Source organism: Rhipicephalus microplus, chromosome X, assembly GCF_043290135.1.
Source record: "Rhipicephalus microplus isolate Deutch F79 chromosome X, USDA_Rmic, whole genome shotgun sequence".
In the NCBI taxonomy this organism is placed as follows: domain Eukaryota; kingdom Metazoa; phylum Arthropoda; class Arachnida; order Ixodida; family Ixodidae; genus Rhipicephalus; species Rhipicephalus microplus.
The window spans coordinates 267623304-267767482 of record NC_134710.1 but is presented as its reverse complement, the minus strand read 5'-3'; the positions used below and the strand labels follow the sequence as shown (position 1 = coordinate 267767482).

At 45.6% G+C, this 144179-nt stretch overlaps 1 protein-coding gene across 2 annotated transcripts; it reads right to left on the bottom strand.

Moving 5' to 3' along the window:
- Positions 1-60050: 60050 nt before the first annotated feature.
- LOC119161533 (uncharacterized) lies at positions 60051-143662 on the bottom strand. Of its 2 annotated transcripts, none has more exons than XM_037414057.2 (10): positions 143494-143662; positions 143063-143141; positions 139206-139382; positions 138000-138125; positions 128640-128798; positions 125961-125993; positions 125721-125844; positions 70280-70525; positions 67384-67493; positions 60051-60418 (listed from the first exon to the last, which is right to left on the bottom strand). In XM_037414057.2, exons 1-10 carry the CDS (start codon positions 143539-143541, stop codon positions 60141-60143), a joined length of 1380 nt encoding a protein of 459 aa, XP_037269954.2. In that variant the 5' UTR covers positions 143542-143662; the 3' UTR covers positions 60051-60140. The 2 variants fall into 2 exon arrangements, with proteins under 2 accessions (XP_037269954.2, XP_037269955.2); XM_037414058.2 differs by having other exon boundaries at positions 70381-70525.
- Positions 143663-144179: the final 517 nt, after the last annotated feature.

Below are 144179 nucleotides of genomic sequence, written 5' to 3'. Positions count from 1 at the left end.
GTTCAATTTCCTGCCTTCTCTTTGACTTGTACTATAGTTCTGATACATCTGGGATTGCTGACTGTTTCCATTTCCTCATATTTCCTTGCAAAGTTTTGAGAAACTAGAATAAAAATTGACTTGAAATCAGGTCGCAGAACTCGGCACTTAAAAACACTTTGGTATCATTCCTACTTGCAGGCTGGCCACCAAAAACAGTGTGAACATCGGTGCTAAGGGCTTGAATGCCACTGGGTTGTAGTGCCACCAACAGCGAGGAGATTGCGTCGTGATGGAAGAAGAGGATGCGCGTGATCACGTGCGATGCAGCAGCAATACTGGCGCGAGGGGGACAGAAAATAAAGAAAACATTGGTTGTGTGAAAACCTGTCAAGTCTTTTTCTCACATGTGCTACACAAGGTATACTAGCAACATTCTCCTCATTGTGGACATGTACTGTGATAATGACAGCAGCTGCCTTTGTGTAGTATTCCTGAATGCTTTGTTGTTGTTACTAACACAAAGCTGTCACATAATTTAACCTTTTACTTCACTAAAATTATAAATGAACTGTAACAATTACAAGAGCAAGCCTGAAAATGTTGATACTTCATGTTACTTTGCCTGAAAAATGTTAGTTTTTGAAGCATGAAGTTGGTTTTGTTTAATCCCAAACAAGCGAACTCCACTTCTTAAAGGAGTGCAAACCCCTGAAATCCGACTAAGTTGGCATAAAAAGGACTAAAGCATCGCCTTTCAGTGCTTGCAAGGAATGCTGCGTGAATGTCAACCGTTTGACACGCTATGTACACGATTGTGTACACCACTTGATTTTTCTATTTGTATTTGTAGGGGCTAAGAAACATCAAAATGTATTGACTTTCTAATCTCTTCATTAGACTTCGTTTTGCAGCATACAGTTGCATATTTATTTTTATTTTATTTACTCTCAAAATCCTTACGACAATAATAGAGTGGACTGGTTACAAAGTAGACAAGAAAAATGCAGCATGAAAAGTTATTAAACAAAGAATAAACTCATCATTATACAATGTTAGCTGTGTAAGGACAACAAACACAATACATAATTCAGCCTGTAAATACAGAGTATTAGTCTATTTTGGATAATTACAGAATACTGAGTAAAGTTTATTGGAAAACAATTACTAATAGTGACATGTCTTCAGGTAGTTGGTTTCAATGTACCAATGTACAAGATGAAAACACTGGCAGTTGCATAATGCGATGCCAACCTTATGACGAGGTCACTGCAATGGGATATGTACTGAGGATTCAGGATTAGTTAGTCATGCAGGGTGGTATGACAGAATAATTTGTGAAATAAAGCCAAATGGGATATTGTTCATGGGGGTGCAAAAGAAGCAATGCTTCAGCTGGATTTCATTGAAGTTATACCAGCAATGCAATTACAGTGAGAAGGTTTCAAGCGGATAGTTATTCTGTACAAACGAGTGAATCAAGTTGTCGTGGCAAGGGTCTTGCACAGAAGAGGCATATTCAAGTTTGGGACGTAATAATGTTTCATACAGGAGTAGTTTTAGTGTATATCGTGGTTTTGAGAAGTTGCAATGTATGTAGAATAACTTGTAATTGGCATTATTAGTAACATATTCAGTGTGAGGTGCCTGAGGTAAGTTCAATGTGATAAGAACGCCTAACTATATATATGAGCTGACCCGATTGTGTAAGACATTTACCTAGTATGTTAGCAAGATGCCTGCATATCTTCTTAGGCACATTTGCTTATATTTACGCATGTTTAAATCTATTTGCCATGTGCTGCACCAAGCTGCTACAGTGTTGAGGTAAGATTGGAGAAATGAACTGCCATTACTTGTACTTACTTTATTGAAAATTACGCAGTAATCTAAAAAAGATTAGGTAAGATCGGAGGAATGAAGTGCCATTACCACTAGTTTATAGACGTCCACATTTATAGACATCCACATTTATAGACGTCCACATCTCTTTGAGAAACATAAACTAGTATGCAAGCAGTCATCAAGCTTCTAATCTTCATAACTGCAAAAATATTAAAAATGTATGCAAAGGAATAAGCTATTTTTTATCCCCAATGCCAAAAGACATACTAAACTGGGTGTATTATACTGTGTCTATAGGTGCTATTATGAATATTTTCATAGCATTACAAAGACTCAGCATCGATATGTACAGCTGACTGAAATGCGTGGCCTCCACATTTGACCAGCAGCTTCCGTTAGCAAGTATTTTTACATTTTCAAGGCCACTTGTGGCAGCCTCAGTTGGTCTACTTTTGTTCAGAATGCTTCTTCAAAATTAAGAAATATATTGCTTTTTCTTTTTACAACAGGTTATAAATCTTAGAGCCGGTTTACTATTTCCTCTGATTTTAACATTAAATTGCAGTGAAACGCCAAGTTGATAGGCTGAAGAGGTGTATAGGCATTTTAGACAACTCGTGCAAGAGCTTTCAGAGCTTCGCAGAAAGTAGACATTGCTGGCATTAACCGATATATTTGCCACCATGCCTGTGAAGGCTTTGCAAAACAATTTCCAGAATATATTTGCCTTTGCTGCATTTTCTACCTGGCATATGCTGTGTTACAAGAGGCAGTTGAACTATTTGCTGCATTGAATTTAATATCTGTTTCTAAAGTGTATACTATTGAATTGTGAAGTCTTATTGCATCTTATAATCCTTGCAGAAATCAGGCAGTCATATGCACGGATGTTTATTTGAACAGGTACATGCGTAAGGACTGGCTCTTACCTATACAAGGTTGGATGATGAGGGGTCTAAGCAAGCAATGATCCTGTGATACTTCGAACGGCATTTCACCCCAGCAAAGCATTGTTTTTAAATGATGCAAAAATAAAACAAGGTGTAATTGCAAGATTCTGGGTGACTTTTATGGTCTCATAGTTTCCTAAAAGTAACTCTGACACTGCAGTCGTTCAGTTGCCATGGGAATGATGGGTACTTCACAGATTTGCCTAGTTTTCGTGTTTGCAGGCTTCCCATGCACTTTTGGCTGTGTTTATAGCTATGCATTCATTTTAAACCTTTTCTAAACTTTGCCTTGTGGCAAAGATAATTCAGGCCACACGGAGCTAAAAGAACAAACATTAGACACATTCGTGTACTACCCATCCCTGCCATGCTAGCTGAAGCGCTGTGCATTGCAGCTGCCACAGACACTAGCATCAAAGTTCCCTATGTTTCATTCAAAGCATGTTCTATGCTTTAGAACATCCTCCAGTGTATCTCTATGCATGGTCTGCACTCCTGCTTTTATTTCAATTTCGTGTGACGACTATGTGGCACTTGTGGCCAGGTATGTTTTTTTTTTTTACTTGCCATCAAGTTTGCATGACTGCTTGTTGGACAAGGGCGGGTTGTAGAAAAAAAAAGAGAAAACATCATGTCGAGGTGCTCGGTCGCATATTATAACGTTGCCCGAGCCCCCACAGCTTCACCGCATTGCACATGCATGCTGAACTGAAGCGCCAAAAAAGAAACCACGGGCGCTTTTTTTCTGCAGGACGCACCAGAAAAAAATTTGTTTTTGTTCGAACCTTACTCGCGCTGATAGGCAATATTTAAGCAGCGGCGTTCTTTTGCCTTAATGATGGCGTATTATCTTGTCCGTGTAATATACCAAGGAGGCGTTGAATATACGAACTATTCATAATGCGTAGCTTAGAAGTCAGTGCTGAGCATCAGCTAAAGCTAATTAACGCTGAAGTGACGACCGCGACGTAGCGGAGTGTGATTTTTCCGAAACCCCCTTTCTGACCAGCGAGGAGGCAAGGCTTGCGACAAGTACGTCATCGCGTCTTTTTGTGTTGATTGCATTCGATTTAGTAAACACCCAAACTTACATCGTTGATAACAGGCCGGAAAAACTTTGGGCAGAGCGAGGAGTGAAGCGCAGCGGCGATACAAGGCGCACGCACTGCTTGAAACATGAGCGATTGCGAGATGTCAATCGTAGAGGGTTTTCCTTTTCTTGATCACATCGTTCCAGTGCCCACTTGCGTCATGAACGAGTCGGATTTCGGGTGCGAGAGGCGACAGGTGGGCGCACACAATTTCTTCGCGAGTATCCAACTCAATTCCGCGCAAATCCAAAAGCTTTGGCAGGGCTTTGCTTTGCGAGCAAGGCCCCCGCTGGTGCAGCAGCCTCCCGGCAACACTATGCGAAAGTGCGGCGAGCTACAGCGCGATGACACAGTTAGGCCGGAAGAAATGCATTCCCTCCAAGAGCGCCGGACCGCAGTGCATTGTGGGGGACTCTATCCGCTCGCCTTTGTAAACTCCCCGGCTGGTGGACTCCGGTCGAGACAGCAGGAGGATAACACCGGAGATGATTATGATCTCCGCCTCCCGCGCTCGGCCCACGACCGAAAGCATTCCGCGGCGCCGGCCTTCACTTCGTCCCACTTGTCGCCGTCTAGCTCTGGTGTTGCGTGTACCGGGACTACTTCTTATTTTGAGAGTGGGTAATGATAAGAGTACGTCGTACTCTACAATGGGAGAGCACGGAGCCGTCCCGTGGGCATTCCTTGGCTTTAGAGTCCTGCCGAAGGACCGACAGGAGGGGGGGGGGGGGGGGGTTAGAAAAAGTGGGTAACGATTTAGAGTACTTGGTACTCTACTATGGGAGAGCTTAAAGCCGTCCCCAAGGCGCAGAACAACCCTCGAGGAGAGTGCTTAACGAGGCATGACTACCGACTGCACCCGGCATCGGCGAAACTAAAAAAAATGCGGCCATAAAACGTGCGCCAGCGTTCGCGGAGATCTTAGGTGCGCTATTTCACAAAGTGTTGTATTTTTTAATTAAAGTTTATTGATTCAAGCAGTGTTTGATATGTTAATCTGATCTTTTATCGAGATAATTGTCATTTGTGGTGCGGTTTTTTATAGTTGCCTGTAAAGACCACATTTTTTGTCGCCGCCGCCAACAATTTTTACTACGCCACCGACGCCTATTGATCGGCGCGCCACCGCCGCTGCTGACAAGTCCTTTCGACGTGAAGAGTGCGCCATTAAAAAGATTTTTTTTTTTTTTCAGTTGACCTATACGTCTATTCTGCAACTTCTGTCGCAAGTAAATACTCAGTTGTTTCTTAATTCTGCTCAGTTCGCAAACGCATCGCAATCTTTTTGCCTGCCACTACAAACTTAAATGCCTGGACTAAAAAAAAAAAAGAAGCTTAAGTGCTCCTAAAAATGTGAACATGTAGTGTGTGTTTCCATTTAAAGGTGAATATCAAGCTACTTTCGAGCTCACTGTAGTTAAGCAAATCTCGGTCAGTGACAGTGCCAATGGTGGGGTTTGCCAAGGACTGTCCACATATTCTGGCTGACGAGTACACGTCTCGGGCAACCCTTCCTGGTCAGATAGTGCTTAAAGTGTGTCCTTCTGATACTAGTTTTTTTTTTTTTTAGTAAGCATCAAATTCGAGGCAAATTCGTTTTTGGAGAATAGGTCATCAATACTCGTCTCTAAGTTATTTCATCAGAAACAACTGCCTTTTTATTTACGAATAACGTGCGTGGGTTTTCTTCTCACTTAAAAAGGGTGCACTAGTCCGGCCTTGGAGGTGGCTACCCACTACTCCTACATACATCGCGGACGCCCGACCCACGGCATAGGGAGCTTCTCCCCCAATATCAACACGTAGTTATGGCATGTAGGCAGTAAATACCACATTTACTTCTACAGTGAGAGCTGTTATGATGATCACAACGGTAGTTTTTGGCGTCGTAGTTGTCCGCTGGTGCTGGTGTGCGTAAACTCTATCGTACGAACTAGGAGTAAAATTAAGTAAACGTAATAGACGTTAAGGACACAATGGGACTCGAACCCGGGTGTCCTGCGTGCCAACCCGGTATTCTACCACTAAGCCGTGCAGGTGTTTGGAACTAAGTTGGAAGCAGGCCTGATTTCGGGAAATAAATCTCGTTAATATTAGTAATAAAGTGTTTTAGAATACAGCCAGGCGTCACTTAATGCGAATCTCATAATGAGTGAGTTGTTGAATGCCCCGATTCCTTGCAGGCACCTCAGGCATAATTTTTCATGGCCGTCACCAGTGGCGTACCAACTCTTTTCCGAGTGGTGGTGGTGGTGGGGGGGGGGGGGCAAATGTACCTCACTCGTCACCAGGTAATATATATATATATATATATATATATATATATATATATATATATATATATATATATATATATATATATATATATATATATATATATATATATATAGAGAGAGAGAGAGAGAGAGAGAACTTCATGGACACGCTCGCAGTTGCATATGAATTTGCCATCACAGAGCTGACACGACGCGCTTTCTTATATACTACGATGTTTTAAGCCCAATTTCCGCGTCCAAAATGCAACGTTCATCTTGCTATCACGGCTCTTTCTCCCTATTGTGCTTTGGTACTTAACATGTAGATACCACAATGGTTTGTATAATAAATTTACCATGGATGTTAGTCGTCGGTATGGAAATGTACCAAGCGTCAACGAAAATACACCCAAGTTACACGGGGTATTGCTGCCAAACACCAAGACATACATTCGGAAAACCCTCCTCTATGAATGAACAGTAAATATTTTGTTACCCCTAGAAAGGCACATTTTACTTTCGAATTATAGGCCGATTACCGTGACGGAGGGCTCAACCATGTTTTTTCAACGAGTGATTGCTGTTCGATTTTTTTATCAGGTATATTACACTTTCTTGCATATATTCAGGCTTGTGTGTGTATTATAATTTAGTCTCAACACTATTTCTGCAGCGTGCAACCGATAATATTATTGCTATTGTTCTATTACTGTTGTTACCTTATTATCAACTTCTCAACCTTTTCATTTAAAAATGTATAATTTATAGTGTTACGGGCATACTACATTGTTTACACTCATCGTATTTGTATTGACATTTCTAAAAGGCCCCCAGGCACATGCATAAATACGCCAATACAATCGATTTAAATATTTTTTTTCTTTGCAAGAACCAATTTTAGGCGATTATAATGTCAAACTACCCGCATTGCATCATATCTAAAAGGTCGTTAGCTGTATTTAGTGTTTGTAAACAGTCTTTGTCAAGCACACAGCACCAGTTTGTTAGGCGAGGCGAAAATTGACGCGAAAATTATCCATCGCGTAATGACCACTGATGAACGCCCACGTAAAATTATATTCAATTTGGCATATTGTTTACCTTTTGTTCTTCGGCATTCAAAATTTTCTGTGTGCCACAAACTCGCCTGCTTGTTAAAAGGCATCACGAAGCTGGAGAGCATCTCCTTGTAAATGCAATTCAAGTAGGCTAGCTGCCAATTACATATGGAGGGGCTATTTCTTGGAAGTGGTGAGATGGACTAGTAGCACAATAAAATATTTCTACTTGAAGCATAATGGTGTTTAGTAGCTTGTGTGCTTATCTATCTCTGTGAGCTCACACTCACTGACAAAAAGAGAAATAGAGAGAAACAAGCAGCGCTGCACGTGTGTGCTTCTTTGCTGTCCGAGATGTATTTTAACTAAGCCTCCATTGTGCTAAAAACCATAGTCTCACCTTCTGCCTTGTCTGGAGTCAAGTTGTAAGGCAAGCTTAAAAGCTGAGCCCAAGTCCACTGCTTTATTCATGGCTCTTTGCAAGCTACCACTATGGCTCCAAGTTACTGTAAGCAAGGCTGATGAGGCTTATCAGAGGTTAAAGCGGAAACAATTTTTGGCGTTTCAATACGGAAAACCTAAACATCAAGAACGATTCGTCAATTCATCGGCTCACAACAGCTTCGACAAAGCAGCGGTGACGATATATCCATTTCGAAGAAAATTATTTTCTGGAAGCAGTAAATGGTTTTACCGGTTTAAAAAAAAAGTTTGCTCGTTCTCATCTGTAACTGCTTCAACAAGTCACAGCAGAATAAAGGCATGAACAAACGATGTAATATTATAGGGCCCCAGTTCAGCGCTTGCCTGTTCTGTATTACTACAGCTGAAGACTCGAAAACATCGCATAGGCGGCCCACACCGCAAAAAGCCTACAAGTAAAATTAGCACAGCGGAAATGTCTAAATTTCACTATGTTGTAACATTGCCTCGTAACTTTTTCATTCTCCCGTAAGAACGTAGATTACTGTTGTGATTCGCTTTTTGTTGGTTTTTCCAGCCTGCAGCCTAGAGGGACCACTGTCTAAAGGGGCGGGGGGGGGGGGGGAGCTGAGCCCTTCCAACTTTCCCATAGCAACCAATAACTGAAACGTATAAGCAAATGTGATACACTGGAGGCTGCGCGGTTGACAAAGGGGAGTTATTTGCTGCCATTTGCTTGGTTGTGCACAAACAAGAGTTGTTGAGAAGTGCTCAGTGACCAAACTTAAAAGACTGGAGTAAATGTGGAGCTGGTTTATACCAGAGGGTTTCAACAAGCGCACACCTCGATACAATACGAATGATGGGAGGTATGGGAACATAGCAAACTTCTACGAGCTTGTTAAACATCCATTTATTGGTGCTCATGGGTGGTTATACAAACAGTGCATTAAAGCAAATAAAACTGGAAAGCGTTACATTCCACTTTTTTTAGTGGGCTACACCTCAATAGTTGACTGCATAGGATTTCTAGCGGAACTAATAAAGCCTCGCCAATACGCTCCATCTGTCACAGTGCCCCGCTTGACAGAGCTACTCAGAGATTGAAAGCACTTCACGCTATTTTATTGAAACTTGCAAAAACCATGCACTGCGACATAGGCGTGCGCACGGGGGTGGAGGTAGGAGGAGGCGACCGCCCCCCCTCCCCAAAACCAACTAATGGAGGGGGGGGGGCACAAAGTCCGAACCTTAGTATATACTAAAGGGTAGAGTTGGCACACGTAAATAATACTCGTACTTCATGCTGTCCGAAGCCAACCAGCCTGCACCGAAGCAGCACTCTTGGATGAAAGTATCATCATCATCATCATCATCATCATCATCATCATCATCATCAGCCTGACTACGTCCACTGCAGGACAAAGGCCTCTCCCATGTTCCGCCAGTTAACCCGGTCCTGTGCTTGCTGCTGCCAATTTATACCCGCAAACTTCTTAATCTCATCTGCCCACCTAACCTTCTCTCTCCCCCTAACCCGCTTCCCTTGGGAATCCAGTCAGTTACCCTTAATGACCAGCGGTTCTCCTGTCTACGCGCTACATGCCCTGCCCATGTCCATTTCTACTTCTTGATTTCAGCTATGATATCCTTAACCCCCGTTTGTTCCCTAATCCACTCTGCTCTCTTCTTGTCTCTTAAGGTTACACCTACCATTTTTCTTTCCATTGCTCGCTGCGTCGTCCTAAATTTAAGCTGAACCTTCTTTGTAAGTCTCCAGGTTTCTGCTCCGTAGCTAAGTACCGGCAAGGTACAGCTGTTATATACCTTCCTCTTGAGGGATAGTGGCAATCTACCTGTCATAATTTGAGAGTGCTTGCCGAATGTGCTCCACCCCATTCTTATTCTTCTAGTTACTTCAATCTCGTGGTTCGGCTCTGCGGTTATTACCTGCCCTAAGTAGACATAGTCTTTTACAACTTCAAGTGCACTATTACCTATCTCGAAGCGCTGCTCCTTGCCGAGGTTGTTGTACATTACTTTCGTTTTCTGCAGATTAATTTTGAGACCCACCTTTCTGCTCTCCTTGTCTAACTCCGTAATCATGAGTTGCAATTCGTCCCCCGAGTTACTCAGCAATGCAATGTCATCGGCGAAGCGCAGGTTACTAAGGTATTCTTCATTGTAACCTGCGCTTCGCCGATGACATTGCATTGCTGAGTAACTCGGGGGACGAATTGCAACTCATGAAAGTATATTACACTGTAATGAAAACCTGCAGGGGGCCATACCCCGAGGTCTCGGCAAGTCTTGTTCCTTGCGTGATATTCCCGGAAAAGGTCGCGTGTTGGGCCGACACTACTGCTAGCTTCAAAACTTCGCTTGCCGAGGCTGACTGCGTGATGTCGTGCTCCCGAAGAGGCCCTCGCAATCCGAACTGCCGAACGAAAAGGGCAGCAGCAGTCACGTGCTCTTGCAGGGGCGGTGGGGTTTTTCGGTGACGCCGTCGTCTGCATCACAGCTCAAGTGACCGCGATGTTGAGAGTGAGATAGAGTTTCTAATGTGCATTTTTATGCAGCTGTTGCACTTTAGAGATGATGCAGTGTGTTAGAAGCTTATCGTGAGCGTTGGTCTTGACGGGAGTTTAGTTTATATCACCTACAGTCGAAAGCTGTTGTTTTCAAAGCTCGCGACCACTTCTCCGAAAATGCTTTTCTCTTTCCTTCACCACTGTGCTGTTACGTCTCTCAGCGATGGAAGGCTAGATTCTAAGACGAAAACGGCAGTGCATACGGCTCTCAATGCGAGGGCGGCGGTGAGTGGTGAGTGGAAAAATAACATTTCACTGTTTCTTTATGTTTTGTGCACCACACTTGCGGTATCGAGAAAGGAAAGCAGCCTGCCCATGGTGACTATCCGGCCGATTCGCACCGTTGCTCTCTTGCTTTCAGTGGATTAAGCATGAAGGGAAGAGCTGCATGTTTATTGTAGATGCACAATATTGTTGTGGGTGTATTTACTACTTTACTGTAGAAAAATATTCCCGCAGTTACTGAAGTGGTGGATGTTGTATTTTTCGAACACCGCAACCCCGCAACATCCACTTCCGGCGGCAAAAAGGGCCAAATAACCCAGTGATTAGTAGCAGCTGTTCGACGAGTCGTAATGAGGCTGCGAATCGCACACTTGGAATATAGAAGCGAGTGTAGCGGCCGGCCCGTTTGCTCTTAATCAGAAAAAAAATCCCCCCCCCCCCCCTCCCCGAAGGGAATGGTGAGGAAATGCGAATGCATTGCGTAACGTCCATAACGGCATTTCGCATGTGAGGACTCAGCGTTAGAAGAATGTTTTCTTTTTTTTTTTACTCTTTGCAGTCAATAGAACCGTTCGCCTACATGGCGTTGTTCTGTGGTGAGGAACGAGATCTGCGTTTTCGTTTTTAGTAGGTAGCGCACCCGTTAAGTAGTAACGAGTTTTATCTGGGCGGGTTTGCAAGCGAGCGGGAGAGCACAGAGGGCAGCGGAGTGTGACCCGATAAGAGAGGGATAGCTCAGCGATGCCCCACTCGCTTCAGCTGATCGAATTGCTGCGGGCCTACACGGGCCTACATCGGAAATGCAGCTGCCGCAGCCGCGATTCAATCCCGCGATCTGCGGAACAGCAGCCGAGTACCTTAGCCACTAGACCACCGTGGCGGGGTAACCAGCTGAAGTAACTGTCGATCGAGCAGAGGCTTTGTTGCGGCACCTCCCGAATAAAAGTGATGTCACTGCGAAAAGAATATAGCAATATGATTTTTATGAGGTCGCAGGGATTTAAAACAAACAAATCTTCGTTTTTCTTACGTGGTTTGGTGCCAGTGATGTGAAGTCATGACGGGCTGCTCTACATCGAAAAAAATAGGGGGGGAGAGGGGGTCGCCACCAAAAGGGCGAAGGTGAAGCGAAGCCAAGCGATTGAGAATCTGGGTTTTTAGCAGCAGCGTTATATTTCCTAGAAATATATTTCTAGACACTATAGGACCGTTAATGAACCATGTGCATGAAGCTTTAGCGCACACACATGAGGACACACGCGATAGAGACACAGTGACCAGGGCAGGCTAACAACTGATTTGTAATTTTTGATATTTATGTTTATTTTATAATAAAGGCTGGGTGTCTGAGTAGGTGACTCGCATGCTTAACACCAGGGACTGGACTTCGCGTCAGGCAAGGTTACCGATGAGGCCCTCAAGTGGTTTCCCGCGCACATGGGGGACATTGCAACCATCAACACCCGCAGCCGTAAAACCAGCAGCCGCAATACAAACAGGCAAAGACTCACCAGCATCCCGCCTAACCATAGCCGCCCACCTCGTCGCGAGGCAACTTACCCGCCGCGACGCGGCCACCCAAAGAGCAGCCGCCAACATGGTTGGCAGGAGCACCGGTGGAGGCACGACGTTGGCCATAGGTACCGACACCGCCGCATTTACCCCCCCCCCCCCCACCACCACCACCTTCGTTGCTGCGGCAACTGAAGTTGGTGCAGAAGAGGCAACGCAACAGAGGTGTGCCGACTGCTATTCAGAAGAGTTTCCTGCCATGTACCATGACGTGCTTGGGTGCTGTAGAAAAGACCGGAAGAAATTTCCGCCACCCCATGTACGTGCGCCCGGACAGGTCGCAGGCGGTGGACCTAACGCAGGCGTTAACCACTGAACCACCGAGGAGCACCTCCTTCACCGATGAAAAGGCAAGCTATTGATATCTACCACTTACCGCTGCTCACTGGCATATGGGGGGGAAGGATTATTGTGTTTTAAGCATTACCAGCAAGATGGCGCAATGAGCGCGTGTCGCCACATCGTGCGGCGGCATGCGCTCTAATCTCCCACGCGTACTTTGCCCTGCTCAGAGGGGGGGGGGGGGGGGGAGCGATGCTTCTTCGTGCGCCCTTATCTCACAGTGGAGAGGACGGGAGGGTCGTACGTCTTGGCTGGCCTCGGGCTTTACAAGGAACGATTCTGTTGGAGTTACTGGGCGCACAAAGGTTAATGCAATCTCCGTTTAAAAAAAGCGTGCGTTTTTCAGACACAGCGAAATAACAACTGAGACGCTTATTCGCGTGCATCGATCTGTACCTGTGAGTACGTTTCGTGCGTCATTTGTGCGTGAGAAACGCGGGGCACGTTTCGAGCTGCTTTTCAATCTGCGCGTGACCTTCTAATTTGTTGCTATCGTGTTCATTCCTTCGCCTTTACAGCAAAGCTGTCACATTTTTGGGATTCGTTTTTTTATTGATTTGTGCAATACTTAATGCCGACTCTGCATCGTTTCTTGCTGAGGACGTTTAATGCACTACCACAGAATCAGTGAAGTCTGATTAAGAAGCGTTGTCTTTCTGCATTTGTTTTGCACTAGGGGTACAAATTCACGTGGTTTTACGGAGCATTCACGTGTATGTACAGTCTGTTTCACACTTAGGGGAAATCTCAGATCACATGACACGTGGTGCGGACAGAGCTGTACTCGCCTGAGCAGACGATGCAGACAACGGCCCTTCTAGTGTCTACACATGTGCGAGCTGCTGCCAATGCATGGCTGAAGTGCTGGCCGCACCGCGATTCGTACGTTCCGAGATTTCCCTTAATAAGTGCGACCGACTGTGCATGCATTCCCTTAGTGGAAACATGGGTGTGTAGCCTAGTGGTAAAGTCACTCGCTTACGGAGCATAAGGGATATCCCATCATCAGAAATAAGCACTTTTTTGCTTGATTTATATATGCTGAAGACATAGGGTCTGACCAGCCACTCGTAGCGCTGAAATCAGCGCAGCAGCTCGGCCGCAAAACCCCGCCGGAGGGTCCGCTCTCATGTTTGTTCATGGCAAGGTGCTTATGGTGCATTCAGACGACGGACCGAATCCCGATGTGGCGGGACGGACGGCGCGTCACGTGACCTCACATCAGCGATTTCCCTCGTCCGCGACTCGTCCGCGCTGCTCGCGGACGGATGAACCCAACCTGTTTCTCACATCGGGATTCTGGCGGGGGAAAGCCGATACTTCAGCGGATTAGCTTGGGGTTTCTGGCAACCAGTACACTTTTCGTCTGCTCGCGGCATGTCCTCCATGGCTCGCGAATAGCTGCATGACTGGTCGGCATCATCTACGCTTGAGCATGGTTTACTTAGTTTCCGGGGGCTTTGTTCTCAGGTGATTATATACGCAGAAATCATTTTTGGTGGTTCGGGAAATGTCACCGCCGTCGTTTGACACGCGAGATTCTTAGCCGTCATGATGGCGAAATATTCTAACTTCTGCAACCGGCGACGTGCCGCTTCTAAAAAAAGGATGGGAGACGCGTTCAGAAGTTCTACAAGTGGGGAACAATGTAGTTGAAAGAACATTCTGCCAGCAACTACCTTTTCTCGTGAAAGAATAACACTCCTCGTTCATTTGTCACAACGCGACAGACATCGCAGTCAAGCGTCGCTTCTTGCGGGCATCCATGTTGAATACTCTCAAACCGGTCTGCTTTCAGCGCGCGCAGGTGAGCGCCGAACCTGCTGTCGAGGGTAATCCGGCTGTTTTCTCCTAGGACACCGTCCGTCGTGTGGATGCGCCTGCAGGCGGATCATCCGCGGATTACTCGTCCGCGTTCACGAGAAATCCGGATTCGGTCCGTCGTCTGAATGCACCATTAGCGGTGTTACGAGCCGCGTCGGTGGCCGCAGCGGACCCAGTAGGTAGCATGGAGCTGGGTGGTGGTCGTCATTCCGCAGGCCACGTGGACGTTCAGAACTCTCGAGAGCTGAGGCAGAGGGACAGGCGTAAAGGAAAACTTAACAAGACGTTTATTTGCAACATGTTGTACAGTAACGTCCGAACGACGACTCTTCTCGCGACACTCTCCTCTTTTCTTCTGGCGGGCTGCTCCCGCTGCCTCGCCGTGCAGTTCCGAAGATATAGGCGGAATGTCTCTTCGGGGAACCAACCACTCATGGAGAGCACAACACAAGTGTCTCTTCACACACGTGGCAGATGCACGTGGCACACGCGCGGGGACTCGGAAGCGACCACGCAGGAGAAATTCACGGCAGTCCCTCCTGTAGCACACAACCGGCCTTCCGCACATTCCAGAGGGGCCCGCCCGTAGCCACTGCCCCGCAGGCAAAGCGCACAGCCGAGACAAACAAAGCCGGTGCAGGTGACAACCCGCCCCCACACAGAATGTCCGAGATGACGGGAAGGCACGCTTGGGGGCATCCGGCCCAAGGACTTCGTTACTACTTTGTAACAGCTTCCCCGGCGGCCGGCCGAGACCTCGACGTACGAAGGTCATCCACCTTTGTGGGGAGAGGTCGATGAAGACAATGCTGGTGTGCTGAAGCCGTGGACACCTCGATGCGGCTCTGCTGCAATCCTCTGGCACCCTGGTGATCTGCAGCCTCTGGTAGCGTCGTCCAAAATTGGAGAAAGGCTCCCGCTCTGCTGGCCAACATTCCTTCTCGAAAGACAGCACATGTGTCCACCACGCGAGAAACACAACTGCCAAGCAGGCAAGCACCCATACTCTCTTCCTGAGACCCACCAGGCTTTTAATTCATCCAAAACGACCTGTTCTTCATTACAATAGCAGCAGCAATTCTAACAACCCAACCTGAAATAGGCTGCTCAAATTCACAAACACGTGTCGTGATAAAGCACAAATACAAAAAAAACAATTGTAAACCTGTCACACACACAAAAAAAATGGAACTTAAATACCCAAGCCAGATTACTTGACGCCATCAAGATCCCTAGAAACAACGACTTAAGCCGTCAGCGTTGCCATTCAATTTGCCTCTCTTGTAACGAATTTCGAAAGAGTATTGTTGCAATAGCAAGCTCCGGCGAAGTAGCCGGCCGTTCTTAGGCGACATCGTTTGCAACCACGTGAGGGGACAGTGGTCCGTCTCGATAATAAACTCTGATCCCGCGAGATAGCATGCGAGCTTCTGAACCGCCCATACAACACAGGCGCATTCTTTCTCTGAAGCGCTATAGGCTTCCTCCCTTACAGTTAGTTTGCGGCTTGCATATAGCACGGGATGTTCCTCTCCTGCGTCGTTTCTCTGACACAATACTACGCCCATGCCGCGGTCACTTGCATCGCACTGAACCACGAAGGGTCTAGCGTAGTCGGGGGCTTGAAGTACAGGTTGGCTCATGAGCGCATTTTTCAGCGCTAAGAATGCCCTCGCTTTCTTCTCATCCCACTCCAGAATTTGAGGTTCGGTTTTTCTAAGAGCGTCAGTAAGTGGGCTGGCAAGCTCTGAATAACGGGGAATGTAATGCTGGTAGTACCCTGCCAATCCTAGGAACGACCGCACATTTGTCTTTGTCCGGGGCTGCGGAAAATTATTAACTGCCGCCACTTTGACATCGGAAGGTCTGCGGTGGCCTTGCCCCACTATGTGACCCAGGTAAGTAACCTCTGCTCGGCCAAGTTGGCACTTCCGAGCCTTCACGGTCAGACCTGCTTCGCGGAAACGTTGAAGCACTGCTCGCAAGTGGGTGAGATGTTCGGACCATGACCCTGAAAATACTGCTACATCATCCAGATAAGGCAGGGCAAACCCCTCTAAACCCCGCAATACCTTGTCCATGAGAGCCGAGAAACAGTAGGGGGCATTCTTTAAGCCAAAGCTCAACACCTTAGGGCGGTATGTTCCTATGGGAGAAATAAACGCCGCATATCTGCTGGCCCTTTCGGTCAAAGGCACCTGCCAATAACCCCGAACGAGGTCGAAGGTAGAGATGTACTTAGCACTGCTTACTGCCTCAATTCTTTCCTCTATATTTGGTATGGGGTAGGTCTGATCCTTCGTTATGTGATTTAACCTCCGGTAATCAACGCATGGTCGCGGATCTTTCCCAGGAACCTCCACTAATATAAGCGGAGAGGTATAATCGCTTTCACAAGCTTCAATCACATCGAGCTCGAGCATTCTTTTAATCTCGGTCTCAATAATGGCACGCTGACGCGGCGACACTCGATACGCCTTTGACCGCACGGGCTGAGTGGCCGTAAGCTCTATGTCATGCACTACCAAATTTGTTCGGCCCGGTTTCTCCGAGAACATGTCCTCATATTCTATCAGGAGGCTTTCTAGGTCACGCTTCTCGTTAGCTGTGAGCTCAGCTACCTCAACCATGGCCTTGAGCGTTTGACCAGCGTTATCCTCCTTTCTTTCCGCTCCCGAAAAGGGGAAATCTAGTGGTGGCTCTTCGGGCACGTTTACCGCCATGTTTACGACAACCTCTCTCTCTCGATACGGTTTGAGCAGATTGCTGTGGTAGATCTGCTGCGTCTTACGTCTACCTGGCATCCTTACCAGATAGTTTGTGTCGGACAGCCATTGAACGACTTCCGCCGGACCTTCCCATTGGACATCTAGCTTATTCATTGGTGAAGGTTTCAGCCGCATTACTTGATCTCCAGCTTCAAACCGGCGTGATCTTGCCGACCTGTCGTAGTAGCGTTTGGCCCGAGCCTGTGCCTTGCTCATCTCAGCCCCTGCCAGCTCCTGTGCTCTATGCAACCTTTCTAGCAGAGTTAGCACATATTCAACCACCGTAGGGTCCTCCGCTCGCCCTTCCCATGACTCCCGAAGAATACGGAGTGGGGATCGCAGAGAGCGACCGTAGACCAATTCTGCCGGGGTAAATCCAGTGGCTTCATGAGGTGCAGTCCTGAGCGCAAACATGGTTGCTGGCAAGCACACATCCCAGTCGACTTTGCGCTCGAAACAGAGTGCTCGAAGGACGCGTTTCATTACCGAGTGTAACTTTTCTACTGGGTTTGACTGGGGGTGATACACCGAGCTGTGGATTAATCGGATTCCACATTTCTCTAAGAAAGTTGTAGTCAGTACACTCGTAAAAACGGTCCCTTGATCGGACTGTACTTCAGCGGGAAAACCAACGCGTGCGAAAATAGACAACAGCGCGTTTACCACTTCTACCGAGCTCAGTTCCTTTAAAGGCACTGCGTCAGGAAACTTGGTCGCGGGACAAATTACTGTTAAGACATGACGGTAGCCGGATGTTGTTGTTGGAAGAGGCCCTACTGTGTCGATCACGAGTCGTCGAAAGGGCTCAGTGATCACTGGCACGAGCTTCATTGGGGCACGAACCTTATCCCCTGGTTTTCCTACACGCTGACAGGTGTCGCAGGTTCTGACAAAATTCTCTATTTCCCGGAAACAACCCGGCCAATAGTATTCCTGCAGCAGGCGATCCTTCGTTTTTTTAACCCCCAAGTGACCCGACCATGAGCTACTGTGAGCTAAGTGTAAAAGATCACGGCGGTAACGTTCCGGTATCACTAACTGATCAAACTGCACCCGTCTGCGATCTAGATACTTACGATAAAGTATCCCGGCCCTGTTCTGATACATCACGTTTTTCTTTGAAATACCCTCATTAGTCTGACTCCTTATATTTTGAAGAGTGCGGTCTGCTCTTTGCTGCTCTATAAGGGACGATCGATCCACTCTCAGCAAAGTCTGCAGGCTACTAGATGCAGGAGTAATCATTTCCTCACACACACTTCCAGATTCAAGAGGGTCTTCCTCGTTTTCATCCGCGCCTTCATCGCTCACTTGATCAGTGCTTGTTGTGATCGTGTCTACCGTGTTCGTGGGCTCTCCATCTTCGGCTTTCTCGGTGATTCTCGAGGGAACATCAAGCGGTGCGGCTCTAGTTGTGTGTGAGCGCGCCTTTGAGCGAGTGAGCGCGCACACAACCCCATCCCCGTACGCTAGGTTCTTCTGTCCTAGTAACCAATCGGATCTGTTTGAAAACAAGTATGCATACTGCTTTGGCAAATAAGCAGATACTGCAGCCTCTGTGTGCAATGCGCCAAAGGGGCCCTCGATGCATACCTTAGCAATCGGAAGGCATACGCTTGATGGTTCCGCTGCTCGTTTAATCCAAGCGCACTCTCCTGTGAAATGTTCAGCTTCAACATACGAGGGATGGACCACGTCCACTGTCGTTGCCGAATCCCGCAGCACGCGACACTCTTTTCCATTTACTATCAGCTCTCTGATATATGGCTCCAGCAGTCACATGTTTTCACCTTCGCTGTCGACTGAGAAGCAAACAACTTTTGGACTCTTGCAGACGGCCGCAATGTGACCTGGCTTGTGGCATTTATAGCACACAAGTGGTCGCCTCTTTTCAAACGCACTGTTTTGGTGCTTTTCCTCAACCGTGGTCTCATTACTTACCTCCCGTTGCTTTTCGGAACCAGTGTTGCGCTCTTGATTCTCTTGGACTGAATGTCCCCTCCACCCAGTTGCCTTTTTGATTTGGCCCTCCCACTGGGGAATTTCTCTTCTATCAAGCGCGCGGCGCGAAACAAAATCCTCCGCTAGCTCCGCGGCCCTCGACACAGTGGTTACCTCCTCCCTGTCTTGCACCCAGAGCCTAACGTCTTGGGGCAAACGACGGTAAAACTGCTCGAGTCTGAAACACTCCACGATTTTCTCTTTATGCTCGAACGCCTTAGCCTCTTTGAGCCACTCCCTCATATTAGACATTAACTTATATGCGAAATCAGCATACGACTCGTCTTTGTGCTTTACGGCGCTCCGGAACTTCTGCCTGAATGCTTCTGCTGACAATCTATATTTCTTTAGCAGGCTCGACTTAACTTGGTCGTAATCATCGGCTTCCTCTTTTATCAAGCGGACATTTACCTCGGCAGCCTCACAGGGTAGTAGGGTAAGCAAGCAGTGCGGCCACATCGTTTTGGTAACACGCGCCTTCTCGCATGTGCGCTCGAAATTTACCAAGAACAGACCCATGTCCTCTCCGGAGCGGTAAGGTTGCATTAGGTCTTTCATCCTGAACGACTTCCGTTCTACTCCGCTAGACGCTTCGCTACCTTCACTACTACCTCGAGCCTTGAGCAGCTCGATTTCAAGGCGCTTCATCTCAAGATCCTTTTCTGCTGCTTCGCGTATGAGCCTCTCATTTCTCTCTTTCTCTTCAGCTTTACGCCTTTCATGTTCGTCTATCAGCTCTAGACACCCTGAGAGCTCGTCGTCGTCTGCGTTAAGGTTCTCAATAGCCTCGATAATCTCTGGCTTTCTCGTTTGTTCACGAACATCCAAACCCAAACTTTTAGCTAACTCTAGCAAAAGCGGTTTTTTCAGTGCCTTCAGATTCATGGTTGCTACAAGTGCTGCTAACTTCACTACTACTAGGACGCTACGTTCCCATGCACAGGTCAACGTAGAGTAGTTATCCAAATTTACCACCTTTCCTACAAAACTCTAGATAAAGCCTGGTAAAATCTCAGTGAAGAAAAGTCAAGCACTCACCGCACTCTGCAGCCATGATCTCAGCGGAGACGATCCCGATGCTGGCCCGAGCTTGTTGCGACTTGGCGTGAGCAGAATCCCGTCGCTGCCATCCAGTTGTTACGAGCCGCGTCGGTGGCCGCAGCGGACCCAGTAGGTAGCATGGAGCTGGGTGGTGGTCGTCATTCCGCAGGCCACGTGGACGTTCAGAACTCTCGAGAGCTGAGGCAGAGGGACAGGCGTAAAGGAAAACTTAACAAGACGTTTATTTGCAACATGTTGGACAGTAACGTCCGAACGACGACTCTTCTCGCGACACTCTCCTCTTTTCTTCTGGCGGGCTGCTCCCGCTGCCTCGCCGTGCAGTTCCGAAGATATAGGCGGAATGTCTCTTCGGGGAACCAACCACTCATGGAGAGCACAACACAAGTGTCTCTTCACACACGTGGCAGATGCACGTGGCACACGCGCGGGGACTCGGAAGCGACCACGCAGGAGAAATTCACGGCAGTCCCTCCTGTAGCACACAACCGGCCTTCCGCACATTCCAGAGGGGCCCACCCGTAGCCACTGCCCCGCAGGCAAAGCGCACAGCCGAGACAAACAGAGCCGGTGCAGGTGACAACCCGCCCCCACACAGAATGTCCGAGATGACGGGAAGGCACGCTTGGGGGCATCCGGCCCAAGGACTTCGTTACTGCTTTGTAACAGCGGTCATGGCCATCCTCCTGACCACAAGCGCCCAGCGAGCCTCGGTCCGCCCTTTGACGGCTGCGGGACTACTACTTATTACTTATTTATAGAGTGGGAAATGGTTAGAGTACGTCGTATTCTACTATGGGAGAGCATGGAGCCGTCCCGCGGGCATTCCTACCGTTGTCACAAAGGAAGGGGAGTTGGCACCCGAAAGCGCCGCGTCCCAGAGTACATATCACTCATCATCCAGTTACGTTCACCCCGGTAGGGGTCCGGCCCCTGGTTAGAGGACGGGTCCTTTTTTGTTTTGGGTGAACGGCCCTACCCGGACAAGGGTGCCGCATCCACACGGCGCGCAAAGCACCGTGAAGACACGACATATCTCGCGGCCCCCCCATGCCACGAGGTGGCCGGTACCTGCAGTGTTGTGGGTTTACATCAGATGGCCTTCTGAGTCATTCGACTCACAATAGATGGCGCCACTGCGCTCGTGGGTCTATAAACGATACTCGCTGATTAAACTGGGATTGTCATGGATCGTACAGTGGTGTAGCGTGGTTACTTTCACGTGTCGCCGTGCCGGCTACACGACAGTACCTTTCCCAGGCAAGGGGGCCACTCTTTAGTGCAGCAGACGAAGTCAGTGCACATGGAGATGTGGCCTTTCCATAGCGACCGGAGATCGAAGACCCCCGTTTTCCCCGCTCAAAGGGAGCGGTTGCGCTACGCCCCCGCGGCGCGACGAAGACGATCGGCGCGCGGGAGAAACACGTCGCAGACTTGTGCCCGCTGGCTGCCTGCCAGCGAGCGGTTTGAATTACGCGCGCGACGCAGCAGCTGCGCACGCAGCAGACCAGTATACACACGCCGAGGGCGGGGCTAGCGAGGGAACCGAGTGGTGGTGGTAGTGGTTAGAAGATGAGAAAAGGCACCTAATTTCTGCAACCCGGTCGGGAGCACGGCGCAGTGCCTAAACGAGTTTAGCATGGAGGGAGAAAGAGTGCATGCTTTCTCTCGCTAGAGAAGGAGCCGGAGAGGAACAGAGAGCGCCCGCCGAAGGGCGCGCCGCCTGAAAGAAAACGCTTTCCCCCGGAGAAGGCAAGAGGGCCCAGCCGAGCAGAATGTAAACAAACCGCCAGGCGTGGTCGCTTGTCCTAGCGCGGAATGAACGCGCCGACGGACTTAAACAAGGCATGCAGGCGAGTGATGCCTCGCCAAATCGTGCTGCTAGATGTTCCGCCATCATAGCTGGATGGTTAGTTTCCCTTTAGACTCACTATAGATCACTGCCGGTCGGTGCCAGGTTTCGAGAAACTTCCTCGTGCCTAGGGGATACCGCTCACGAAAGAGATGAAACCATTCCTCCTTCCGCACTTTTGCAAGCACTTCGTGAAGGCCCGGCAGCCTCCCCCGGTAAACGGCCTCGCATCGTGCCAACCAAACTTGCTATAGGCTATCGACGAGAAGCACGAACTGGTTGACCGCGTGAGAAGGGAGTGGATTTAAATACCGGACCGTGGGATATGGAACTCCTGGGAGCTGAAATAAGTCGGCTATCTTGCGGAGTAGGGCTCTTGAAAGGGCGCACTCGTGAAAGATGTGAACCACGTCCTCTCGACTGTGACAAAAAGGACAAACACCTCGCTGGATGTTTGGTGTGAAGGGTCTGTACATTATTGGCAGACACCCCCTTGCCAGGCGGTACATAAACGAAGCATGCTTGGCGTCGAGAAAGCTGGCAGTGATGAGATGCCAGTTCGGCTTGTGCAGGGACAGGTCAAACACCTTGTAGCACTCAGATAGAGGCGGGGTTATGAGGCCGACTAAATCTTGGAGTTGCACCTCGACTACGTCACACTCTGGATCGACGCGCTGAATCTCCGCGAGTGTTCTAGCCGCGCTTGCGTAAAAAGCTGACGGGGTTCCTGCACGGGGCACGCAGTGAGAAAGGGCGCCCGCCGAGAACTGCCGTAAGCGCGTGCTAAGGAAGAATGACGCGAAGCTTCAAGTGAGTGTCATGTCCGAGTCGAATACCCCTGTCACACGGCCACCACCAAACTCCGTTGAACACTGTCAACGTAAATCTCCCCTAGGGGGTTCGACGGAGAAGGAGTTGTGGCAGTGTCACACGGCAATGACAAGGTTGTAACAGTTGCCGCGAGGGGGCTCAGCTGGCGCTCTTTGATTTTCGGAAAAGTATTCTAATTTGATCCCTATTGATTTTTTGTAAATCCTCGTTATGCGGTTTTTACAAAAAAGCACTATAAAGTAGGTATGCGACTAACAAACCATTAAAAATAATTTCAAATAAAAACGCATTTGCTAAATGTAGCAATGCTGCTAGTGACGCTGGCCACATTGTGCTTTTAGTTGTTTTGTTACCTGTGTACATGCTCGGTACGAAAGTTCTTATGCTTCCTTGCCTCGTGAGCGCACATTTTGTGTTCGTCAGCTACGAGTGACACAGCGGACGACGTGAGGAAGTGGTGCGATATTGCGCTAGTAATGACGTTGATCGGCTGGCGCCTGCCGGCCCGACTCGCGAGTCGCGAGGCACGGTGTGTAGGGCATCGGTGTTGAGAGTAAGTGAACTCTGGCGGGCGTAAATATTGTAAACAAACACGCGTTGTGAATGAGTACTACAACGAAAGAACGTTTAATGTTGCTAAAATGTATTATTCTTTCACTGCGGCCACTTAGTGCTCGAAATTTTTCTCGGACCTCTGGACTGCTGAGGACGAGAGTACCTCGTTTCGCTGCGAAGGGAGATCGTTGAACGTCCTTTGCGAAATGCTCCGTTCACCTTCGTTTGCGTAACGGAGGCCGTGTGACACCAACCGCATCTTCGTTGTCGTAAAGACGAGGGAGTTAAACGGTCTTCACGGGTGCCTGTGTGACAGGGGTATAAGTCAGGCACCCGTGGGGATATACGTGAAAAGTTGAATTGAATTGAATTCAACTGAGTTTATTGACAACATGGTTGCGTGGATGACCAGGCACAAAAAGTACATTTTAACACGGGAACAATGCTAAGGCATTCGATTTATTCTTTATGCAAGCTTATCGGCGGTTGGCTCACGAATTTATTGATATGCCGTGTCTCAATGATCAGACGCGTTTATTCATTACTATGCTGGTGCAAAACTGCGCATTTATTGAATTTTGGCGTGCACTTAGACCACCTCGAGGCCGGTCCCCTATAAACCGTCCCCTAGTTCCAAGGTGAGACAGTCTTTCTCGCCTTAACGACCCTTCGTATTAGCGCTGTCTCCTCCTCCCCGCTTATTACTTCAAAATATACGCGAAATGTCAGCACGAGCCTTGACCAAGTGAGGATCACGCACTTTTCTGCAACTCACTGTTACCTCCGCTTGCGCAGTCACAAACTCAGGAAGCGAAGGCAAATCAGTTTATCCCACACGGTAGCCATGCAAAACAAGGCGAACCGTGCATGCGAATGAGTGCTAAAGCAGACTACCAAACAATTCACATTTACCTATCGTATATTGATGATTGATTTGATATGTGGGGTTTAACGTCCCAAAATTACTATATGATTATGAGAGACGCCGTAGTGGAGGGCTCCGGAAATTTAGACCACCTGGGGTTCTTTAACGTGCGCCCAAATCTGAGCACACGGGCCTACAACATTTCCGCCTCCATCGGAAATGCAGCCGCCGCAGCCGGGATTCGAACCCGCGCCCTGCGGGTCAGCAGCCGAGTACCTTAGCCACTAGACCACCGCGGCGGGGCCGTATATTGATGAATCGAGAGCTTATTTCACCGAGACACCACGTGAACAAACTGGTGACGTCACGAATGGCGCCGCGCGCCGGAAACGCTCGTTTTTTGTGTCTTTCTTGTGTTTTCAGAGGTTGTTTAGCGGCCCTTTCACTCTAGACAATGTAAAGAAACATTAGAAGGTGAGCCTCCGATTAGCGATTTCTTATGTTCCAATAGTTTTGGTTAACGGAGCAGCCAGTCTGTCCTGTATACATAACACAGCACACAAATACCATATGCCAACTAGAATAATGTCACGTGCAACGCTCTTATTGAGGTGCCGTCTGAAAGTGAGATTATAATCAGAACACGGGACATTTTTCGTCTCTTTTTTTAGGTATAGCTAGCTAGAATTCAACCCAGTTCTAATGAAGAGTGTACAGGGAGTGACGTCAGAGCACAAATATCAACGTAAAGGAGTGACGTAAAAGAACGACTATTAATTGTTCTTTGCCACTTCCTCCACCTTGAGGCGCTCGCCCGCGAGAACGGCAAGCGGCATTCAGAAGAAATTTAGCGTTTGTCCTCGACATGTAGTGTTCCGAATCTTAGCAGGCATGATTCAGAGTGCCCAGTGTATCCATTACGCTTGTGAGCTCGAAATGTCCCAACCTAGTCAGAGAGGTCCTCTAAGGTGTTCACAGACAAAAGAGATATTGATCCTACGAGATTAGGCCTGGCATCGCTCCCTTCCTGTGATCTGGTTATTACATCCTGCGCTGACCTTTCCAGCCATGACGAAACATAAGGGACTCCAGGAGAGAGTTTATTGGACGGTGAACTCTTGACTTGCAACGCAAGAAAAAAACACGAAAGATCTTAATCTACAAATCACGCGGTAACTGTATGCCTATGTTCAACCGTTGGCGGCTTTCTGCTATCTTAAACAATGTATTTTTTTACTCCTTGTAGTAGAGACAAGTCAACGACGTGTTTGTTTTAAGTTATTTCAATTTTACTAGAAATTTATTGCGCCTATATTTATTACTTTAAAGGCCTGAAGCGGTGTTTAACCTGCCTGTCTTTGGCGCCTAAAACACACCTCTTTAGGGCCTAAGAATTTGGCCTCTACTCATAAGAATGAAAATAATACGTGAAAATAAGAAAATAATACGCGAAAATAACAATGGCAAAAACGGGTGTTTAAAGCTCAGTATATGATAATTAAACGCTTACATAACGTCTAAATATCAGTTATTTAAAGAACGCACCGTACGAGATTAGCCCTTTAATGCTGAAGTTTACCGAAATTTATGCACAACTGTTGGGAATAAGTAAATTATTAGAAAATTGGTCAGAAAATAATTCAATGACTCCATTTCGCAATCACTGATGACCATTGTGCCCCATATATGGGAGCAATACCCGCCATTGAATTTTCCAGTATGCTTTTGATATGAAAATGTGGATCGAACCCAGCAGTAATGCAATGCTGGGTCAACCCTAGGCACCGTCCGGGTGCCGGGGCACTAAAATGTGCGTAATACAATAGGTCTTGATACGACCATAACAAATGTTTAGTTGATGAGATGTGTTTTTGAACACGTGGTTAACAATTAAGAGTACGTGGCGTACTCTACCATGGGAGAGCAAAGAGCCGTCCCGCAAGGTTGTTATGCGCTACATTAGTGCGAAGAAGCGCTCTACATAACGGATACCAGAAGCGATGTCAAAAATTTGTCACCCGATTTGAACGTCTTCCACCTAACCACAAAAAAGAAGCTGGGAAAAAGCATTCTCAGATGCAAGAATGACGCGTTAAAACTTCACAGAAACAAGTGAAAAGATCAAGAACGCTTTGGTTGTTATACACTTAAAACAACTTTTATGCCAGATTGTTTAGAGTTGTGCGTAGTGACGCTTCAAGACAAAAGATGTCGGCTGAGCGTCGTACGTAAACGTGTCTCGAGCGAGGTGGACGTGGTGGCGCTGCCGTCAGCAGCGAGGTTATCGACTTATGTGGGATCCGACAGTGCGCGCAACTCCCTGCCCAACGTTTAGGAATCGTTGTCCCAGCCTCCATGGTTGCAGTGTTCCGCCGTGGCGTAGAATGCAAGGATTCCGTGATTTTGGGTGCGGCCAAAACAATTGTAAGCACTGAAGCGGCATCGAAGCATGGATTCCTTCATGTATACTCATTTAACTGTATACAACAATCTTCTGCCAAAGGTATGAGGCTACGGCGTTCGTTCTAAGCAGCTCGAGTTCTTCTGGTCGTATCTCATCACCAACGTGTGTGTGTGTGTGTGTGTGTGTGTGTGTGTGTGTGTGTGTGTGTGTGTGTGTGTGTGTGTGTGTGTGTGTGTGTGTGTGTGTGTGTGTGTGCGTGTGTGCGTGTGTGTGTGTGTGCGTGTGTGTGTTGGCAATTAGCGTTAATCTCCGTGCGGCATGCCCCAAGGCGGTGTAGCCAGGAAGTGGCACCCCCCCCCCCCCAGAGATCTTATGTTTTCCGTGGCATACAGCGCACAAAATTAGACATGTAGAGAAGCCTCCAAACACTGAATTGGGTCGAACTCTCAAGTGCTTTCTAGTGGATCTACCCAAAAAAGAGGCCGCTCGCGCTAAGAGTCCGTGCTTGGCCGTTACTGTCGCCATTGTGCATGTTCGCTGTGTGCCGGCTAATGAACGCCCTAAAAAAATGGTGGAGAGTGCTACGATCCCCTTCGATGCCCTTGGAACTACGAGCACGTAACCTGCCATCTACCGTGTCCCACGACACCTCTCAGCAAACGCCTCCTCTCGTGTCGCCCCCTTGTCCCGGCTTCCACAGGATCCGTGGTCCACCCATCTTCACGGGTGCCGATGGCACTGACGTGGAGGACTGGCTTGCCATTTGCGAGCGCACTCTTAAAAAAAGTTAGTAAAAAGGTTGCAACTGCAAGCAAACAGGTAGTAACTGCAGCGCTTACTACCTTCCTCGAATCATTACTACCCCTTTTCAACCTGTTCACTACATACGTTAGTAAACAGTTACTAGCTGCAGCCGTTACTAACTTTTTGCGACCTGTTTACTACCTATGTTGGTAAACAGTAACAGGAATGAAATAAGTAATAACTGCATCCGTTACTACCTTTCTTGCTCTGTTACTATCTTTTTGCTACCCGGCTGCTGACTATTTAATCCAAAACAGTGTGCGATTCCGATTCTGTTAATCTATGAGAGGAATCGTCTCGACGTATCATCATTAAACGGAAAAATGACGCAGGAGATATCCATAGACCAAGAAAAAAAATTATATTACGCAACCGAGATATGTAAAGGTCATTCTGATATTGTCGAAACGAAGAAGTACAGGTTAACAAACCATGGGCAAGTGCTACACGCGTTGCAATAGACAATTACAACAAACTTAGTAAACTACAGCAAATTAACAAGACCGGCGGATCAAAATAACAAGACGGTCACAATTAATCCGGAGGACGGTAGCAAGTATTCCCCTGCGACGCGTCTCCAAATATTATTGTTGTTTTGGCACGTCCAACCCCAAAAACGATTATTACCTTTCAACCACTGATATACTAGCTGTGTGAAGCATTCAAATGCATTGTGGCTTTGTTAAATATGTACGGCACTTTGTTTCAACCACTGTAAATAATACTTTTTGTGGCCCTTTTTAAATATATAGATACGACATATGTTTTGTTTTTTTTACAAGTAAGACTGATTGAAAGTCTTGTGCTAAGTCCCCAAACACACGTAGTCAGGTAGTATGACATAATACTTCAGATTCACATTTGCTATAATTCCTCCAGAAAGACAAGTGCTTCCCTGTGCCAGACTTGCATCTGCAAAGTATAGGCTATATATACCCCACATGTACTTCATACTGTGGAGTAAAAAGGCGGCGAACTTGTAAGATCTATGTATTCTTAATTCGCACTCATTGCACACCACGGAAGATTACCCGAAGTTGTGTAGCAATAAGCCATTATTTGACCAACAATAGCAATGAGGAAAAACTATGCTAAAAATAATAAACAGGGTAGTAGTGGTTGCTACTTTTTTTGAAACCTTTAAAAGTTACTACCCATGGGTAGTAACGGCTAGGGTAGTTACATTTACTAAGTGCTGGTAGTAACAGCAAAGGTGGTAACTGTTACCACCCTCGCCGTTAGTAACTGCGCTTACTACCAGGGTTCGATGGAGGCGGAAGTGTTGTAGGCCCGTGTGCTCAGATTTGGGTACATGTTAAAGAACCCCAGGGGGTCGAAATTTCTGGAGCCCCCCACTACAGCGTCTCTCATAATGATATTGTTACGAGAAGGAGACCGACTCGGAGGGGTAGTCACCGATGTATTTACAGCCGGTTAGGCGAGCAGTGTCAGCCACACAGATTAGCTCGCGCCAGTCTATCTGCTTTGTCTTCAACTCCATGCCCTGGCACGTAGCATGACCCCCGGCGGCGGAGGCACCGTCCCGGTGCTTCAAAGGTAGTTATCTGACGCATTCTTGTAGGGCTTGATCCGCGAGACGTGTACAATATCGCTGGGCCACATAGTAGATGATGATGGATAGATGGGGCTGATCTCGTAGGTGACATTTGTTACTTGACGCAATCAATATACGGTAGGGTCCCGTGTAATGAGACAGAAGTTTTTCTGATAGGCCCAGGTGACGATGAGGGGACCAGAGTAAAACGAGTGTACCGGGAGCGAAATGTACGCCATCGTACCGACGGCATTGGTTGGTTTGCGACGCCATCAGCCGAGCGCGAGCGAGCTGACGGGCATGATCGGCTCGCGCAATCGCGTCGCGGGCATACTCGCTGGTGGACGAGGTGTGAGCTGAGTGACTGTGTCCAGTGACAAAATCGGCTCTCTTCCGTACAATAAGTAAAACGGCGAAAAGCCCGCTGTGTCATGACGGGATGAATTATACGCGAAAGTTGCGTAGGGTAAGGCAAGGTCCCAGTCTCGGTGGTCGGGCGACACGTACATAGCGAGCATATTTGTTAAAGTACGGTTAAATTGTTCTGTGACGCCGTTTATTTGAGGGTGAAAAGCGGTTGTCAGTGCGTATTGCGTGGAACAAGAACGCAAAATGTCGGCGATGACTTGGGATAGAAATGTACGGCCACGGTCTGTGAGAAGCTGTCTCGGAGCACCGTGAATCAACATAACGTCCCGTAACAAGAAGTCAGCGACGTCGGCTGCACAGCTGGTCGGTAGAGCTCGCGTAATAGCGTAGTGTGTAGCGTATTCTGTAATAACGGCTATCCATTTGATTCCCAATGTTGATGTGGGAAAAGGACCAAGCAGGTCTAACCCAACACGGTAAAATAGTTCCGCGGGTATGTCAATTGCTTGAAGATGGCCAGCGGGTAGCAGCGACGGTGTTTTACGACGTTGGCACAGGTCACACGTGGCGACGTATCGGCGTACCGAGCGAGCAAGGTATGGCCAGAAGAAACGGCGCCGGACGCGCTCGTACGTTGTTGTGCCACAGACATGTTCCTCGTTCGGGAGCACGTCTCACAAGATCGAGCCCTGTTTCGACGAACTGTCTCCCCCCCCCCTCCCAGCGCCGCCTTCCGTGCAGAAGAACCGTGCAGTTCCGGGGATAACGTCGCTTCCTCCGCCGGACCACTTTGCAGTTCCGGGTATGGCTACGTCTCCCCCTCCGAGCCCGAGAACTGGTCTGAGAGAATGGACCAAAAACGCTATTTAAGGCCGTGCCGGCCCCATGTTAGAGAGATTTTGCCCCAGCCGACGTTGACGTGCTGGCCGGCTCTGTAAAACGACAACCTGCTACAGTAAACGCTACTTTTGTTGCTGTTTTCCAAACGGATTGCCTCCCTGTTTCACCTTCGGGCTAAGGCTTCAGCGAAGTCCGCTCGACGGCTCGCCGCTGTTACGACCGGCCCTGGGGAGCCAAGCAGGAAGAGTTTGGGGGAGAACCGGTTCTTGACCGACGGTGTCGTCCACCCCCACCTCCCCATTCGGGTTCCTCCTCTCGCCGGGAGAGCTCCGGGGTCTGCTGTGCGTTCGTGACCATGTTTGGCAACATTTTAGGGCGCCGTGACCATATATGGACTCCGTGTTAGGTTGTGCCACTCCATGTGTTGTGAGAGGTGTTTCCCCCTCCCTCGTGGCCGAGGTGCCGGGGACACCGTATTGGCTGACGATGCGGACAAGGCGCCCAGTGTCAACAACGTGGTGCTATAAAATGCCGAAGACGTTTTGTATCACACTCACTGTTCTCTCTTTGGATCAGTTGATCACTTCTCCACATGTAAATAAATCTCTGTCGTTCGTTCGGGCGCTTCTTCTCGCTGAATTGTTGGACGATGGATCCTGCGACGGGGCCAGCTACCGAAAACGAGACCGGCAGGACCCGGAGTCCCAACAACTGGATGGCAGCGGCGGGATGCCGATAACCCCGAAAGCGACCACTGGACGGAGTGAGCCCGAATTTCAACAACGGGACGACAGGAGAAGGATGACACGAGCTCATCGACTTCCAAAGGGAATCGAACGACACTTCTGAGAGGCACGACGCCGGAGACATGACTGTGAACTGGGTGAGTGCTGGCTTTCTCTGTTAAATTTTACCAGGCATTTACTCTATGTGTTAAATAAAAGCTGGTAGAGAGGGGCTGTCTTGGTCATTGGGTTAACAGGTAACTTGCGTCAGGCAGAAATTGGGTGATAGCTTGGTTAAGCTCTTTCTGTCAGTGGCGTCAAGGTTAACAGTGACAGGGCAGGATTCCGTATAAGAGCTTTTTGAAGCTTTATTTGTAGACTAAGTTAACGGAAAACTTGAGGCAGGGCAGGAACCTAGAGCTGTCGTTGCCGTCAAGGTTAATTAGTTGCAGGACAGGAATCTTTGTGGAACAGAGACAGCGGTACTGGAGGCAGCCATGAATCTGAAATCCCTGCGAAAGTCCATGTTGTTGCTACTTGCAAGGGAGTTGAATCTGGAGGTGTCGGACTCTCAAAGAAAGCCAGAGCTGATAGAGGCGATTCTCGCATTGGGGGCGGAGGATGACGAGCTGTCAGAATGTGTCGAGGAGATTCAGGAGAGGCAAGCGGCAGAGGCCGAAAGAAAGGCGGCGGAGGCCGAAAGGAAAGCGGCAGAAGCCGAGGCAGATAAGATGCGAAAGCACGAGCTTGAAATGAAGCGCCTCGAGCTAGAGATTAGCCATAATAGTAGAGCAGGAGGCAGCGAGGCATCCGGTACCGCAGAGCGGGTCAGGTTCAAAATGACGGACCTAATGAGATCGTACAAGCTAGGGGATGACATTGGGCTGTTCCTCGTCAACTTTGAGAGAACTTGTGAAAGGCAAGGTTTCAGCCAGGATACATGGTCTCAACGCTTGTTGTCCCTACTTCCGGGGGAGGCCTCAGAAGTAATCGCGCGCCTCACGAAAGAGGAGGCTGACGAGTACAGTGAGGTAAAGTCGAGCCTTCTCAAGAAATACAGGTTGTCAGCGGAAGGTTTCAGACAAAAATTTCGCAACGCCGTAAAAGAGAGCAATTATTCATACCCGGAGTTTGCTTACAAGTTAATGGCCGACATGGGGGGGTGGCTGAAAGAGGCAAAGGCGTATGGGAATCATGACAAGGTGCTCGAGTGTATCGGTCTGGAACAATTCTATCAAAGGTTACCAGAAAAGGTGAGGTTCTGGGTGCAGGATAGACCAGACGTGAACACCGTAACAAAAGCCGCAGAGCTCGCTGAAGAATTCGTTACACGCCGCGCCCTCGGGGCAAGCAGCGAGCCAAAAAGGGAAAAATTCCTACGACCGAATAAGGCGCCGTTTAGAAAACAACCGACAAGTCTCGCACAAAAGGGTGAGGAAAACAAAGCATCTAACCATGAGGCGTCGGCAGAGGCAAGCAAAAGGAAATTTGAGGCAAAAAAAACCGGCGGCTTGTTTCAATTGCCACGAAACAGGGCACTTCGCGAAACATTGCCCGAAAGAAAAGGTGGCCTTTTTATCTATAAATGAAGCCGACGAGAACATGAAGTTGTTAGAGCCCTATATGTACGACCTTACCGTGAACAGCAAGCAGTGTCGGGTTCTTAGAGACTCCGCAGCCACTATGGACGTAGTTTATCCGTCCTTTGTTCAGTCCGGACAGTATTCAGGAGACTGTGCCTGGATTAGACAAGCCGTAGAAGCAAACAGTCAGTGCCTTCCCATAGCTAAAGTTGTCCTTAAAGGCGCATTTGGTACGTTGGAAACGGAAGCCGCGGTATCGCCATATCTACCCCCTCAGTATCCTTACTTATTTTCAAATAAGTCAGATCAAATGCTGAAGCAGAAAGGTCTAACGTTGGGAGAAGGCATAGTGCAGGCACTGACTAGATCGAAGGCACGTGCGCTGGCTGCGAGAGCAACGTTCACTGAGGCAAACAAGCCTCAAATCGACAACGGGCCTGGTTGCGAGTTGGACACCACGGTAACAAATCGACTTGTGCGAGAACAGGCTGCAGAAGCCGTAATCGCGGAGGCAACCATTCCTAAAGGCGACGTTGAACCTCCTCCCGAATTGGAAGGGGTCAATTACGCCTCGTTGACCGAGCAAAAAGAAAATGCCGTTGCTCCCCAGCCGCTTCCTGGTAGTACAGAGGATAGCACAGAGGGTGACACATTCCAGGTACTAGGAAATACGAAAGAGTTGTGTGTCATGCCAACTTCGGATAATTTCAGTCGGCTGCTGCAGGTGAGCCCCGCTTCATTAATAACCGAACAAAAGGGGGACCCGACGCTTAAGCAATTCCAGGACAGTTCGAAAGAGGGAATCGCCAAACGAAATGTGAGATTTCAAGAGAGGAGCGGCATACTCTATCGAAAATATCTAGATAGGCGAGGAGTAGAGTTTGACCAGGTAGTCGTACCTCAGGCGTATCGTCAGGATTTGCTTAGTTTGGTGCATGGAGGATCATGGTCAGGCCACTTAGGCGTAAAGAAGACGAAAAATCGTCTTTTACAGGAATACTACTGGCCTGGATGCTTTAAAGATGTAGAGAGGTTTGTAAAATCTTGCGATGTGTGTCAGCGAGTGGGTAAGCCGGGAGATAAGGCGAAATTTCCAATGAAGCTGGTACCCGTAATCACGGAGCCCTTTCGTCGGTTGGTAATTGACACAGTAGGTCCTTTGCCCAAGACAACTTCAGGCTACCGTCACATCCTGACCTTAATCTGCCCAGCTACTAAATTTCCAGAGGCGGTCCCGCTAAAAGAGCTAAGTTCCGTGGAAGTAGTGAACGCACTTCTGTCCGTGTTTGCCCGGGTAGGCTTTCCTGCCGAGATACAATCAGACCAGGGCACCATTTTCACGAGTGCCTTAACGACAACCTTTCTAGAGCGGTGTGGCGTGAAATTATTGCATAGTTCAGTCTACCATCCGCAGTCGAACTCGATAGAAAAGCTTCACTCCGTGATGAAGCGAGTGTTAAGAGCCTTATGTTTTGAACGGAAAACTGACTGGGAAATGTGCTTACCTGCAACGATGTTTGCAGTAAGAACTGCACCACATGAGACAACAGGGTTTACGCCAGCGGAACTTGTTTACGGCCGCAGACTGCGGTCTCCTCTTCGTATGCTGAGAGAGTCGTGGGAAGGTCAGGGTGATGATCCTGTAGTAGTGGAATATGTCCTCACCTTATTGGATCGTCTAACAAAAGCCCAAGAACTGACCGAGAGTGCGATGACCAAAGCACAGCAGAAGGCTAAGCTTTACTACGATCGGACCGCTAAAGCACGACACTTTGCTGTAGGAGACAGGGTCATGTTGTTGAGGCCCTCCCAAAAGAATAAGCTTGAAGTGCAATGGGTCGGCCCGGCCGAAATTACTCGAAAATTGTCTGACACCAACTATGTGGTAAAATTACCAGGAAGTCGTAAGGCACACCAGGTGTATCATAGCAACTTACTCAAACCCTACAAAGAGATGGGAAGCCATCGTGAACATGACTTTAAATGTTCCGGAAGAGGTTCCGGCAGAAATCCCTGAATTAGCTCCCGAATCGGACGAAGTCCCGATCGAGAAAAGAGTTGAGGATTTAGTATCAAAGTCACAACTAACAACGAAGCAGAAGCAGGAATTGCGTGGTCTTTTGACCGAGTTTCAGGACAGATTTGTAAGCGAGCCAGGCCGGACATCCGTCCTCACTCATGAGATAGAGCTTACCTCGTCGGAACCGGTAAGATCTAAGACGTATCGGGTGTCACCTCGCCGGCTTGAGCTAATAAAAGCAGAGGTTAACAGGATGCTGGAATTGGGTGTGATTGAGCTGTGTGAAAGTGATTACACTTCCCCGTTAATTCTTGTGGAGGTACCCGGCAAAGATCCGCGTCCTTGCGTAGACTATCGTAAGTTAAACCTCATCACCAAGGATCAGACATACCCAATTCCCCACATTGAGGAACGCGTCGAGAGGGTAAGCAGCGCGCAATTTATCTCAACGCTAGACCTAGTGAGAGGTTATTGGCAGGTGCCGCTCACCGAGAGGGCGAGCCGGTATGCTGCATTTATTTCCCCATTGGGGACATTCCGCCCTAAAGTGTTGAGTTTCGGCCTAAAGAACGCGCCTTACTGTTTTTCCAACTTAATGGATAAGGTTTTGCGTGGTCAAGAGGACTTCGCATTGCCTTACTTGGACGACGTCGCCGTGTTTTCCTCGTCCTGGCCAGAACACTTGACGCATTTGAGAGCAGTACTGACACGCCTACGCGAAGCAGGTTTAACGGTAAAGGCGCCCAAGTGTCAGCTAGCACAAGCAGAGGTACTCTATCTCGGGCATGTTATCGGTCGAGGGCATCGCCGTCCCTCTGAAATGAAAGTGGCAGCTATCCGAGATTTTCCCCAGCCCTGAACGAAAACCGATATTCGGGCTTTTCTTGGAATAGCTGGTTACTATCGTAAGTACATCCCTAGATATTCCGACATTGCCAGCACTCTTACTGACGCGTTGCGCAAGACCGAGCCCCAAATGGTCGACTGGGATGAGGAGAAAGAAAAGGCTTTCCGCGTTTTGAAAGCGGCCTTGTCGAGCCAACCTTTGCTTAGTTCACCGGACTACTCGAGGCCTTTCATAGTCCAATGCGACGCTAGTGATAGAGGCATGGGGGCAGTTCTTAGTCAAAGGGATGAGGGGGATCAAGAGCATCCCGTCCTATATGTTAGCCGGAAACTCACCCTTCGCGAGCAGGTTTACAGCGCTAGCGAAAAGGAATGTGCATGCTTGGTTTGGGCAGTCCAGAAACTGGCTTGTTATATTGCCGGAAGCAAGTTCATTGTGGAAGTGGACCACTGTTCTCTCACCTGGCTACAGACCATGTCCTCTAAGAACGGCCGCCTGCTGCGTTGGAGCCTCGTTTTGCAACAATATACGTTTGAAATACGCTACAAAAAGGGTGTACTCCATGGCAACGCTGATGGCTTAAGTCGGTGCCCCTGACGCGAGAGGATGTCTCGAGAACTCTGGCATTTTTTTTCCTGACCTAGACAAGAGCTAGTGATTGTTTTTTTTTACTCTTTTGGGTGTACTTGTTTGAAAACGTTGAAGACACGGCTATCCAGGGTTTCGGGTTCGGTGTGCTTCCAGTGTTGTTGTTTTGTGTCACCTTAAAGTGTGAGTAACATTTTGAATGAATTGTGTATTTCCTTTAATATCAATTAAAGGGGAAAATTGCCTGGTGGAGTTTGGCGGAATTGTCCGGCGCTCACCGGCTGAGTAGTTGTGTTTTCATGTGCGTATGTGATGTCTGTTGAGCCCACAATGAAGCAGGTGTTGCCCTCAACTTCATCAAAGATGGTCGTCACCAAACCGACTGCCGGCGCTGATCTCTCCGGACAGTGGCTGCAAACCTCAGCCCATCGAGATCTTCACCCCCCCGCGCGAGAGACTGTTACGACCGGCCCTAGGGAACCAAGCAAGTAGAGTTTGGGGGAGAACCGGTTCTTGACCGACGGGGTCGTCCACCCCCACCTCCCCATTCAGGCTCCTCCTCTCACCGGGAGAACTCCGGACTCTGCTGTGCGTTCGTGACCATGTTTGGTAACATTTTAGGGCGCCGTGACCATATATGGACTCCGTGTTAGGTTGTGCCACTCCATGTGTTGTGAGAGGTGTTTCCCCCTCCCTCGTGGCCTAGGTGCCGGGGACACCGTATTGGCTGACGATGCGGACAAGGCGCCCAGTGTCAACAACGTGGCGCTATAAAATGCCGAAGACGTTTTGTATCACACTCACTCTTCTCTCTTTGGATCAGTTGATCACTTCTCCACATGTAAATAAATCTCTGTCGTTCGTTCGGGCGCTTCTTCTCACTGAATTGTTGGACGATGGATCCTGCGACGGGGCCACCTACCGAAAACGAGACCGGCAGGACCCGTAGTCCCAACATCCCCAAGAAAGGCTATCGTCTTTAAAATGACGCAGCTATGCTACGTAATGCGTTTTTGTTTGTCTCGTTTTGTTTTACTACAGATGTGGGCCGCGTGGTATCGTCGCAGCGTGGGCTTATCAAAGGGGGCATGTCAGCCTGCACTACCTTTAACACAAAACTAAGCACGCAACCAGAAAATCAGAACCAGGGAGTCGCCATCACGGCACAGCACTGTCCCTTCAATGTCGTATGCATATAGTGCAGTCCACTTTGTTTAGCGCTTTTTACTAAAGGTGAGAGTAACCTTCGGATAAGGCTATTTTTCAAGACCATAGTGCAGTATTACTGGCGCAATGGCTTTTCACGCTGTTCGTTCCAAAATAAAGCTCAGAGAGGCGCGCGCGCGTGCTCTCTCCGGGGTTACTGCGGCCGTGCGGCTGAGTTCGTGACTTTCCGCCAGGCGCTCTTTTTCGGCCTACAAGGATTAGAGGCCAAATTAGAGGGAAGTGGACTGGGCTTCAACCTCTCTTTCGTCAAACAAGCAAAACTCATTGATCAGGCACTACCAGCATTGATGTACGCAGATGATATAGTGCTAATGGCCGACAAGGAACATTTTTGGTGGACATCTGCGGTAACGAGGGAGATAGGTTAGATTTCAGATTCAGCAAGGAAAGATCAGCAGTCATGATTTTTAATGACAATGAAGGTAGTGAGCTTAGAATACAGGAGGTCACGCTAGAGATAACAGATAAATACCAAATATTTGGGCGTATGGATAAGCAATGGGGCCGAGTATCTAAGGGAACACGAAACATACGTGATGACTAAAGGCAACAGGAATGCAGCGATAATGAAAAACAGGGCACTGTGGAATTACAATAGGTATGATGTTGTGATAGAAATATGAAAAGGGGTCATGGTTCCTGGTCTGACGTTCGGCAATGCGGTCTTGTGCATGAGATCAGAAGTTCAAGCAAGATTAGAAATTAAGCAACGTGGAATAGGTAGGCTTGCCTTATAGGAGCTCACGGGAATACACCAAATCAGGGAGTACAAGGTGATATGGGATGGACGTCATTTGAGGGCAGGGAAGCTAGCAGAAAGATAAAATTTGAGAAGCAATTGAAAGAAATGGGGGAGGAGCGTTGGGCTAGGAAGGTATTTAGCTACTTGTACATGAAGAATGTCGATACAAAATGGAGGAAGCGAACCAGAAAATTGACTGGTAAATACTTGGAAAAGAGCAGGGGGCCAAACCAAAAACAATATATCGGTTAAGAAGAAGGTGAAAGAAGCTGAGACCGATATGTGGAGAATTGGCATGATTAGGAAGTCCGCACTAGAGATCTATCGAACTTTTAAGCAGGAAATTGCCAAGGAAAGGATCTATAATAATACTCGGGGTAGTTTTCTACTGTTTGAGGCCAGGACCGGAGTATTGCGAACCAAGACATATCGGGCCAAATACGAAGAGGTAGACACGGTGTGCAGTGAGTGTGGAGAGGAAGAAGAAACTGCCGAACACTTGATAATATTCTGTAAAGGGCTTCACCCTATAGTTCAGGATGATGGCGCAGAGTTTTTCAAAGCACTGGTGTTTAGAGGCAGTGAAGGCAAAATAGACTTTAAGCGGGTAGAATTAACTAAAAGGAGGTTATCTGATTAGTGGCTAAAGTAAAGGCACGAGTGAAAATTAAACCCTTCACTGCAAAGTACGAATCCCCAACCTCACTATTTAAATGGAAAAAAATAAATCTAGTTTTTGGTTCATTAAGTATTACGGCTTGGTGGCACTAGCCACCGCCCGATCTAAAGGGTACAGTCATATCCATCCATCCATCCATCCATCCATCCAACCTATCCAGCGCTGGTAGTGGACGAGGAGATGACGGCCGCCGTAGCTCAGTGGTAGAGCATCGAACGCGTTATTCGAAAATCGCAGGTTGAGATCCTGTCGGTGGCAAGTTATCTTCTCGCGCAGTTTTGTTTCCTTAAATTTACATTGCAATCACTTCTAATATTGCCATCAGTGTCTGCTAGTGCTCTTGAATATTGACACGTGTGTATATGAAAAAGGACGACGATAGGAATGTTTTGTAGATTCCAGCTAGTGGGACAGGTGGTTTTCGGGACGACAACGAAGCAGGCCTCTTGATGTACAGCTGATCCTGAACACGCTCTTTTCGCTACCGTAAGCTTCTGTCATCCTTTGTTCGCGTTGCACTGCGACACTGGTGGAGGTGCTGGGTACCGATCCCAGTACCTCTCGCAGTGCAACGCAAACAAAAAGTGTTTTCAGGATCAGCTGTACAGCAAGACGCCTGCTTCGTTGTCGTCCCGAAAACCGCCTGTCCAACTAGCTGGAATCTACAAAACATTCATATCGTCGTTCTTTTTCATATACACACGTGTCAATATTGTGTCGAACAAATAGAACAAGCCCTTAAATTTACACTTCTTTCCTTGGCTCGGCTCGACAACGTACACTCATCTCGCACGTGACGTAGACAGGTTCTCTGCGTATACCTGAAGCTGGCGGCAGCGACACTTCATCGCATTTGAGAGTGCCGGCACAAGGGACGACGGGGAGTCGTTCACTCCTCACGTTCTTTTGTGCTCTCCCTGCTTTCTTCCGTCCGCCAGCCGCGCCAAGGGGGAACGCAATGAGATGGAAGGGGCACCACCACTAATCTCATGTCCAAGCCTCTTGCTCCACGCGTATTGTCTCTAGAATATACCATACCACGCGATCGAGCAAGAGCTGGTACCACAAGTAGGCGACTGAAGTGATGTCAATGCAAGTTATGAACTCTCATATATTAATAATAAGAAACTCATTCCCCAGATGAGGCTCGAGCTCACAACCCCGGAATAGCTGGATCACGTGGACTGTCGTATAAGTACCGTGCGCTAGCCAATTGCGCTACTGGGGAATACGGTTACGCTCGGTTGTACATACACACATACGTGCACACACATACACACAACTTGTATGTACTTCTACGTACGTTACTGTAACATCTTTCATTATTAATTGTTCACTCTGAGCTACTGTGTAGACCGTTTATCAATGAAAGTGGAGACGCCCAAAAAGTAACTGATAATTTGGGTAACGTTGCAACCAGTGGGCCGGCCTTTGTCAGGGAGAGTGCGGTTACCGTACGTCGTCGTTTTTGAAGCATTTAAAAGTGCCAATTAATTGGTAGTCATGTGACATGCTTGTTTGTGATCGGCTCGGTGTTCACGTCACTGGCGCGGACAACAGCTGTGATTGGGCTTGTCGTTGCAGTGTGCTTTGTGAACGTGAATAGTTAGATTGTGTTCGCGTTTGGAACCGCTGAATTTTGTGGTTCGCCGACATGCATGGTTGGCCTGAGCTTGCGTGAAGGCCACGATGTCTAGGACTCGTCAACCTGTTTCAGTGCTCTTTAACATCCATGATTTTTTCTGTTGTGTGTGCGGTGGTGACGTTATGGTGTAGTGACGTTGTACGTGTTGCCAGTTTTCCTGGGCGTGCCTGAAGTTTTGCGGTTTGCGCGGCCGTTTGGCAACCTGCTGTTTCTTGCGCTTGTTCGTCGAATACTTCATTTTACAGGCGTAGCAGCATCATAAGCTGAACTGTTAAATGTGCGGTACTTTAACTACTACGTCGTTCAGAAAAGCTGCCGACCATCTCTGATATCAAAGTACGGGCATCACACGATGTAATTTCGATGGCTATCGATATAAAGTTTCTTGATTGCGTTAAATGCGGAGGTGAGTCAATCAGTCCAGAAATTCACTTTCGATCGAAAGTGCCCATGTGACAACCACATCCTCACGCCTCGGTATTCGCTTCCATAACTTCACGAGTGATAGTTCTTGGCGAAAAAAACATTCGACTTTGAGCTTGCGGCTAGCATTCCACGGTTTCTGTGCATGGAGCAACATGTGGCTGCGGTCTAGTTGTTATTCTATACTTCAAACCACGACGACCTGCTCATCGGCACCACCCCTATGAAGGCGTGTGGGCCCAAATATCGGCGCGTAGGGACCGAAGATACCGCGAGGTGCCGCCACGACTTACCCTCTATGAGCGCGCCCCCGCTCAAGCGGGGGCATCAAGCGCGTGGGCATCAAGGCACCCTACCCTCACAGCAGACGACGTGCTGCCGTAGTGGTGCACTCGTGCGTGCGCGTTTCTGCAATTTTAAATGTGAAGCATTTCTTAGCGAACTTCGGCGACTTCGAGCGTATCTATCTATCTATCTATCTATCTATCTATCTATCTATCTATCTATCTATCTCTCTATCTATCTATCTATCTATCTATCTATCTAGCCGCCTACGACTTTTAGCTCTCCTGGCCGTTTAGATAATGGTATCAATACCAAACTTGGTATGGCATATTATGACTGTATGACGAACATATTTGATTAGTCATAACATGAAAATCATGATATTTATGTCATGAATGTCATGATTTACATTGCATGGTCCTGCAGCTCTTGCGGTGGTTTCGTTCACATGGCATGTTGAAAACTGGTATGGTATGGCATGATTGCATGGCGAACACAAGCGACAGACCCTAACATGAAAATCATGACATGCGTGTCATGTAACAACATGACTGCACACCACGCTCATCATGCACTCGCGGCCGTTTAGCTTGCGTCACATATACCAAATTTAGTATTACAGTACGTGAATAGATGACGAAGGTATGTGACTGGTGCAAACATGATAATCATGAGGTGCGTGTCATGTAACAACATAACTACATATCATGCTCATGATGCCATGGCGGCCGTTTCGCTAGCTTCACTTATACCAAATTTGGTATTACGGAACGTGAATGAATTACGAAGATATGATACTGGTGCAAACATGATAAATGATAAACATGAGATGCGTGTCATGTAACAACATGACTACATGCTACACTCATGATGCGCTCACGGCCATTTTGCTAGCTTCACATGTACCAAACTCGGTATTACGCGATGCCAATGGATGACAAAGGTATGTGACTGGTGCAAACATGATAATCATGAGATGCGTGTCATGTGAGAACATGACTACACGCCACAGTCAAAGCGTCAATACATTTCGACGTGACGCGGTGCGCGTGCTCGCCGGCGTTCATTCCGTCGCGTCACGCCGGCGTTGCCACACCAGGCGCCGGTCCTGTCACATACTCGCAGGCGCGCACCGCGCTGCGTTGCTTAGACGCAGCGCGGCATTCCTCTGTAACGAAAAGGAAACGCAGTGCTGTCTGGGTAACGCATCGGCTCAAAATGCAGCATGTCGCGCGTTTCGCGCCGCTTGCCGTCGGGCCGCGCCGATAGACGCTGGTCGCGCCTGGCGTCAGACTATAGTGTGCTCGCGTTTTGCTAACGTAGCGTCACTGTGCCCAGCGTGTGGGCACGTCAATGCTACATTGGAGTATATTGGGCCCTTCATGGCGCGTTCGCGGCCGTTTTCCTAGCTCCACATATACCAAATTTGGTGTTACGTATACGTGACGTCAATGGATGTCAAAATATATGACTGGTGCAAACATGAGAATTCTGACACGCGTGTCATGTAAGAACATGACAACATACCACGCTCATAGCGTGCTCGCGGCCGTTTTGCTAGCTCTACATATACTAAATTCGGTATCACCTGACGTGAATAGATAACGAAGGTAAATGACACATCCAAACATGATAATCATGACACGAAAGTCATGTACGACATCATTTATCTCCACCTCGTAACGTTGTGCTGATTTTAAAGTGACATATCAACATTTCTCATTCGTGCTTCGCATATCATTGATTCCCACTGTACGTAGGATCTGCCAATTTTTTTTTCTTATTTATAACGCGCCGATCGAGCAACCCACAGATTTAACGAATCGAAGCAACATTTTAGCTGTGAGAAGCACCAGAGTGGTTGGCTCCGGGATGTTCATTACAGGGACTCAATCTGCGTTAGCGCTTTGTGTTCTGGTCTAAGCGCAGGCAAACGCGAGCAATATGCGACACACCATTAGTATGTCTTGCGCAGTGCGCCCCACCTAACCGCTGTCTAGAAGGTGCTGAAATAATTCGTACGTGGGCAAAACAGCGATCTTGTAAAGAGTTGCAACCTAAAATCAGTGTGTTTCTGCGACGCAATAAAGACGCATACGGTACTAATTAAAAACGCACGCGATGACCCGTGTAAGTTTTCATGCCCTGCATATCGTCCTTCAATGATACTGTTCACGGATAACAATAGAAGAGAGTAGTTGTGCTATCGTCTGGCGAATGTCTAACGATCGATGGAAGCGCGCGATAAAACCAGTGGATTACCGCAATGTTGTTAGTGATTTCTTGCACCTGCAGTAGTTCGTTGCAGCACTGTTCGAGCGCCGCTGGCGTTTCCGTGTGTGTCTCACTGGTGATGTCACCAAGCTTTTATCTCCGGAGCAGCAAAACACAGGGCCTTAAGTGACAACAGCTTTTGTGGCGCTCCATATTTCTGTAAAGGCAATAATGTTTTCTAGAAACGCGAGTATCAGTCTATATCATGCGTTCTAACTGGCTCAATCACTTTGAACTGTCCCTGTTCTATTCCACGAGCTTTTAGCATTGGCGCTGTCGAATCTATAGTGACGGGAAACGATATCCCAGTTGACCGCCAGCTGCTCGACTTGCAGAATGGAACACAGCAGTTACACCATTATGTGAATGGTGCTGTACCTGTCGTACTCTAACGCTCTCGAGTCTTGAACAAATATCCTGATGAACTCTAACGTTTAAATGGCACAAAAACGAGTCAACGCACGCACGCACCGCACAGGAAAGCGCTTTGGCGGCTGCAGCGATGATGCTTAGTTGTGGCGCCATGGCGTGCTGCGGCACTTTTGAGAGCTAAAAAAATTAAACAAGCAAAGGCAAACGTGGCGACATGCGGAGCGGTGGCATGAGCAGGTCGTAAGTTTATAGAGCAGGTCGTGCTTCAAACTGTTCATCGCTAAACACAGTCACACAAGTGAGACGAGGATTAGCGCCGACAACCAGTTAAAATTTATCAGAACTCCCAAATGTGTTGCCTACACCCGAGAATAAAATGTGCTTATGCTGAAAAAAAAAACGAAGTTGAGCATAAAATTGCAGATACCACAAAAAAAACGAAAAGCGGCGACGTAGAAAATGCCAATGAATCCAGGTAAGCCAGTTCTCTGCAGTCAAAAGTATTGAAGGTTCTGGGTGCCGAGGATGAGTCACAAGAACTTGTTTCCTCAAACAGGCACTGGCAATCATATTTCTAATTATGAGAACCCAAAGAAATGTCTCTACCCATGTATTTTACTTTTTTCGAATTTTCCTGCAACCATATCTTTAGAAACTTTCCTCTTTGACCGCCCCGCCGCGGTGGTCTAGTGGCTAAGGTACTCGGCTGCTGACCCGCAGGTCGCGGGTTCAAATCCCGGCTGCGGCGGCTGCATTTCCGATGGAGGCGGAAATGTCGAGGCCCGTGTGCTCAGATTTGGGTGCACGATAAAGAACCCCAGGTGGTCAAAATTTCCGGAGCCCTCCACTACGGCGTCTCTCATAATCATATGGTGGTTTTGGGACGTTAAACCCCACAAATCAATCAATTTCCTCTTTGACCAATGCACTGAACAAGCAATCTCAGTTATGTCTTGGAACTAGTGTTGTTGAAAGACCTTTGAACCATAGCCAAGCTATGCAGCGCAAAACTTTGTTGACTGTTCAGTAGGCATCGATTGCAGCATACCTTGGCTCTGTGGACACAGTTATGTGGGTCAAAGAGACGGGTGCCTAAATATACGGTTGCAGGAACATTGTCGAAAAGGAAAAATTAATAGACATATAGAGGTGTTTCTTTGGCTTCTAATTGTGGTGCATGTGGTTGCCAGCCGCTGTTCGAGAAAACACAAGGTCTTGCACCTCATATTTATGATAGCACCAGTATTATCGTTGAGAGAGAGAAATAGAGAGGAAAGGCAGGGGAGGTTAATCAAGCTTGGCTCGGTTGGCTACCCTACATCATTGAGGCTGCATGAACAGCTAAAGGAAGCTGGAGACATCAAGCCTTCGATGTTCCTATCAGATAAAGAACTGGCTTACCTGTATTCATTGTCATGTGCTATTTTGTCTTAGTTTTTTTTTAGTTTGTTTCAGTGCACTTTCACTTAATTTTGTTCCTACCATGAGCATGTTAATATTTTGGGTGTGGGCTATATATTGTATGTTGTATAAAATTTAAGTTGGAAGCCTGTGCTTGTCCTTGTGTCACTAGGATTGCTTTATCTGCTGTTGTGCTGACTATTTTCAAATCTCTGCTCAGATGCATTGTATGCATGTTGAAATCAACACAGCAAAAAAAAAGGACGCAAAAAGAACAAATACACACCACTGCGCCATCTCGTAAATAACCTTATAAGAAAGCACACCATGCATTAGAAGAAAACCAAAGGTATCAAACTCCCCTGATCTGGTGGACCACAATAAAAAAGTTTAGTCCGGCAAAGACTAGCACGGAGCAGAAATTTGAAGTGGAAGAGGGGGTGAAAAACGTCTGGTAATGTAATTTAGAAGGCCTTTTTAGCACATCTTATATATCAGAATTTCTGAGAGATTTGTCATCGAAATTCGAGAAAGATGACGATACCGACATTCAAAATGGCTAAAATATGGATGTTGATTAGGAAATAAAAAACATTCACTCTGTTGTTATGTTCTGGCTGCACGGGGCATTTGTGGAACAAAAGCTTGAAACCAATTCCGTCTGTGTAATTTACCTGAATCAAGAGTAAGAGAGAAGAAAAAAGTGTGAGTGCCATTTAGCAAAGTGACACAACTTTCTTCCTTGTAAAGTACAAACAGCTGCTGAAGTTCTGAAATGCTGGCTTGATGCCTTGTGAAATTTAGCAGCGACAAAAGAAGAAATGTCCATACTAATTCTTCTGCAGAGACTATCCTCATGGTTGATTGCAGGGCCTCGTTAGTCAGCCTCAACTAGAGAACTGACTTTTTAATTAGTGTAAAAGTATCGACTTCAGAGTATTTTGTGCAAGCTTCGTTACTCAAGAATGGTCAGTGGGACATGTGTTTCAGGCCTCTGATTTAATCTGCAACCAGTGCCGAGTGTTGTTCCCACGTGATAACAATGTGACAAAAAATTTGAGGCAGATTTACAATAGTGGTGCCAAGCCTCAAAGAAGTGATACTGAACAATTCTCTTTGTTTTTGTGTTGTTAGTTTTTTCTTCCTCTTTTTCTTGTTACCTGTTATTCCTGTCTTCTTTCTTACAGTTTATTTTATTCTCTATTTTAGACTCGAGTCTTTTTCTCTTTTTTCACCTTTCTCTCTCACTTTTTTATTCTGTTTCTTCGTCATTCTTTCTACATGACACCTTGCTCTCTCCCCACCTTTTTTCCCTGTTCCTCACTCTCTCTTATCTTTCCAGCCTCCTTGCACACTATACTGTAAAAAGCTATGATAAATTGTGCTAGCATGCCTGGATAGTCGAGTGGTTATTTTCGGATTGTCAGTACATAGATTCGAATGCCATCTCATGGAGAATTTTTTTTGCCAACATTTCATTCTATTTGCACTCAATCTCTAGTTCATCAGTCTTAATGCATCCCATGCTGGACGTATCAGCGCATGTGAACACCGGGAGCGAAGCACAGCAGGACAAAGATGACCAAGAGGCCAAAGCGCACATGTGCCCGTTCATGATGATAGTTATTTCTGTTCTCCCATCGCAAACCAATGCTCTGCTTAAACAGCTCCATTTGGTCTTGATAAGTGTGTGCACCATACGAGTATCAAAGCATTTTTTAGCGAAATAAAGGTATTTTGACAGTTTTGATCTATCCATCTAGCTAGCTTCCTACATCTGGGTGCTCACGTGATCACCTCTTTTACTAGTCCGTACCAAAACTGGCGTATACGAGTATTAGTGTATGACAAACATGACTGACGCATCATGACATGAATGACATGAAATACCTGTCGTGTAAATCATGAAAACCTTTCCCATACACATCTGGTGCATACCCATGAAATGCGGGCATGTCCCACAGGTTATGATCCCACAGTAAGGCATCGCCTTCTCAAGTATGGCTAAAACAGACATGGGAAATATTGCCATGATAAGTTAAAAGAGCTTGCATAAAAAAAATATATTCACTGCCCGTTTCAGTGACAATGCCGGTGAGTAAAATATTTGTAGACCATAAATCATAACAATCACAATTAAAGCCAAAAGTGAACCCAGGCTTTCTGCGAAGCAGCCAATTTTTCTATCCCAGAGCCACACGACTTCTTAAAGTTGCGTGCACCACGGTGGATAAGGGACCAAGGTGCTCACCTGTCTAACCGAAGTTCGGGAGTTCAATCCCAGCCATGACAGTCGCATCTCTACGACTTGTTACAATGCAACAAGCGAGTATGCCTACAAAGAGTTGTTATTATTATTGACGAAGAATTAGCCACAACGAGCTGGTTCAGGCAAAAACCCAGCAATCACGAGCCACACGAACGTTGTCTTCATTCACGCTAGCACATAGCTGGCACCGCTTTGCTCCGGTACATACTATTTGCTTATATATGAAATCAGTGCCTTACAAAGTCTCAATTCTGAAAGCTTGATTACCCCATGTATTCAACTTTAAAGAAAAGATGAGCCTTATTTTTATCATGCTTCACCTTGTTGCAGGGAGCAGGAGATGGTGCATTGTTATTTATACCATTGTATACACTGTATTTTATTGCAGATAGATTTATAGTCCTCTGTGGTCTCCAATACACCCAAAAAATACTCGTACATTTAAAGCCTCCCTTGTTGGGTGCCTTGTCTAGAACTGCATGCTTGCTATGGCAAAGGGGCTAAGAAAGCATGTGTTCCTTGAAAACATCCATTAAGTGCCTTGTAACGAGCCTGTAATCAATGCAACTTATTTCATATGGCTATCATGTTGCACAAATCACTGGCTTTCGCCTTCTTGCTGAACGAGTTTATAACAACGATGAATTTGTAATTTGCTCACAGTATGTATGAAAAAAGTGTTTCCTCGATCTCTTACCTGTCAGCATCAAAGCAGAATGTGACATTCTTATGTGCCTTAAAATAAACTGATATTCATAACTCTGTTTCCTGTGTGGGTTTGTTGATGCCACACATGCAAGCGCTGCCTTTCTGCAGTTCTAACCATGTTTTATGCAATGCAGCAAATAAAAACAAACTTTCTGTTCCACGGTAAGTGTATGATGAAGCAAGCCCTGTGGGGATTACAACTCAGGTGACAAATTGCTAGCCGAGCTTTTTCCACGTTTCTAAAAAATTATGTGGTTGCATCAACAAAGAAAAAAATTAAAACTGTTTCCAACATAACGCACAATACTGCAATAATGCCCTGCTGAGTATAATTATTTTCTATTGGTATGACTAATTTCTCCACTCATTCTTTATTATGTGTCTATGCTGAGCACCTTCTTATACACAATGGGGCAAAAACATCCTGCGTCTTCAGCTACAATCAAGCTTTCTTTTTTACAGAAGTGCCTCCTCTACAAAAATTTTGTACAGTAGCCTGCTTGAAGATGGGACTGTGCTGCATTTGCCAAGATGGAATTATGCCATGCCGTTTCTTTACGAGAAAGAAATCAGACAGCACCATAATTAAAAGATAAGGTGAAAATGGCAGACCCATGTTGGGTCTGTTGCCTTATCTCTAATTTATCTACAGTGCTGCACGATTCTCCCCTAAAATAGATGTATTCAGTAGTACACCTTCAGCGTGTGCTACTAAGCATATTGTGAAAAAGTGCTCCACACAATAAATAAGGGAGTTATTCATATAAGAGTTCAGGAAGTTAAAAGCATGCCAGCAATTCTACAGCTGAGGAAAAAAGAACAAAAGATTCCGAAGACCCATCATATGTAATAGGATATCACAATCTTGTGCATTAAAATAAAGCGGTATTCATACCTTGATTTCCTCTATGACTTTGTTGATGCAAGGAGTTTATGCATTGTGCCTGTACTGCTGTAGGCATGTATGAAACACAGCAAGAAAAAACACTTTCTTCTATATGGTATAAGTAAGTCCCAGGAACGAGGATGGATTTGGTGACTAATTATCAATCGGGCTATTTTGAACAAAGAATTAAGAGTATATGTGGTTGTTTCAACAGGAAAAGAGATAAAACCTGAGATCAAGGTTACAAGCAATGTTGCACTTATGCTGTCCTCAATGTAGTTGTTTCCTTTTGTCACGATTTATATACCAGTCATTCTGTAGCATGTCTATGCCAAGCAATCTTATGACTCATAATAGAGCCAAAATATGCATCAAGTTAGGGCAATGTTTGCTGGATCACAATAATCAAGTGTGTCAATGATTAGGCTGTATTTGCATAGACTTGATTTAGCCATGAATTTATGAGGACGACATTGATCAGCACTAGGTATATAAAAAAAGGGTGCGGTGAAAATTACAGGCACAGCAATTAAGTATGTCCATTGCATTCTCTCTATTTCATCAACAGCGCTACTTATTTCCTCTTAAAAAAAGTAGCATGCCATACACCTGCATGCATTGTGCATGTGCCACCAAGCACATTCAAAAACAAGTGCTTCACAAAAGCTATGGAAGTCATTCCTTTTAGAGTCTATTACAACTGGTATGTGATAATTAAGTATACCACTTTTGCCAAAAAGTTATAAAAGCATATGCCAGCAATTCTAAAGCTGGACAGAAAGGAAATGTCTTTCAAATGCTAGGTATTTATATAGTAAAAACTTTGAATATAGCTTTCTGAAAGAATCAGATTTGCAAGAAATTGCAGGTTTAGTTAGTACTGCAGATGACTTCAAGTATGGTCACATATACTGTGCACATACATGTGCATCGTCACTGCACAACAAAAGTGATTGCAGTTGATGAATCAGGGAACCAAGTTTTTGTATTAATCCCAGCTACACAAACTGTTTATATAATTCATCTTCAGTTCCAAGATACACTTTGCACCCGGACATATATATTGTTGCTAGAGATACTCGTACTGCAAATGAAACAAGTCGTGCAAGAATACGTACAGGTGATAATTAACAGCATGATGTAGTGAAACTAATGTGACTATCACAACTTATAACAGCTGAGTTTATTGTATGACTTAATTTTTATGGTTGATTTTTCCGCCGGGTGCAGGAAAGTTGTGAGTCAGTCGTTGAAAGAAATTTGGTTGTATACAGTGTAGCGGCGATATTTCACGCTCGCTCATTTCTTTTTTATATGATCATGTTGGTCGCATAAAAAGTGATCAATGCAGGCCGCGCCACAATGTTTGAGAAACTTCTAGATTGTTTTAGACTATTTGCGTGTACGACACGTACTAGAGGTTACTAACAGTTTTTATTACTGTGCTCCCAACGCGAGCCTCCACGATAACGCTCGTTCCACCGACGGTTAAATTATTGGTGGCCGTGAACTACTGAGTGTACGTGTGATCGAGTGAACTTGGTTTTCCGGGCACAAGTCAACTCGGTTTAAAAGTTTCTTTTATAAACAGCTGATGACTGAATGGCATGCCGTCATGAACAAACATGACAATAGTACTGCACGACTTAGATCGTCAGACGAGAAGCGGTTCTGAATGCCTGACGAATGATGTAGTACTTTGAACTACGTACTGGACGCAAAGCATGTGAGCTGAAGTGCGTTGGCAGGCTAGTTTGTTTATCATGTTTGTATGAATGATAGCTTGAGATAGCCACGTCATGTCAGCACGAACCTGGTCTCTAGAGATAGCGTTGACTCTTATTTACTCGTTCCAGTAAAACTTGTGCCCTTGTGACCAGAGTTGAAAACATGTGCGCTACTTAGCCCTGAATTGTCATCCGTACATTTGTCTGTGCATTCAAGCCTGTAAAAGCGCATGGAGGTACCAATTTGATGCTCAAGAGGTGTCCATTATTATTAGTCCGCTTGCCATGAGCAACCCAAGAGGTGCAATACCTTCCGTTACATATACAGCTATACTTTTGACAGGCACACACCTTCGATGGATGATCGTGCACTAAGGATGTTTATTCTGTGTGGGTGTATGTGCGTGTTCTCTACTGTCCGCATTCAATCGCGCTGTTCAAACTTAGTGGGAGCTTCAGGGAGTGCTGCTCTCGGTATGCTCAAAATAAATATGTTTTACTGCAAGCAAATATGCTTCGCCGTGTGACACTATTGTTCTGCAGTGAAGCCAAACAAATGCCACGTTTTTGGGTGCATGTGCTTAAAGACCACGGTCGTATTCTATAATTGCGGCAATATCTGTAGCTTTAACTCTGTTTTCTATCTCGATAAGAAAGTTTATTTTGAATTTGAATTAATAGATCTTTTGCATGCATTGTGCACACCTTAATTTATACTACATCCAGCGCTTAAATAATGATTGCCATTTTATTAATATATATGTACACCTATGAGCGAGCAGGGCTTATTGGTCAGCTAGACAGTGAGTAGATAACATCATCAAAAACTAATTAGAGCATAACGGGTAAGCGCATATACGCAAGAAAAAAAAAAACTTCATACTAGTCTATGTGGAAATAAAAGAAGACTCTGATAGATCAAACTGATACACACATATATGTTAAAATGATATATAGTGCATATATACCCAACTACTAAACTAAGTAAATAACACCACTGCACTAGTGAACAAAAATTACACACAATGACGAATAATCATGTGAATCTGTGCCAGCACACGTGCATTAAAAATTCATTGTGAAACATTGCGGCACGGGAATTCCTTAATAATTACGAGGGAAAATTATTTTCGCACGAATGCTGCATGCAAATGACGCGTTGCTTTATTGGGTTATGTACTGATGAAAGTTATGCAAGTATGAATGAGTGCACGCTAGCACTCAGTTTAAAACAACTAAAGCGAATATCTTTTATTTTCGATCATGGAAATTAAGCATGTTCTGGAAGAGAACCTAAAAAATCGCGGGTTAGATTGCGACTGCGGCTGATGCGAAATTCTAAACAAACTGCATGCATGAGCACTGATCGAAGGTGTGCTTGTCAAAAGTTAACTATTATAACAAAATCATAGTCGGACCTCTGTGATGTGGCTCTTGACAAGCATGCCAATAAGAATTATCACCTCGTGCGCATCAAAGTGATATTTTCATGCACTTTTATATGGGTATAGTTGTACAGCACTCTGCCTGAATTGAAACATGACAATTTAGGGCTAAGTTACACATACTTTCGTTTCAACTGTCTTCACCTCCGGTCAAATCAGTGTAATTTTGACTCCACCCTGTAGATCAGTCAGCGCTATCTTTAGAGACCAAATTCGTGGCGATGTGACGTCGTTACCTCGAGCTGTTGTGCATATAAGCAGAGTCCTTCAATGAGCATTGAAGGACTCTGATATAAGAGATAAACAAACTAGCCCACCAATGCGTCCAGTCCCTGTACGATGTTTAAAAAGTGGTGACAGTCCTCAGTCCATGCACCGAGTTGACTGATTGGGGCGCCTTGGAATATGCGTTTTTATCGTGGAGGCTCGCGTTTAGACAACTCCTGCCATGGGCGCAAATAGTCTAAAACAATTTAGTAAAAGTTTTTCAAAGATTCTGGTACTGCCATGGCGGTCGAAGGCCTAAAAATGAGCGTGCCCAGCTCTTGCAGCAAAAGCAATAATAAAAATTATACAATGAACTCGGTTGTTATAAACTACAGTTGTGGCTCTCACATGGGCTCTACAACAATTCATAGTATATATGCAGTGAATTATCGCCTTGAAGCTAGTTTTTCCGACTTCGCTTACACGTTAGCGTAAATGCTGTTAATTACATTGCCCAGCTTTTTTCTCTTGCAGTGGGAATCTACATCTTACGTAACATATTTCTAGGTTCAAAGGGAAAACCTGCAGTGAGCTGTGTTTCTATAGCTGCAACAAATATTTACAGAAAACTTTGTTGGCTGAATTCATTGCAACAACTTTTGCTGTTAAGTGCAGATGTGCATGCACAATATAAGTATACCGAGATATGTGACGTACCATACTTTCAGATCATCCGCAGTACAAATTATAAAGTGCCTATAGCCCTGCAGTTCCCGAGAATCAGTTTTTCTCTCTCAGAAAGGTGTGTTTAAAGTTTCTCACCAATACATATAGCACTGGAAACCTTTGTACTTTCTCTCGAACTTTAGAATTGCAGAGATTCTTTTAACTTTCTCGCAAGTGTAGTATACTCATTTTCTTTTTCAATGATGTAACCCATACATGTCAGATGTGATGCCTCTACCCCCGTACTGTTAAATGAATGACTCCTCCAGATTTTGTGGAGCATTTGTTTAAACTGTGCATGGCAGCCCACACTGCAGGTGTACTACTGAATATGGATTTTTTAAGAGGGTATCAAACAGCACTGTAGATGAAATTAAGAGAAGGCAAAAGACACATATGTTGTGCCAGTCATTTTCACCCACCTTTCCTTTATGGCACTAATAAATTTCTTCCTCATCAAGTAATGCACAACTTAATCCAGTCCAATGCAAATGCAGCCTACACACGAGCTAAATTAATGTGCCCCGGAAAACACAGCTCTAACTTGACATAGAACATTTTGGCACTATTTTGTATCATAAGATTGCCTGGCATAGCCACATGCTAAAGAATGACTGGAGAAATCAGTCTCAAAAAAGAATAATTATATTGAGGATGGTGGAGATACAATATTGCTTCTCACCTTGGTACTCACTGCTTTTATATGCTTCCATGCTGACACAAACACATAACTCTGCCTTCTCGAATTGGTAAGAACTTAATTGTAGTTCAAAAGTGGCAGAGGCTGGATGGGAATAGAGGCTCAGCGAGGTGGCCCCACCCTAAGAACCCCATTAGCAATTTGTCACTTAATCTCTACTCCCTCCTACACGTACCTCTGCCTTGGAGAAGAGTTTTTGTGTGTTTGTTTCGTACTACATGGCTAGAGCTGCACAGGGGCTATGCATGCATCCCTGGCATCAACGGAGCCATAGAGGAAACACAAGTAAGAATATCGCTTTATTTTAGGGCACACGATACTGTCACATCCTATTATGAAGCTGACAAGTATGAAATGGAGGGTACAAACATATTTAGTACATACTGTGAATGAAATACAAAAGTTATTTTTTATACGAGCTCATTTAGCAAGAAGGCAAAAAAGTGAAAGTGCACCTGTAATTTGGAAGCATAGTAAACAAATAGTGGATTAAGACGCAGCGAAGGTAGGCCAAACCTATTAGAACCCACTTTGTAGGTGGCTTCCAGGCACACATGTGCAATTCCAGATAATGCACCCAGGGTCTAAGACATTAAAATGTGAATGTAGAAAATGAGAAATAGGCTAATGAGTCCGTTAATGTAAAGAAATTTGCAGATCCCACGTACAGTGGGAATCGATGATATGTGAAGCACGAATGAGGAAGCTCGATATGTTGCTTAAATTTAGAAAAACGTTCCAAAGTGGACGTAAATTATATCGAACATGACTTCCATGTCCCGATTATTATGTTTGGATGTGTCATTTACCTTCATCGTCTATTCATGTCACATGATAACAAATTTGGGATATGCGGAGCTAGCGAAACGGCCGCGAGAGCGCTATGAGCGTAGCATGAACTGATGTTCTACGTGACATGCATATCATGATTATCATGTTTGGACATGTCATTTACCTCCATTGTCTATTCACGTCACATAATTACTAAATTTGTTATATGTGAAGCTAGCGAAACGGCCACGATTGCATCATGAGCGTGGCATGATGTCACGTTCATCATGTTTACACCAGTCATATACCTTCATCATTTATTGATGCCTCGTAACACCGAATTTGGTGTATATGGAGCTAGCAAAACCACCAAAGAGCACTATGAGCGTAGCATGCAGTCATGTTTTGCACAACATGTGTCATGATTTCCTCGCTAGGGTCTGTCACTTATGTTCACCATGCAGTCATGTTATACCATACCAGTTTTGCAACATGTCATGTGAACGAAACCACCGCAAGAGGAGCAAGACTATGAAATGTAAATAATGACATTTATCACATACAAGTAATGATTTTCATGTTATGACTAGTTACTTATGCTCGTCATACAGTCCCTCCATGTTATGCCACACCAATTTCGGTATCGATATCATCATAGAAACGGCCAGGAAAGCCGAGTCGTAGGCAGCTAGATAGGTAGATACGGTCAAGTTGCCGAAGTTCACTAAGAAATGCTTTGTATTTAATAAACTAAACGAGTGAAGAGGCAAAGCAATATGGTAATGAGTGGAGCACAATTTATGGTCTTGCTCTTAGTTTTTCAAACTGTAAAGGAAGGGCACGATTGGAAACAGCTAGACATGATTGTGGTTCACCAAGCCCAGTGCTATTCAGGTGCACTGGGAACTCTTCAAGGTGAGCAAAACGATGAATTTATTTGAGAAAAGATGCATCAGCCTTTCAGTGAATGACAATACACCTTCTGCTACTATCTGCAGGTATGTAAAGCACAATGAAATTAAAGCACATCCTTCACTTGTAGGTCAATGCATGTGACAACACAGCTTTCAGAAGGGTTATCAGACATTAATTTCATATATTAAGTATTCTCAAGAAAGACATAGTGAGAAGTAGAAATGAACTGAGCATGTAGCACTATAAGACTTGGTGGGCATTCTTCTGTAGTGTCTTGGCAGCCACATTAAGTTGTAAAACTGAAAACACTGGAGTGTGTGCCTTTTTCCTTAGAGCTGTTGTAGTGGCAAGCTGCTGCTGAAAAAAGTCATCTGCCAGTTGTATGCCTGGTATCTAAAATGTGTAGGTGGGGGGAGGGGAGGGAGATGGGATTGTGAGCAACAGTGGATGCAAACAAGTGGAGTATTCTCCCAAGATGCTTTAGTTGTCCTAACATAGGAGCCTGTACTTACAGCTTGGCCTGCACATACAATGCTGAAAAAAATACCTTCATTAAAGAAAATGAGACATCGAGTGTTTAGTTACATCACGCTCATAACAAAAATTTTCCACCGTACAGTGTTCAACTGACTAAGAAAGAAAAATTGACTTCAATGGTCTATCTATCTATCTAGCCGCCTACATCTGGTTGCTCTCGTGATCACTCCCTTAGCTTTGGGTAAACCAAATTAGTATGGGAGGGTAAGATGGTTTGAGGAATATGATTGCTCATCAAGTCATGAATAATGCCGCAATCCTGTTGCGCACGTCGTCAAACACTTTCTTCCAGATGTGTGGCACACATCTGGCAGGTATGCGGTTATGTACCCAAAGTTACTGACAGTTCGTCTACACAAGAATGGCAAAAAATAATATAGGTAATTTTAACACGACAGTGTCCAGGAAAAAGTCAGTGTTGAGCCTATAAATGCAATGAATAAATATCAAGGCCCCAGCAGGAATGAAAACCAAACATTCTGCATGGCAATCAAGTATTCTACCACAGAGCAACACCAGGTCTCAACACTGCTGGGGAAATAGACACCACTCAAGCACAATGTCAATTGCAGTTGCAATGCTAACTATAGAATTTTATAAAAATTACAGATGCACTCTTATGATGCAGCTGTCATGACCAGTTCACGTCAATTGTAGTTAAGCGCCATACACTTTAATAGATTTATGTAGCAGTGTTCGGGACTATCATCCTTGAGAGCACCAGCGCTACATATCTGCTTACCCCGTCTGATGTTGCTAACACTCGTGTTGCTGCTGGCATCATTACTAGGCCAACGATGCGGCGATGAGGCTAGGCCTCCCCCTCCCTACGTGGGAGCGGCCTGCGATCCTACCGCTATGAAATGAGGGTGGAATCCTTCATAACCCCAATGAAGTTTTTCATCCATCCATCTGTGCTTTCTCGATCTTTTTAACTAGGTAACTACTAAGCTACATACGCTGCCAGATCTCTCGTAAACACCACTATATATCTTACAGTAATCGTGACACTCTTAGAAAAAATTTAGACCAATCTTAATTTTGTCAATTATTTTGGAATAAAAGTTCATGCTAAGTGATGACACACATATATAAAATGGCAGACAATGATGTGTATAAAAATTAAAATGTGCAAGTGTGACGCAGGCTGCAGCAACGGCGATGACATTTGGTAAGTGAGCTACATATGTTTTGATTAGATTCTCGTGCTAGAGCTACACCTCAACATAGCTCATATGTTCATTTCAGAACCCCTCTACAACCAATGCAACTTCCTCAGTTGCGGCCGCGGCTTGTAAACATGTGAGAAGCGTCCCGACGTGCTGTTCTCGAAGGCAGCTTGTGCACCTACTGCGCTAGTTGTCATGTGACCATAGAGGGTAGTGGTGAGCTTTTAGCTGGGACAACTGGGCGGAGCCAACGCGCCGTGACGTCAATCAGCACCTATCGTGTTTACAAACATGCAATAGGTCTATACCCCCATGTATTTTGGCGAAGTTTATGTGCCTTTTTCTCAATAACCATAAAAGCTACAGTAAATATTTTACTATTATCAGCCATTCTTCGTCCTACTGAAGCAGATTTAGCACTGATAATTTTAATACTCATTTTTTGTAAACTTTTTACTTCAGGTACATAATTATCACTCGATAATAGCTATTAGACGTCATGTTGCAGATAGCACTTCCCCACGCGACAATAATTCTGCTTCAGTATATTCCCCATTACGTTATCTAAATACTGGCCAAAAACTATGATTCTAGATATTGTGATTGCTGATAAATAGGAACATAAGTATAAAAAAAGCATGTTTTAAGATAATTGCATTTAAAATTGAAAATCTACATTATTTAAAAATTACAACGAGATATTAGCAAATTGACAAACCTGTTCAATAGGCATCAGCCAGATACTCATCACTAATATAATTTTTTTTCTTTTTTGCGTGTGTGTAAATGTCTTGCCTGGGAAGCCTCATTTGTCGCCTGCCATGCAGCCATGTCAGCACAATATTATTGACGTAGTTCAAGGGTGTGCAGGCCCTGCACTGTGCAATGCCCAGGCAAAATTCCACAATAGTTCAGTACATTCATATGGGCTATATTGCCATCATTAAAGGTGAGCACAGCATCAAGAGTGCATTTTTTCAGTGTTTGTTGTGGGGGCATTTGTGGGGGCATAGGGGCATTTAACGAGTAATTCTATATAATATAGTTTTAGATAATTTGGCTAGACAACCTCAATAACAGATGCTCGAAAGTGTTCTTTATGAATGAATGGTTCATCATTTAACTGGGCTTTGTTGAATTACCATAAATTTGCGGCATCCTTCGAGCAAAGGCTGTGGGATTGTTTGGCACCCTTTGATGCCATGTGGAAATATGTGGACCGGGCAGCTTTTCGCATATCCTCTAAGTTGGCTCTTTCTTTTAATGGCCCAACAATAACAGTTTTGGTGCTTGCCAATGATGACACTACAAAGACGTCCCAGACGTGATATAGATTTCTCGACAGAAAGCTTGATGCCTCTGCTTTCTTTCATTTTCACAGTTCTGGGCAAATTCTGTTTTAAATGTGCCAAATGCACTCCAGCTTACAAACTGTAACTTTAACGTATGGCTATGATGTTTGAACTGCATGGAATCTCCTGCCACGTATGTATGAGGGCGTGGCAGGCTGCCGCACATGTTTTGAAATACTATGTCATTTGTAGAAAAAAAAATCTAACGAAGACAAACAACTGATTCTGGTTCAGAAAAGGCTGTAGATTTCAAATAACGCAAAAAAAAATAATTTTTTTCATGTTTTTGCTTACCCTGTTCTATTAACCAGAAGAAGACTCCAGTTCGCTACCCTGTGCTTGAAAAGGAGAGAAGGAGTGTAAAAGAGTAAGAGAAAAAGAGTTGGTGATAGTAGGGGGAAAAAAAGGTAGTGACTGAAAAACTATCTAAGTACTATATAGCAGCAACATTGTCCGCAAACAGTCACAATTTGTCTCTCAGTCCGGTTCTTTAAGAAATCCCAATGCTTCAAGAGTGGCCAGTGATGCAGACCGGGTAGGCCAAGGCCCCAAGATTTTTGGTCTCTGTCAGGGGGCGGTTGTCGAGCTGGCCCATCGCGACATAACACTACCTTGCTGGCCCGTTTGTGGCTTGGAGAGGCATTCTCAAATGCATACTTGTTTCTGATTGTAATGGCTTATAACTCGTCCTATGTGAAGTGTGCAGGTTCAGTAAAACAGTCGCCCATCTTCTCTGTGACTGCACCCCTCTTTCGCACTTGAAGTGGCCGCTTCAACTGCGAAAGAGCAACCCTCTCAACCTGGTACTGTAAGAGAGATGACCCACTCAGGGCTGGTTTCCCTAACAACCTCTGTATATATCAGCTAAATAAATGTTCACTACTATCACCACTGCTGCCTCATCATGCGGGATCACCAGATCATCATGGAGATGCAGAGTGCCTGTCGCTAGCAGCACAAAGTTTGTCATTGCTGCCCTGACCCAACAGACTATTTGCCACATTCATGGGCATTCTGGAGCAGAGTGGCTACAAAGTACACTCCAACGACAAATGTGCGTGTAAAGCAAGCGGCACGGCAGTGACGGCGTGAGCAGAGAGGTGACGCGCTGCACACAACTATACAGAGGTGATCAGCCTCATGCGGCAATGCCACATTGCGATGAAGTGGTGTTAGAATATGTTACTCTATGGTGACAGTTTTCACTCAGCAGACCGCTGAGCCGACGCACACGAATGTATCAATCTATTGCGAAAAGCCGGTTGTCTGTGCACTCGCTCTGTTGGTCACGGTGTTCCAGACCTTAACACAGAACTATGGTAATAGTTTCAAAATGCTCTTTCGCTGCCAGCACATACCATTGGATGGTCGTGCAAGAGCCAGAATATTTTCTGCAATCTGCCAAAAAGCTTTTTTTTATACCATAGGTAATATTTGCTGTGGCATTATACAGCAGCATGTGTCAGGAGACGCAAACTTGTACTTGGCGGTTACTGCTTACTACCATTTAGTGCATTTGTATATGATTCTCTTAGCAAGTACGTACTAACGACGTTCCACCGTACTTTTCCATTTCAAGTGTTTCAAGAACATGTATGCATCCTGCCTTGACAACACATCACTGAAAGTTGCATAAACGGTCCATATAACTTAGAACAATTTTTACACTGACATTACTGAAGCCTCAGTGGCAAAACAGTCAACACTAAGTCTGTCCTCAATGTCCCTTAAAAATGCAGCATAGGTGCTACCTTCATTTCCACAATAAATTAAAAATCTGATTGCAGTTTTATTTTGCTGAAGTGCTGAAATGATGTTATGGAGTCCATTCTTATTTTGTGCCATTTACTGCTTTTATTTTACTGCTTTTGAACCTTTCTCTGCTTTGCAGATTGAGCCACTTTTTTCACCTCTTTGCGCTTGGCATCAAATTTAGCCTTGGATGTCTTTGCCTGTGCAGGACTCTCTGTCTGTTTTACAAATAGCTTCTTTCCTGGCACTGTGCTTTTCTTTGATTCTGACATTTCTTGACTGCTTTTGCCAGGCTTGGAATCTGACGACTTTCCACGCTCGGTCTGCTGCTGCCTCTGCCTCAACTTCTTCCTTCTGATCTTCTTCTTCTTCCCTGCCCCAGCAGCTGCAAAGCAACAGCACAAGAAACAAAAAAAAAGAAACAACAATGTATTTTGTGTGGTAATTTTTGCAAGTTAAGCATGCCTTGACAAGCACAACAAAAATGCAAATAACAGAACCCAAAGAAATAATGGCATTGGTGTTCTTATCTAGTGCAAAGCCAGCGCATGCAAATAATATGTGAAGGGCTAAGAATTTTGAATATACAGTGTTATTTTTTTTAGACAACAGTTTTTTTATTGCTTCAGCTGAAATGACACTATTGCAAGTAAATAACAATTTGCTGATTACATTTTTAATTACTAGTTATAGGGCAGTCACTTTTATATTACAAAGTTGTAGTGCATGACAATTTATGGCATGTCAATTTTTTTTAATCACGAAAGTTGATCATAATTAAAATATTCATAATGAAAATTCAAGGGCAATAGCTAAGCTATTTACATGAGATGCAACCAAATTTTGTCACTTTCTGATCACGAGTAGTATCTGTTAGTGCGGAACTACCCATGACAAGACAGTGATGAACTCGATAAACTTTGATTGTAGTGGAGAGGTGGCCGAATCTTAAGCCCCTATACACCTTTTCTATCAGCAAGTCATCTCACTTGCATGAGCGGATCCCTTTACCTTTACGTGTGGTATTTAGTTGTTTGTTTCACTGTTTCTTTCCAGTTGTGTGCAGGAAATTGCAATATCTACCTCTTCCTCGTCTATGCAAAATGAAACTTTACGGCAACCACGGCAGTGCCTTTTCTCGCATACAGGCAAAATTGTTTTTTGCGGTTGTTTATAGTTTGCCTAGCAAACATGTAGAGCAAAATTAAAGGGGTTCAGGAGACATGCACCAACGTTCTTATCTGAATACAATCTATACATTCATTCTACACGTTAGATATGTTTCGTTGAGAAACAACAGCAACATCTAAATTGGCTGTTCTCTACACCCCATGTCGGCACCTCTGGTTATAGCGGCGCGTACGGCTATATCAACAGCGGGCCGATAGAGCGCACCATAGAAGCATTAGCCACTGGCATACGCTGAATCATCAGATCACAACATGCAGCAATCAAAAGAAAACTGTTTCGGTGCCAGATTGCAGTATGTTTAGAGCTGAATATGAAGGTTGCAGAGTTTATCTCGGAGCTGCATTTACATACTAAATGGGAGCTCTATTCATGAGAGCTACCGGTAATCTTACAGTGCACCCAAATTAAAATTGTGAAGATGGTTGCGACATTTTACAGAGATAATGCTTGAGCCCATCTTTTGGACTTCTCTGCCCTGACGTACTTGCATGTAACCACTCATGTAAATAAATGACATTTTCACTGTGCAGTGTTTGAAATATTGTTTTTTTTTTTTTTTCACTGTAAACGCACTTTCTGATACTCTGGCCATTCAATGAACTTTTTTTTTCTTCTTCAGCTGTTCAAAGACGAAGAATGACTATATGAGAATTCTCGCAGTAATAAAGCGACCACCAGCCCTGCTCCAGGTCCTGACATTGCCCAGATCGGGGCCGTGATACCTGATGACGAATATCTCAAATCAGTGCAAAAACAAGTGCGCTGTAAACTGGGATGCCCTGAAACTTCTGTACTTTTGGATACAAACAACTGCCCTTAAGGTAACAATAATGAAGATAACTAACAAGTGTGTTGATTATCATTTTCAAACTAACTTCAGTAACAACGTATTTCCATGCCAATGCAGAGTTTCTGAGTGGAGCCGACAGTTGCCTTCATAAAACTTATACTTTTATACTTTCAATTAGCATTCTAACAGCTGCACTGTTTAAACTTAAAGGAAGACGAGAGTAAAAAAATGCAAGTTTTTTTTTCAAAAGTAGCATGGTCTTTGTTTTTATTTGATTTCACAAGTTTATTTTCTGTACTTTCACGACAAAAATTAGAGATTGTAAATTAACTCAAAATAGTTTAAAATGGTTTTTAAAGAGCACAAGATGGCTAATAAAAACTTAAAAGAGCTCACTGTCAAGAGCGGCCTGGAAATCATCTGGGTGCTTGCCATTGCATTTCGCATGAGCAGTTCACCAATGCCACCTGCTTGATTTATTAATTTATAGATTAATATGTGGAGTTTAATGTCCCAAAACCACCATATGATTATGAGAGACGCCGTAGTAGAGTGTTCTGCAAATTTCAATCACCTGGTGTTCTTTAAAGTGCAGCCAAATCTGAGCACACGGGCCTATAACATTTCCGCCTCCATCTAAAATGCAGCTGCCGCAGCCGGGATTAACGAACAGCCACATGCTCAAAATAACCATGATTCCCTAGCTCTCATGACGGGAAAACATCATTTTAAAAACATATCTTTGCCGTGTCGATGAGCTGTCACTCATACTTTTAAAATGCATTTATCTCAAGATAAAATTTAAGGCAACTTCGTGAGTTTCGACACCATGGTTTTGGTACTTCTGATAGCCCAATTGCGATGAAATTTTTCTCACATATTCCTTAACATGTGAAGAGTGCAAGAGTATCCTTTAAAGCTTGATATCAGCTATATAACTACTACAAACCTAAAGTAAACAATTAGTATAGCCAGAATATTCCAAGACTTCTCACCTTACATTTTTTCTTCTCTATTAAACTGTCTTATATGCACTTTCTTGGTACTTATTTGCTGTTTACAGTTATTGTGGAGCAATATGAGGCACTAATGGCTGTGAACCATAAAAACTTACTGGCAAAAAGTGTTTCCAAAAAAAATTATATTTTACACATTGTCATGGGACAAAATGAAAACTATGCAACTTACTATAAAACCGATTACATATTTGAAATGTGCATAAAAGCCCATGTATACAGCAACAGTTTAATTTCCCTAGGCTACAGATTAAAGAAACTTGTTTTCCACTCAGCTTTGCTGCCATTTTCAACCTTGCGCCACTAGTACAAGCTGTGCGATTTTGTATGAAAATTCAGTATTAGGCCAACCTCAAACGAGTGATTGTATATCGTGATCCTTGCATTGAACATAAGCCGTTATGTTTCACAGTGATGCAGTCCTCATCTCATTCATCCTGTGAGCGCAGTTCTCACACACAAGTAGAGCTCGTCTGCCATCAAAGCAACACTCATGTTAGTGACCACAACATGAAGCAGCTGTCGGCTTGCATTTGTCAAGCAGCTGATCGCAAGACTATGCTTGCTTTACCACACAACCTGGCTGCGGATTTGTTGCTGCAGAGTTGCTGTTTTGCGATTACATTGCTTACAATTATTTTGAAGAACTTATATCGAATTTTCAACCCATAACAAACAGCGCGGTCACAAGGGTGACTTGGTCCCAAGCTCGGAGTAAGATAAGAGAGGAGCGCCGACTCCGTTCGCCTAGAAGGGACACATCTTGCAACGCCGCTTCATGCTCCGCGGTTCGTCTGCCAGGTGGCGCTACGAATGGAGGAAAGCGGCAGAGGAGAGGCGCTGCCCTCTAGCAGAGTCGCGGGCATGGGCTCCGTTTGTCGTTGCCAACGGCACGAACGCGCACTTGGCCACGTTCATAGGTCTGTTCGCCTATCCGTTTTGTCATCTGCTCCAGGCATTTCTTACGTCTGCTAGCAACTTGTTCCTATAAAGAGCGTGACTAATGCAGTTTGTGGATCGACATTAATAGAATAAATAACCCAAATGTATCGTTTTACTTCTTTTATTCAAAGCAGGCGAAATTCCTGACAAAAAGACAAATGCCTGATGTGGACCACACAGAATTATACAATGCCACTACAACGTACATAAACCTAATATATACATGAGATAACATTGCAAAGAGTGAGCTTCTTTCTGGGCACAGAGAGTCTCTGTTGTCGCTTAGAGCAGTAGAGCTGCTTGCACCGCTTTCTGCCGCACATTGTTTGTTGGAAGGCACACTCAAGCTGTTGTCTTTTCTTAGATCCTTGCCAGGCGACCAACTGAAGGAGTCTTCTCGTTGAGAAGGCTGAGAATTTCCATCATCTGGGCAAAGAAAGGCACCCACTTTGTATGCGGCTGTAGACAAATTGATGTCCTCTCGCTCTTCGGCACCGCTGTCTGTAGGTTCCTCCTGATAATCAGCGTCATTGCGTTGAGCCACACTTATCCCAAAGATGGAAAAAATTGCTCCCTTTTGAAGTCGAGGCACTTTCTTTACGTCTAGTAGAACGTTTCCTTTGTGTTTGCTGAAGTACCTATCCAACATGAGGTGCTTCTCGAAATGTCGAGCCCATATTTCGTCCATAGATTTCAGGGGTAGCATACTCACGGGTACTTTTTGGCGCCACTGATCCAGTAGCAGCGAATCAGATAGGGCCGTGAAGAGTGGAATCTCCCACCCTTTGCCATAACCAAACTTGCAGCCGGGAACAAAACACTGCATTGCCCTCTCTCCGGTTACCCCACGTCTTCACACACACATACGAAGACATATTGTCCCTTCAAGCATAAATAAGCACATTCAAGACATTCAAGGGTGTAACATGAAAATGACCGGCCAACACTGCCTCTCAGACGTGCAGGCATGGAAAACAAGTGTACCTCTGTTCTGCTGCTCTTTTTCAGCAGAATGTTTTGTCTGCTTTGTCTAAAGATCTGTAAGAGTGTTTGGCATATGTGTAAAAAAAAGCGGTACGATGTTTTTATGTCGTATTTCCCTACAAGTACACATATATACGTTTCATTTGGTTGTCGTACTGAGGCAACCGAGCAAACGGTTTTTAGCAGACAACAAACACGCTCTGCACTCCCTGCTCTCTGCTGCCGCCGGTTTCCGTCAGTTCGCGCATGCGCTTACTAGCGTAGCTGTACACATGGCACTACGTGTCGTGATACACGCCGAAAGAGAATGTGCGAAAGCAGGGAGAGGAGCAGAGGAGGAAAGCAAAGGAATGAGTTAGACTACTGCGTGCACGTTGCACGATGTATCCCGCGCGAAAGGGTGGGGCGGAGTCGGCACTCCTCTTTTATCTTGCTCCGTGGTCCCAAGTGACGCGTTACCACTTGTTAGCAGCCAAACTAATATAACCTTTTTTTTACTTCAATCAGAGGAATCTTTTCAAAAATTAAATAAGGCCTTTTGATTTTTTAACTTTGAACAAAGTATTTTCACACGTTGGTGTTTTTGGTAAACCATTATATTTCATCCCAACTATGAACTACGAAGAAAAACAATAAAACTGTGAAATTTATTTAGAACAAAGCAAAAGTAAGTTAAGTATGAACAGAGTTTCATTATCCTCAGTTTAAGTTCACCAGCCCTGTACATGTGCTTATAGTAATTTATCCAGCTCGCTGTATAAATCGATCCCTTGACCACTGTTTAGGAGCGAAATGTTCACTCATTTGTTCTTGTGTTACTTTTTCCTTTTTAGTGTAATTTATTTTTATAATTGTTTAAATTGTTTTTATCACTTATATGTTATTTATTTTTCAACCTTTTTATTACTCTATTGTTTATGTTGCTTTCATGTATGTATGCTACTACTCCCCCCTCCCTTGTAGTGCCCTCGAGTCTTTGGGTACATGAATAAATAAGCTGTTTGCAAAAATAAATACCTGAAATACAGGCATTTTGTTCAGTTTACATGTTTGTGATTTTTTCTCTTCAATAACAATTAACGTGGAACCCCAATTATACGACTTTCAGGGGACAACACAAAGCCGTCATGTAATCGAAAAACTAAGAGCACAGGCAGTAACACTCAGCCTTGCACAAAAAATGGGTGAAGACCGCTCGGAAAAACCCACAACACGACCTTGTGCTTCTTTGAGGAAGGTAGAATAAATTATTCTTGCCAATGGCATAATTACTCAGCTGAAGCATGTACGAGCGAATCTTTAATCTCAACTTAAATCGAATCAGACGTACATCTTTCTCCCAATAAATTGAGTCCGAAAATGGCCTGCACGTGAAAACATGACCCAATATATATATGTACGTGCTAAGTAAAAAATGCATGAATAAAACTAAATCAGTATTAAAAATTTCAAAGCAACATATCAGAGATTTGAACCAGCGACCCCTCACTGGTTCAAATCTCTATGTTGTAGCCCGCTGCACTAGCCAACACAGTCATGCGCCATGTTTGTGCCGGTGATATAGCGGTGAGCTATTCATATGCAACATTTACTGCGGTGCATAGATCTCGAAGCAAATCGAGTGTATTTTGTGGCACCAATGCTTTTACATTTTTTTCAAACTAAAAACTGCCCTTGAGAAGCACACGATAAAGTGGCCCCCTTCTGTACCACTCATGATGTAGAAAAGGAAAAAAAAAAAAACACGAGGCACACTTGGACGCCACCGCATGGCAGAAGACAAGAAGGGTCATTTCACGTGTGGCAGATTAAAGTAAAAAAAAAGTTAAGCAGTGTCGCCTTCTATATTGTGCAAATTTGCAGCGCGTTCCTCAAACACAAACATGCAACAATCACGGCAGTTGTTAGTTGTGTAGTCCTGTGTATACCGATGCGTTTTTTTTGAGCATCCTTCTTTATGCTGCAGCAGCATGCTGAAAGTGTCGAGCTGCTTGTCGTTCTTCATGTGATATTCTAATTTCTTGCTATCGATTCATTGCCTCGTCCTAGAGGCAAAACTGTGACATTTTTCTTTCTCTGAAGTTTTTCTACAGGTAAGAAAAATAATTTACTCATAGAATGTTCTATGAGGGTAATAAATACTGCCATTAAGAAACAGACTGTTTTTTACTTAGGTGCGCTCAAAGCTCCAAAATCGCGAAATTGGCAGAAAAGTGTTTTTTGCGATCAAAATTTATATTTTGTTTTTCAGGCAAGAACATTTTATCAAAAAGTAACTTCAAAACCATTGTTCTGGCTCTAATGTCTAGGCTCACAGTAAGTTTTATCAAAATCGAGATCCGTGCCTCTAACACACTGTTCAACCCTACCTGGGCACACAACTTTGTTTAAATTTCAACTAGACACTGCAGCATAGAAAAAGCTTACGCTTCAAACGGTAGGAGAACTTGAGTGGATTCCCATCCATGAAATGACATGCGTTGTTCTTGAGGGCAGCCAGCAATGCATCCTTGCTCTCGAATGTCACCAAAGTGTAGCTGGGGCAGAAAGCGTTGCAATTTATATATCGGCAGCAAAAAAGCTAAGCCGTCCTACTGAAGAAATCAATACACACATAAGCTAAATCACAAAACTTCAGCAGTGATAAGCTATGTGCTGGAAGACACAGATAACTGATTGGCAAAGCATGATTATATGCGGTGACAATAAATTATCAGCAAAACCAAACTCCCAAGCCCGATTGTCAAAGATAGCCAGTAATGAACAAGTCTGGCTCTATAATGATGCTACAGAAAAAGTCAAATATAATTAATTCAACAACAAAGCCATACACACTGTACGATTTTCATAGTAGTCCTGTCAATAGTGGGCTTTTACTGACTTTAGGTAGTAACGCTCAATGCAACATACATTTCACCTAGTGACAGAACAAAAGACCGGGTCATTACGTGCCCTCACTTTCAAAAAAAGTTATCGAAAAAAATTTTTGGGACTTGAGGTTTCTTTTTTTTTTAAAGCTAGGGTGCTAACTCTATTTTGGGGCAGAAATTACACAAAAATAATTTTAGAACAACCACAGCATCACATTTGCTATAGTGAATTAGATAGTTTATAGAAAGACCATTGTGGCATTTTTTATATATCCTATGCATATGTATATAAGAGATACAGTCGGTTAATTAAGCAGATGAACGTACATTATTGATCACTGAAAGGAGTAGCAGCAAACAGAACTACCATTTGCTACAAGACTATAAAAAATAAAGAGAGGATTTTAGAATAAACATACATTATAAGTGAAATCCCAACAGTTGCCACTATCATTTTTTATTCAGTATCCCTTAAAAGGGCCCTGCAACACTTCTTCAACATAGTGAAAATTTTTAGAATTCGCCTATTACGAGTGGAGTTACAAAGATTCATCACGCACTGCAATTGCATTCTTCCTTCACTCATCCCGACGAAAGCGCTGGAAGCTAAGCAGGAAGAGATGGCATATTTTTAAACAGACTGGGCATGCATGAAAGAACATTTCACCACCACGAATGCTGCCCCCAAAGATCTACTCTCGGACGCAGGTCTCCGAGGCTGTGCATTAACTCTAATAACATCAGCCCTTGAATTAGGTTTAGCATGCCTGCCCGCCTAATGTAACTGGATGATCGATACTTGTTTCCTGCATCGTTCTCCAATCATCTCAATATGCTCAGACTTGCCAAGTGAGTCCTGTTAAGGTACATTTCGTCCACTAGCTTTCTGTTTATGTTGGAAAAGTGCAGGCAAGTTCAGTGCTAGATGCGGTCAAGAGTGCCATCACCGGTTTTTTTTTTTTTTTTTTTTTTTTTTTTTTTTTTTTTTTTAGTAACTGAATGGGATCAACCAAAGTGGACATGTCCATTAGGTGAATACATTGACAATAGCTCCCCGGGTGCCAGTCATTTTGTGAGGATGCCTTGAATGTTCTACAATGTTCACAATACTCGCTTTTTTGTGGAAAGTCAAGGGGCCTCTGTGTATGGCATATTAGTGGCAATGTCGTGAGGTACAGAAAAACTCAGATGAGCACTCACGCTTACTTTAAAACCATATTAAAATATCTTAAGGCAATGTTCATTGGTTATTATCGGTAAGACGTGCCCACGCATGCAGGACTATCAAATAGAACAAGTATTTTGAGTTTTCACATTTCGCTTCAGGGGTCCGTTAAAAGGACCCTGAAACGGTTGTGACGATTTTGCACAAACACAATGGGCCTATAGACCTAAGGGTCATTTACAAATCAATTTTAGCTCGCTTAGTATACTGTGTAATTTATTACAATGCTTTAAAGCTGCGAATTGCTGTAGGCAGGTGTGACTCAGACAAATGTGTTTTCAACCGACCATTCATAGAATGAAACGCTCTGGTAAAGCGAAGTGACTCCGGCTGATGATCTGATTGGCTGGAAAAGGGGCACACTGTTTGATGGCCTGTGAGATTGCGTGCAATTTGTCGATGTACAATTTCAGAAGTCTAGACATGACGAAGCTCAAAATCATCTAATGCACTCATGAGAGCTCTGCGATCGCCAGCGATGCCAGCGTGTCTCACGAGTAGCGGAGGTAAGGCAGAGGTGAGAAGGAGGGTATAACATAATGGTCTGTGGCAACCTTGGTACACGGTGTGTGCTAAATTTATGGTGCAAATGGTTTGATGATGCTCTAGCCTAAACACTAACAAAACCTCAAAAAACGGTTTAAGGGTCTCTCAAGTGCACAGTGTTTTAATACTATGATCTCGTTGATTTGTGACAGCACAGCGAGATCCGCTGACCCTGCAGTGCTGGGTGTAAAAAAAATCAACATAATTTCGTGACCTGAAAGCTCCAACAATAAGGGCTTCTTAGCCTCTCAGTGACCTCTCCATATGGAAGTTTTCTGGGTACTAGCAGATTTCATGACTACACTCAGAAAGAAATGGTGGGCACACTCAGTGTTGCCGGAATACCAAGCATTATAAATATTCCTTATAATTACACTGCACCAGTTTTACTGAATCACGGACTTTTTCATAAGCTCGCACATTTGTAAATCTGATAGAGGCCCTGCCAACATTAGCATTAGTTACACACATGGTTGATGAAACTCCAAACAGAATAGTTTTTTCAAAAGGCTCCACGATTATATATCTTCTTTAGACACTCCTAGTCTACGCTGTCATTTCTAAGAGTAAAACTAAACTTGGCAGAATCCCAATAAGTAAAATACAAATGACATCAAAGTAACCACAGCCAGGTTTCAGTCAACCATAGCCAGTCTGGATGGTACACACGTTTTTCACTTACAAAGCCATGGTGGATACATTGGTAGCAGTAGGGAAGAGCCTGGCAACTCTATGCTGCGATAACCCTTCAGGCAGGTTATACACACAAAGCTCATTCTGCACCTCTTGCCAGTTAGAAGGCAGGTCGGCACGTTTGGCACCACGATAGCCCACTCTCAAAGGGTGGCCGCGCAAGCTGGCCTTTTGTAGGCGTTTGAAGTTGCGATCAGCATCCGCCTCACTTTTGAATTCCACAAAGGCAAACGACCTGTAAAAACAAGAGCATTCAGGTCAGGCTCCAAAGCACCATTGTGCCAATCGAAGCTAGAAGGGTAAGATAGCAGTCAAATAACGACAGAAGCAAGGAGGATATTAAATAAGCTTTTTAAACAAACTATTGTAGTTTTCTCCATTAGTGTACTCCATTAAAAAATCTACAGCTTTCTCCAGAGTATGCTCACGTCCTAGGTTTAATATTGTTGGAGAGTTAGTCATGGAAGTGTAAATTATGACACATTTTTTATGAAAGGGACACAAAACAAAAAGTGTCTTTTTTTTTTTAGAAAATGACCCTTTCACATTAACAAAAGCACAACTCTTGTTAACAGAAGATATTTGGCAGGTGAGAAAACATGCAAAAAAAAATGCAGGTGGCAACACAACCTTAAAGTTTCTGCACTAACTTGCTATGACATCCCAAATTTGTTTGTCTATTGGGGCCTCTGTAGTTCTTAATCGATAAAAAATTTCCAGTGTGTTGTCCTCTGGGAGTGCCAAAAATGTAACACACTGAATTTCGAGAAATTTTGGTGAGGACAAACTATGAGGTTAGAAAATTAACAAACACTTCCAAATCTGTCAAACACTTCCAAATCTGTGATGTCAACCTTACATTCATCTGTAGACATTTTAAACGAAAGCTTAAAAATCGGCAGTTTGACCTTAATTTCTGTGGCATAGCGATTTCAGTTCTCGTTTCAGTACATGTAACCTTGCCTCCAGGTGGCACCTTGCTAATGCATATATTTTAATGTGACTATTAAACTACGGACGGCTCTTGGTCCTTCACTCGGCACCCGGCTGCGTCTTTCGTCTGCTTCGGGGCCACCGTACTGAACAACCATATCGGCGATAACTTTGCAAATCCACATCAATCCAGACAAAATGCGAGCCATCCTGCCTTATTCTTGCTTCTACTGTAGCGCTCAGCTTTACACAACTACTGCCTTTGCGTATTTCAGCTCTTTAACAAGTTGGTAAAGAAGTATGCGCGCTTTCTCGGACGATACCTTTCGACGCCTCTTGCACTACTCTGCTTCTGCTGCCCATTTCTCATGAGTCATCACTCTCCGTCTCATCAGCAACATGAACACTGCTATTCCACTCCCTATATATATTTAGTGCCCAAGCGTTCCTCCAATTCCTTGGATGAAGTGGCACCGTGTCTTACATCAATGCGGCCGCCCCGGATGCAACGCCAGAGAGAAAGAAGGCGTTGCTGCTCAATGTTCTGGGGTTGGAAGGAGTGGACATGTACTACAAGGCTGCTGACAAGCAGACGCAGTTTGACGGTGTACAACCTACCAGAGACGGCACCACTTGCGGCGCGTACCAGCAGGTCTTATTCGTCCTAGACACGTGCTTCAGGCCACCTGAAGATGCTGTATGGATACATGCCCAGTTTCGACACAGGGTGCAACAGCTGGACGAAACTGCTGTCCAATACATAAAAGAGCTGTGATTTTTAGTGGACTCCAGCAGTTTTTCCACTGCAGCCACTACAATGCTACAAGACCAAATACTTCATGGACTTCGAGGCACCCACTAAGTATGAGCTTTCATCAAAATGGGAGACACGTTTGCCGTACAGAAAGTGTTGGAGCACATCAAATAAGAGGATTGCATCGAGCGTACAGTGCCGCAACTGACTATTCAAGCCAACGCTGTTACGCAATGCAAACATAGGTGCCTCAACGTTTGCACTCATTAATCGTCTCCCGTGCAAGACTAAGCTTCACAAGAGCATGCTTCGTCCTCTGCTTCACCGTCCTCCCAACCGAGTGTCTGCTTTTGTTGCAGTTTGCCTCATCACTGGGTGAATTTTCCTGGCTGTTCTGCGCGGCGCCATACCTGCAATAGCTGCGGAAAGCAAAGTCATTTTATCAAGATGTGCCGATCATCAGGAACCTCGGTGGCTGTTCCAGATGGCGAAGCAAGTTAAGAATGTACTGCCACGAATACAGTCAGTCTTACATGTGGCAACAATGAAATGCTTTTCTGCAGAAACCACACCACGCATTTCACGCCCTAATGAAACTTCCGATACTCCGACAACGCCTTCTCTGACTGGTTCTAGTGCTGCTGCATCCCCCGTTCGCGTCTCAAATGCCCCTTCCCCTGGTGTGCCTGCTACAGCCGTGTTACCTGCTGTGGTGCATGTTCCGGCTGTGAGTCATCAGACTGTAGGTTCTTCTGTGGAGGCTGCTACTGTTTTTCGTGCTTCGGAGGTGCATCTGCATGTCGTGCCAGCCCTGACTGTACCCTTTCCTATTTTATGCAGTGGCACCAAGTCTGTGGCACTTAGCTATTCCCTATCGGTACCTCCAACTTCATGTGCACGTTCCCGCAACAACAGTACCAACAATTCACTACAATCTTCAGCGGAAAAGGTCTCCTCCCAAAGAAAAAGAGAGTTCACCAGCCGATCCATCCCCCTTGCTCCACAGGAGTGTAGTGCTAAGAAACCTTACATAGTACGCGACTGCAGTACCAGCAGTCGCATACTATGTCATTTGTACAGGCGTCGATGTCATAAACTTCAAGGGACACCAAAGAAAAATATTAAGTCAACATTTATTGTTGAAATAGTGGTCCAGAAGCATCATAGTGCTTAATTAGAAATAGGAAATAGAAAAGGAAGTGCTTAATTAGAATTACAATCATGTTTTATTGGTTAATGTTGTGTTAGCACAATTTGACTCACCTGTGCCTGAAAGCAGTCTTTAAGACATCACTGTTTCTGTGCCCAATGTTGCCTGCCTTTACTACGTAGCCACCAACAACAGTAGCAGCAGAGCGAAAGTTGCGGGAGCAACAGTTGTAGCAACGGCCATTGAACAATTTTCTGCAATATCGGAGGCGATAATTCTGCTTCTGGGCCCTGCTAGATGGCACCACCTATTCAGCCTAACTAGCTAAAAACGAAATTTTTCGAACCACTCGTGCTATTGCCCATAGTAATGCAAGGCGGTTCTTTTTTCTATAAATCAAACAGAAATGGACAAGCAGCATTTTATGTCTCTTGATGCACGGAGAGAGAGAAATGAACGTTTATTTCAAAACAGTGTTTCGAGCAATGCCCGTTATCACCCTAAGGTGGGAGGGTTCCCTAGTCCAGGAACCTTCTCGCTTTGACTGCCCTCTTCTTTTTTATTGCAGCTAGTTTGATTACTAGTGATTAATTCTAGGCGGACACTTCACGTCATCGGGATCATTTCGCAAATGTCTGACTCGTGGAGCCCGTTGTGCAATACATCTTGCCTAATTTCTTAATATGTAAAGCACTGCTGCTGATAATATTGCAGTTTTACCCATTACATTATCATGCATTGAGCTTTCACCCTGACATCAATTGTCCTTTGCCTTCAGTGTCCCTAAGTCTAACAGTGACTGTGCAAACATCCTCTCTCAAAGGAGAGGATGATGTGGTATAGTTGTTTCGTTTACTGTTTCAGTACGTGTTATCTTGTGCCCAAGAGGTGCCTTGCTAATGTGTACATTGTAATGCTACTATAAACAACGGCTCTTGGTCCTTCACATGTCACCCAGTTCAGTCTTTCGTCTGCTTTGGGGCCACCATACCACCGTGCGCCTGTGTCAATACTATGATTTTCTCTTCTGTTTCAACATGTGATGGTAAAGTTAATGACAGTAAAGCTCCAAATAATAATTCATCAGACTAAAATTGATTCATTGTTTCACTTTGACATCCCTTCTAGCTGGTGGTACCATAGGACTCGGAGCTCAAGTGTCTGACAAGACAGAATGTGTAAATGGGAGATGATTTAGACTCCAACCAAAAGTTTTGAAGAAACCCGAGGTTTCGAAACCGACTTGGTTCCTTCCTCAGGGGTGACTGCGGGGACTACGTAGCAGTGACTTAACTGACTGAAGAGGGAAGTAAGGATATGCATAAATCTCAAAACAATGTCACATCTTATAGTTACACTATTCAGACTGTGTCCCCAGAACAACTAAGAGCCAATAGGAACACGAAACATGGAACCCGGCATGATTCGTGGGTACAGGCCCAATTAGGTCTTGTAAACCCTGTCAATCTTTTACTGCCACTCATTTTTTTTTTTTTTTATCCTGAACAGGCAAGCATTAACCACAGAGTCTGAATGCCTCTTCCAAGCGATCTGGTGTCTGGTTCCCTGAATAGCTTTGCAGAAGACAACTGCAGAGGACTGTTTATCGTGGGCATGTACATAGTGTTGTTCATTTGTCCGCTGTGATTCGTTATACGCTGCTTATCGAAGGAGTGGTCTACGCTCGCACGTTCAGGTTTAAAAAATGGGCGAATGTACATGTCTGGAACATGATGCAGGATCCATGTTCTAAAGGTGTACAAGATCAACTGCCTGCTACCATAGACAGCCAATATCGTACATGAACATCCTTTGGCATACTTCAGCCTCAGCAGCCCTAACTCAATCGCTACCCTGGTTCAATGAAGCTTTGACAAAATCCTCTGCCCCTTAGATGCCTCAGAATCTAGCACAGACTTTTTTAGTGTGATAAAAGCTGCTCACCTCAGGCCTCCACCTGCTTGCTGTATGTGCCTCTTCTAAAAAATTTAAATGTTCGTACACCCATTGTATAGTTTTTAAGGATACCAATTGTAACCAGGAGATAGTCTTAGAGTTGGGCAGCTTCAAAGAAATTTTCTGTCAAATATTCCACGTGAACACACCGAAATTCAAGAAGGGAACAAACAAGGCCAATGCAATTACGGCTTGTGAGAAAAAAAACAACTTTATTGATATGCACATATGTGGAAGGTTCATATCGGTGGAACCCCTATTACTGGGCCCCACCGGCTTTTGCCGCTCACCGGGCCTAGTCGGGGGTTGCCAGCTGGCTTCCCAAGTCCAGGTCGAAGAGTCGCCCTCCCACGACCAAACGCTGGGCACTTCTGGAATGTGAATGTAATGTGTTAAACTGTTGGTATGTCTGCACACCAACGGCACTTATTTTCGGGTCTGTCTGGGTACATCTTGCGTAGTCTTTGCAAGCGAGGGAATGTGTTGGTCTGCAGTCGGTGCCAGTCTCTCGCCTGGGCCCTATCGCGCTTGTGTTGAGGCGGAGCCTTGGTTTGTGGTTCGTACTTTTGGAATTCTAGAATTTCATGTGGCGTGCCGGGTGTGGGGGCGTTTTTTGGGGTGGAGTGCTCCAAGGCTTGGCCTGTCATGTCTCAAGCCAAGCGGTACACCCGTTCGTTGCCATCCACTTTTGCATGTGCCAGGCACCAGGTTATTCTGTAGTCATGTGTGAGGGTCAGTCTCAGGATTCGTTATGACGCTGGCCGGCGAAACTCCCTGCAGGTATAGGGGACATGTACCCTGTGAGTCTGTGAGTATATATGCTTATTGTTCCTTGGTTTCTGCGGCTCGTATGGCCAGGGCAATAGCCACGGCTTCTGCCGTTGCGATGGACGAGGTGCGTAAGGATGCAGCTGCGATTGTGCATTCCCTATTTGTCGCAACTGCCGCGAAAGTGGGGTTAGGTGTTTTCCGTGCACCGGTACTGACTTTCGCCCTTGCTACAGCTTGTGAGCTATACACTCCGTGCATGGCGACTGGAGTGCCACCCTGCGGCCGTCAGAGCAGACAGCCGTTGAGAGCCCTAGCAGAACCAAACGCTCTCCCAGCACCCGCTAGCACGTAGTTTATCGAAATCATGAACTGCTGGATAGTCGATTACACCAAAAGGTACACGTCGTGTCCTGCATAAATGACGTTTTACAGTTTCTCCACTCGTCTTTGCTTTATTGAGTAGCGAAATAAGTGGATTACGGTTGCGAGACGTAAGGGGTGTTTGGTTCTTGCTCTCTGGCAGTCTTTTGTTGTGCCACTGCCTGCTTAAACTGGTCTCAGACACCACCTCTGCAGGTGCAATAATATTTCGTGATGTTCCCGCTGCTATAGAGCAGGTGAGAAAAAAAAGTTATTCAGCTCATGGCTGATAGAATGCTTTAATGGACCTTAATAATTATTTACTCGCCGTCTACGCTTCGCAGTTTTGGGGAATGCAATGCGCAGTCAACCAGCGCTCTGTTAATTTGATAGGACCATCAGTTAAGGGGGGAACTGAGTTACATAGCATATTACCATAAACACAACTAGCCACCCAGCAGCGCTATGCGAACACGGTAGGATTAAGCTAAGACTTTGATGGGTTGATTGACCCTTATTAAACTGGAGCAACCCACCATGGGGGAACGCCCATGAAATTGGTGGTGCCTTGTTATATAAAGAAATTTGTTAATAATCTCAAATTTCTTCGCAATAGACCGTTTTTGGAACAAGTAATTAGTTTAATTCACAAAAAGAAAGTACTAACATTAATTGAAAATAAGCTTGATTTAGATAACCTTAGCATTCAATTCGTTTATTCTGGCATAGTAAATCGGATTCGTTATTGTAAACGCTCCTTAGGCTTAATTAAAACCTAGTACTGCACCTCCATAGGAAAGAACCCCCAAAAGAGATAAACTGAATCCAATCATTAAGAGTGGTTCATCTATAAATTGTTTTCCCCGATTGGTAAACAATCTATGTTAGGAAGAAATTATGCACGGCGAAGAGTAGCAGAACTGCAGAGTGAAAAATGAAGTTTTGCCAATTCTGTAGTGACGTATGTGTGTTTCGGAAAGCAACATAAACAACACAAGAGGTTATAGTGAATGAGAGGGATGTCACGGTGGCCGAAGTGACCATGATTGAAGGCATCGCCACTTTACAACGTGAAGAAAAAGGCGAAACGGGACTATGGCGTCCTCTCTGGCCGAAATCGTAGCGCATTCTCTTTCTCCCCCGCACCTCAAGCTTTCAGCATAGCTGCACGAGCGGTCTGGTAAAGACTATGATCATGATGAGTGAGGATGATGCCGCGACAATTTCAAGCGAAACAATTCGCGAGACTCGGTGACAGAAAATTGGCGTAGCATGAAGCCGCAACCAACGAGCACGCGGCCACTTACCTAGATTTCCACGGCGAGTGGCCGAGGAGCCATTGATATTTCTACATTCTCTGAGTATTATGCAAGTACACGGGTTGTGGGCACACACCAATAATATTCTAACATACCTGCCAAGTTCAAATATTCTGAATCCGGGAGATTTCCGCAACGGTGGAGGGGCACAAAAAAACAAGGACAAACAAAAAAATGTCGCGAAAAACAAAGGAGGGTGGGAGGGGGGTCTCAATCGCAAGCGCCAACATCAGCGTTGTGGTGGTTAGGAGTGGCCGAACACACGAGTGTAGAGTTTTTCACTAAGAAAAGAATCAACACAACTAGCAGAATCTATTTCAGTCAAAACAACTCGCGTGTGTCTTCCTGGGACACACATGAACGGACGAGATGGCACAGCTGGCTGCCGCAAAAGCGCGGTTCAAAGCTTTGCTCACTACTAGATTCTTTTAACAGGAACGCCAAAATGCGTCTGGCCCCTTTTTATTGCGATAGCAATTATATGGACAGTCCAGGCTGCTTTTGCTTTTTTGCCGTCGCCACCGCTGCTGTCCTTCACCGTATATGTATACGTATCTATATATCATCATCATCATCATCATCAGCCTGACTACGTCCACCGCAGGACAAAGGCCTCTCCCATGTTCCGCCAGTTAACCCGGTCCTGTGCTTGCTGCTGCCAATTTATACCCGTAAACTTCTTAATCTCATCTGCCCACCTAACCTTCTGTCTGCCCCTAACCCGCTTTCCTTCTCTGGGAATCCAGTTAGTTACCCTTAACGACCAGCGGTTATCCTGTCTACGCGCTACATGCCCGGCCCATGTCCATTTCTTCTTGATTTCAGCTGTGATATCCTTAACCCCCGTTTCTTCCCTAATCCACTCTGCTCTCTTCTTGTCTCTTAAGGTTTCTGGTCCGCAGCTAAGTTTTTTTTTTTTTTTTTGAGTGTTCATATATATAGATAGGTACTTAGCTATCTATATGTACGAACACTCAAAAAAAAAAAAAAGCCTACCGCGCTCGGCGCCGAGCTCGTCGCGATGCTCCGACATGTGCTTATCTCTCATATGTACTTTGCCCCATAGATGGATGCCTGCGCGCGCGCTTATACTTTGGTGGGGGAATCGTGTGCCTTCGGCTTTTACTGAAACGAAAGCGTTAGTTGCCCGGCCCACAAAGGTCACTTTGGTCTCTGCACAGGCCCCTTTTGCGAAAACAGTGTGCTTTTCATACTCAGAGAGGTATAATAACTGGGACACTTGTTACTTTGTACTCATCTGTACCTGTGGTTACATATCGTGCATCGTTGTTGTTTTCCGGGAGCCGGGATTCGAACCCGCGACCTGCGGGTCAGCAGCCGAGTACCTTAGCCACTAAACCACCGCGGCGGGGCTTCAGAACATTCGGAACATTCGAATTGAGGCCCAACGAACATAGTAAAATTTGGCTGGGAAATTTCAAGAATTCGTATCTGCCCCGGTTAAGCATTGCTGAGATTATACTGTATGTTTACATGAACGCCTCTTAAACTCGTTTATAATAAAGTGGGGTAGGGTCGAAAAGCCTGGAGCGGATTAGGCTGCTTATCTGTCAATGCGGCCAGATCACGCACAGAAATTTCGATTTCCGGGAAATTTTCATGAAAACCGTACAACCGAAAAAAACGGTCAAAATATGGGAGTCTCCCGGCCAATCCAGGAGACTTCGCAGGTATGTTTCAAGTATGAGAAAAAGACAGCTTACCGCGACACTTGTCAAGCAAGCATCTTGCACTGCACACACCTGACGCATGCATTTGCCGTCAGTACTGATGACTGGTAGCAAGGTGCTCACTAACGTGGAAAACGTGGCCGCTTTCATGCAGGTTTTCCCATTTATTCATAGTGGCATTGCAGAAGAATGTCTCGCGACAACATCTTAAAATGTTGCTCGAAGAACCAACGCGCCGGCCAGAGGCGCTTTTGCCACCATAGCTGTCAAAACAATGAGGAGCTGCTGTCTGCTATACAATTCTCAACGTTGCGCGCCCACCGCACCGAAAGTGGCGTTGCCCGCAGCTTTTAAAGTGCCCCATATAGGTCCCAATCAGAGTGTATAGGAAACCAGCGCTGGAGTTTCCCCGATGTGGACAGTGTCGACCTGGCGGTCAAAGTGTGCACTTCACAGCCACTCCCACTGATGAGAGTAGTGGCTGGTTAGAGGCGGTGCAGGCACACATTGCCTAAATAAAACCAAAGGGCACTGACAGTACTGCTGCATTTTCAAGTGCCACAATATTGTCACGTTGCAGACACAGCAGAAGTCGGATATAAAAGAGCTCACTTTAATTAAATGCAAGGCGCTCGTAAAGAGGACCAGGCAAGAACTTCGTCTTTCTTGCTACACGAGCTCTTCTCTGCAGGTTGAATGCGGCATTTGCCTCCCTCCAAGAAGAGCATCGTCCCGATGCTCTGCTACAAATTACGCGGTGTATGTAGTTGACGTATTATGCAACTGGCTCACTGCAATATGGCTTCATCCGCACAATGTGTATCCGCACAATGAGTTCCCGAGGAACTGTCACGGATGACTTCATAGTTCACGTCACTTAGGCGCCATACAACATTGTAGGGACCGAAGTACTTCTTCAGTAACTTTTCAGGAAGGCCGCGTCGGCGAATAGGGCTCCAGACCCACACTTTCTCGCCTGGTTGATCAGTGACGTATCGGTGTCGCAGGTTATAATGTTGTGCGTCGTAATTCTGCTTCCGGGTGATTCGCACGCGTGCTGACGCGCCTCCTCAGCTCGTTGGTTAAAGGCTTGAGCATCCGTGTCTGTATCGTCGCAGTTGTGCAGGAACATGGCATCAAGCATTGTCGTCACTTCACGGCCATAAAGAAGACTAAATGGCATGCTTCGGGTAGTTTCCTGCTGCGCCGTATTATAGGCAAACGTCACGTATGGTACAACGTCGTTTCAATTTTTATGATCCACATCGATGTACATACTCAGCATATCGGCAATTGTCTTGTTGAGGCGTTCTGTTAAGCTGTTGGTTTGTGGGTGACAGGAGGTAGTTTTTCGGTGCGCTGTTCCATTCTGCTTAAGCACTGACTTAAGGAGCATGGCCATGAAAGCGGTACCTCTGTGCGTTATTATAATTTTCAGAGCACTATGCCTCAGAACGATATTTTCAATGAAAAATCATTCCGCTTCTACTGCGCTTCCACTTGATAAAGCCTTTGTTTCTGCGTAGCGTGTAAAATAGTCGGTAGCGACAATTAACCACTTGTTTACAGTATGCGAAGTCGGAAGGGGTCCAAGGAGGTCCATTCCAATTTGTGCAAAAGGCATAGTGGGCACTTGAACTGGTTGCATCAATCCGGCTGGTTTTAAAGGTGGTAATTTTAGTCGTTGACAATCGAAGCACGTGCGGATGTAATGCTTTACAGTGTCTGTAAGCTTCGGCTAGTAGTACTTCTGTTGGATTCTGGCCAATGTGCGCGTGTATCCGAGGTGGCCAGAGGTTGGCTCATCGTGGCAAGTGCTCAGGATCTCATCGCGAATGGAGGTCGGGACGACAAGTAAATGGGCACTTCCACTGGAGGAAAAGTTCTTATATAGGACACCACTGCGCAATCAGAATTATGGCAGGCTCCTTGCAAATATCTTGGGAACCATTGTAGACTGGCCGTTAAAATAATTAATAAGAGGAAGCAACTCGCTGTTTTCTGTCTGCTTATACAAAATGGTGACCGTGTCGACCACTCCTAGAAACGCCGTGTCATCCTCTTCTGAGACATCGTCTTGCTTTACAGGTGACCTGGAAAAGCAATCAGCATCAGAGTGCTGCCGTGCCGACTTATAGACGATCGTCATATCGAATTCTTGTAGGCCTAAGCTCCAGCGCGCTAGCCGACCAGATGGGTCCTTCAAGTTGGTCAGCCAGCAAGTTGGTCAGCCAGTATGGGCAAAACTTCATAACTGTCCATACTACAGCAAGACATTCCTTTTCCGTTGTGGAATAATGGTACTCGGCACGGGATAGCGTCCTACTTGCATATGCAATCACTCGCTCGGCTGAGTCTTGCCACTGGGCGAGTAAAGCGCCCAAACCTATGTTGCTGGCATCGGTATGAATCATGGTAGGAGCGTCCTCGTCAAAGTGAGCAAGCACAGGTGGTGTCTGCAGGCGCTGTCATTGATCGTCAAATGCTGCTTGTTCCTCTTCGCCCCATAAAAATGGAACATCGTCTCTCGTTATGCGTGTTAAGGGCGACACCATGTGCGAGAAATTGGCGATAAATCTGCGGTAGTAGGTGCAGAGGCCAAGAAAGCGTCTCACGGCCTTCTTATTCATTGGCACCGAAAATTTTCGGACGGCATCAATCTTGTCGGGGTCCGGACGAACACCTTCATGGCTCACATGTCCTAAGAATCGGAGTTCCTTGAAACCAAAATGACTTTTCTCAGGTTTCAGCGTTAGGCCGGCGTACCGTATTGCTCGAAATACTAATAGCAGCCGTCTTAGATGTTCCTCGAAAGTTGCTGAGAAAACAATGACGTCGCCGACGTATATCGGACGCTTCTGCCACTTACGGCCTGATAGGACGGTATCCACCAGTCTCTGAAATGTTGCTGGAGCTGAGCACAATCCCAAGGTCAAGACTTTAAACACGTAAAGCCCATCAGGCGTAACAAAATCAGTCTTTTCTCTGTCCCGCTCACCGACCTCGATTCGCCAATATTCGCTTTTCATGTCCATGGATGAGAAGAAGCGTGCATGCCTCGGCCTGTCAAGCGAATCGTCAATACACAGTAATGAATATAAGTCTTTCTTTGTCACGCGGTTCAGCTTGCGGTAGACCACACAAAAGCGTAAGCTGCCATTTTTCGTTTTAACTAGCACTACCGGTGATGCCCAAGGGCTTTTTGACGGCTGAATGATGTCATCATCAAGCATTTTCTGGACTCGTTCTTGGATTGCTTCGCGTTCTTTCGGTGCCACGCGGTATGGGTTTTGTCTAATTGGTCTTGCCGTCTCTTCCATTATAATTTGGTGCTCAGTGAGTGGTGTTTGATTTAGCCTCGATGTCGATGAAAAACAATTTTCGAACTGGCCGAGAACATCTAGAAGACCCTGCCTCTGCGCAGGCGATAAATCTGTGCTCACGTCGACAGGTTGAAGTGGCCAGCGTCTCTGCCTGTTGCACTGCGAAGCACTCGCAGAATTCTACAATTTCTTCGAAGTATGCAATGATGGTACCCTCTGTAATGTGTCGACGCTCGTTGCTGAAGTTCCTCAACAGGACCTCTGCTTGCCCAGACACTACACTGACGAGACTTCTGGCAATAGCGATTCCTCGAGATAGTAAAAGGGTCGATACTTGTTCCGCGACACCTTCTCCAGTATGCTGCATGTCATCCGTGACAGAGACGAGGCGGCATGATAACGGTGGCATGGTCACGTCGTCAATGACGCACGCGCATGGACTTGCGCTGCAGCGCTGCGCTATGGTTCACTGAGAAGGTCAGTACACCGTCCGGTATATTTATGATGGCACCGTACTCCTGCAAGAAATCCATACCCAAGGTGGCCTAGCTGTTTACAACACTCAGAAAAAATAACGAAGGTTGCGACGAATGATGAATCCCTGATTTTGATTCGTGCAGTGCACTTTTTGGTAGGCGTCAGCAGCTGGCCTTCAGCTCCTCTAATTTGCGGCCCCGTCCATTCTATTTTCACCTTCTTGAGTTTGTCAACCAGATTCACACTCATTATTGAAAAGCCCGCACTAGTGTCGACCAGTGCTGTCATGTCGTGACCGTCAATTGAAAGTGTAATGTCAGCGGTGACAATCTCACCTTATGTCGATTGATTCGAAATGTGCAGCGCTTCGTGCGGCGGTAATGGGGGATTTTCAACTCTTCGGCAATTCGCAACCTTCCCCCCTAAGGTCGCTGCTTTTAGTTTCCCCGGCGTGGACTGGAGATCTTCCTCTCGCCATGTCCGTGGTGCTACTTCTATTACTTCTATTAGATTGGGGAAAATGACCAGGAGAGGGCGAGCATGTCCGAGACTGAGGAGAAACGTCCCACGGAAACGTCGTGCTCGTGTCAACATTGCGTCTTCGGTCGAAATAGGGCCGAGGGGTAGTGGACGGAAATCCTTGGTACTTGGCGATGCGATGAGGACAATACCGCACGATGTCGCCTGCTTCTCCACAATGGAAGCACAAGGGCCTGTAGCCAGGGGTACGCCAGATGTCGGTTTCGCAGAGAGGAGGTCGCATCGGGGTCGACATTTCCCTGTAGTACCAAGGCACTGTCGGCGGCTATTGCTGGTGGTATTGCTGAGGTGGCGGCACGTCAGATGGCTGTCGATGAAGAATATCTGCATAGGTTGGCCTAACCGTGTCGATGTTCGGAAGTGAAAGCGCTCGCCTTATCTCTTAACGCACAACTTCTGTGACCAACGCAATCGCGCAGCCATTCGTTGTGGCGGCGAGGTTCTTGACCTCTTCTTGCACGATTTCGCATATCAGGTCACGCAAAGAATGCTCGTCAGGTGTCACAGTGGTCACAGCGGTTGCGCTGATTTGTCCGCTGTTGTTTCGGCGGTCATACTGGTGGTAGCGTAGCTGTAGTGTGCGTTCGATAGCGGTCGCCTTCTTCGAAATTCGTCGACGCTTGAAGGTGGGTTCCGCACGAGACCAGCAAAGAGCTGCTCTTTAACACCACACATGAGGTGGCTGATCTTTCTGCTCTCGGACATATTGGGATCGGCTCTATGGAAGAGACAAGCCATGTCCTCAACAAACATAGTAACAGATTTATTTGGCTTTTGAATCCGTGATTCGAGGATTCGATTGATTGATTGATTGATATGTGGGGTTTAACGTCCCAAAACCACCATGATTATGAGAGACGCCGTAGTGGAGGGCTCCGGAAATTTCGACCACCTGGGGTTCTTTTAACGTGCACCCAAATCTGAGCACACGGGCCTACAACATTTCCGCCTCCATTGGAAATGCAGCCGCCACAGCCGGGATTCGATCCCGTGACCTGCGGGTCAGCAGCCGAGTACCTTGGCCACTAGACCACCACGGCGGGGCGTGATTCGAGGAGTCGTTGTGCATGCTTCCACTTTTTGGTGTTAGCAAAGGTGTCCCGAAACTTCTGCCGGAACTCGTTCCACATTGACCACATGCGATTCATGAACCATGTGCGAGGCCCGTCCTGAAGAGGGAAATACACATGCCCCAACTTCTGTGCGGGGTTCCACCCGTTAACGTTGGCTGTGCACTCGAACTCCTCAAGCCAGTCATCTGCGTCCTCATATGTGTTGCCGTGAAAGTAAGTCCACAGGAATTTTAAGGGTGAAAACAGTCACCTATGTCGTGCTTGGGCTGGTTACAGCGGGGCTACTGCTTTCGGGCGCGGTCATGTTTTCCGGCCGAGGACCAAACTCTGGGCTCAGGCCTAACAGGCGGGGGCTGGTGTGGTGAACAGGTGTTTCGATGAGCGGAAGTTTTTGTGGACTAGATCCCGGGGTGTTGGAAGGTGTCCTGGACATGTACCCAGCTCCTCCACCAGTGTCACGACGCACACACAGCAGAAGTCGGATATAGAAGAGCTCACTTTAATTACATGCAATGCGCTCGTAAAGAGGACCGGGCAAGAACTTCGTCTTTCTTTCTTGCTGTGCGAGCTCTTCCCTGCAAGTTGAATGCGGCAATATGTAGAAATGAAAGAGGGCATGTTCTTTTACGTTTTTTTTTTTAATCATATCGGTAAGAAAGAAGGCAGTGTTGCATCAAAGTGGCCAGGTGTACAAAGTACGTTCTGCTCTTGCTCTCCTGTCTGGTGGTGCCGGGCTGGTTTCGGAACGGAATCGCGTGTATCTGCTAGATTTATTCGATAGTGAAGACGGGCACCAGTGGAAACCAGGGCAAAACAACTGAATTTAAATGGAATTTTGCCAGAAATAAAATGAGCCTATTATGCAGCAAACAACGAATTTGAAATTTTTTTGTCTGACCACCACCACCAAATTCCATCTGATCCTCCCGTATGAAGTGAATGATGCGATAGGTAGGTAGCCTACATTATTTGCTAGCGATTATGTAGAAGGAAACCTGCTTTGTCTAAGATTTGCGTGGGGGCACGTTCGCCTCACCTGCTGAATCGTTATAAAGAATACGCTCACAATGAATACACCATCCTAAAATGTCTCTAACTTAATTTGTGGCAAAGACGGAGTTCTTGTTATGCATAAAGCAGCGGACTACTCTAACCTTAGTTTTCTGAAGTCAACCGATGCAGTAAGCTTTGTTTCCACTGGCTGTCGTGGCTAAATAAAATCAGAATTCATGCCTTGCTAGAGAAGTATGAAATGTCTTCGATTTCTACTCATCGTTTTGTTCGCTTAACACACAATTTCCATTTTTTTCCACTTGCCTGTGCCTGCTTAAGATAAAGGTGTCTGTTCAGCATCAAAAATTGCTAGGCTTTCATGTGCTAAACAAGATACGATATTGAAGCACACTGTGGTGGGGTATCGGGATTAATTGTGACTGCTTTGGGTTCTTCAATGTGCACATATATCATGGTTCCCTGGTGTTCTTTGAATTTCACACCCATCGAAATGCGGCCACCAGGGTCGAAAATATATCCTGCGCCCTCAAGCACAGCAGCGAGACACCACATGTGCTGTGCTGCCACGGTGGTTCACTTGATGGATGTCCACGTGCATACATACCACATACTGAGCGTACATAACCCACTAGAAAAAAAATTGATGCAGCTACCACTTCCTTGTTTTTGTTTGTTTTGTTTTAATACAGATGTGGGCATTGCGGTAAACGTAGCAGCACAGAGTTATCAATAGAGGCATGTCTGCCTGCACTAGCTTAACACAAAACCCAGCACACAACCAGAAAATTATGATCAGGGAGTTGCCATGACAGCACAGCACTGTCCCTTCTATGCCATATTGCAGACCTCCTCTCAGTTTTCTAATGCTTTTATGTGACAGTAGCCTTCGAACAAAGTTTTTTTTTTTCCTAAACAACGGTGCAACATTACTGGCACCATGGCTTTTCGAGCCGTTCGTTCCAAAATGAAGCACGGCAGTGGCGCACACGCGTGCTCTCCCTGCGGTACACTGCAGCCGGTCATCTGGGTGAAAGTGGTCGAGTTCTGTTGCGACTCTCCGCCAGGTGCTCTTTTTCGGTGCGCCACCTATCCAGCGCTGGTCTCTCATTGCTGTGCAGTACTGTTCATAAAACTGACGTGTGGAATGACTCAAAAGTACGCTACGTCAAATCATAGCGCAAAAAGATCATACTTGTGTGTCTGTCATGCATTTTGTTCCCAGTGGTAATATGTGTAATGTTTCGATCAGCATGCAACAAAATTTGTACTTAACTGTGCATATTAAGCAAATTCCTTTTTCTGAGTGTTGAATTTTCTCATTGCTGAGCACTGCATGCTCCACATCAAATGCATTGAATTTTCTAAGCTAGTTTGTGATATGAACAAACATGTGCACATATGAGTGGTGTTCATCCTTCACAAAAATATGTATCGACAAAGACAACCATTTAACATAGATGTCTTCAATGGTATGCCATGGAAAAAAAACAACAGGATTGACCAAGTTAGTTTTAACTGTGATGGTCCAGCCAGCTCAGAATTTGGAGCAATTTTTGAAGCAGGAAAAAATCTGTTTCGGAGCAGGGGCAGAGCAAACAAAGCAGAATTTTGGATCAGTAGAAGCAGAACATGTCTAGGAGCAGAACATGTCTGAATATTCTGATTGGTGTGCATACAGGAAATGTTGCTTCATCATTAACAAGGAGACAAGATCATTATTATTGTGAGAACTAGCCCACAGTGCCATCCTTCTACGGACACAAGGCCAAGATCAGGAGAGCAGCCATTAAGTTCTTAACATGAAAGTCACATTCTGGCTTCCCTACAAAGCACAAGGTGTTAGTTGAAGTGAAGCATTTGTGACAAGGCAAGCATGGCACATACGGTTTCTGCAAATGGCAAGTATCAGATCATTCCAAAAGAAACATCCTAACCAGGAAACCAGCTGTCCAATAATTCAAGAAAGATGGTGAAAACTCCTTGAAAAACAGAATATACTGTTCAAAACTGACTGCAGAAATAGTGCATTCAATATTACCCGTAACTCAATATGAATGATGCTCCAGCATATTCAATCGTTAGAGGCGTGAGCTCCAAACGACATTTTCCTTTCACTTTCAAGCACTTACTTTTGAGCACTTCCAGTTTTTTAAATATCCAGAAAAACTTTCCGAAAAAGTTAGACTCATACAAAATGAACTGGTACGGAATAAACGGGGTCAGTGATCAATCCAAGCATAAAGGGGAGGGATGCACTTCTTCAAGGCAGCATTGACGAAGACAAGTCCGCTAGTCGAAACATTGATTTTAGCCATACCCTGCGTCCACAAATTCTTCCTCTTAAATGCTGTCAAAGTGTGATTGGTAGGTATGAGTCTTCGCGCTACTTACATGGTCGGGGCATAAATGTGGCGTCCCGCAGATAGACCCCGTGACTAGCGACTGGTTAAGTGAGGCACCGGTTTATTTTTTGAAAGAGGGGGGGGGGGGGGGAGGACGGGATGCAGGATGCACAGCTGACTTTTCCCCTCACCCCGGCCCTACATCCACTGCCCCTTGGATGAGCAGTTGCTTTAGGCGTCCCAGGACTGGGTGCAGGAAGGTCGTTTTAGGCTTTAGCAAGTGCTTAGGGCTTATGTGACAGCATCTGTTTGCTTCCCATTTAGTTAGTTCTGCATTGCACGTCGAACTTAAAGACACCACATGGCGTATTAGGTGATCCGTGAACAGCAAGAAATCCTGGTTACAGCAGGGTGCAATGTTTGTCAATAAATGATTGATTGATTGATTGATATGTGGGGTTTAACATCCAAAAACCACCATATGATTATGAGAGACTCCGTAGTGGAGAGCTCTGGAGATTTCGACCACCTGGGGTTCTTTGAATTGCACCCAAATCTGAGCAGATGGGCCTACAGCATTTTCGCCTCCATCGAAAATGCAGCCGCCGCAGCCGGGATTCGATCCCCCGACCTGCGGGTTAGCAGCTGAGTACCTTAGCCACTAGACCACCGCAGCGGGGCAATGTTTGTCAACAGACGATATATGAAACGGTGAGCGTGCTAATCACTCTTGAAAGCGTAGTTTTCAACAAGCGGAAGAAAATCAGTTGGGCAGATTAGCAAGCCGCTCGAACTTTATTGTGAATCGACAACAACATTGATTGTTCTCACTGTGTTTATTATTCTTTAATTGTGGATGAGTGCGTGATTCAGTTTCTATACACGCACTGGCTTGCCAACACATTACTACGGTTTTACAATCAAGACTTGCAATGAGCTTTCAGATGCACGTGAACAGCTGTCGCCCCATATAGTGCCAGACGTGCTCAACAAGGGCATTTAGGCTCAGATAGGCACAGCCAGGCTCTTAAATCTGCTATATTAAGATAGATTGAGGCAATAGCTTTTTTTCTTTTCTTGGGAAATATTGGACAAGCCTTGAAACAAGACATCATTCAAGCGCGCATTGCTCATAACTGTTGCCACTTCGTTGCGGTGGCTACATTATGACACAGGGGCTCACTCACGAATAAAAAAAGGACTTTTCTAAGTGATAATGCCAGTTCCCTAACAAATATGAAAGACTACTGATGGCAAGCTAAACTTCAGATGGAGATACACACGGTAGTGCAGACTTTAATTTGGTTAGGCTGAATTTATGAAGACAAGAACTGTGTCCCTGGGATGGAGCAAGTGCAGAACATCAACATAATTATGTAAAAAGTGAAGCAGTGTTTGTTCCCAGACCAAGAATATCTTCGGGTTACAAACGGTCCGATGCCATGTAAACAGGTAGATCACTGAACTTTGATGCAGTTAGTGCAAGCTGTACCCAAATGTGCGCAGCAAGATGCAGGGATATGGAACTGTAACAAAATGGCACAAAATGGCACAAAAAAATGATGCATTGTCACCATTTAGCACTGTGTTCTACAAATAAAAAAATACCAAAAAGTGTTGTGCTACCATTAGGTTGTCACTATATCACATACTTTGTATTCCCTTGCTCGTGGTGTCATTACTGTGTTGTGGAACTGACAACTGATATTTTCCCAAATCGAGTGGATTGCTTTTACATCATGAATTGAAAAACTGTCGACACAAACATTCGGAAGATACCACATTCCTTGGGAATTGAGAAGTGAAGTATGCGAAGGGAAAGTGACCATGTTGTACAGCCACATTTCCGGGTACGGCGCTGGATGGCTTTCGTACTTTGTCGCTGAATTCAGGTGCTGTGACGTAGTACGGAGCTGATAAGTGAGTTTGGCGCAGCAGAGGTGGTTCGACGCAGGATGGCGCAGGTAAGCAAGTTTGGCGCGCAATGGCGCAGCTATTGCTGGGTGCAGTGTACGTGCACCCAGCCTGTCTCTTCTCGATTACAGCCCCCTTTTCTGTCCACGTAATATGTCTCACTTTGAACCCCTCGTTCGATCCACTCAACTGCTTCCAGCACAGTCTACCGTGGCTTCGTTGGTGCACACAAAAGACCATTTAGAAAGTTTCGGTGCCCGACGCCTTCACAACTACGCAGACAACTGCATGAAGCCACAATAATTTGTACTGTAGCCTCACGTCAAGCTAGTGCAGGGGTGCAACAGATGAAATAGAATTTGTAGCAATTTTCGGAGCACCAAAATGTCACTTTTGGAGCACTGAAATCCAAATTCGGAGCAGGTTATAGGGAAAACCATATTTTTCATCACGAAAAACCAAATTTAGAGCAGTATCAAACAGAAGGCTTACATCCACAAAAAAAGATATTTACAAACCATTCAACATCCCCTAAATCGTGCAAAGGGATTATGAGCACTATTTGAATAAAAGTATATTGAACCACCCCACTCGGCAAACAATGATAAAGTTAGTCCACATTAGCACTTGCTACGCCGTTCAAATCCTTTGAAAAGACTCGGGATTCAAATGTGGATCTGCCAAGCTGGCGACCTTAGGTATGGGGGAAAAAAATAAAAACTCGCGCAGTTTTGTTAGATTTTTTTACAGCTGCACAAATGTTATACACTATCCGAAGTGATTCCCAGTAACTTTTTAGACATCAGCAATCATACTAGTACTCACAATTATGGTACATATACACGTATGAGTAATTGAGTAATTGAACAATGTGTGCTGTGTTGGCTGTGTCCCGTGACAAATGCTAACAGCCCCTTTCAAATCTTCAAGCGCTTTTTCACAAGTAACCAGTGTATTGCGGCGAAGATGGCCTACGCAGCATTCTGCACGGCTAAGGACAAGGTCAAGATATTTTCGAACCCCTACAGCAACCCCCCCCCCCCCTTTTTTTTTTTTTCACGGTGGAGTCAAGTTTTGGGCACAACTTTAAGGTTATCTAGTTGAACATGCTTGCAAGGTGCATTTGACCAGATAAAGTAGCACCGGCACGCACCCATTGGCCAGGCGACGGCACCCCTTATCTATGGTATTTGCCGTTGCCATGACAACTAAACATGGTAGCCGGCAACGCCGGCTTTCACAGGGGAGAGTCTATTTGCACCTCAACGACCCGGGGTGACATGACCCAAGGTAAACGTCACATATGACATCAATGGTAAAGCGATCCGCTTCAACTGTCACTGAACTGGCTACGTCTTGTCAAGCGAATTCAAGGTCACTTGTCAAAAAAAAAAAAAAAAAAAGACCCGTTATCTTACATTTCTGTGGTCGTCATCCAGGCTGCGTAGTTCTTTAACTTGGCGGCTTGATTTATAGTTTCCGTCAATGCGCCACGGAACCCCGTTTTCTTCCGCATTGTACCAATGCACACCGCATCGCAAATCGGCTGAAGAGTAATAATATTTGTCAGAGTTTAAAATCCCAAAAGCAGATCACATTATTAAGGACGTCGTAGTGGAGGGCTGCGGTAATTTCGACCACCTGGATTTCTTTACTGTGCACCTGAATCTGAGCACACGGGTCTCAAACATAATTGCCTCCATCGAAAATGCTGGCGAATCGTGTGTTGCCGTGCGTAACATAGTACAGTAGAAGTCACTCGTCAGCGCATTTATCTAAAACAGCGAAAAGGCACGCTCCAGAATGCACTGACGACGTTTTCTGATTGCCACTATTTTGAAAGAGCCAAAATTCTCACATATGCAAAGCCGCCAAGATTAAATGCTTAAGTGTAGGCTGTCAACAACTAGATACCGGAATACATGGCACCAAAGGGTGCTGGAGCGTGCCATTATGGCATTCAAGACAAGTTTCTCGACCCCTGTAGTCATCGACTGCTCGCTGGTTATTTCAAAAATTGAAAGCGTCTACTGTGTAACCCCCGAGGCAACCAAATGCCCATCGGGAAGACTCCGGGCTGTACATATGTAGACTTCAGTAGATTCCTTTGATGTAAAAAGTATGGCGCTAACAGCCGTATCAGCAAATGCCGGCAAACATGTACCTAAGTATGTTTGCTGCCCCACAACAGGGCGCCTACATGACCGGCCGTCCATGTAGACTCTTCATACACAACACACTTGGCACTCCCCTCTCATACATGATTACTCTAATCACACATGACACGTCCATGAGCGCCACAGAGGAGTGACTTCGGCTAAGCAAACTTGGTTTACCAGGCTCTTTAATCCGACAGGGCACGCAGCGCGGAAGCACATTGATGACAACAAAACGCACCTTCCCCACCTGCTAAGCTTTCGTCTCTCCCATAGAGAAGTTTCCCACTCCTTTTTTTTTTTTTTTTTTGTCATTTGACCTTAAAGTCGATTCACAAGGCGTAGCCAGTTGAAGCTGATCACTTTTCCTGGGACGTTTAACCTTGGATCACGTGAACCCGAGCTGTTGAAGTGCGAATAGACTCTTCCTGTTCACAGCACGTTGAGTTTTTTCACGCGCAGTAACAATGGCATACGCTTCCAGCTTATCCGCTGCGGTCAGCGGACCGACGGTCGCACGGCGTTGTTACTTTATCTGGTCGATCTTATTTCGCAAATATCCTGCTGCGGTTTAGGGCACCTGGATTGATTTAGGACACAAACTACAGGTGGCTAATGTAGCCTTCATTTCTTGCTGTAATTAGCGTATGGGTATTTTGGCACAGCATGGCACAATTTCAGCAGATTTCATAGTTCTGGCGCAGCTCGGCGCAAAAATGATGAATGTTACCGAATTGGCACCATTGGTGCAGCTATTGCACCCCTGCTAGTGTCAATGTGAGTACGTACACCATGATAAAATTGACTTTAAGGTCAAAATAAAATATTTTACCCGTATTTGCTGAGCCTCACACTTGCATCTGTATACAGGATATTTGTGTGGCAGTGTAAAAACTCTTTCGAAAAATAGTGTCACTAGCTGTTATGTGGGGCATGTAAGAACACTCGTAAAATGAGAACGCTACTGACAACTTTGTTAGGCCATGTAAGACAGACAACGGAAAAATGAAGAGCGATGAGGAAAACCCTCAAGGCACAAGCATTGTGCAGAAAAAAGAATAAAGAGAAGCGGAGGAGCAGTGGGTAGATGGAGAAGAAAAGGAAGGGCGGAAGAAGCCGGGAAGGAGCCATGCCGATGAGCAATCTTCGCTCCTGCCGAGGCCTAATGAGCGTGTGGCCCTAAACGGTTGGCACATGTCCTTTGGCAATCAAACCCTCCTCCTACTGCAGTCATCTCACGGTGCGCTGACGGCACATTTTCGCCATTTGCATTCTCTCCACTGGACTCACTAAGGTCAAAGCCTCCACCTATCTGAGCATTCCATACAGAATGCTCCTCATGACCAGCGAGGAATCAGGGTTATGTATTCCTTCAGACTTTTCCTTCTTTACGTGGCCTGGGAAGTGCTCAAATAATACTTTCTCATTGTATTTTGTATAACACGAGTGTTTTGAGAATTTATGAAAGGTGTGCATGTGTGTGTGTTACTGAGAATATCTGCTTCCTCCACTATTCACCACTGAGAACCTGCTACAGTAGATACTGAACACCCTGACAGTGCCCCTTTAAACAAGCATGCCGCAGCGAGAATGCTGACAAATTGGTGCAGTCAAAGGCATCAGAAGTAGGCTTGTGCGAATAGTGAATTTTTGGTTCGAAGCGAATAGTGATTTCGATCGAATAATTTCGAATCGAATTCAAATGGTATGTATAACATATAAAAAAAGGAAATATTTATCATGACAAAACTAACCTGCGCAATAGTTCTTTTCAATTGAAACTGGGGCTCTATGCAAATGTCATTTATTTTTCGTTCAAAGTAAGTCAAAACAACCTTGAGTAGTAGTTTCAGTAGGATGCGAGTGATAACCTGCGAGATACTTAATGTTTTAAAATTTATTATACTAAGATTATATAAGCTGTCATAATAAGCTTAATAAAATGAAGAATTAATTTGAGGGTTACATGTTCCTTTAAAGGGGCCCTGCAACACTTTTTGAAGTAGCCATGGAGCCAGTAAACATGCTTATTGCCTCACAAATTTACTGCAGCAAAGTTTCTAGAATCACTCCAGTATGAGCAGAGTTCCAAAATTGGCGCACGTTGCAATGGGATTCTCTCTTCTCTCTTCTCACGAAATAGCTAGAAGCTAAGCAGGGAGGAATGGCATGGCGAAAGAAAATACTCCACACGCAGGTCATGACCTTGAGCACCTCTTCTTTTTTCTTCGAATACGCGGCTTTTCAGTGCGATCGCACACATACTCGTGGACAAGCGGCGGCCCCGGTAACAACAAGCGCACCATGCTCAAATCAGCCAATGGCTGTGACCAGAGCCGTATATTTCTTCTTGGCTGTGACAAGTGATTTTTGAGCCTGTAGTGTCACTTCCCGAGGAAAGAAAGCAGTTTTTAGCTTTGAAAATTTATTGTGAATCACAGGCCACGTACTGCGCTACAATATTTGCCTCGCGTGTTTTCGGTAGCTTCGACTACTGATCGGCAGCGTTTTCTGACAATGTCCAGTTAATGTTGCAACGCCCCTTTAAATTTAAAGAGGGGCTTCACGGCAAAACAAATGTTTTTCAAATAAGCGTTTTCACTGTTTAACACTCTTATAGTGCAGTGAAACCACCTCTACAAGCGGTGACCTGCAGATTAATATACACCTATTCGTTCATTGCGAATACTTCGAAAATATTCGATAATTTAAATTCGAATCGAAGCGAATTCGAATACTCAACTATTCGTTCGAATATTCGAAGCATTTGAATATTCGCACAAGCCTAATCAGAAGGCTTTCACAGCCAAGCTAAAACGCTTGATCATCTTTTTGAACTTCATGCATAGGCATCCCCAGTCAGTTGTAAGCCTTTTAATTATTACAGTAGACTCCTTTATAGAAGAACTCGAAGGAACCATGATCATTTGTTCGTCTTATCAAAATTGCCCTGAAAAATTATATGCTAACATGCCAAGCAATTCCAAATATGTTGCTTGAAAACACTGAATAAAGTAAACTTACAATAAAAGGGTAAGGAACAAAAGCATTTATTTGGCCCAGCTTGATAAAAACTATGCTTTGAAGAAGAGTACTTAGACTAATCTAATGAGTACTCGATTTTGCCAGTTCATAATAGGTAGGCTCATGAATAAATTGCTACCACATTTTAATATAAAATTGTAGCACGAACCTATTTTGATGATTAAAAGAAGATAAAAGGAGAGAGACAAGTACAATTTTTCTTCAAAGAAAGGAAAATCTATTCTTCTGGCTGTTCACCTTTTGAGAGGCTCTTTTACTGGCTTTGCTATCACTTTTGGATACACCTTCATTGCATACCGTTACTTACACAAGCCAAGTTGCTTATGAAAGTCTGCAAGCTTTTCTTAGAGAAACGGAAATTTTCTTATTTTCAATCCGCAGTAACTTTTCCTGAACGACATGCAGCTGATGATCTCCGTTTACGCTGGTCACAATACAAGCCTTGGGCCCACAAAAAAAGACACGATGCAGCTATTTTTAGGGTGAAAAATGACCTTCCTTTGTCATGCACTTTAAAAATGAAAATGGCACATCACAATTTGCAGCATTTCACTGGGAATAGATAAGACAAGCACAGGCCCCATGCAAAACAACAGAAACTGACCACATGTGCTTGGGCGTCATTGTGCGACGGCGATGACAATGTATCCGACTCCTCTGATGGGAGTGCTAGTACAACAAATATGGTTTTGGTTTCATGTGATTATAATGCGCACACAATCTTTGTTCCCGTTTTCACTTTCATATGGCTTTTTTTTGCCCCCTTCCCTTGCATTTTTCCTTCTAGCCAAGCTCTTGTGTTCTTCTGTTCTCCCCTGTACTCCTGTTGGAGAATTGAAGAGTGCGAGAATATAAGAAGACAAAAGCTTTTTGTTGTTTTTCTTGCTGGTAAAGCTGGGCCTTTCTCCACCTACAAGCTAGGGGTGAGGTGTATCCACCAGCTGTATCCACTGACCTTTCTTTTTCACTCAGCTCATGTTTGTCCCTCCACGTTGCAGTTTACTTTCGATTTGCTCTGAGTCTTTGCATTAGGCAATTTTTTTTTTTTTAATTTCTGAATGCCCCTGTTACGACTATAATGTTCATTGCGCAGAATCCCCGTCGTTGAGAGAGTTCATCTTAATAACAGAAAAGGCCTGTTATGCGGTCCGTCTTAAGCATATTTTATTTGCATTGGGTCTATAGAAAACTAAACAAACACTCCCGTGTTGTTCACCTCAAGCAAGTATTCATCTTAAACCTTTGTTGCATGCTGTTAGTCTCTACTACAGTGGACAAATTTCTGGAATTTTCGGAGCAATTGTGCTACCTACGAGACGTGCATGGGCATATTGGTAATTAAAGTGGACAAAAAGGTTTTCAGTCGCCATACTAGATCATCACATGGTCTCATGCTTTTTGTTGCTTTCCTTCTTCAAGATGGCAGACTCGTACTTAGGTGGATAAGCCAAATTTTTCCAGACTTTTTTTTTTCTAATAAAACCGATGAAATCCAGTTTTGGTATTTTTTTTTATTGAATCCATGCGATAGAAGAAGCATTTGTAGTCACAAGCTGCAAATATTGCATCTTAGTGAAGTGAAGGTAATTTTTTACAACCAATTTTGCAATATGTCCACTATGGTGGACACCATGCAAGGTGGGAATGCAGCTGTGGTGCCTCCAATACGCGCAAGGGCATATAGGTAACTAATGTGAAAGTTCTTCACTTTTTTTTTTTTCTTATCACAGTGATGAAACTGTAATTTGGTGTGTTTTAATGAATGCGCAAAAAGAAGCTCTAGTAGCCATGGGCTGTAAATATTGCGGCTTAGCAAAGTTGAGCCCCCCAGCCCCCCCCCCCCCCCTTCTTTTGCTCCCCTTCACTCGAAAAAAAAGTTTCCCCGTTACTTTCGCCGTGGTAAAGCAAATTTTTTGTCTTCATTTCTGCGAGCGAAACTGCTCGACGGCTGAACAAAATATTTTTGCGACTTTCACTAATTGAAGCTCTTGTGCATGTTGTCCACTGTAGGGGGGTCGCCGAGTAGCGAGAGCATGCGACGAACGCGAATCACATCGGCTCCGGCTCAGGTTCAATTTCAAGAAGAATTTCTTCCTGGCGACCTGTTGCAACGATACGAACTTGTTCCTAGCATCACCACTGCCAAGCCTATACCGGACTTCAACCTGTGAGTGCGCTTTTAAACGTTTTAACGCTTTCGAAAGTTCTTGAACAGTTCCACCTCGCTAACTCTAACAAGCCGGAGACGCGGCTTGGACAGAACGCCGCCCCGCTCTACAGCGGATGGCGAGCGTCTCTGGGAGCGTCGCAGCCGACGAGAAGCACTCATTGCCCTCTCGCTCCACGGACCACATGATGGATACGCAGACCAGTCAAGACGCCGATATGCAGGTGAGCAATGAGCACAACGCAAATCCATGGATCACTGTTACCAAAAGAGCGAACAAACGCCGACAGCTGCAACCCCATACCGTACCGACTCAACAGCTGCCCAGCACACCGTCTGAGCCCGCTCTACGCCAGAGCCAGCCTAAGACGCGTCTACCAAGACTCCCACCGCTCCCTGCCGAGGACTACAAGCTAGCAATCCGTCCCCATGGTGGATTAAATCTCAGCAAGGTTAGCCCCAAGACATTACTTCTCGCCGTAATTCATGCAGCAAATATACGCAGTGAGAAGCCTGATATCAAGCTTCGAGTTGACGAAAATCAAAATCTGCTAACAATAAGCACCTCATCAGAACACATCGCCATGGCACTTGGACAAATCACCAAAATTACAGTGCACACAGCAACCTACGACATCACCTCTTATGGTATTGCGCCTGATAATTCGTGCAAAGGGGTGGTCAACGGAATAGGCCATGAAATCACACCAGACGACTTCCTGACAGAAGTTGAAGTACCGGGCTACGAGGTCCTTACGTGCAGACGCCTCGGCAACTCCGGAGCAATGGTGCTCACATTTTGTGGCAAGCGAGTCCCTTTCTTCGTGAACGCGTACGGACAGGCTCTCCGCTGCTACCTCTACAAACGGACTATTCCTCACTGTAGAAAGTGCAACAAAACTGGACACCACGAGGATGTGTGCCCACAGCCTCCTGACACAATGAAATGTCGAGTGTGCGGGGATTCACTATCACCCAACAACCACGAGTGCCGCCCTTCTTGCATGCTTTGTGGTGGCGACCACCCGACGGCTGCCAAACCATGCCCAAAGCGGTTTTTGCCACCTGTCAACCGACGCAAACCACCCCCGTCAGCTACTCCCACCAAGAAGGTCCAGTCACCATCTCCCAGCCTCGGACAGCAGAGCAGTGCGTCCGGGAGTGCAGCAAGGCGAAGGAGCCATTCCAGGGATAAGTCGGGGCCCAAGCGAGGAAACTCGTCATCGCGGAGTGGTTTCGCTGGCCAGCCGGAATCTCAAGGCTGGCACACGGACGGGACAACGCATCATCATGGCCAGCAAAGCGGTTCCCAGAAGAAAGCACAAACGGTAAGCTGGGCAGGGCAGTTCCCTCTTCTCCCTCCCTCTCCACACCAGTCCCACTCCCTCACACAAACATCAACGCAGGAAAGAACACCACAACCAACGCCACCTAGACTACCACAACCCATGTCAGTAGACACTCAGCTTCACCCTGACATGTCGTCAACTACGACACGATCCGACTATTGCACACGAGAGGCGTTGAACGAAATGGCTACTTCTTTAAGGAACTAATTCGCAACTATGATGCAGGTAGAAATGCAGAAAATGAAGGATAGCATTATGGTTGAACAGCTCCACTCCAACAATTGATCCAGCAGGCCCTGCAACCTGCTGTCCAGCAGATTGTAACGGATGTTAAACAGCAGATATCGGCTGCACTTGGCCAACTTGATATTTCGCCATCTGCACCAAAACGCACCACGTCTCCGACACGTGAAACACAGCGACCGCATCCTTACATACGCCCCTCCCGTTTCCTATCACTGTCCCGAAAAACCGTCCCAACAGCCGTAGCTGCTGCAGTCCCGCTTCCCACCACCCTCCACCAAGATTTAGCACAGTCCGAAATGCCTCCGTGTACTACCGAGGCCCCCTTATTGCATGATCATGGCGAGAAACCGTAGGTCAACGCGTGACACCCCACAACTCCTACGTGTGTGGCAGTGGAATTGCAGGGGGTATCGTAGGAAGCGCGGAGCTCTAATGCAATTCATTGCGACGCAGCAGATTACTCCCGATGTCATAGCGTTACAAGAAGTACAATGTACCCCTACGCTTCCGGGTTACACCACATACACGGACGTAACGAACAATACACCACATCGCACAGCTACATTAGTTTCTAAGCATGTCACTGTCATAGAACACACCCTTCAAAGCACCTCCATCTCACACGTACTTCTCGAATTAGTCCCGTGCTCTCGTTCCAGTAGCAGCCTGTACGTGCTCAACGTTTACAGTGCACCTAACGCCAGGAACGATGACTTCGGTAATCTATTCGCACAAATCTGCAAGTTGGGTAAACACATAGTTATTGTAGGAGATTTCAATGCCTCCCATCCGGCTTGGGGCTACGCAACAGAAACGCCTAAAGGCCGACGACTCGCACAGGTTCTCGCGATTCACCGCATGACCCTGCTGACAGAACCTGATCAACCCACTCGCCTAGGTAATAGTGTGAGCAGGGACACATGCCCTGACCTCACGATAGTCAAGGGCGTTAGTCAGCATTCCTGGTGCAACCTCATGGTGAATCTAGGCAGTGATCACCATATACTAACTACAGAGCTCCAAGTAGCAACCACGCGTGCCCCAGAGCGCATCATAAAACTAACGAATTGGGATGCATTTAGGCGTAATCGTACAACTACCCATCAGGACTCTCCTTCCCTAGAGGCTTGGATATTACAACTTCACTCCGATTTTCGAAGAGCTACCAAACTCATCGCTGCGACGACAGAAACGCCGGATGTGGAGCGGCATCTGCTACATCTCTGGGATGCCCACAGAGGCTTGACACGGCGGTGGCGGCGACAGAAACATAACCGAAAACTTCGTCTGCGAATCGCCAAACTAGCTACTGAGGCACAGGACTATGCGAACATCCTCACTAGCAACAATCGGCATAACTTCTGTGATCGACTCAACGGCTCACTAAGTACACCTCGAACGCGGCGTATACTCCGTGCTCTTTTAAATCCCACGCAGACAAAATCACACACTGCTAATGCAATCCGCACCATTCTCCACAAATCAGGCCTCGACGATAACACTCTGCTGCACACCTTAAAGCAACACTATGTATCTACGGGCCCCCGTCCCGCCTACCGTGATAATCCACACGTACACGATACGCCTCTGGATGAGGACATTACAGAAGCAGAGGTTAGGGCAGCTTTGCAAAGCATTAAGTGCAATACAGCACCCGGTACAGACAGGATTACGTACACACTTCTGCGTAGTTTAGATGACCAGTCCATCGAATATTTAACCGCTTTTTACAACGAACATTGGAAAAACGGCACGCTACCACAGGAGTGGCGACACGCAGAAATCATACTTATTCCAAAGCCTGGCAAGCCGCTATCCCTCCAGAATCTTCGCCCTATATCCTTAACTTCATGTGTAGCTAAACTCTTTGAACGCGTTGTTCTCTCTCGACTACAACCATTTTTCGAAGACAATCACTTTTTTTCTGATACACTATTCGGCTACCATCCTGGTATCTCTACACAGGACGTATTATTACAGCTTAAGGAGGACGTGTTGGATAGCCCCACTTCAAACCAGGTCCGAGCTATTCTGGCCCTGGATCTGAAGGGTGCTTTTGACAACGTCTCCCACGACCTTATTCTTGACAATCTCGCTTCATCTCAGTGTGGCTCACGTATCTACAATTACATCAGGTCCTTTCTTTCTGACCGCACGGCCACTATTGGGATTGGAGACCTCCGTTCGGACGTCATTCGTCTCGCAGGCAGAGGAACACCACAGGGCTCGGTTCTCTCGCCCACTTTGTTCAACGTGGCTATGGCTAAACTCCCTTCCCTATTACAACAGGTTCCCGACATCCAGCATGCCATCTATGCAGATGACATTACAATTTGGGTGACCAAAGGATCAGACGGAACCATTCAGGACGCCCTACAGGAAGCTGTGTCTGTGGTACAAGACTATGCTGCTGCCGGCAGCCTTACGTGCTCAGTGAATAAGTCGGAGTTGTTATTGGTATACAAGTGGCGTCGCAAAACCGCTGATTCTCCTGACATTTCACTGTTTCTTGATGGACATCCTATCCCTCTGGTACCACGAATTCGCATTTTAGGCCTCTACCTTCAGTCCGACGGCAAGGCCTCGTACACTACACACCTTCTGGCTCAGCAGATAACTCAAATTACACACATGATCCAACGCATCACCAATCGCTGGAGAAGCCTCTGTGAGAAGGATGTCCTCTGCTTAGTACAAGCACTCATAGTTAGTTGGCTCACCTATCATCTTCCCTTTCACAATCTTACTCTAGCTCAAATAAAAAAGATTGACATCCTTCTACGGACAGCTGTGAAGGCGGCTATCGGCTTGCCTCCACACGCATCTACACAACGCCTCCTTCAATTAGGAGTCCACAACACCATAACCGAACTCGTCGAGGCCCAGCACAACAGTCAGCTCCAACGGCTCAGGCAAACCCGTCAGGGCTGCGCCCTCCTGTCTCGTCTTGGCTACCCGATTCCTCAAAAACCCGCACAAGTACGGCGACATAAACTTGCTTCTACTGTCCGCGCACTCATCAAAGTACCTCCGATTCCACGCAATATGAATCCCTCCCGCCACGCCGGTCGTCGACCTGCCCGAGTTCAGGCTATGACACGCGTCTTTGGTGATGGTACATCAGACTTACAAGTACTTTACACTGATGCAGTACGCTACCCAGAGAAGTCAGCCGTGTGTTTAGCCGTGACAGATGACACAGACGCCCTTGTGGCGTCTGCCACACTTCGCACTACAGACAGTGGTCTGGCAGAGGAGGGAGCTCTCGCTCTGGCAATTGTTCACGCTACGACACTGTCACATGACTCCCCTGTCACTATTGTAACAGATTCACAAGCTGCTTGCCGTGCTTTCACTCAAGGATTTGTGGCTGCACATACACACAATATCCTTTCTTTTGTCTCACCGTCCGCATTACGTCCTGTGCGTATCGTCTGGACTCCTGGACACGCCTCTCTCCATGGTAATGAACGCGTTCATGCGGTTGCTCGAGAGCTGACCGGCCTAGCTCCATTGGAAGAGCTGTCCAATCCAGACGACGCATCGACAGAACCACTAAACTACAGCGCTACGCTGCAGTACTATCGACAGAGCCGTTATACGTATCCTCCCCCTCATCTTTCACTTAACAGAGCAGATGCTGTCGCTTGGCGACAACTACAGACCAATTCATTTCCTTGTCTTTATATGCTAAATCGCTTTCATCCGACTCTCTATCCCTCCTACTGCCCCTTCTGTGGATCCGTACCGACGGTGTACCACTCCACGTGGGAATGCTCTGCCCCACAGGGCGTACCTCCCATTCCCAATCCCACCCCTTCCTCTTGGGAGTCTGCACTGCTCAGCTTACGCCGGCAGGAACAGCAGCAGCTGGTCCAGCGGGCTCGCAGGGTCGCGCAAGGCAATGGAGCCCTGGACTGAGGGCCCCACCCAAAGAAGGCTCAGTGTGCATTTGTTATTAATAAATGTTTATTCTCTCTCTCTCTCCACTGTAGGGGAAATTATGGATCTTGTAAAATAAAGGTTCAATTCGAACAAAAATTTTCTCTCTCTACTTTTTCTGAATGCAAAAAGTAAGCGCTGTTTAGATGCATTAAGTTTTTGCCATGCAACAAAGGGTTAACACAGAGTTTACTGTAGTTATCTGCCAGTGGAGAATGTTCAACTATGTATATCAAACAGAACACACACTCAAAAAAAAACGAGGTTATGGTGTCACGACACTTCATTTCGTGCGGCGAACTCTAAAGTCATTTTGCCAAAAACAAGCAACAGGTGCCGCGGCCGCCATCGCGACTCCTGCCGCCACTATGATTGGTTTAAGCTCCATCACATCATTGTCAGGAAGGTGAGGACAGCGGGCTGCGCTCGCCAGCAGGCGATGCTGGGTTTACCTGTTGAAATTGAGTAGTTGTTAGTTTTGCGAACTCTGGAAGTTGTATCAAGTTCGCTGTAAATCTGTACATGTTCGAGCCGGTTGCCAATGTAAGAGCAACGACCAAAGACGATGTCAGTGCCAATGATGCAGCACAGGAAAGCGAGTCCCAATTAACCATCTTCACCAGCGTCGAAAAATAGACCACTGTGTATAAGATGCATGTCAGAACTTGATTTCACTGTAGTAAACTGATACAAATAATAAATTAAATCGTAGATATGAAATCTGATAAGGAACAACAGTATCAGCACTCTCTTTTAGCCGCGTATTGGCACAGTCCGTGCTATGCGCAAGCATCGTGCGGAAACATCAGCTGTTCGTGGATAGCTATGCTCAGAGTGCAGTGTTGTTGACACAGTCAGTATCGTCCTTCACAGGTGGCATGAAACATGCTATTAGTCAGTGTGCTACCGTGCTGCTATACATGGACAGATACGCAAGCCCTGCTACGTGGACAGCTTGACCTACAATTATGCTTCATGTGGTGGCATTCAGCAGTGATCGAATGCTACGGTGGCGATTAAATGTTGTCCGGATCATCCTATGAGTAATTGTTGCATCAATGCATCAATAATTTTAGATTTTAATCGAAAAATATTACTCGAGCCAAAATTAAAATGAAGCGCCCAAAATCAAAATGAACCAGGCATTACACAGTCTCTTTTATTGGCGATCAAGAGTGACTCTAATGTTCTTTAAAGGCGCGATCACGAGCTGTCACTGCAATAGGGAGATCGTGGCCTACTGAGTCCCTGATCGAGCTAAACTACAATGAACGGTGTCTGCATAACGGCTCGCGATTCGTGTGCTCCAGATTCGAAGTGAGCGTCGCAGAAGCGAGGCAGCAGAGTGAGCTGATCCTAGCTGCGGTAAGCGTGTGCTGACCAACTATGCACTGCTATGATACATAAGTTGTCTTACAGCTTTGCCTCAGTTTTTCTTTTTGCAAAGGTAACTTGTGGTGGCGGGAAGGACCCTCTCAGGTGCGAAAACACAGAAGGAGCAGTGTCGCTGTTTGGTTGCACACACTTGATCGTCAATCCCAGCAACTTTCTCGCACGTTTGAAGTCTTTTAACTGCAGCGGCCTGTTTTGCAACCATCTGCTGATCCGAGAAAACTTGTGAAACGCGACCTGATAGCGACCGAAACTGCTGTGATAGCAATATGCTGCACCGTAATTTGGCATTGCGAGTCCATTTCGACCCAGCACAAACACAACTAATGAATGTCAGATGACGAAAATCTAATCAGAAGAAGAGAGCGGTGCAATGGCAAGAAATCCCTACGAACTGGCAGAACTGATGATTCGCTAAGCAGCAGATCGCACCAGAAACAAGACACAATCCCGAAGTAAACAAGCTGAGCTGACTGAGCGACGCAAGCAGCCCGGCGGCTCGCTCTTTCGACGACGTCACATCTCCACATGTTTATCTCTCCCACGCTAGACGCACGCTGGGGGGGGGGGGGGGGTGTAAAAGTTTGCTCACTTATAGCGCCGTTGTTCAATCGAAAATCGCGAAAAAAAAAAAAAACCTATTGTGGGCATGTTGTAAGAGGTCACAGATGCCGAATTCGCAATAACTTTGCGAATGCAAAACCACTTCAGTGTCCCATTAAACGCATATATTCAAGCAGCTAACACACCAGCGACTGAGAAAAATCCACAACTGACAGAGGAGCTAGTCCCACAGACCGATGATCGTATCTATGAGCATGACCTGCCTGTAAATACATCTAAGTGTCTTGTGAATGCAATTTGTTGTTTCTGTTACTGCTACTTGTGCAACCACGACCAAATAAAAGAACCCTCAACACATTCACACATTCTTCTCAAGCAACGCTTATTGTTCATCAGCTTTTGGTGGGTATGCCACCACAGAAAGTAGGTATGGCACAAGCAGCTCCTAGCATAGTATAGCCATGCTACTAAGGCAAGGGGATAGAAAAGGGAAGTGTTGGTGAAGAGGAAGGAAATGAGAAGGTTAGCAAAGAAAGCATGACATAGCCTTGTATAGTATAATTTAGCATGATGATGGGAATGAAGTGAGAGGAGGACTGATGTCTAGGTGAGCAGAAGGAAAAGGAGACAATGATAAACCATAGCCCCCCAGCAACGTTTCTACAACCAGGTAAGTTGCAAAACTCCAAGCGTCAGACGACCCGTCACACAACGCCAAGACAACTTCCGGTTTGGTGCCACTGGCGGTGCAACAAGCTTCCGCTAGCAGACGAAAACACGCAGGCGTCATGGCAAGACGCCGTGGCGGCCGTTCTGAAAGAACTTTGCCAACAGTATATTATCGGGATTTCTTGTTGTGCTGCCGCAGAAACTTGATACTGTGTAATATTTTAGTGGTGTAAGGCAAATACAGCATGATTATGGCTTTCGGAACTGCCCACGATAAATGATGCTTGATAGCATAACGTACAAGTCTGTCCGTTAGTTTCTACCTGGTGTACGTTTGCAATTGATTTTTAGGCACAAAAAAATCCAATTACAATGTCTTGTTTCCTCGCTTGTGAATGTGTTTTTCGTGCTTTAAAACAAATTGCAACTATGTGGTGCAATCCCGTAGTTTTCGTCTGGTTTTGTAGTCGGCCTTTTTTTTTTGTTGTTGTTGTGTCAATCACGTTCTTTAGTAACTTAGGCCGTCGAAAAGTTGCGCGTGCGGTGCTTTTCTTAAGCATGTCTTCCCTCTGCTTCTTCTTGAGTTCCTCGAATGAAACCTGTTAACACAGCCAAAGCTTCGAGCCGGGACCACACTTTGTGGTATCGGTGAGCACTTCGTATTCATTACTCACGAGACTTCCTGCTGACGCATTGGGACACCATGAACACACTTTCAGCTTTTATATGTCCTCCAGAATTACAGCCAATGGGGTGATGGTATCTGCATTCCCAGGAGACTTGGATAAGCAATAGTGACAGCTACTAATGGTGACTGTCAGGTCTTCTGCGACGACTACGCATTTCTCGACAAATAGCGCTCTTTTTCTTTCTTTGAGGACTATAAACACCACAAGACACCTTGTCTCGCCATTCTCAACAACTTTCCGCCAACATGCAGCAGGCAAACAAACGTTTTCTATGCCTTGAAGCGAAATTATGACGCCGCTCGTTGACGGCATGTCAGAACTTATTTCACCGTCTTCGAGCTCAGTGCTCGGAGATAGTCTATTCTTTTTCGCAGACTATATTCTGGAAAATACCCCACTCCTATTGGGCAGCTTTCGCTGCTTTCTCGCGGGTTTTGAAAGGTAAGCGGGCAAATTTGGGATATCCGTGGAAAGCATCTTTCGATGAGGTTCCACTTTCCTCTGGTGATTTGTAGCTTCTTACTATCGATTGAGTGATTTATTGATTGATTTGTGGGGTTTAACGTCCCAAAACCACCATATGATTATGAGAGACGCCGTAGTGGAGGGCTTCGGAAATTTTGACCACCTGGGGTTCTTTAACGTGCACCCAAATCTGAGCACACGGGCCTACAACATTTCCGCCTCCATCGGAAATGCAGCTGCCACAGCCGGGATTTGAACCCGCGACCTGTGGGTCAGCAGCCGAGTACCTTAGCCACTAGACCACCGCGGCGGGGCAGCTTCTTACTATCGAAGACATGAGTGAAAGTCTTCAGGATGTCCTCCTCGTCAACGTGCATATCACACACACACGTGATGTACTGGACAGTTTCTTATCCGCACGAGGAGTAGCTAGGTCCCATGCATCTCACTGCTCAGGTAGACACGGGGCACAAAAGAAATGTCGTGGTGTCTCTCATTTCCTGTAGCCACTCGTACAGCCGGGAACGCAACATGTGGGCATGATGAGACACACAACACATACAAAGCAGAACAGGGCCCGCTGAAACATAAAACTGTTCACCCAGACCGAAGCCTCCACGGATAGCGATGCACTGCAACATGCACAGCCGACAGAGGTCACGAGAGTGACACGAGCGAGCATGCAGTGAGTGAATCCGGATGCGACAGCGGCACCACATTTGTCTCTGGCAGAGGTGGCGCCGCGCAACATTGCTCAGTTTTGCAACTTACCTAGTTCTAGAAACGTTGCCCCCCACCTCCCCTGTTACACTATAGCATAGCTAGGGGTGGGAAAGAAGTAAGGGTTAGGAGAAGATTACGATAATTCTTGGAATTTAATGTCTAAACACCCCGCAACATGAGTGAGAGATGCCATAGTGGAGGGCTCTGAAAATTTCTATCGCCAGTGATTCTTAAATGTGCACCTAAATGCTAGTAAACGGGCCTCAAGCATTACCACCTCCAACGAGAACATGGCTGCCGTGGCGAGGGTTCCATCCCGCAACCTACAAGTCCGCAGTCAAGCGTCATAACCACTAGACCAAAATGGTGAGTAGGGTTAGATGGAAAAAAGGAGAGGGCAATATATAAGGAGTTAAAACAAAGATAAAGAAATAACTACCTGCACGACCAGCACCAGTTCCATCATGTTGGTTCCTTGTGCCTCCAAGTTTTTACAGCGAAAGCTGTTATGAGATCGAAACTCGAATCATGCACAGCGCTGTAGTTGTCCGCCGCCGCCGGTGTACGTAACCACTATCGCGAAATAAGGGGGAAAAAAAACCTAGTACGAAGGACACAGTCAAGCTCGAACCAGGGTCCGCTGCGTGCCAGCCCAGTATTCTACTACTGAGCCATGCCAGTGCTTGAGAATTGTTCACAAACTTGCTTTATGCAGGCTTGTTGTCAGGAAAGAAATCGCGTTAATATCAGTAATAAAGCATTTTAGAACAGCAAAAAAACAACGAGGCATCATCCAATGCAAATAGCGTAACGAGTGGGTCATCCAATGCTCCAACCCATTACAAAGCTTGTTTTTGTAAAGCTATTAATGGTGGCACATACCCACTTCAGGCATAATTCCTCATCGTTGTCAGCCACTGCATGAACAATTGGCACAAAATTCCTTGCAAAAGTTTAGCAGACACCACGCTTCTCAAGAGAATTACGAAAAAGAGCATAGGGAATGCTGGTCTACTACCAGCAATTATTATTAATGTCATAGTGGGTACCCAGCAAGTGTGCTTGCAGCAGTTAACCCATGAGTGTTTAGAAAAGGCTCTGAAATGCCGATCTTCTAGCTTTCACTGTGACGGTGCTGCGTCCTCAGTGCAGGCCTGGAGATTTTGTCAGACCATGTACCAACTAACCAAAGAATGTGTGTTAGTCAACCAGCATATGCCAGGCGGTGATGCTTGCTACAGCTCTATTGTTTCCTCAGACTTTACAGACGTAAAAGTAGCCTTATTTTTTGCACTTCTTAAATAGGTCTGCTCGTTGTACAGAACCCTGCGGTAATCTGCGACTATCGCAGCATGACACAGACACCCCATTTTGAAAATATTCCAACGTCCCTCTCCACCGAGCACCTGTCATATTCTACCTACATTTGTTACATCCTACATATTTTGAACATAAACAACTGCCTTCAAGTTAGTGTTCAGTGATGCCGCCAAGGTCTTCCGATTTGGAGCAGCTAAATTTTTCATTTCGAGCACTCTGGAGCAGTAAAGTTTTTTATTTTGAAGCACTTTGGAGCATCAAAATTTTCAATTTTGGAGCAATGTGGAGCAGCTAACTGCAAATCCTGGAGGAGAAGCAAGTTGCATTTACATTCAATTCTTGTGAAGAGCTAGAAATAATTAGATTCATTGTACACTTCATGCAGCCAATCATTTTAGAAGCACTCCCTATTTCAGTTGATGATGCAAAAATAATGACGTCAAGCTGTTGAGCATTCTGGAGAAACTTGTTCAGCGATTATTTCCACAGCAAATAAACAGAATACTTGTTGGATAAAATTTTGCTTCATGAAATACACCTATGTGGCTATCAGTAGATAGGGTAGACAAACGCTGTGATGTACAACGCTGGAGACTCACACAGGGCCAAGTGCATATCCCTAAGATGACTTCAAGAATAAAAAAAGGTTCTTTTTCTTCACAACTTAGACTGTTGGGTGTAATAAGACGTGATTCAGCTAGTCTCAGAAAGCCAACAACCCCCGGCACTCATTTCTGTGCTGAAACTACACAATTTAACAAACTTCATTTTCATTTTGCAGCAATATTTTATGTGGCTAGGGCGTTCTGTCTATACTCCAAAAAACCCCCTACCTTGTCCTCTGGAAAGCAGTGCATAAAAAAAAATCTCGCAGGATACCTTATGCATATGCCTAAGACAACACCGAAGGCAAGATTCATTTTGTCTTGAATAGCATAGAAATTATACGGACATTTTCGACTGGTTTTTGCCGTCGCCAAGGGTGTACCCAAAAATAAAAATTGGAGGGGGGTGCACTTTGATCTGAGAGGGGGGGGCTGTCTGAAGAGAGGTAATTTTGCACTACACAAGATGTCCCACATAACTTGAGCCAAGAATGTGAAAATGAAAGACACTTCAGTGGCGAATTGAGCCAAATGCGTACTACTCGCACTAGCCTGTAGGTACTCAGGCTATTTCTTACTTCACCCCATCCTAAATAATTAATTATTTTAACTGCCTATTTTTAATTATGGGCTGGAGACACAAAATATGAACACTGAGATGTAGAGCACTTTCAGAAACCACCGACAAAATTGTTTCCTGTACGATACGTCTAGCACTGTTATTTTTTCCGCGTTGTGAAGAAAGCCTATAGCAGCACTATAGCAGTGTGCTCGTAGTCCGTCACACGGCTTCTTTTCCCATTTTGGAAAAAATAATAGCCCGAGACGTCTTTAGAGAAAGACTATAGCAGCACTATAGCAGTGCGCTCGCGGTCTATCACACGGCTTCATTTCACATTTCGCAGGCTTTCTTTACAACATGAAAAAAATAACAGCGCGAGACGTATCATACTGGAAACAATTTGGTCGCTGGTTTCTGAAAATGCTCTACATTTCAGTGTTCATATTTTGAGTTTCCTGTCTATAATTAAAAAAATTGGTGATTAAGAATTAATAATTAATTAGTATGGGAGAAATAAAAAATAGCCTAAGTACCTACAGGCTAGTGCGAGTAGTATGCATTTGGTTCAATTCGCCTCCTAAGTGCCTTTCACTTTCAAATTGTTGGCTCAAGTTATGTGGGACTCCCTGTATATGCCATGGAGAAAAAAAACTCGAAGGTGGGGGGAGGGGAGGCACGTTGCCAATGTGCCCCCCCCCCCCCCCTGCCACTCGCGGTCAATTTTTTTGTAATGTCCCAATCGATAAAATCCCCCAGCGCATCATATTTTACACTTGGGCAAAAGCGCGTATGCGAGGGCGACAAACACTGCTAAAGTAGAGATAAGAAGCGCCGACCTATCTCCTTTGCACTGAGGGCTGATGCGATAACGTCACCCCACAAGCCAGGCCTCTATCGATTATTATACACATAGAATGAATGAAAACTTTATTACAAATATTTTTTCCGGTAAAGGTGGAGCTCTCAGTCCAGGGCCCCTGTGGCCTTTGCCACCTTGCAAGCTCTGTCGATCAGCTTGAGCTGTTCTTCAGGCTGTTACGTTTGGCCCGGCAATTCGTCCGGGCAGACGCCATTGTGCGTAAGCCGGTCTGCTAGGATGTTTTCAACCCCATCGGCACCCAGTCTGCAAGATGTTCCAGGTAGCACTCGGGTCTCAACGAAAGCCTTTTGTTGAACGGGCTCAAACAGCGTAGGACGGCGCCAACGTGTGGCAATTATCTTGGAGTCAACCTCTCGACTCGGCTGTCGTCGCCGACGTGAAATTGCCACAAAAGCACCGACAGCCGAGAAGCGTAGGAACGCATCGAAGAAGCCGTTCTCAGGGATCGAGCGTTTGGACTGCCATGTTCGAGAGAGAGAGCGCCGTCTTTTCTTTGTGTTCTACTCCTTCCCTGTCCTGTATTTTTTTCTGGTGTTGCGCTGTAAGTAAGTTCACGATGAGTTCTGGAAGCCTGTAGCTGAAAGCAGCCATGGACCGCTGATGACGTTCGGCTCAGCGGCCAACTCCCCAGAGGAGCTCAACTTTCCCTCGCCGGACTCTACCTCCTCGCTCTGCGGTGCTTTCAAGGCGTGGGCCGAATGCGTCATTGTGTAGTGCAGTCATGATGACTATTGGACATTTTCACCCACATTCTTTCTTTCATGAGCGGCCCCATTTCTGCACCTTTTCTGGTGGATGGACCACTGAGACTGCGTTACTTGATTTGTGGCAAGAGTGGTCACCGCCTTCTTCAGACCTCCGGTTAAGGAGAAGGCCGGCTATAACAGCCGAAGCATTTTGTAAATAATAGCTGAATCATGAGCTGAATCTTTGTACATCGCTGAACCTCTGTACAGTTCCATCTTTCAACTATCATGTAAATAAACCTTCGTTCAATCCCTCTTAACGCGTCCCCTCACTGGCGAATATCGGCTATGCGGACGACGACGGGGAGCCAGCTACCCTAAAGAAAACCCGCCGTACCTGCCATCAAACCTTGAAGCCTTTAACAACTGGTGGCAGCGGTGAGATGCCATCATTAACCTCATAGCCTTTACAACTGGTTGGCAGCAGCGAGAGAGACCTCACGACATGGTGCTGTGCTGTGGTGAGTGCTTGGTCCTAGCTTTGACTTTCCAGGCTTCATTTTGCGAGTGTGAGTTGATAGAAGCTGAATGGTGTGTGAGTTAGGGGATCACCTATTTGTGAGTTAGAAGGATCACCTAATTATGTGTGAGATGCAGGCCAAAGTAAAACGGTAATCATGGAGGTGAAGACACTGCTAAAGGGTGGTCTTTTGTATATTTGTGAAGACCTAGGTATTAAGGTTGAGGAAAGAAAGGACAGGTCACAAACTTTAAAGCTGATTTTGCAAAATGCCAGTGAGGTGGATATTAAATACGTGTTACAAGCTTTCAAAAGATTGGAGGAACGAAAAAAGGAGAGAGAAAGAAAGAAGGAGATGGATCGAGATAGAGAAGAGCGTGATCGAGCACTCGACTTAAAGATTGAACTATTGGAACAGAAAGTCGGGGCAATGCGGCAGAAGCTTCAGCCATCCGCAACTATAGCGCACGAGAAGTGCGATGATGAAATGAGTGAGGTGCAATTGACAGCCGTAGAGAAGGCTAGCACGTGTGAGAACAGCAGAGGGTTTAAAGATGAATCGAATGCGAGAGCTGCAAAAGATGCTGCTCTAATGAGAGAGGCCACTAAAGGTTAGAGCGAATGCGACGAGGTGCTGTGCCAGTTAAATGCTAGCGGAACAGCTAGGATAGCTGTAGAAAAGCTGGTACAAACCTGAACTGTGGTTGTCGCGACGGTGGATCTTGCAAATGAGGTCGAAGTGATCAAGAACACCGGAGATAGCTCAGGAGAAGCAGCCGAAGTAGAGAGTGAGGACAACACCGCAGTTACAGATAGCTCCCAGGAATACCAGCAAGATTGTTCAAAGAGCTGCATTGTTCTTCAATGTGTTAACCTGTCCGCCAGTGCAGAGTGTGAGAAGAAAGATGATTCGGTCGAGACTGCGCGGGTGAGACAGCTGACGAAAGCTGTGAGAGGGTTCACGAGCTTGAGATGCAATCAGGAGGCTCAGAAACGATCCACAAGAAGCGGCGCAGACGCAAGAGATGTCGGAGACCCGCGAGCGAGACAAAGGGCGCTATGCGTGTTGAAGAAAACTCGCAACATTTGAGCGTAGCAGGCAAAACGAGGCGTTCCGCATCGGCGTCAAAGTTGCTTTGCATGCGTCCGAGCCGCCGCACGAAAAGAAAAAGAACAGCAGGTTCTTCCCGAATAGAATCGTGTAGAAAGCGCCACTCTTCCCATTCCATCCACAGAAAGTTTCATGGGATGCCATTGAGCTGTAAAACCCCCGATGACACAATCCAAGAATTTCAAAGCAGTGAAAGAAAGGTCGGTCGCAAACGTCGCCGTAAAAGAGTGAAGCATACGCGCGCGACAAAGCGAAGGCAAGAAGGAGGAACCAAGCAACGGGGAGAAAGAAAACAGGGTAGCTCTCCTGCCAGTTCAACGAAGAGGCCTTTGTGGCGTGAAGCAAGACGCCAGTGGCAAAAGTGTAGGCCACCGTGCGCATCCTCGCAACGGAATACACGCTGGATTTAAAGCTTTGCGGGGACAGGAGTGTCAAAGAGGTTCTAGAAGAAAAGCCACAGTAACTAAGCACCGCACGGGTGCAAGAAAAAGGACATCGTGACTCTTTCCCACGCGTTACTCAGATCCCCTCCGCCAAACTGACAGAACCAGGTCGAAATCGCGAATGAGGCGTGATGGCACAGTTCGGTTTTTAGCACGCACATGTTGTGGTCTCAGGCGCTCTCCAAATCCACCAAGTCCGCGACCGCCGTGTGTACGATTAAAAAACGAGGGACAGCTGTAAGCTGGAGAGCGGGGCACGGTTACTTGGAAGCATGTATGTTTGTGTATTTTTGGCTTTAAAGTAATATTCCTATGTCATCTCCGCGGCTACTTTGTTTAGTTATAGTTTTTTCCCTTCTGGGTTTTTTTTTGTAAGCATTATAAGGGTTTTGATTTAAGTTATTAGGCGTTACACGGAAGCAGTGGTCTGCATCAGTCAGCCGACTGCCTGCAATGAGTTTTTATTTCAGTTAAGAACACGTTAGTCATGAAGAAAGATTTGTATGCCCGCTAAACTTGAAAACGTGGTAACGTTTGTCGAGCGGAGCCGAAGTTTGTAAGCTTCGTGTCATTTTTCTGTGTAGCGCAAAGTTGTATACCATCTTAAATGAGTAAATGAGCATTTCAAGGAATGTTTTACAATAAAACAAAAAGCAATTTTCAAAATGCTCGTGTTTCAAAAACATTTAGTACAGGGTTCTTGGCACAAAACTTACGGAAGTTTTGTTAGGTGCTCCTGAAGTGTACGGCATCTAGTGCTATTTCCTTTGCGTGACGTTCTTTGTAAACTACGTTCAGACGCATGTTTAGTGGTGCCTACATTATATGGATATGACCTATGGTTAGGTGTATGTTATTATAGTAAGCGCTCTTTAGATGAGAGTATGATGTCTTGCTAAGGCGCATACTAAGTCCTGTGCGTTCTTTAAAAACATGGGCTGACATGAAGCTACATTCAGCAAATGAGCGTGTAGTACAAAAGGTTTATTCCCTTCATTTTGTTATTTTAGTGCGTGCTTGGGGATCATGTGATCTCTTGAGCTGAACATTGCGCTTTACCGAACATTGAAGTTATGGGTACATTTCAAGGAGTATTAAGACACAGTTCAATGTGTTGTGAGAGCGTTTTCGTTAGCATCAGTGTGTCGTACAAGTAGGCACTCACGACTACGTTTTGAGTATGTTTGAGAGAATAAAGAATGCACCCAGATAGCTTTTGTAGGTTCAGGCTGCATTTCTGTGAAAATCAAGTAGTTCTGTTTCATTAAGTTAATTAGAAGTTAGCAGATGTTAGTTGCAACATAGTAGTGCGGATGGTAGGAGGTTAGCTTTGAAAGAGGTTGTTTATTGTTGTCTGGGGCCATTGTGTGCTTTTCTTGCACGGCAAACTGTTTCAACTTTAGTAAGCATCTCCACATCCATGATTATTGTAACTTTGGCGGCACGAAATTGTGTCAAAATTGTGTCAAAGAAAACCTGCCGTACTTGCCATCGACCTTCCTACCCTTAACAAGGCTTAGAGCAGGACAGCGCAGCCTCCCACTGCTCCAGTTTGGTGTACAGTTTCTTAGCACTACCTAAGTGTGTTGGCAAGCCCGTGTCACGTGGTAAAGTGTGGGGCGTTCTCTGAATAGCGGGCATTGGTTGGCGTATATTCCCGAATAGATTCTACTCGGAAGACTGAGATTGGGGTACGTATTAGTCTGCAGCTGTCTCCTGGCAACCGACTGCTCTCTGCTGAGGTCTTTGTGGGGAGGGGGGTATATCCTCCTCAGGGCTCTCTGGCGTTCTAAAATTGCTCCATAGTGTCTAGTAACTGCGGCTGCTTCCTCGTCATTGTGCGCCCCCAGGTCGGCGTATGCCTGGGCAATGGCGTCGGCACGCTGGTTCCCTTTCACAGTTTCATGGCCTGGTGTCCACGTAATGGAACAGCTCGAGAAGGTGATTTTTCTTCCCTTGAGTATACACATAGAGGAACACGCCACTCGTGTCCAAGGAACAAGAAGGGGCTAGAAACGCGAGGGGAAGGAGGGGGGCGGGGAGCGTTGTTATGAACTTTGACTATAAGGGTGTGATCGCCCGTGCACACGCTATTTACAGCTGGTATACCCTTCTACCTTGTACTCTCAATGCGAACAGACTGTGCAAAAAGTGATTTGCTTTCTAGAGCGGCACTGAGCCTTAATCGCAAGACGGCCACATCATCGTCGAACCATTTCGGAGGTCCATTCGTACTGTACAGATAGAATCACACTGGTCTAGAGCAGTGGAGCACAGGCCCGTCGACACTGTTGTTGGCCACGGCTTCCATCTCACATTAGCTACAAGCTACCGTTAATGCTTACATTACAGCACACGGGTCTAACACGCAGTACGACCCCGTTTGGTAGCATTACGGCGTCTCTCTTTACATATTTCTGGAGAAAACGCCCGCTGGAGCGGCCAGCTGAGCGTTCTAGACAAGTTTGATTTCATCTGGACGTGCATCGGCGTGCAAGACATGTTTTGGGGGTCTCTGGTCACCCAAATGATGATATGTGGGATTTAACATCCCAAAACCATCATATGATTATGAGAGACGCTGTAGTGGAGGGCTCGAGAAATTTTGACCACCTGGGGTTCTTTAACAGGCACCCAAATCTGAGCACACGAACCTACATTTTCGCCTCCATCGGAAATGCAGCAGCCGCAGCCGGGATTCGCTCCCGCGACCTGCAGGTCAGCAGCCGAGTACCTTAGCCACTAGACCACCGCAGCGGGGCTCTGGTCACCCAAGTCGCGGATATCGAACACTGCGCGGGCAGCGAGTTTTTACTTGGAAATTGCAACGCCGCCGTTAGTGCTTCTCGCGGATGACGTCAAGCCTTATTGTTTGGTATAACAATACAATTCATCAGTTTTGCACTCATTGCTAAAAGCGTAAGTGAAGCTAACAAATTGTATCTTGTAGATTCGATATTGCTGATATCGCGTACCTCAAAAGAACGCTGACTAAAGGGACAATGATCACTTTAGTTGCCGAGGCTTTCGTGCTGTCAGTTACCTTAACGCGAAGCAGAGGTTAGTAGCACAGAAAGTTCACGAACAGTCTCAATATGCCTCAAGATAGCGCGCACCAGCTACTTCAATCAACGCAGCTGCCTCCCCCCCACAACTCCTTTCACAACGAAGCAATAAATGCAATGCTGTGACGTTCAATTTTTTTTTCTAACCGTCAGCTATTAACATTAGAAAGCGAGAGGCAGGCGTGTAACAAGGCGTAGCCGCTTCACAGGCCTTCCGGCACTAGAGCCGCAACGATGGCCTCAATATATAGCTGGGCATATTAAAACTGAATTGCGGCTGCTCCGACCAGGTGGCATGCTTTTCTAAATGAGATATTTAAAAAAAAGCACAAGAGAGTTCAATTCAGACCCTGGCAAGCTTGAGTTCGAAAGGGCAGGGTCTTTTTTTTTTAGGGGCTTTTACCAGCACAGCGATTATAAACCCAGGTGCACGAGCTGGAGGAAGGAATTACTAAACAGCTCTTCTGTATGATGATCCATAGATAAAGTATATCAAAGAGAAAGTGTCAGCGTGTTCCCACCACTCACGTGTTCTATGGACGCGAAGCGTGGAAAATTAGATCGCGATGTCCAGACATAGACGTGACAGACATTCTGGCGGCATGCGTGCAGTTATTAGTGAAAATTGCTTTATTACATGCCGTTGTTACGACCGTCATCATTATTGAAGTTTTCGGCCTTTGTGAACGGGACGAAAATATTTCAACGCATTCCAAGCAAAGGTGTGCCGTCAAGACGGATTAATTTCCTCTCGGCAAAACTTGAACGAGGGGTTCGGGACTGGTTCGCGCAGAGAAAATGCATGAGCCAAGAGAGGCCATTGTGAGCTCGACTCAAGAAAGGCTATTGTGTTTACTGCGAGCAAGGCTTTCGAGGCAGACAAGGAGGCAGCTGGGCTATTTTCGAGGTCACCGAGGATCTGGAAATCTCGGAACCAGCATGGTATTTACAGTTCAGGCAGAAAGCTAAAGCCAAACTGGTTGTGGCTGCATCTTGTGAGGAGAAGCGGAGCCCCGGGATATGTGCAGCTAAGCCACAGCTTCTAGCAAACAATCAGGAATGAAATGTGGGGGTGAAGAAAAGGATAATGCACTATCTGCTGCAGCCCTTGCCGGAGCCCGCCTCGGCGACGAGGGATTAGATGACTACTCCTCCCCCTCCCCCCCTTTCTCCATAGGATCGGCTGAATGGGGTGGCATATTTTGACGATATGCTGGCCCACCACTACATTGTCCTACCCAAACAGTCAGGCAAGTTTGACACGTGTACTGGCAGCCGGTTTTTTGAACCTCACCCAACTGCCAGAAGAATCTTGGAAACCAAAATCATCGGACGTGCGCGAAACTTGGTGACGTTTGCGAAAACATCGATGCAGTGCTTTGGTGACCATATTTGGGCATCGTGTGGACTGTGCCCTCTCCGCATGCATTGTGTGGTGTCTTTCCTCTCCTTCGTCGGTGGAGCACCTAGACCATGGAGCGCCCTATTGGCGGAAGCCGCGGACAATGTGCCCAGGGTTGGCAACGAGGCGCTATATAAGCCGAAGACTTTCGTGTATTTGAAGTTCTACCGTTCAACAGTTCTTATGTACAGTTCTTGACTTCTACTTGATCACTTGATCACCTCATTTCTAACTCTCAGTTACTAACCATGTAAATAAATTGTCGTTTTTACGAGCGCCTCATCTGACTTGTTCGACGATGGGTCCTAAGACGGGGGCCCGCTACCAAACTGAGACCCGCGGGACCCGGAGTCGCAACTGGATTCAGCGGAGGAATGGTGTCAACCCAGGTAGCAACGACTCGACGACAGCAGTCAGATGCTACGACCCCATCGACTTCGAGAGGCGATTGGACGACAACGGTTGGATGCTCCGAGCTCATCGACTTGAGAGGCAGCTGAACGGCACTTCTGGGATGACACGAGGTCGACTGCGAGAGGCAACCAGAAGGCACTGCTGAGATGCACGACGCTGGAGGCATGACTGCGAGCAGGGTGAGTGCCGACTTTCTCTGTTAAACTTTACCAGGCATTTACTAATGTGCGAGTAAACGCTGGTAGGGAGAATGGCTTTATCAGTCATTGTGTAACTGGAGTCAGGCAGATTGTGAGATAGTTTGATTAAGCTAGTCTGTGGGTGACGGCAAGGTTAACAGTGACAGAGCTATTTTAGTCATCAGGTTATCAGATAACTTGTGTAGGGCAGATAATTGTGAGATAGCTTGTTTAAGCTATAATCTGTGGGGGACGGCAAGGTTAACAGAGACAGAACAGGATTCCGTGTAAGAGCTTAAGGAAGCTTTTGCAGACTAAGTTAACAGGTAACTTGAGGCAAGGCCGAAAACTAGGGCTGTCGTTGTTGTCAGGGTTAAATAGCTGCAAGACAGGAATGATTTGTGGAACAGAACGGTATCGGAAGCAGTCATGAATCTGAAAGCCCTGCGAAAACCCGTATTGCTAGCGATCCCAGAGGAGTTGAAACTCGATGTGTCGGACTCCCAAAACAGAGCAGAACTGATGAAGCGGATCGTCGGGACAGGGACAAGCGATGAGGACTCTCAGAGTATGTCGAGAGCATTCAACAGAGAAAACAGGCAGAAGCCCAGAGAGAAGAGGCAGAAAAGGCCGAAAGTATACGTATACACGAGGCTAAAATGTGAGCATTAGACGAAAACATTGCAAGGATGAATCGTACAACTAGGGCACAGCATCGGAAGCGTCTTTGGTCGTGTATATGTTCAGTATGTGTAGAGCCCGAAAGGTGCGGTGAAGTGGCGAGTACGGTGCAGTGTGAAGTCACCGAGAAAGCCGCTGTTTGCGAGGTACCACCCGAGAAAGGTATGCATCTCTATCAGTGCGACATGTGAAGTGATCCTTCGGTGGAGAGAAAAGAGCAACAGGTCGTCGTTAGTAAAATTGCGCCTAGGTAAAGTACGCGACTCTCCGATGATGCGAAGGTAGCGCATATAGAGAGCGGGATGGTGGCTGGTATGCAAACTGTAGCAAGTCCAAAAGGTGTTCCATGTGAGATCGAGGCTGGTTCCAGTCGCCCTGGTGGCGTCATTGAGCAGACTGATGAGCTGGAGACCACGCTTGAGCCTCAGCAAGGAAATGACCTTTCGGATATTGAAAAAGAGGACAACGAAGGTAGTCTTAAATGTAGCGAAGACATAACGCTACTGAAACCCGACAGTACTGCCAGCGAGCGCGAGCTACTGTTGAAATTATTTCCTACAGATAGCGTGGGAAATGTTTCAGAGGGTGAGAAGGTACATTGCGAGGCTGTCGTAGGTGTACAAACAGGCACAAGTTCGGTGGAGGATCGTTTCGAGGAAAAATCTAATCCCAGCAGCATGAACAGAGATTGTGTGTTGTTAGAGACAGGCCTCGTGCAGCGGCACGTAAACGATCGGCCGGACGCTAAAAACTACCCGGAAATCAAGCAGGACGCTAATTTCCAAGAGTTCAGATCTGTGGAGTGCCCAGAGTCTGGTTTTGCGAAGGGTAGCACAGATAAGTTAGCCCGACAAAGGAATGGAGCGGAGAAATCGAAGGGCTAAGGTTGCAGAAAGGGTGGTGCACAGGCACACCTGAACTGTAAGATTGCCGATGACGCAACTAGGGAAGTTTGTAACAACCAACGAAAAGTTGTACGTAAGCGTCACCGCAAAAGAAGGAAGCGGGGACGTGCGGCACCACAAAAGGTGGAGGCAGAGTGCACGCCGCAGCGAAAACGGAAAGGTTGGCCATCGGGCAATTCAATAAAAAGTCCTTTGACGCGTACCGTCAGGCGAAATTGGCGAGAGAGAAGTAGCGGAAAGAGACGCGCGTCCCGAAGAAGGAAGCCACGGTTGAAAAGAACAGATTTGCGTCGACAACGATGTCGACAAGTTCCTAAAAGGAAGGCTGCTAGTCCTAAATTCAGGGTAGAACCAAACACAAAAAGACAACGGTGATTCTTTCCCCCGCACCTCTGGAATCTTCGGTGTTACGAAGAAAGCCGGCCGAAATCACGAGTGAGGCGAGATAGCAAAGTTGGAATAGGAGCTCGCGCTCATTGTGGCCTCTGGCGATCGCGAAAGCGGCAGAGAACATGACCGCCACATGCAAGGCTGAAAGCGTGAAGGTCAGCTGCAAGCTTTTCGCAGAATGCGACCCAGAGTTTCTGGAAGGAAATCATTTGAATACTCTTCCAGTTTTATTCCTTTAAAGTAAAGTTTTCTTTTGTCGGTAAGGTTTAAAAAAAAAAGGACTAGTTTTAAAGGGTTCATGCCAAACGCGGTATGTTGCAGTTTTTGTGAGCATTTACAAACAAACGCGCAGTTAGAATATTTTTAGATGGTACGGAAGCGTACGTTTGGTCCTGAAATGTTACAGCACCCTATAAGTGCGAATAGAGCTAACGCACCTGAAGGAACCCAGCGCGTTCTTTATACAAGAGGCTGGCATGATTAGGTAACATTAACCAAACCAGACTGTTAAGCAAGGTTTAGTTCCGTCACTTTAGTTTTGATGGAATACTTGGGTATCGTGCGATAATTTAGGCAGAACGTTACGCGTTAGCGGAAGTCGAGGTTGGAGCGGCATTTCGGACAATTGTAAGATGCAGCCGAATCTAGTGTGAAAGATTTGAGTCTGTCAAGGTGTGTCCTATTAGAGACGCGAAGAAACGGTAACGTCTGACCTTGGGTTATAGCGTCCGCAAAGAGCTCGCGCGAAGACTTAAGTTTTTCGTTGTGAGTAAATGGAACTAATGCGAGAATTCTTCGTTTTGAGCCTTTCGAAGTTTTGCAAGTGTCCTGTTTAGGGATGGAAAAGCCTAGTGAAGGCAGCTCGGAAAACTAGCTTACTAGATTACCAAGTAAGTTTTATCGACTTGGAGCATTGTCCTCTCTCGGGGCTACTGCCTTTGTTCTCTAAGAATGGCCGCCTGCTGCGTTGAAGCCTCGTTTTGCAACAGTATACGTTTGACATACGTTTCAAAAAGAGGGATACCCCATGACAATATTGAGTGTTTAAGCCGCTGTCCCTGAAGCGAACGGCATTCTCGAGAGTTCTGAAATATTTTTTTTCCTGACCTAGACGAGGACCATTGATTAGGTTTTGTTGTTTTGTTGCGTTTAAGAGTTCGTTGAACTCATGGTGAGTACATTGAAGACACCACTATTCAAGGTTTCTGGTTGGGTGTGCTTCCAGTATTGTTATTCTGTTTCACTCAAACGTAGAAGAGGAATTTAGAATAACTAGTGTACTTCTTTTAATTAGTTGTAAAAGGGTAAATATGCCTAATGGGGTTTGACGGAATGGTCTGGCGCTCACTAGGTGAGTGGTTGTGTTTCATATGCGTATATGATGTCTGTTGAGCCAAAATGAAGCAGGTGGTCACTACTTCATCAAGGACAGTCTTCACCAGACCAGACGTCAGCGCTGATCTCTCCGAACTGTGGCTGCAAACCTCAGCCCATCGAGATCTTCACGCCAGCGCGCGAGAGACTGTTACAACCGTCATCATTATTGAAGTTTTTCGGCCTTTGTGAACGGGACGAAAATATTTCGACGCATTCCAAGCAAAGATGTGCCGTCAAGACGGATTAATTTCCTCTCGGCAAAACCTGAACGAGGGGTTCGGGACTGGTTTGCGCAGAGAAAATGCACGAGCCAAGAGAGGCCATTGTGAGCTCGACTCAAGAAAGACTATTGTGTTTGCTGCGAGCAAGGCTTTCGAGGCAGACAAGGAGGCGGCTGGGCTATTTTCGAGGTCACCGAGGATCTGGAAATCTCGGAACCAGCATGGTATTTACAGTTCAGGCAGAAAGCTAAAGCCAAACTGGTTGTGGCTGCATCTTGTGAGGAGAAGCGGAGCCCCGGGATATGTGCAGCTAAGCCACAGCTTCTAGCAAACAATCAGGAATGAAATGTGGGGGTGAAGAAAAGGATAATGCACTATCTGCTGCAGCCCTTGCCGGAGCCCGCCTCGGCGACGAGGGATTAGTTGACTACTCCTCCTTCCTCCCCTTTCTCCATAGGATCGGCTGAATGGGGTGGCATATTTTGACGATATGCTGGCCCACCACTACATTGTCCTACCCAAACAGTCAGGCAAGTTTGACACGTGTACTGGCAGCCGGTTTTTCGAACCTCACCCAACTGCCAGAAGAATCTTGAAAACCAAAATCATTGGACGTGCACGAAACATGGCGACGTGTGCGAAAACATCGGTGCAGTGCTTTGGTGACCATATTTGGGCATCGTGTGGACTGTGCCCTCTCCGCATGCATTGTGTGGTGTTTTTCCTCTCCTTCGTGGGTGGAGCACCTAGACCATGGAGCGCCCTATTGGCGGAAGCCGCGGACAATGTGCCCAGGGTTGGCAACGAGGCGCTATATAAGCCAAAGACTTTCGTGTATTTGAAGTTCTACCGTTCAACAGTTCTTATATGTACAGTTCTTGACTTCTACTTGATCACTTGATCACCTCATTTCTAACTCTCAGTTATTAACCATGTAAATAAATTGTCGTTTTTACGAGCGCCTCATCTGACTTGTTGGACGATGGGTCCTAACACGGGGGCCCGCTACCAAACTGAGACCCGCGGGACCCGAAGTCGCAACACCGTGCAACTTTTCAAACGAGCTATCAGCAACATTCCTAGAACGAATGACGCCTGCCGATGAATCGCCACCACAGTTTCATGCTACCGATTGGACTAGACATCAGGAGCCCCTGCGAAAGCGTGTTTCGCCGTTAAAGGGCCACTCACCACCCCGCGTTTAAAGACAGGGGGGTGTATTTCTCCTCTCCGTCATACACATGATGCGTCCTCCTCGCCCCTTAGTTGTTGAATGCATGTGAACAATATCAGCACTAAGCGGTAGAACCTATCAGGATTTCACGCTTCTCGCTGCACGCTGTTATCGCAGCTTGCGCAGTTGTAAACACAAAGAATAAACTTTGATCGGTTGATTGTGCACGATATTCATGCGAGACAAAGAAGAACGGATGGGCGGCTGCGTGGTAAAGCAGTGCAGGAGACAAATCACATGTGACATTGCGCATATATCAACGAATCGGGAGCATGTACGCTGTAGACGTCATGGAAACTATACTGTCTACGTCACAGTAGTGTGCCAAGAAGGACAAGAAATATCGGAAAAGAATATTGCACTTTTTTTTTTTCTTTGTATTTTGGGAGCCTGGTGAGTGGCCCTTTAAACGGACTCGCACAACAGAGTTGCGTCAGCACCAAACATAACATCATGGATTTTAGGACGCACGCGGGACCGCTGTTTATTGAGCATAATAAAATAAGTACGTGATTTTGACTTTGGTGACCTCGAGAACAAAGTGCGCATGAATCGATGCACCGGCATGGCTATTGCTGGTGATAGACCATCCAAAATCCGACTTTGGCGCAGTTTAACGCGATTTCCGTTGATATCAGGATGGCACAGTAAATCTGATTTGGCGCAGTTGGCACAAAAAGTGGGAGCACTGAATGTTTTAAGTTAGTTTTTATTAATTGCTCATTTCAGTGCAGATTTAGGAGCGGCCTAAGTTTTCCCACTTCGGTGCAGAGTTCGTTTGCAACGGAGACTAGAAAGTCATCTATATCAAAAAAATGTTATTGCACCTACGCCCTTTGGTGATGCAGTTTTCACCCCACAATGTGTTGTGTATTTGTTGATTGCATCAGAGCCTCACACTACTTTCTCACCTCCCCACACTATAGGTTACTGAATGAACATTTGGACACAGCCTTGCTCAGTCTTAGACAGCGTGTTTATGACATATACTGCTGACATGTTACTTTGACAAAGTGGGCATAGTTAGGAGAGGTTACGCCCTCTCAACATGGAGGACAGGAAAGCGGAGTGAGAAACTGAAACCAGCCAAAGCAGCAGTTAAACGTTTGTCCTATAACCTCTGCAATTTGGTTACAGCATTCGCAAAATTCTTACAGCAGCATGTTAACATCATACACACTCCTTAAGTATGTTTACTAGCCCTTTAAAAACGTGCAGTGTTTTGTTGCCACTATTAGTTGCAGGAAGTATGAAAAATGCAGAGGCAAACATTGATTGCAAGTTAGTCAGCGAATTGCAATTGTACTGATAAATACGGGTCACGAAGAAAAAAAAACTCAGACGGTCTTGAACTGAGTTAAGCTAAACATGGAAGGTCTGCAGACTAGCAGTTTATCAATTACAGTAGATTCATTAAACGGAACCTGAAAAAACCGGGAAATGTTCCATTTAAAGTTCCATTTGCTGAGCAATGAATACGGGTGCAGAATACAAGCCTGAAACCAACCATACCAAATGCAGTTGTTCCATTTAAGCAGCAGCTCCATTTAACAAATTTGTTTACTCAACTAGGCAGAATCAGGCCACGAGGCAACCTATTACCAAAATACACTTTCATGGCCGAAAATAAAAAATGTTCTCCCCAAACATTCCCTTCTTGGCGTGAATTCTCACCATCAATCCATAAAGTTCTACCTTTGATGGGTATGCAGATTTACGTCTCTCTCTATTGCAGACTTGCAACCCATTCGCTTGCAGAGCTTAAAATAAGCAGCAGCATTCTAGAATAACTTTTTCCTGGGACAGTTGGTGGGCAAGTTTTGTTAACATGTTATTTGTGGTGCAAAGCTTGGAACACGAAGAGTGGAAAGCAAGATAGATGAGTGCCAACCAACGAAGTTGGCATGCATCTGGCTTTCTTTCTGTTCAATCATGTTCCAAGTTTTGCACCACAAACAACATGTAATAACAAAGTAGCAGCAATACGTCTGCACATGCTAACTCCAACTTTCAACTTTCCACCTTGTTCACGCAAATTATTTTAAGGCCTAGAGCTGGACAAAAGCTACAAATGAAGTTTGAAAGGGTTGACGCTTGGGCAATTTGGTGGAGATTCATTTCAAAATGTTAACAGCACATAGCACAATTGGGAAAGGACGAGACAACAGAGGCACAGAGCACTGACTTCGAACTAGTTTTATTTCCTGTACATCCTTCGGTTTTTCTTTTGTCTTGCACCGTCTACTTTGCCTTGTATATAGGCCCGCTTTATCAAAATAAAACTAATTGGATGTCGGCACTCTTTGCCTGTGTTCTCTCTCATCCTTACCTAACCATTCTCTATGCGCTGTTAACATTTTGAAATGAAAAGCTACAAGAATGTAATTTAAAAAATTGTCCAAGGAGCTTACAACTTTTCGCCCAATTTGACATTCGTTCGCACACTGACAATGTCAGGGGACAGGTCCTTCACTTCCTCAACAGTGCAGCCTTTTGGGAGATTGCCCACATACAGGAACAACTTGTCGTATTCATCTGCAAACAAGATGGAAAGTGGCCACCTGTACAGACTTATTGCTATAAGAAAATGAGACTGCTGCTTATTCAGTTTTGTTCTCGAGAAGCCACGTGCAAACTAACAATGTCCTTACCTACATCCATGAGGAGTGACCTTGGAATGCCATCTGGATAAAGCACAAGAGGAAGCTCACATCAGCCATTACCAAATTTGCGCCCGAAACTACACTAAATGAACTTAGCGTGCACTTAAATGAACCAATCTTGAACTCATTATACATAAATGATTCAGGAGTGGCCATCCCCGTGCTGCCTGCTGTGCCCCACTTTATAACAAAAAGTACTTTCTCAACATCAAAGCTCAAGGCTTTGAATATGCTACTAAAGTGATGTACTGCACCAGCAGTATGCTAGCACATTACTTTAGTCGGGTACAACTTAAGAAGGCAGGAGAGGCCCCACCCAGATGACCGAAGCGCAGCAGCCAATTTGCTCAACTAAAAAAATAGTACCGCTCAAAATATTGTAACTGCTTCTAAAATGCGTATTTGTCGATATAAATACAATTTGTGTATCATGACGAGTGCTTTGGTAAGACTGTAATGATGGAAATGCTACAGCACATGCCAGATCGCAAGAGAAAAGTAACTCCGTGCCTTTTACAACACTGTGCGTTGTCTGCTACAGAGCAAGTTTAACGGCACCGGGCATGTAATTGTAAAGCAGTCGCTGGTTTCATAGAATAAGATTTGCATGTACTTTTTGTGTGTTTGCACAAGTTTTTTTTTTTTTTTTTTCAATGTGTCAGGCTTTTTTTTTTTTGTCAGTTGCAAACCTGCAATCTCGCGAGTTCGTGCAAGTTGGCACACGGCATTCCGTACCAGAGTTAATTATACGAGTAGCAGTTTCGCGTTCCAAAATCCGGACACACAGTTAGCCCAATTTTTGGGAAGTTAGCTGACGTTCGCGCCACCTGGGAGCAACAAAAAACACAATACGTTTAATAGTGGGTGTGCAAATCAACAGGTGGCGCGACAATCTGCTCACTCCCGACAAGGGGGCCAATGACGTGTTCCAATTTCGATACATGGAGCCTATGGTGATTTTCGCAACTGATATGATTGAATAACAGAAGGGTTGACAGGTAGGCTAGTTGGTACAAATTTATAATGAAATAATTGAAAGCGCAAACCAACGGGACACAAGAGGAGAGACAAACAAGCGCAGACTAAAACTCAGTTTATTCAGAGAAGAAATTATATACCAGAAAGAAGAGAAAGGGAAATAAAAACTGGGGAGAAGGTTCCACCATGATCAGGTGTCGTCCAGAACAGAGATTTCACAATATAACAGTGATATAGACGATGAACTAACACAACTATCAATAGGCCGGGTTTACATTTGTCCGCCCATTACAAAAAGTGTGGCTGCATACCTGAATTTTCGCGCACATTTGTCTTATACAGCCATCATAACACAAAAACTAGAGAGATTGCAAAAGCCTTTTTTATTAAAAATAATATCGATAGTTGTGTTAGTTCAGTCTATATCACTGTTAGATTGCGAAATCTCGTTTCTGGACGACACCTGATCATGGTGGAACCTTCTCCCCAGTTTTTATTTCCCTTTCTCTTCTTTCTGGTATATAATTTCTTCTCTGAATAAACTGAGTTTCAGTCTGCGCTTGTTTGCCTCTTCTCCTGTGTTCCGTTGGTTTGCACTTTCAATTATTTCATTATGATTGAATAAGTCTGTTCCGTGTAAGTTCACAGTAGATACCAGGCTTTGGCGAACTCTCCTCGTTGCAACTTCACTTAGGCGCAAATAAAACACCATGAAACAAACACGCATTATGTTTGTCACCGATGTTCGCTGCAATCTCTCTTCGCCGGCTCACGCCTCAGAACAAACACACGCGGCACAAATTGTATATCATAAGCTCACAATAATATTTCCAGCATGACAGACCACCCCGCATATTTCAAATTCACTCTGACGAAGGGAAACGTACAAAGCCAACGGGACTCTGCCCCGTTCGAAGTGAGGGCGGCCATGTTGGACATGTCCTCAGTCGGCTGGGTCCGCGGCTTGAGTGTAGTTCGGCGCATGACGTCACCTGAAGTGCGGCGTCTATTGGTGGAGGCTCGTGTACATCCGCCTTTGAGGGGAAAACGCCGCTGCCTTCTTATGTTGTACCCAACTATAGCATTCTACACGATTCTCATCTCAGTCAAACTATGTTTCCACAATTACAATCTGCCATTTTAACAGGGGCACAGCGCATGTGCTCTTCCCAAGAGGGAAAGTCAGGAAACACTGGTGGGGTCTCTGCATGCCTTTAAACCTAGGAGACTCATTCAAGCGATCCTCATTGTCCTGGATCACTCACACAGCTCCATTCCTTTTACCAAAATGGCAGAAGACTGTAGAGGAGAATTAAAATGGCAGTTTATAATCACAAGGTCAAGTTCTCGGTAAACAAATGCAGAGGACTTGTAACAAGTGCTGTAACATGGCCGATTTCACAGCCTCCTCTCCATCAGCCATGCAAGAGGCAAGCTAATGAGAAAATAAGCATAATAAATCACATAACATAGTTATTTTATTTAAAAAACTGCGACATCAATGAATAGAAAATCAATGAAGAGGGAACTGGTAATGCAATCATTGCTATGATCACAATGATAAAAAAATGTGGGTGCAAAATGTGTGTGTTTGTGAAAGTTGTATGACTTCTACAAGAGAAGAGCTTCACTCATGTGGGCCCTATGTCTCATGTTAGTGATAATATTATGGCCGACTGGACCGTGCACCTCCTTGCTTGGCTTTCTTGCTTGTCTGTTCGGTCGGCCCATCATCTGTCGCTTTACGCTTGGCCTGCTCCGCTTTGACTACTTTTTTCATCTTGACCATGTCTTCCTCCTCATCGTCATCTTCATCTCCGTCATCGTCGTCATCGTCATCCTCCTCCTCTGTAGAGCAATGCCACAGCATTTTCATTATTTTGAGAATAATGAGAATTTCATGTGTACAGGCACACACACACAAACAATTTAAATATAGAGATAAGAACACACTAAAAATTTGGACAAAAAAAAGCTCTTCTGTGCATTTGAATATCTGCAATAAAGAATGGACCACTGTTGAAGCTATGAAGCCTTTCTTTTCATTTTTATATTAATATGGTCATCAATTCATTTCCATAGGCCCAGAAAAGCTGGAGTACTTCAAAATTAATAATTTAATCTCCAACAATGTGATGGGAGGAAACAACAAAAGTGTCTGAAAACAGAAAATGGGCACGTGAACATGTTAATTCAAAGGACACCTACAGACCACCTTTAATATTTAACATTTCTGGTATACACATGCATTGAGTTCAGCATGCCGCCACGATCAACAATGCCATACGCAACAGTGCTATGTGCTGCGGGCGCACCAAAAGATAAGCGATCCCTTGCGCCTCTTTGGGCCTTCTGGGAACCCCAGTATTGGTCGAGACGTCACAATAAGCATCAGGTCATGTCAGGAGCAGAAAGAAGCAGTTTGTCTGCCCTCAGGTACGCGTACTCCCCGTTCATCCTTCTCTATACTCTCAGTATTACAGCGAAGCGGTTATGAGATCACAACTCTGGCCACGCGCAGTTATCCGCCACCACCGCCGGTGTCCGTAACCACGTTGCGCGAAATCAGAAAGAAAAAAAAAACTCGCACCAATGACACAGTGGGGCTCAAACTTGGGTCCACTGAGTGCCAGCCCAGTATTCTACCACTGAGTTACGCTTCTGCTTGTTACTTGCTGGCGAACTTGCCTTAGGCAGGCTTGATGTCGGGAAAGCAATCACCTCAATACGACTTAAGGGGGGATGCTACACCTTCCAAAAACTCTTTTATTTTTGCGAGTACCTCAGTCAAATTTGGAGAGCCTATGTAGATTTTACTGCTGATTTCAAAAATCTAATTCTTTTTTTGCTGTGACAATTAGTTTTAAAGATATAATGAACTGCGACTTTTTCAATTAAGACCTAATTAGCTAATTAACTGTAACTTGGATATTGATGTGCAACCTATAGAACCAATTCGGTATGTTCACAGTGTGCAATAAAGTATAAATCATTGTTCTGGGCTATTTCGAAGCAAAGTTGTGGGATGTTGAATATGACATGAAAAATTTCCCCATCTACACTTGAAACAAAAGATCCATTTAGAGAATTTTCTCCAAAAATTATTACAATAAAACTTACTTTACGACACATCCCCTGCATTTATCTTCGAAACAAAAAAGAAATCGTAATGATAACCCAGATAGAACAAGAGATATTGCTCCGGCATAATGGGAAGCACATGAAAATTGTCGTTTTGAGAAATCGAGAAAAAACGTGGGCACACATTTTTATTGCAGAAGATGCAACAAGACAACCTCAAAACGCACCAGAAGCATAGTCTAAATGCATTCTGTGCTCATGCCTCCTCTTCACTAGCTTCCGGAGTTCCAATGAGGCTGTTCTTTTCTTGTTGGAGACAATGCTGTGACGGTGGTCTTTTTCTCTCGCTCTCCTGGCACCAGTACTTGTCGCATTCATGTCCATTTCACCTAAGATTGCCGTTGCAGAATTCAAATTGCCCGTGTTGAAGCGCAGCACTGCTTCTGCAACAGCTGCTTCAACAGCGAACAGGGACGCATGGTGCTCCTTGGGGAGCAAACTCCAGATTACCGAATGTAGGCTCTCGTTGGAGTTCTGCGTTTTGCCGCGTTCGCACCTCTGAAGCAGGGCTCTTTCCGAAAGCCGGGTATAAACCGGTAGTAATGCCTCTGCCACGTCTTTCGGTAGATTGTAGGCATGCCTGGGGTCGGGCTCACCCTTTGCTTTTGCGGCATTGTGCCGACACCATGAAGTTTCACCAGCTGGGCACAGACTGTGGTCCGAGCATTCATCAGTGGAGGTGACGTGGCGGTATGTGGCCATCACAGCCTTTTGCATCTCGCCCACGTCACCTTCATGCGATTTCAGAGCCCGGCCATAATATGTGCTCAGCCTGGTGATCAGCTCACCTGTGAGCCTGCCTTTCCCACCAAGGCCTCTTTTCCCATCGCACTTTTGTTTCTGCACCAGGTTTCTCAATGCGGTGCCCATCCGTTTCTGTACATGATTAATACAGTCTTCCTTCTGCCTGTCAATGTAACCATACACCTTGGCGTCTTGTATGGCGCAAAATGTCCTAGAGTCTCCATCAGACAGCATAGTTGTGTAGCGCAGGCCATGGCGTTCAAGCGACCTCTGAAATAGAATTAGAGCCGCCTCCACTTCCATTTGCCCCGCTTTGCTGTTCGTATTTTTTTGGCATTTGTGGTTAGCCTTCCATTCTTGATAGCCCTCACTACTAGGCTTTGGGCCCACCTCGCAGCGTAGGCAAAAGTTGGAAAGAACGACGTAGCCAACACGTAGCCACTAAATAATTCGATAACTGTGCCCACGCCGATGTGGGAAGAATGGCCTCGCGTCTTCCACGTGCCGTCGTAGCTAACGGCAATATTGCCCCGGTGGCCGAAGCAGAAGTCATCATAAATTGTTCTAACCTTTTCCGCACATTCGCTCATAGCGGACTCAGCCGCTCGCGTTGCAGCGGGTGCCAGCGTGTTCTTCAAATGCCGCTGAAACGTCTTGTGGTGCATACCGCGGTGTGAGACGCCCATTGTTGCGAAAATATCGTTCATTTTCGTTTGGCCGTTGCCGGTAGCCACCATCGCCCTTGAAGCGAGAAGATTTACTTCAAACGGATTGCACGTTTTCGTGCCGTTCGCGCGGGGCGAAATCCATTCATTCGCGATCTCGCCGCACCTTTCACACTGCACTAGCACTTTCACGGCAAGTCCGTAGTCCCGATCCCCTCTGACGATCGTAGCCGGTCCGTGGCAGGCTTTGCAACACAAGGCACCCATTATCACGTTTAGGATATCTAGATGCATAAGCAGATAAGGAGCAGCGTGGTCCGAGTCCTGTGCGGTTGCCTCGCTACAACTCGCGGTGAAAAAGTCAATTTTCCGTGCAGTTGCTGGCGCCGATGAAAGCCGGTCGAGCGTCGCTTTCTCCCGGGCATGATTTTCTTCAACTTCGGCGTTTGTCACCACCTTGGCGTCGATTCGTAGTCGTCCGGAGTTCGCTTCACCGTCATCGTCGTCGGAGGCAACGCGCTCGGTCGCACCATCGCTGAACGGCCGCGGAGCGTCGACACATTGTTCGTCGGAGTCAACCAAGGGCTCTGATGACTTCGTAGACTTTCTCCCACGACCTTTGCGTTTCCTGCGACCAAATGCGTGCACGGTCCGATACTTTTTTGCGTTTCCAGGCATGGCGATACGATCAGAAGCTTCAGAGTGCTCTGCCGATTTCGAGGCGTCACAGCGGTAACCCTTTCAAAATGGCGTCGGGTCGCGTATGCAGGCGCAAGCCGCGAGCTTCCAGCCAACCGGAAAGCGCCATTTCAGGCACGTGCGCCGTTTAGCCAATATCAGTGAGCGCGGCTCTTCGTCTTTGAGGCCCCATTTTTCGAGCCGGGGAAACGCTCAATGTTGCTTACTGAATAAAAAAAAACAGCTGAAAACGCGTTCTTTCAAACAAGACCAAAATGGCGCCGATCGAGCGCGTAGTTCCCGCGTATCGTAGAGCCGAAACCTGCGCTATTCGCCCTCAATTTAAAGGGCAGGACGCCCGTTTTCGGTTTTTTAAAGTTGAATAACGATAAAAGTTGATGGTATTTGGCTATGAAATTTTGTAAATAGGTGCGCAATGATGTCGGGAACGCGAAAAGAAGGTCCGCGAAAACTCGATTTTTTGGCTGATTTTCGGTCCCGAAGTGCCGCGTCCCCCCTTAAAAAGCGTTCTAAATCAGCGAAGGAACGAGTCGTCGCACAATGCCAATAGTGTAACGAATGGGCCATCCCCTATTACCAGTAAAAAAAAATTAAAAATAAGCACCTCAGGCCTTCAAGGAAAAAGGCTTTGCAAGTAAACAAATGTTTGAAACGAAGCGCACGCATGGTAAATCGTGACGCTTCTCAACTGCTATAGAGAGCTTGTACGGAAGGCGCATACCAATAGCAATGATGCAGTTGGCAATTCACGATTTCTTTAAAAGGTCTGATCAGCAGTAAATGGCCAATAAACTTGTAGACTTCACACCTCTGCTTTTGTTCACTGTGTGCTGTTAGGGCTTAAAAATACTCCAAAAATTTTTAAATGTGATAAAATCAATAATAATATGTGGTGTCACCTCACCCAGACTCATATATCGGAGAACTTCTGATAATTCAAACTTTTTGATAATTCAAATGAAGTTCAGAGGTCCCTCCGAGTTTGTATTAACGAGAGTCAACTGTAGATAGATAGATAGATACGCTCAAAGTCAGCAGAGTTCGCTGAGAAATGCTTCGCATTTATAAATTAATAATGGCCACTGTGTTTTGACTGGAAAACATGGTGTTTGAAGCCTTCGAACTCATTTTTCGAAGTAGGCGTTGCAGACAAGAACTCAGCCAGCAGTAGAAGTGAGCAAATCGCTAAAGCAACTGGAAATTGGAAGATCGCATACATTGCGAATTTCGCCAAACTGTCCTTCAAGTTTCTTTACAAAAAAAAGGGGGGGGGAGGGGGTACATCATGACGCGCACGGAGTGAGAAACATGCATTATGCTGCCCGCACATCACTGCTGTGTTGCAGTGAAGTAAGTCTTGCTTTCCGCAGGCATACGTTTTGGGTGACCTCGAGATCGGTTTCTTTCTCTCTAGTTTTTTTGCACTGGAAGTAGCGGAGCTAGAGTGCTTCAACTGCCATTAAGTATCACTATGTCACATTTCCTTGTGGCTCTTAAGGGCCACCGTTTCAAGGGATTTGCGGCAAAGTCGGGATCGGGAATTGTCACATGGCACCCAAAGTTTTTGAATTGACCGAACTGGTGCTGACCGCCGTTTCAAATTATCCGCTCAGACTTATACTGCAAAATACGGGACCGCAGAAGTATTGTAAATTAAGCGGGACTTCAAAATAACCAAGTTCGAGTTAATGACGTTTTACTGTACTATGTTTAGGTTCGTGGCCAAGAAATCAACGGCGACAAAAGTCTGTTGAGCTTGTTCAAATCTACGTAGTGGCAGCAAAGGCAAAAGCTCACATCGCAAAGCTGAAAAGCTTTTAAATTTGCGTACGAGGTAGCAAACACGATAACGGCGACGCTTTTCCCGACAGGAAACTCAATGCGCACTTGACGAGGTGAAGACCGCACGTTCCATGCTGAGAGCATGCGGCTGGCTAGTGGGCAGCGCCACACCAGTGCAAAGGTTACTTAGACACCTTAGGAACCTCCCCACTTTTTCTACCGGCGAACCCGCAAAGCTGCCACGTTATTTTTTTTCTTTTTCCTCGCTTAAGTCAAGGTAAGGGGGCGTCCAATTGCAATCGTGCAAATACACTTCCGTGCTACTCCTCACAATCAAGTTCCGGATGCGCCTATTTTGTGCGGAAGTGAAAAAATCTGATTTCTCTGGAAAAAACTTGGGGTGTGCCTATTATGCGAGTAGATACGGTATACATTGTGTAGACACGTGCAACCAGTAACAGGCCAGTACGTGACCAGCAAACAGGCCCCAAATGTTCATTTTTTCCATCTCTCCCAAGCAAGCTCCATCATTCAGAAGGCTTTGGCGATCACATCCTGCAGATACAGTCACAGTCGAACCCCGCTACCAACGAAATTTCCGCTACAACGAAAAATTCACGGTTGCCCGTCAGCAGGCCATAGGAGTCAATGCCTAAATACCGTAATTACTCGAATCTAACTCGCACCTTTTTTCCGGTTAAGCGAGTTCATAAATCGCATGCACGTTAGTATCGAGTACGAAAAAAAAACTACGATCAATCTATCGCCATCGGCATTTCCAAAACGGCCGCCCCCTACGTGCGTCGGCATGGCGCGTCGGCCATTTCTGCCTATGTGTTTCCCATGTGCGGCACTTCGTACATGAGCCGAGGAGTTCGTCATCTAGTAGTGCATTAGCATCGACGGCGTGGAAGGGCCGACTCCAAAAACTCGAGCGCACCACGATGCCGCTTTTAAAAGAAAAGTCATTGCGTGTGCAGAAACGGACTGAAATCGGGCCGCATCGCGGTCGTTCGAAGTTCCCGAAACGTGCGTGCGGGACCAGCGGAAACAAAAGCAGAAGATTGTCGACAGCAAAGCTTCACGCAAAGGCTTCAGAGGACCACAGCAGGGTCTGTTTTTGCAAATTAAAGAGCTGCTCGGCGAGTATGAGCTTGAGCAGCGAGCGGCACAGCGGCCCGTGACGACAGAACTGCTCCAAGTGCGGGCTATGCAATTAGTCTTAGAAAACGTCTAATGCGGAGCCAGTTTAAAGCGAGCAGGTGCTGGCTAACCAACTTTATGAAGAGGAAAGGCTTTTCCCTCCGAAGGGGAGCATGTATATGCAAAAAGTTTTGCGGAGGAGTACGATGAAAAGCTTCACAGTTTTCAGAGGTTCGACCTAAACTTGCGGCGCAACAACGGCTACCTGCTTGGGCAAATCGGGAATGCCGATCAGACGCCTCTTTACTTCGACATGCCTGGCACCACAACCGTCGAGAAGGGGGCGAAGCAAGTTCGCGTGCCGACATCGGTCCACGGTAAAACTACAGTGACGGCAATGCTCTGTTACACGTCAGATGGGCACAAGCTTCGCCCGTACCTCATATTTAAGTGGAAGACGCTCCCGAAAGGAGTCGTTTTTTCGAGTGGTGTGATCGTGCGGGCCAGCGAAAAAAATGGGTGCGCGTTGCAATCGATGTCTTACGTTTTTTTTTTCGCGGTGGAAATCGGGTGCACGTTACAATCGAGGGCGCGGTAGAATAGAGTAAATACGGTATTGTCACCACAATGAACTTTTTCTTCTGCCCGTCCCGCTTCAACGAAATTTCACGATGCAATTCTAGGCTCAGATATTTATTGCTATACAGGAAACCCAACCCGTAACACTTTGATGCATCTTGAGAACATGAAAATACGTCGACAAAGTTTAAAACACGCGTTGGCCCCTCCATTGGTCGATAGCGATGACAATGAGACTGCCCTGCTCGTGGAGGATGGCCCTGCTTTTGCCACTGGCTTGCTTTCGAGCCGCAAACGATCCGAAGCTGAAGCTCAGTCGCTCGGTTCATGGTTTCCTTCACGCAGCTGCTGCGTGCAACCGCGGAGTGATGCCTTTTCAGATTCCAATGCTTATCATTTTATTCGCGCTTGGTCAGTGGGGTACCTAATCAGAGCGGCTGTGCATTATCAACCAAATCAGCCAGCCACGAGATTTGGATGGTAAGAATGGCATAGAATAAGGCAAAAGTCACCGCTCCACGATATCATGCCTCTATCTCGGCGTTGTCGGATACACTTCAACAGCGGACGGCTGCTGGTGTTAACATGGTACAACTGTTTGGTACGTTTGCGATTGTAGGTGTTATTTTCAGCGGTTTTCACCATGGCCTTGCTATGCATGACTGTGAATCGCGTCGTGGTGCTGCTGGAAAAGAATAGGAAGCAGCGGACACTTTTTTTATTTTTAAGAACAAACGTTCCTTTGTTTAGCAAACGTTCCTTTGTTTAGCTAGCTCAGATCAGCTATATTTTTTCGATTTCCCTACAATGAAATTCTCGCTTCAAAGAAATATTTTCCACGCTCAGTGAGTTTCGTTGCAGCGGGATTCGACTGTATCATAATACTGCATGCCACACGAATAGCGATTCCAGCAACCCCTTCCTGTACCTGTACAGTCATTTTCTCCCAAAAAGTGACCCAATGTTGCCCATGAACGACTTATCATAGCACTGACCTTGTTGATTGGTCCTCTGCACTAACAAAAAACACATTGGCTGTGTGAGTGATACGGTTGTGGTAGCACTTCCTCAATGTGCAGCCTACGAGCAACTGACACGACTAACATGTGAAGGAAGCGTTGCCCGGTTGTTAGCTCCGTGCTTATGACAAAATTGCCGACATTGCGTTATGTTGCCAAAGTAAACCTAGTCAAAATATAACTGTACAGCTACTCCTCTGAGTAGGCGTAGCCAGACGAGCTGGAAACCAAAACCAATTAAAATGATTCTCCTATCTCCTGCAACTTTACCCTTGGTCCATTATACCAAGGGTCTATTATTATAACACCGAAGGAACCTTGGGAGAAAACGCTGTGCAGCACAACTGAAGCCCAAGAGCTTCGGCCTAGTACACAAGTGGGCATGCAATGGCATTTAGCACTGCCACTCAGCAGGCAGCTGAACAAATGCATGTGAAATGAAAACTAAACCATACCAAACATTTTTTTCACATAGTTTAGGCCAATTCAAAGAGGGGAAATACAATGAAGATGTCTTCATTGAGAGTTTTGCTTCCCAGTGCTGCCTGCGTGATGGAATGCATAAGCAGTGCCAGGGAAAAGGGCAAAAGTGTTAGACTGACATGCGACTTAAAAAAGCAATTCACCGTCTACACACCGCAGAATCTCATTTGCTGCTCTTGCCTAGCATTCTAGAACCACTTCAGAATTTTCACGCGACTTTTTGTGATAAATCAATTATTACAAATTTAATTGATGCAGTTGACTAATTGAAATGCTAACACTATTGACTATGAATCGTTTTGTGGGACATTTCTATTATTAATCCTTTCTTGAGTTTTCCATTTCTACATGGATACTAGAATTCCTTCCTTAGTTCTGAACACTGGCGCTCAACAGCACGTCTTCACACAAGTTGTGCAAAATTGTTTATTTATTCATTTCAAATCTTCAAAGCACCTGCAGCATCCAAAAGCATTATTGCAGGGGGGGAATACACAGCGTAACACATTCTTACATAAAAAGAATAACTATGCAAACTAAAACTAGACTTACACACAAACAGGAAAGAAAAAAAAGTTGTTAAAGCTATGAAGCTTTTCTTACTCTTCGTTTTAAAATTAATCTGTTTATTCATTTCAATTGGCCCCGCAAGGCAGAAGTACCTTAAAATTAATATTACAATTACACTTTCTTTTTGCGAATTCAAGAATACTTTCTACATTATTTTTTATCCCTTCAGCCCACTCAACTTTACACCTTAATAACAAGAGAAAAAAATAAAAAGCAATTCTCACCATCATCTGAGTCACTATCATCCTCTTCATCGTCCTCTTCGTCCTCACTCCCTTCTTCTAAAGCAGCTTTTTTAGGTGCTGGCTTCTTTTTAGCCTTCGCCTTTCCAGCTGCCACCAATTGGGGTACTGCAATATAACGTCACGTAAAATTTCCGAGCCGTCATACACTTGTGTCCAACAAAAACTGGCCGTCTCATTTCATGTCCCTTTCAGTGATATATACGCGGAGCACGCAGCACAGTTACAGCGAAAGTTTGAAGAGCGGGCTTTCAAAACCTTTTTTAAGCACTCTTTCGTTAACTGCTACAAGCACACTTGCAGGGTACCCACCATGCCATTAATTATAATAATTTTTGCGTAATAGGGAGGCAATCCCAATGCCATCGTTCATCATTCTTCAGAGAAGTGAGGTACCTTCTACACACTTGAAAGGAATTTTGTGTAGTTCTTTGATGCTGTGACTAACGGCAATGAAGAAATATGCCAGAAGGTTTTGTGATGGGTTGGAAAATTCCCATGACCTACTCGTTACGCAACTCGCATTGTGTGATGCCTGGTTGTTCCTTTGCTGTTGTAAAACACTTAATTACATTAATGAGATTCCTTTCTTCACATGAAGCCTGCCTAGGGTCAGTTAGCAGCAAGGTTCCAATCCCTGGCATGGCTCTGTGGCAGAATACTGGGCTGGCACGCAGGGGACACGGGTCCGAATCCCATTGCATCGTTAATAATTTTTATTTACCTTTTTTTTATTTTGTGCGATACTGGTTACAGACACCGGCGACGGCAGAAAAGTACAGTGCATGCGACGGTTGTGATCTCATAACAGCTTTTGCTGTAAAATTAAAGTTATTCAATAATCCATATGCAAGCATTTGGCAAACTGCCAGTGGTAGCTGGCTGGTTGCCATAGTGAGCTTGCCTACACAATTCTGACTCAGTTGTGTACTGTAGTGGAAGGACTTGTCACTTCAAAGTACTCCTCTGATACATCTTAAGTGAATCGGATGACTACGAAAATCCGTTGACTGCTGTCTGGCCTATCAAAATCTCTCGGGTTTCAGCGTCAGAGGCCAAATTCCCAACTTTTTTAGCTTTGTTTCCACACTCGTGCACCCAAGCTCACACAAAAATTCCCTACGCAACGCACTTAAATTCCACAATGAGTTCCCCTCATGCTCCAGAACAACAAAAAAAAAAACCTACCTTCATGATCATCTTCATCACTAAAGCCCTCGCTGTCATCTAGCTCCTCATCCTCAGGGCTTTCTTCATCCAACTCATCATCATCCTCATCATCTTCATCATCTACTTCTAGGTCATCCTCTTCGGAGTCTGCCTCGGGCGCTGGAACCTTCGGTTTCTTGTTTGGAGAAGTGGAAACTAGCAAAATAGATGAACACCAATAAGTAGAGACCCAGTGTAGGCAGATGCTAGTGACATGCACCAATATAGTTGATCACACAAGATTGCTCAGTTATGGAGCAAAATTAAAAATGGCAATGGAGGAACTGCTAATTAGTGCTTCTAATAAAACTCTTACTGATTGTGTGCATTTGCTGGTTTTAGTGAATCATGGGGAATCCGCGGGTAAAATTTCATTTGCTATCAAAGAGGGTTCCCGGGAAAAACATTCTTCAAACGTCCAGATTATTTCTGACAACTCAGAACGCAACCCAGAAGCCACCATACTGTGAGGTACTAAGGAACTGTGCACATATCTAAAGGTTCTCCCAACTTTGGCTCCTGGGAACCGCTGCTGCAGGATTCTGTAGTTGGGAACAGGTTGAAAAGAAATGAAAGGGGGGAGGGGGCACTAGCTTTGTCTTTGGCAGATATTTCAAATCTCCTGGAAAGGGGAAGAGGGCACTTGCAGTTTCAGTTAATTACAATTCAACTCATAATGATTGGTACAAAAATATGAAGACGAGGGTCCCAAAGTCAGCGACTGCAAAATACAAAAAGGTGGATTTCGTGGTACTCGCGTGGTTCTTCACCATTTGGCGACCTTCCTTTTTCAACCAGAAAAACTTGCATGCAATTAGGGCATTAGTAATACCTATCATAGGTAGAAGCACTTGAAAATGCCTACAGATGCCTCATTGGCCCTTCGATAACTAAGAGGCTACTTCTCAAGTTACAAAATGCATACATAACTAATAAGGTACTATTACAAAAACAATGTATGGCAGCTGCTTCAGTGAATTGAGAACAAATAAATATGTGCTATGTTTTTTTTTTTTTTTCAAGTACTACAGCATTAAAATATTAACGCTCAGTAGATGAAACATGGGCAAACAAAAATTTCGTAGAAGCGAAACGGCAGAACAAAATGTGTCCGTTGTGGCAAGAAAATTTATGCATGATCTCCATTAGGCTACTGAAGGGGAACCGAGAATTCTTCGCTGTAGCGGAAATTTCATTGAAGCGGCGTTGGTTGTAGCGAGGTTATACTGTACTTCTCTTTTTTATCACTCTACGTTTCCCTTCAACTTTTCCTGCAATATTTTCATCTGAATTATCAACATTAACATTATGACCGAATAACATTACTTTTTCCAGTATAGCACCACCACGGATCGAATCGCATTCATTGCTCCCAATGACATTTGAACCTAATGACAAACACCTCCAATGTGCCAAGGGTATAATGTTGTGGTTCGAAAGTCAGATATGCTGTGTGATATGTGAAAGCAACAGACACCAAAGTAGTTCATGTACCAATAAAGAATGCTTTAGTCAACGTGAAGGACAAGTTGTCGGGCAGAAGTTTGTCAATCTTATCCAAGTCATTGTTTCTCTTTAGTGTCCCTTTAAGTACACCTAAGTACGTGGCATGAGCACCGAGTGTACATTGTCAGACGCGTCCTATCACTCCTGTTCAGTGTATGTACAGGGATTCGTGCAGGCATGATGCTAGCTTCTTTTTGTCATAGGTTGCCACGATAGTGACAACCAGTAAGATGCAACCGGTGATTTCAAAAAAGGAGTTAAACAACATGCACATGATGTCATGAAACGATGCGTGGCCTCGAATGCCCTTGCTGAACACATAGAATCTTTAGGCCATCAAATTGACTGGTCAAGTGCCCATGTATTGGCCTAAAAAAAAAGCTAGCATCATGCCTGCACGTGAAATCCCTGCACATACACTGAACAGGAGTGACGGGACGCTTCTGACAATGTACACTCGGTGCTCCTGCCACGTACTTAATGTACTTAAAGGGACACTAAAGAGAAACAATGACTTGGATAAGATTGACAAACTGCACTCTGAGAACACTAATGCCTTATGTTTCACTGTCATAAGAAAAAAATAAAGGTTGAACTTTCATTTTTAAATTCTGCACTGAAATCTCCACGAGTAACGTCAGAAATTTCAAAATGCATTTCTTGTGTTTTGACGACATTGGCTCAAGAAAATTTTCCGATGCTTCTTATGCCAGTTCTATGGCACCTGCAGATGACAATGTACTTCATTTTCGCCAATTAGAAGCAACGTAGGACCCAGTAAATGCCTTCAAAAATTATGACATCATGGCATTTGGGGAAACTGAAGGCGACGTCTACACCTGCATTTTGTTTTCGCATGCTTTCTCGCTTACCAAACGTCATGCTGCGGTAAGAGTGATGTTTTCAGAATTGCAAAATTGTACTCGACTAATTGCATGAAAAATCTTTTTTGCTTTTTAGTGTACCTTCAAATAGGCTGTGCCTTTGCTCATGGCTTTTATTTTGAACGAGGCTCCCACATCAGGTGCCAAAACGTCAGTAAACTTTGTATTCTTTGGTCGCTGTATCGTTTTTGTATTTGCTCTAGGAAGCAACAGTTATGCACTACCTCTTTTTTTTTTTTTTTTTTCGTGCCTCTTCTAGCTGTTCCCTGTAGCCAGCCGAAGGTGCGACATTTTAGGCTTTGATCAATAGTAATGTTTATTTTTGCGGTAGTCGCCCAGACTTCTGTTAGTTTCCATGACCTGGTCGCCCCCATTTTTCAAAAATTCTCCGACTTTTCCGGGAGGGTCGGAGTTCGCCAACTTTTCCAGGTTTCCCAGTTTGGTAGGCACCCTAGCATCAAACTACATACAGCGAAGTGATGACTATAATCCAAATTCAAGGCTCTTCCACTAGGCTGCGTGACGTACCAGTTCGTCATTACTTTTAAATGCAATTAAAAAATATAAAACCTATAGCACCACAAGAATGATGCTTGAACCTCTTGCAGAGTTTTCTCATTTCCACCTGGATGTAATCACACATTCTGGCCAGTTGTTGGTCCCTTCAATATATAATAGCCTTAACTGAGACTATGATACAGCACTTGAATTAATGCAGCACTGAAGGGTGCTTCCCGTTATCGCCTACTGCACCCTGGCACATGAAAATTCAGTTAATGATCTCTATTTTCTGCTTCAGCACCCACCTGGGTCTTACTTAATGAAACTGTAATGTATAAAAGGTTATAGCGCCCGCACGCATTCAATCTGCTGTCTCTTCACGCGCCTACTTGACCGTACGTTGTCTTGCTTGCACTAGATTAAAATTGCGTTTATGGAAGAATTCAAAATTACATGTCTGGAGCAGCGTATTGAACGAAGACCTTGCCCAAAGCCTGCCTCGTACTCACAGACTGTCGCTCATTACGACTAGGTTACATTTTGCACTTGCGAATGACGCGCCTAAAATGGCGACGGAACGCGCGCTACAGATCCGGCGCACTAACTTATTTGTTCACTGAGAGAAGCGTGCGCGCGCGATGCACAAAGGATCTATGATGCCGTATATTTGCCTCAACACAATGTTCGCGAAAGAAGTAAAACATTGCACGCACGTGCTTGCAACAAATGGTGAATAAATGCCAAGCCAACGCATTCTATGAAATTATGTAATTTTGTCGCACCGAAGCGTCTCATTACGTCACCGGTTGTCCAGGAAAAGGTCGTGCCAAAATTATCGAGATGTAAGCAAAACAACGAACATAGTTAACGGAAATCCGAACAATGGCTTCAGTGATTCAAAACAGCCACTTTAAATTTCGGCTGGTCGCTCGTTTTGAAACGCACCTTTCAGATAGTCTGCCGTGTCAGACTCCACTTCTTCATCGTTGTCATTTGCCTTGTGCAACTTCTTTTCCTTGTCGTTCTAAAATGTAAAAACAGAGTTCTGTTCAATATGGACGTCATGGAAGCCTACTTCACTGCTCTTTTTTTATAAGCCTACTTTTTGCCCCTCGGGCATGGCGGCCTTGGAAAAGTGCATTTCCAAGCCCGCCTGATGCTCGTTGAGGCAAACTATTTCAGCTTATGCGTTTAGCAATGATTTATGTTTTAAGCGTATCAACTTTACGTCCTCACACGACCACACGCACAAAATATCAACGTAACAAACCAAAGAGACTAAGAAAAGCGCGAGAACTTCAAACCGGCAAACAATAAAAAAAGAAACTTTTTTTTTCCTTTCAGGCACACGGAGATTGCAGAGACAAACAGAATACCTTCGGCGACTTTTCCCCAGTTGCCCCTTGAGCCTTCTTCAGCTTCATGACGAGCCTTTACAACAATTTACAACAGGAGCGACCGTTAACCACGCGGTTCAAAACTTTTTGTCAAGTCGTCGTCTCGCCACTGGTCTCGCCGGGTTGCCGGTTCTCGCGAGAAGACTCAATGTGGCTTGACGAACCGCAGCTTGTCGCCAACATAGAGTGTCCTAATATTTAAGGAACTCTATGGTCGCCAATCTGTACAACGTCCAAGGTTGCAACGTCTCCCGAGTGGCCTTATAGACGGATAAACTGGCTGTTTCGAGAAATGTGCAAGAAATATGTGCAAAAACCGTCAACGTTTAGGAGCAGCGATATTTGTTCGCTACGTTCGGCCAGTAAGGTGTTGAGGTGTTTAAAACGGGACATTACTAACGTAGCTTGCGGGGAGAGTTGGTTCTAAATATTTTGAAGACAAAATTAATGAGATATCAACCATACAAGACTTTTAACAAAATGTTCATTGAAGAAAGCCCGCACACACATGAAGCAGCAGCGCATGCATATAAAAAAAATAGGCAATCTGGCGCGTTCCACAGTTGCACACGTAACACTACAAAGTCAAGGGGCGTGTCAAAGTGGTACAAACAGCACACTTCCATTAACGCCACGTGCACCCGCTATCTATAATAGCAATGCGA

Coding starts and splice junctions, on each gene's coding strand:
- LOC119161533 (XM_037414057.2), bottom strand. CDS start 143,541: ATGAAGCTGAAGAAGGCTCAAGGGGCAACTGGGGAAAAGTCGCCGAAG. Junction 143,142..143,493: donor CTGGGGAAAAGTCGCCGAAG/GTATTCTGTTTG, acceptor TTTACATTTTAG/AACGACAAGGAAAAGAAGTT. Junction 67,494..70,279: donor AATGTATCCACCATGGCTTT/GTAAGTGAAAAA, acceptor TTTCTGCCCCAG/CTACACTTTGGTGACATTCG.